The sequence below is a fragment of the Alligator mississippiensis genome, chromosome 7 (genome assembly GCF_030867095.1).
Source record: "Alligator mississippiensis isolate rAllMis1 chromosome 7, rAllMis1, whole genome shotgun sequence".
In the NCBI taxonomy this organism is placed as follows: domain Eukaryota; kingdom Metazoa; phylum Chordata; order Crocodylia; family Alligatoridae; genus Alligator; species Alligator mississippiensis.
The window spans coordinates 87,238,038-87,380,649 of record NC_081830.1 but is presented as its reverse complement, the minus strand read 5'-3'; the positions used below and the strand labels follow the sequence as shown (position 1 = coordinate 87,380,649).

Here is a 142,612-nt window from a genome sequence, read left to right as displayed (position 1 = left end):
CTGGTCCTGCTTGGAGCAGGGGTTGGACTGGATGTGACCTCCTGAGGGCCCTTCCACCCTCTTTTTCTACGATCCTATGATTCTAAGCACACCAACCACTACCACCAGTTGGCTCACATAATCTCCCAACCAGAAGAAGCCTCACAAGAAGGGCTGATTGAATGAGACCTCCTCAATTTTGAGCTGAAAGTGGGCAAAAGCAGCTGTTGAGATGTGAATACCATTGTATGGGGTGCTCAGCTCTGACCACAGCTACCCAAACCAGGTCAAAACATGACCTCTCCCACCCCTCTCACTCCCAGTTTACACTTCTATCTGGGCTCTCCAAGTTACAGTGTCCTTGAGGCAATGTGTGCTTCCCAGCCCGTGAATTTTTTACTCCTGGTACAAGCTGTCCTCAAAAAGTTTCTCCTTTCAAATAAGCCTTTCTTTGGCTCTTATGTCCCAGGAAAAAGGCAAGTTTATTCCTGGAAATAAAACTAACCTCTGTCCCAGAGCTCTAACACAAGCACTGTTTCCCTGCTCACTGTTCGGCCCCTAGAGTTGTCCAAGATCTAGCAACTATATCAACCTCTAACTATATCAGCCTCTAACTGGATCAGCCTCCAACTACATTTCCTTTTAGGACCAGGTGACCTAACACCTGAACAAGGGGAAGAGATTGATGTCATTTATCTTGACTTCAAAAAAGCCTTCGATCTGGTATCCCATGATCACCTCTTGGCAAAACTGGCTAACTGTGGCCTTGGGTCCACCACGATCCGCTGGCTGGGGAACTGGCTCCGTGGTCGGACCCAGAGGGTGGTGGTTGATGGAAGTCAATCATCTTGGTGCGTGGTCACCAGTGGGGTCCCCCAGGGCTCTGTCCTGGGGCCTATATTGTTTAACATCTTCATCAATGATGTGGACATTGGTGTCAGAAGAGGACTGGCCAAGTTTGCCGATGATGCCAAACTTTGGGGCAAAGCATCCACACCTGAGGACAGGAGGGTGATCCAGGCTGACCTGGACAGGCTCAGGAAATGGGCAGACAAGAACCTGATGGTGTTTATTTAACACTGAAAAATGCAAGGTTCCCACCTTGGGAGCAAAAACCCGCAGCATCCTTATAGGCTCAGCAGTGCTATGCTGGCTAGCACTATGGAAGAAAGAGACTTGGGGGTCATCATTGACCGCAAGATGAACATGAGCCTTCAATGCGATGCTGCAGCTAGTAAAGTGAGCAAAACGCTGGCTTGCATCCATAGATGCTTCTCAAGCAAATCCCGGGACGTCATTTTCCTGTTGTACTCAGCCTTGGTGGGCCACAGCTGGAGTACTGCATCTGGTTTGGGGCTCCTCAATTCAAAAAGTCTGTGGAGAAGCTTGAGAGAGTGCAGAGAAGAGCCACGCGCATGATCAGAGGTCAGGGAAGCAGACCCTACGCTGACAGGCTGAGAGCCCTGGGGCTCTTCAGCCTGGAGAAGCGTAGGCTCAGGGGTGATCTGGAGGCCACCTATAAGTTTATCAGGGGTGATCACCAGTATCTGGGGGAACGTCTGTTCACCAGAGCACCCCAAGGGATGATGAGGTTGAACAGCTATAAACTCCTCCAGGACTGTTTCAGGCTGGACATAAGGAAGAATTTCTTTACTGTCCAAGCCCCCAAGGTCTGGAATAGCTTGCCATCGGAGGTGGTTCAAGCACCCACTTTGAACACCTTCAAGAGACATTTGGATGTTTTTCTTGCTGGGATCCTATGACCCCAGCTGACTTCCTGCCCTTGGGGCGGGGAACTGGACTCGATGATCTTTGAGGTCCCTTCCAGCCCTAATGTCTATGGAAATCTATGAATCTATATCAGCCTCTAACTATACCAGCTTCTGAGACACAACAGTGGGCAAAGAGGACACAAGAAGAGAGTGCAATGAGCTGTTGTCATGATGCTGCCCTTGCCGGCACTGGTAGAACTCGGAAATAATCCCATTGGATTCAATGCTCATCCCAATGGCAATGAAATTCAACACATTCACAGACCATTCATGTGCTAACCGCGCAGAGAGCATTGCCTGCCACCTTCTCCATGCTCTTTGCTGCTGCAAATAATTTACCACAACAATGAGATGCAGCTGGACGTGGGAACAGGAAATAACTGAGTCACAAATGAGAGGTAGGTAGGTGGGAGACACAACAGCATCCCCCCCTTCAGAAACCGTTTCATTTCCCTGGTTGCAACAGGGTGGGGTTTTCCACTGCTTTCCCAGCCTAGCTGCTTAGGTCCGGTCACGGTTTCAACTTCTCTGGAATTTGCCGCCCGTCACACCTCCTTCACTCCAACTCCTGCAGGCTCAGGCTTGTTTGCGAACGTCTTGGAAATCTAGGGGAGCTGCAAAACTCTCGCTTCCTATTGCAGCACTCTGTTGAGCCAGGCTAGAAGAAGTCTCTCCCCTTTTCCCTACAAGGGGAGACATCCTGAAAGCGTCCTGTCCTGTTGCAAGTTGGGGCAGGAACTACAACTAGGATGTGCATTTGAGTGCTGGTGACTGGAGGCAGTCAAAAAACAAAACAAAAAAAGCAGGTGTGGAGGGAAATTTCCTCTTCTCCATCCCTTTTTGAAACTGAAATTTCCAGATTTTGGCCTGGTTCTTTTTCATTTTGTTGAAAACCTGGCTGTAGTGTCATGGTGGTCTTTTTTCTCCAGCTTCATATTACTCTACAAACCCATATACCCCATGTATGTACCCAGGTAATCTCAGCCTGCCCCCCTCCCAGTCCTGTTCACATAACCCAGCTCCCCTATTTGTTGTTGCTCTCCCCAACACCAGGAACAGGAGGGATGGTGAAGTCAAAGAGCTTGTCTACACATGCATTTATGCCGGCTTAAATTTACTGTGCAGTAAGTGGGAATATACTGTCATCTACACATGCAAGGGATGGTGAAGTCAAAGAGCTTGTCTACACATGCATTTATGCCAGCTTAAATTTACTGTGCAGTAAGTGGGAATATACTGTCATCTACACATGCAGGCATTAAAGCACATTAACACTGTGTGTGGCCTGACTTGAGACTAAAGTTAGTCTCAAGTTGGTCCCCACACACAGTGATACTGCGCAGTAAAGTGTCTACAAGCACACTACTGCGCGCTAATGAATCGGGCGTACATTTGATACCTGCATGGTGCAGGTATGAAATTTGCACTCAAGTCTGCATAAGTTGCCCTATTTTACTACACCATATGGGTGTGCACATGTAGATGCATGCCTGAACTGCGCAGTAATTTTGGTCACTGTGCAGTAAATGCACATGTGTAGACATGCCCAAAGGGTGCAAAAGGACTGATGCTGAGGATGAAATCCTCAGAAGTCAATAGATGTGGCAGAGTTTGTTTGGTGCCTACATCTGCCCTGGTACATCATACAGTGCCTGAGGAGAGGTAGGTACCTAAATCCGCAGAAAGCGGCACTTATGCTAGGCAGGTAGGTCTGTATCTGTACACAGGTTCCTCAGCTACCGAAAGGCAGGCACTTACACCTGGCTTTCCTGCCTGTAAATGCTTAGAGCATTCAAAGGAGACCCCAGTTCAGGTCTTGGCCCCGGAGAGGTGTTTTGAACCCCCTGCTGAGCCTGGCAGGGCGTTGTGGCCTGTGCCTGTGCCTGTCCCTGCCTACTGGAGCTGCCCCACTTTGTACGGCTACGTGTCCAAGGGCCCGTGGAGAAGCTGGCTGCAGGGCAGGGCTCCAGGCGCTGAGCCGGGATGTGATGTCTCCATCCTTTTGCCGTCGCTCCTGCCCTATTTGAGAGCAAAACACAAGTTCCCACCTGATATCCATCTCATGGTGTTTGCAAGGGGAGCGACGACTCCTCAAAGGGACAGCCGCTCTTTTGCCTGGTATATTTATGTATTCATTTATTCAACCGGCCTCCTAAGTGGAGCGCACTGATCTCAGTAACACCGAGAGCTACCAGCCACCCATGCCACCGGGACCCCACCTGTCACGAAGCCTTCCCGACGTGCCAAATAGGAGCTGCACCAGCAGGAAGACGTGCCCCTTTTTGCCGCATTTCATCCCAGACGTGAGCAGACATGAGGATGGGTGGAGGATATTTTTTTTTTTTTGAGTAATAAGTTGGTCTCCTTCTAGCTGCCAAACAAGTCGGACAGGTCCGGGTGAGCAGCTTACGACAAGGGAGCCAGGAAGCTGAGGGATGTAATTATATTTGGGCTAAGCAATGGCATGGGTGGAAGGAGAGGTGCAACCTCTGTGGGGTTCGGAGAGCTGCACCAGGTGAGGCTTTGGCCCATGTGATCCATGTGTTTACAGCTTCCCATTTATAAGACCTAATCCCATCAACAATAACCATGTCACAATAATTGCTGAACACTGGTAGTTTGGCTCCGAGATGGAGAGCCCTCCGAGCGCTGCCTGTAGGGACGGCTTTGGCAGCCCAGGCCTGCCCGGCTGCCAGGGTTCGATGCAGTGCTCTCCAAAGGGCTTGCTCAAACTGCCTTTATTTCTAGCCTGCTTTCTTTCACCTCAGACATGCTGGCATGTGGAGTGTCCCTCCACTACCTGGGAAGTTTTGGGCCTCTCGAGAGATTTGTATTGTTAGCGAAGAACACTTGAAGGGGCCGAGGAGCTAAGCCTTTAACAAAGACCTCCTTTCTTCCAAATGTTGCTTTGGCAGTAGAGTCAAATAGACAACAGCAAGAACAAACAGAACTAATCCATTCAGACAAGTCCTGGTTTTTGCAGGACTGTTCAGTATTGGCCTGATTTGCACAGAAGGAAAGTCAAGAGGAAGCTAAATGCAGCTAAAACCCACCACGCTTTCTTCTGTCATCCCAAACAGCCCAAGGGAAAGCAGGACTTTTTGTGTGTGTGTTTCCAGGCAGGGTACCTTTCAGGGCTGGCTTCTGGTCCCACTCCAATCAAGATGATGGTTTGTCCCTGGAGCAGGAGCGGGGCCAAGGCTTCCTACCTATGCAACCCCGAACACGTAGAACTGGATTTGAGAGCACCAGCAAAGCACAGCTGTAGTCGTGCAGGTGGATTGATGCCTGCAGCGTCCCTGGGTGCCATGATGCAAGGCTCAGCAAGACCAAGCCAGTCGTTGTTGCAGCTGGATTTATCACACGGGCATACGCCAAACCCAGAGCCCTGAAGGAGTCTATGCCACGTCCCTGGACCTCAGCTCGGCCTGCCCGGACCAGGATTGCAGAGCACACTTGCAGTGGTCACGGGAAAAGTGAAGCAATGCTCCTAATCAGAGGGTGGAACAACAAGAACCAGGCACAATATGATCAACCCTACTGCATAGTTCAGACCCAATGCCTGGCCTCTACCTGCAGGACATCCTGCGGGCAAATACAGCCACGGCTTTGGTAGCAGAAAACAGGAACAGAGAAGGGCTGTTCCCACCAGGTGACAAGGCACGCACACAGGAAATGACGGGATGGGTATGACCCTGGAAGCCATGTACTGATAAATGGGATTACAGTGCCTAATTGCACAGCATCTTCACCCATTTAACATCAAGGTCACATAGCACATCGTAATGAATATAGCTGGGCTCTTCTGGTCATTTGAGTTGAACAACCTGGGACCAGCCTGGTGCTTGCATGAGAGACCAAAGCCAAAGACTCATGGCTGCAAGCTGGGTAGATGCAGTAAGACCCCGACTCTTCGCTGGGACAGGTTTCTTATCCTTGCAAAGAGGGTCTGTGAGCTAGCCAGAAGTGCGCAGAGCTGGAATCTGTTATTTCCAAGGCTGCTGCTTCTCCAAACATGCCCCTCCAAGGGTCACTGATGCATTACAGATGATCAATGAAGCGGCACCCTTTGCATGAAAAGCTGTAGCAAGTAGCTGAGCAGGTCTCCCAACCTCTGGCCACCCCCTGGGAATTCAACCAAATGATGAGCAAGGCTTTATGCAGCTACTGGAGTGACAGGAGGGCTCGAGCTATCCTGGCACAATAGCACGTTAATCCCCAGGTCGGGTTTTGGGAACACAGGATACAACAATGTTATCTGTGGTGAGCATTTGGGAGAGCAAGCATCCTGTCTCGTTGTCGGAGAGCTGGGCTAGGCACCGGAGCAAGTGTGTCTTGGAAGCCCTCACCTTGTTGTTTCGGTAAACCAGCTGGAACCGAACCCTCCCAAGGATAATATTATTGAGTCCCAGCTGTCTGGGTGGGGAAAGCAAGAAAGGATCATTTGACAACAACCTCATCTGGAGGAGGCAGGGGTTGAACCTGGCTCTGGGTCCTCAAACGGTGGGTTTCAGAGGAAGCCATTTCCACAGGACTGCTGTTGCACCACATGGCAAACTCCAGCTGGTTGTAGCCACGAAGCCAGAAGCCTTTCAGAGCACGTAGTCTTAAGCAGCAGAGGTATTTTGCATCTCATGCGACATGCATCATCCTAAAGGCCCAATCCTGCTGTGGGGTCGTGCATTGGGCAGCTGCTGTGCATGGGTACCACCTCCGCGTGGCTCTCTCACAGCCATCAAATGCAGCTGAGGTGTTCGGGAGCTGCTGTTCTGGCTCTTGCCCGTGGCTCCTCCAACACCCAGTGCAACCCCTTCCCCCAGTCTCCCCTTTGCATGTGGCCACTGGTGCAATCCCTGCAGACCCTGATGCAGAAGCACGCTCTTGTCCCTCTTATCCCACGATCTCAGCTTGGGGCTGGGTTTCAGGACATTGGCTCTGAGACCTGCTGCTGAGGACAGGTCTAGCTCAACCTGCTCATTAGGGAGGGAAACAATGGGGTGACTATATAAGCTCCCTTTATATAAAGCACTGAGTGCATGGAGGTGAAAGCAAATGCTAATGGAGAGCAGACAGGATAAATCAGGCAGGAGAAGACATAAGAAGGGCTGGGAGAAGGAGCGGGGTGAGGATGATTAATGGCCAGGATGGATGGGGCATTGGAGCTGGAAAGGGGGCAGGGGGCTGGGAGAAGTCCCCGAGGGAAGGAAGAGAGGTGTGTAGGGAGAATATGCATGTCCAATAGACCTGGACGGCACGGCTGGCCACCTACACGACACCACTGCCGTTTGCTCTGGCCTGTCTCGGCATGCCACATTAAGGCAAAGAAAAATACACTAGCTGGGACACATTCCTCAGGAGCCCTGGCTGCTCCAAAGCCCTGGGGCAGAGAGGGAAGGGGACCTCTCCTGCCTGCTGAGCTGCAGAGATTTCGGGCGGGGAGACTTGCAAAAGGAGAGGTCCGGCACTTCGGCACGATACAGAGGCCCTGTGGCCAGTCCTGCTCTCTCTGCTGCAGGCCTCCAGCCTGGGGAGTTAATGCCGGGGTAGCCAGGAGCTGAATCCAACCCAGCAGTGCTCTGGCTTAATTTGCTTGCCCACTGTCCCAAATGCAGCCACTCCCAGCCAGGTGCATGCTTGGAAGGCATCTCCTTCCGCGGCGCAGGGGAGCACGCGGCCGTCTGAGTATTGACTGGCCGAAGGGAAGAAGACCGATCGCATGCCAGACTGTGCTCGGGCTGGCTGCGGGGGCTCTGCCAAGTGCTGGGGGCTGAAGAAAGATGTGCCAGTCGAGCAAAGGGACTCAGCATCCTTGGGGCTGAGCCTGGCTCTGAAGACAGCAGGAAACCACACACCGTGGCTCCTTCCCTGGCCTCTGCCACACAGCTGGGTCTAGAGCTGTGCTAGTCTGGCCAGGACTGTGTGCTGCCCCCCACCCAGTCTATGTGGAGGTGGCTAGGTGTGAACTGGGGGTCGGTCTAAAGGAGACCACGAGAAGGGAGCAGCAACTCGGAGCACGTGGAGAAATTTCCACCGGAAGGATTTCCCTTCTGGGAAACTCAGCACACCTATCACTTTGCACAAAGTGGACTGCTGTGAGCAGGGGGCTGCACGAGACGTGACCTCTCGAGGTCCCTTCCCACCCTCATTGTCTATACAAGTCTGTGGCAGTGACCGTCTTCCCTGCAGGTAGCGGCTGGGCCGTGCTGCTGGAGCCCGAAATGCATGCTTACAGCCCCACCTGCCGGCAGAGACTTCCTACCAGGGCCTTGAACTTGGTCTAATAAAAGATATCACATCTCCCCAAAGAAGCTGGCCTGGATAATCACTGAGCCACACAAGACACAGCCTGTCCCCAGTTCACAGCTCAGACCCATCATCCTCACTTGCAAAGCTACTCATCCCCCTCCCTGCTTGCTCTGGTCCCTTATGGTCATAGTTTCTCAACGTGGGGTACACGTACCCCTGGGGGTACACGAGACAGAGGCAGGGGGTACACGGGTACACCAACACTCTCTCTTGCCCTCTTTTCCTCTCTCTCTCGCCCCCTCCTCCTCTCAAAACTATGGCAAAAAAGTTGGTTTTTAAATTTAAATTCCCCAGTCATAATTTGGCATGCCACCGTTTGCTTTGGCCAACATCACCTCTAGCCCAGGTACATACTTGAGTTGTGCACCCCTGGTATAAAAGGTGACAACCCTACCCACACCAGATCAGACAGTCATCATATCATGGCCTTATACACACAGCCCTTCTTCCAACATATGGCACACATTAGTCTATAAATATAAAATCCCCTGGAAAATTGAGTGCTGAGGTATGTATTAAAATTTTCAGAAGTTAGGGGGTGCTTGCTACTTAACACTGCCTTATATCATGCTTGCTTGCAGTCGTGCCTAGCAAAATCCCTCCCCTTCCCTCTTGTCTCATGAGTCTCTTTGCTCTTCACCCTCTCTCCATCAGGCCCAGCATGTCCTCTCTCACACCTGCCCTGCCTGCCCTCACGTGCCTCCTCCAGACGTGCTGCTACTAGGATGCTTATGAAAATCAGCCGGCTAAGTACTTAAGAAGCAAGGAGGGATGGAGTATGTGGGGTAGGGGACCCACATCGTAGACTCACAGAAAACGAGGATTGGAAAGGACCTCAGGAGGTCACATGTAGTCTAACTCCCTGCTCAAAGCAGAAGCAGCCTCAGCTACATCATCCCAGACAAGGTTTCGGTGTTAAAAAGTCCTCTGAGGCTGTGGGGCTCAGATCCAAGCCCCTTGCTGCATCACAACACAAGTCACTCAAACCCAGGTTTCTAAAGCTAATTAAGTGCTCTGCTCCAGGCTAAGACTCCTGGCTGACTTCACAGCCCAAAAGCTTGTCCTTTAGGGGGGCATCAGCAGCTATCTCCCATAGGTTTCAGGCATGTAGACATGGAGGGCAAAGTCCAGAGAGGCACCTTATGGCCACTGCTCCAGCAACGATTGAACCCATCAGGCATCTGAATTCATTCGACACCTGCATTCGGACCATGCCTAAAGGCAGGCTTCCACCTGGGCTGGGAAGCCCCTGGTCAGAGCACATGAGCACTGAGGCCTGGACTTAGACTGGGTCAATGGATGCATCATAGCCCTTGGGTTGTGAGCCCTGTGCCAGCAGCCCCAAAACCCTAGTATGTCCCTTAAATATGTTGCTCACCTCCCTTCTCAATGGCAAAGTTCCCCAAGCACCTGGAGGACTCATGGTTGCAACCCAGACAGGAGGTAGGGCTGCTCCTATGCTCTTCATAAGGCCTATTGCAGAGGGCCATGCTGTGATATGCAAGCTCAGATCATGCCCAGCTCACACCTGCAGCAGAGTCCAGCAGGAGACACAGCAGCTGCCGTCACTCTCAGGGGCATAGCAGGTGGGGGTCCCAGCCCAAGAGGTTTGCAGGAGAAGGGTGCAGCCCCCAGGCACCCATTGCTGAAACTGGGCCAAGACTGTAAGAGCATGCAGGAGGGAGCCCAAGTCATGTCCTCATGTCTGAGGCACTCCTGGGTAAGGGGAGTCTGGGGTCAGGCTCCAGAAACACCCCAGGGAGAAGGGGTCAGAGCTCAGGATGCTGCTCCTTCTTCCCCCACCCTGGGCTGAGTCCTTCTGGGGCACTGGAGTCCTTGTTTGCACGTGACCTTCAGGCTCCACTGCATATCTTTGTGCTTTCATGGTGCGGCAATAAAGTCAGGCTGCAGATCTGCACGTTAATCAAGGACGTGACCCCAGCCGGCTCTCAAAACTCCCGCCATCTCCTATGCCAGGTCTGGTATCCAACAGACCTCCAGGTGCCATAGCTCATTGCCCTGGGCTCGGGAGAATGGCTGCATTGTCTCATGCATCCCTAGGACAGCTCTTCTTAGGATGCTGCCATGCAATTACGGCATGAGGACCCAATAGCAAGGTGCCAAGCCCCAACTGTATATGGGTTTCACTATACATGGGTGAGCTTCATGGGTGTTGACTTAACTCCCAAAGTCCTGGCACAGCATGGTGTGGGCTTAGCACAACAACCTGGCTGCATTTAAAGCAGCCCTGCCTTGTTAGCTGGTAGGAAAGGGTGGAGTGGGAGGCACTGTCCTATCCACCTGGGGAAGATGGAGAGGAAGTGACTCTCAGGAAAGAGGGACTTAGGAAGGCATTCCCAAACAGGGGCTGTGACCCTGGGAAGGTCATGGCATTTCCCCAGTTTCGCGTACTTTAAATGATAGCACCTGAGCACACCCCAGCAGTGACACCCCAGAAAGGGGGTCAGCCCCCCCCAAAGAGCCTGCAAACAAAGATGTAGGTACAGTATTATGGCACCTTGATTTAGGTGTGTGGCCCTTTAAGACAGTGAAGGCTCCAAAGTGCTCCTGCACCAGAGGAGCATGCTGGGAGTTTTAAATGCATGCAGCAAGGCAGGCTGGGAGAAGAGCCAGGGGTATAAAAACCTCACAGTGGGTTAAAGAGAAGAGTTACTGGTTTCTCCTAGGAAGGGCTTATGGGCTGTACTGAGCTTGAGGGAAAGTGTGATCAAAACTTTGGGACCATTTGGCTTTTAGAGAGAGAAACCTACCTCCTCTCTGTGATCAGGGCTTCTTTTTGCAAGCTTAGATGCAAAATGAAGGCACAGCTTCAAGTCCCTTACTGATTCCCTTTGAGACCCAGAATGAAGGGGCATTACCAAGTCCCTGCATGATCACCAGCCAGGTCAGAAAAGAGGCAAGAGACAAATGTGCAGCAAAAGATATCACCTTTACCCCAAGAACCTTGTCTGCAGATGTACAGCCTGCTTTTTTTTTCATACCATAAAAGCACAAGCATAGGCATTTATCGCAATGCCTGCCTAATTACACCCACCAGCAATTAGATTGTACCAGCTGGGCAGACTTAGTTAGATGCAGACTGACAGCAGGTCTTCTTGATTATGCAGGGCTCTCCAGGTTTTCTTCCCATTCATACCCTACCTGTATAGACAGACAGCTTGTTCTGTGATGCTGATAAACACTCTCTGATCCGTTTGATTCATTTGTTTTGTTTCACTGAATATTTCAGGATGCATCTGAGAGCTGGGAAGGAGTCAATGCCCCAGGATTTATGTCCTTGTGAAAGCTGCAGTTCTGGAAGGCATGGGGTTTGTTTTATCTCTTTCCTTCCCCATCCTGGAATGCCTTCCTGCTTTCTTTCACCTTGGTTTATGGTCTTCACTGATAAGACTGCTTTGTTTCTGCAGCTTATCAAGGAAACAATGCAAATATTAGCAAAGCTACAGCCAGTACGTTTGGCTTCAACAATCACCGTGACTAGTATTTTTAAGCTGAATTTATGAATTGGTGTATTTGGATGGTTTATTTGAAGGCTGTCTTTTATAATGTCTGTCTTCTTTCAGGCCTTTGGCTCTGTTTCATTTGATCTGCTTTGGCTGGAGGGGTTCATTGCTTTCTTTCCTTTGCTGACCCAGCAAATTGTCCCATCTGCAAAGGCTCACTCACAATCAGGGTTGAGGAGCTTTTGTTTGAGCTGCTCTGCTATAGTTGGCCACAGTTCCCTTGAAAAGGGCCAAGGCTGACACGCTTCCACCTTCCCATACCAGTAAAGGAGAGCACACTATTATTTAATAGGATTTTAAGCAGCTATACAAAATTCAGTTCTTCTCATCAGAAGATAAAACATCCAGGTATTACAGCTGTTACTATTAGTGCTTTCCCAAAAGCAAAAGCAGAGTCTCTCTATGCCTGAAGAAGGGGGATTGCACCCAAACGCTTGCAAATAACTTTTTCCCAACTACTCATTTGGTCTAATAAAAGAGACAGCATCTACCCAAAGAACCTTGTCTTCCAAAAGACAGTTATCAAGGCAGTTATCAATTCTTGGTGGCCTTGACCAACAGATTTGATCCTTCTTTCCATGCAACTGCTTGTTAATTCTAGGTTGAGCACGTCTCCCCACACAAGCTTAAATACATATTACCCATAACTTAAGTGTATGCAAGGGGCACAGTCTCTGCTGGTCATTGTGGTGTTTTTAGTCCCTGAGCACATCTGCAGCCTACAAGGGAGTGAGGTTTTTATGGCCAGGACACTGATCCAGATGTGCTGAGAGGGGCAAGGGGTGGAAGTAGTGTGAACTGAGCTTTTTATCTGGTGTTGCCACCTGCGACCCCAAGGAGGGAGCAGCCATCAGACCTGAGCACTGACCACTGAGCAGACCTGGCCAGTCAGTGCAGACATGGGTAGCAATTAGAGGAAGAAGGGGTCTGCCTGGGAGCCGAGTACATGCAAGTGTGAATCTCCATGGGCTGAGCTGGAAGTCAAGTCCTGCAGAGCTGCCCAGGCTGAGTGGGGTGGAGTGGGTCTGCTGTTCTTGCTGCCTCTCTTAAAGGCATCAGTCAGGAAGGGTGGTTGGCCTTGGACTATAAGCCCTGTGTTTTGGGGGGAGACAAAAGTGTGTGCTTTCCAAGGGGGGTCAGCTAGGTGCTGGGAGCATGGAAGTGATGGAATATGCTCAGACATGAGACAAGCTTCCCAGCATGCAGGAAGGCTGAGATCTGCCAGCCATCCTGGGTGCTTGTACATGTGATGGGGGTTTAGTCCTTCAGAGTTGCATTCTATTCCCCCTAAATTTAAATGGCAAGTTCTTGATTGAAACAGTGGTTTTATTTCAATGTCACTGTACATACGTCATTGTCCTGGTGGCTGCAGATGCCGAAGTGGTGAGGGGCCTGATCCTTTTTTTTGGCAGAGCCTGCCCTCTCCTGCAGCTGAGGGGTAAGCGGACAGATTAATGGCTGCAATGTTCCAAGTTGCAACATTGCAAACTAAACCGCATCAGGATGTAGTTTCATTTGCAAGGATGCAAACTCATTTTAAACCCCCAAAACTCATGTACATGTAATGTGTGATGCCATTAAGTCACACAAAGGGAAATTTTCGTCACGTGTACGTGGTAACATCGTCATGTGTACAACTGTCCCCCAAATCCACAGCAGGGCATAGGCAGCCTGAGGCAAACTTGCGGAGAGCAGCCCCGGTGCTGCTCCTGCCCTGTGAAGAAACCAGAGCTGCTCACCAGCACCAAGCATGCTGAAGGAGGCCCAAAAATAAAACCACAAAGAACAGTACTTTCGGGGACAAGGCTGCTCAGCTCAGAGCAGCTCTGAGCCCCAGCAGTCTTGCTGCTATATAAATCAGTGAGCCTGTTCCCCGGGGGTGGAAGGCTAGCAGTGCGGGGATTTTCTAGGGAAACATGTAGAAACATGACCTGCATTGGCAGCTTTGTGTCATAAAGCAGCTGCATCCTCTTAACTTGCTTCACCCATCCACCTGCTGATGAACCAGGTCAGGCTGATGTGCTCCAGGTGTTGTGGGGGCATCGTGCCCAGTGGCTGTGCCAGTTTAAGAATAGGTCGGACTAGGGCTGTCCAGCTGCTAAGTGATGAGGTCACACGCCCCTCTGACCATGCTAGCAGGGGTCACATGCCCCAGGGAATGCATTCCACCTGTGCTGCCCCATGCACCCAGACTTCCCTCCCTACTGCTCCCTCCATGCTCCCCTCCAACTGTACCACATGCCTAGGTGTCCTGACCCACTCTTCACTTCCTGGCCACCCACAGTGCACCACGCCACTCGGGCACCCCTGCCCATGGGGTCCCCCAGCAACAAAGGCAGCCCTGTGCTGTATTTCCCTACCCTGGAGCAGGAAGGGAGCCTGAAGCCCCTGGGTGCTGCTCCCGGGAGCCAAGTGGAAGCCTCAGGGTTGCAATTTAACCCCCTGCAGCAGCTCTGAGTTAGACAAATATATGTCCAGGATGCTTTAGGCAGGGATGATCTTGCCTCACACAGGGGGTTGGGCTGGATGTGATTTCCTGAGGGCCCTGCTAGCTCAGCTGTTCTTTGCTTCTCCTTACATCTCTCTCCAGAGTTTGCAGCTCTGTGCACCTACATTAATGTCCAGAGCAAAGGAACTGCTCCAGGTCAAACCAACACAGATGATGCTGGTTTTATAAGCAGTAAGCATCTCTTCTTGCCTCAGCCAGAACTGCCCGGAGGTCCATGCATGGGATTTCCAAGCCTTGGGCTTAGGCCAGCTGCTTCTGCTTTGGCAGGTTTGGGCTGCTATTAACTTGAGCTTGTTGGAGAGCACACTGTTGATTAGCAGATGGATGGCACCAATCCTTTTACTCTTGAAAAACTGGGACTGCAGATCTCAAATGACAGCTGCAGTGGGAAAACCCATGTGCAGACAATCGCCCTCAGTTGTCTGGTGGGGAAAGGAGGTCGCTGGGAAACTTGTTCCCATTCTCTGCCTCAGTTGCTCTGCCAAAGACTATGGAAGGATGCTTGTTGCAATCAGGGCAGCGATGCTATGAAGGGGTTAATGGCTCCATGGGCGGATTTGAAAAGGGGGTGCAGGACAGTTTAGGGTTACCATATTTCCAGGTCCAACGGGAAGGGGGGGTATGGGGAATATGATGGTGGGGGGGCAGTGACATGATGGTGCTGTGCCCCTGCCTGTTCTGTTGCCCCTGACAAGCCACCCCCCAGCCCTGCCGCTGCCCCTCACTCTGGACCCACTGACCCCAGCCCTGCCAGTGCCCCTCACCCCCAAACAGCAGTACCCTGACCCCAGCCCCTTGTTGGTGCCCCTCACTCCTGGCCCGTATCCCCCTGGCACTGCCAGTGCCCTACACATCCAACCCACAGACACCCGTCCTGCAGCTGGCCCGGGAGAGCAGAAAACCCAGACATTTGCTCTTATTTTAAAAACCCACCCAGACACGTCCAAAAAAGCAGCATTGAAGAAGAAAGGCTGCTGGATTACTGCGACCATTTAAAAGGAGAGAGCGTCGTTAACACCTGCGGAGTTGATTTAGAAATAATCAGGTAGATTATAATGTGCCATTAAATCAATTGACTGTCTCCCCACTGCCTGACTATAAATGCTGCCACCACTTCCAGGGGTACAGGTTGTAGCCGCATTGGTGCAAGGACACAGGCAGACGTGGTTGTTTGGGTAAATCCGATATCTTTTATTAGACAGACTAAATAGTTGGAAAATGTCTTATCATGCAGCTGGTTTTAAACTTTGGGTGTCAGCAATCCAAGTGGGGTTCAAGTGCACCCCCGATTCACCCCTGAGGGGCTGCATCTGAAGAGGACCCATTGCGAGGGGTGGTTTTTTCCCTATAACAAGGATTTCAAGAGAGATTTTCCTCACTCTTACTGAGTGCGGTGTAGGAGAAGGCCAGTAGATGGCAATCGCATCTCAGCACCTGTGAGTTAAGATGCTGGTTGTACTGAAGAAGATGGATCTATTGTGGGATGCCATAAGCAGTCATGTTAGGCTACCAAGCAGTTTATACCAGGTCTTGTTTCCAGCTTGCTGCATCCTAGAAGCACAGAAAATGAGGGTGGAAGAGACCTCAGGAGATCACATCTAGTTCACCCCCTGCTCCAAGCAGGGCCAGCCCCAGTTAGAAAACTTTTTTATAGCTACAAAACTTTTTCATTTTGCTATAAAGGCTTCCCGAGTCTTGGACCATGCTAACCAGTGTGAGCAGTGGGCACAGCACTGTAGCCAAGCAGTTGGGGTGTCTGAGACAGCACTGCTGTTGGCAGCTCACAACCCACCCTCACCCCAAAGAGGAGCGCAGCAGTTTTCTCCTTAACCGCTGTGCAAATGGCATGGGGCGGGCAGGTGGGGGGAGAATGGAAGAGCTCCGCAAGTCCAAAACTTCACGTACAGACAGTAAAAATAGGCATGCTCACACTCATACTCTCTCTCTCTCTCTCTCTCTCTCTCTCTCACACACACACACACACACACACACACACACACACACACACACACACACACTTACAGAAACCACAGAATGAATTAAAAGGAAGGGCCTTACACACACTTACTCACTTGTATATACATACACACACACACTTACATACATACATACACACTCACTCATTCGTACACACTATACACTCACTCATACACAAACACACACTCTCATACACACTTATTTACACACATACATGCTCATTCACTCACTCACTCATACACACAGTTAGATATAGTGGAAGCTACTTGCAGAAACCACAGAGTGAATTAAAAGGAAGGGCCTGGCACACACACATGCACACATACACACATGCACATAATTAGATATGGTGAGAGCTCCTTGCAGAAACCACGGAATGAATTAAAAGCAAGGGCCTTGCACACACATGTGCACACACACACATGCACACAGTTAGATATGGTGAGAGCTCCTTGCAGAAACCACCGAATGAATTAAAAGCAAGGGCCTTGCACACACACGTGCACACACACACATGCACACAGTTAGATATGGTGAGAGCTACTTGCAGAAATCACAGAACAAATTAAAAGGAAGGGCCTTGCACACACGGACACACAAATGTAGATATGGTGGGAGCTCCCTGCAGAAATCGCAGACTGAATTAAAAGGAAAGGCCTTGCACACACACATGCACAGACTTAGATATGGTGGGAGCTACTTGCAGAAACCACCGAATGAATGACAAGGCAGGGCCTTGCCTTGAGAGTGTGATTCATTGTACGAGTCCGCTCAGACTGAGGCATTTTAATGGAAAGGGAAACTCTGCTCTTCCCTGTCCCCATGAGTCCTCGGAACAGCCTGGTGCAGCATGGGTTGCCCAGATAAGGCTCCTATCCAAGACCCCAAACAGACGTCCGCCTTCCCTTTCTCTGCCTGCCGCGTGCCGTCTCCAGGGCGGTCTTCAACTCCTATGTTTCCTTTCTCAGGATTCATTTCCTTCTATGTGCCCCTTGCTCTCTCAGGGGGGCTGCTCTCCCCCAAGTCATCCTGGTAAAGCGGGGAGGGCCTCGCACCGTCTCTGGATGTCACTTTTGATGCTTGATGAGGTTTATTTTTTAAAAAGAAAAGCCATTTGTTTTAAAAGAGCTCCGTGCAAAGCATCTTTCTGAGCCCTTGCCCTGGGGAGCCCATGTCCTCGCTGGCCAGAGTGCCTTGCAAGGCAGAGCCGGTGTGTGGATACTGGTGTCAGTCCGTTGTCGCAAGGCTGTACCATGGGCAGTGGTTAAACTGGAGATACAGAAAGCCTTTTCTGGTAGGGATTGTATACCCAAAGCAAATCATGGGTCATTGGGACAAAGGGAACCTAGGCAGGGACCTCTAGCACTTCCCCGCTCCCCTCCCCATGTTGTTTGGGAGTGAAAGCCCCGTCAGACACAGCCGGTGCTGGAAGCAGTGAGGACCCCACTGCTGGTGGGGTAGCAATGGAGACAACCCTGCCAGCATGTGCCCTGCTCCATTCAGGCTGCAGCCTCTCAGCTTGGCTATTAGGGAGAGGGTTGCACTGCAACGAACAGCATTAGGGGCCTGATCCAGCCAACCTGGGATCTTACGAGTGGTTCCCAGTGGAGTAAGGAGCAGCCGTTGAGTAAAAGCCGACAGAGCTCATGCTAGTGCTATGAGACCACATCCCCTCTTGTCCACGGTGGGCTGTCCCCTGAGCTCACCGCAGCCCTTTGGCCCTGCACGGGCAAAGCAAAACTCAGTCTATGATGCTTGCACGTGGGAAGCCAAATGCTCCCTGGCTGGAGTCCGTGACAGCCTCCAGCAGACAAGCTTGGGCCACGGCCTGTGGCTGTGCTGATGTTTCCCAGAGCTGTGCATTTGCAACAGGATTGAGATCAGAGTCCCGTGGCTCTCTGCTATGGGGATGTGGGGGGATCCAGACCCTTTCCTGCAGGCTCTGGGTGCTCTGATAAACAGAAATCCTGTTCGCCACCCTCAAAACCCAGGCTGTGTACAGCACACTGCCAGGTGTGGAGCTGGAAAGCCCAGGGCATTAGAAACTACATCTCTTGCATGGGTATAGGGTGACAGGACTGGCACGTGGGGACCACCCAGTCAAAGAGTTTGTGGGGTGGGCAAAATTATCTGTGTCCGGTGGGTGCAGCACTTGTGCATGACACGAGAAACCAGGCATGCAAGCCTTTGCTCTCGTGCACGTGTGTGTGTGCATGCAAAGTGTAACAGCTTCTACTCCAGAGACAGATGTTGGCCCCTAAGCAGGCATTACCCCCATAGCTGGAAAATTCACCTGGCATGGGGAAGGCCGTGTAATAAACCTCTGGCTTGATTCAGAGCCGTGGCTCGACACTGGATGTCTCAGATGCCAGATCTTTTTTGATGCTGGATGTCTCCTTTACCCTCTATCTCTGATGGAAAAGTCTTAGCCCACAAACCAGCTTAGCTTAAACCAAGTAGAGAGAGTGCCAGGTGCTCTGATGGCAGCACATAGGGCATGGGTTTGGGTGCCTGAACCCCCAATCTCCATTCAGCCTGTGACCCCGGGCAAATGCTGCTCTTCCCATCTCTTGGTCTGCATCATGGAGATGACAGCTGTTTCCTTTCCCAAATGCTCCGGGATCCGGGAAGCGCTCGGTGAGAGCAAGGCCGTGTTAACGTGCCCTGAGCCATAGGCTGGGGGCGGCAGGGCTTTGCACGCTCTCACTCCGAGCGAGCGTGCTATTGTTAGCTCTTTCCATGACTAACCCGGTGATACAGACTTTGTGCCTGGGGTGGTGCATTTCCATGACAGCCCTCGAGACCTCTCCGTGCTTTCATGGGACGTCAGGGGATCCCAAAGGAAGCGCCCCGTTGATCAAGGGTGTCCTAGATTCCTACCACGGGGATGGAAAAGCCTCGTTCCATCATCCAGTCCCCCCCGATCGTCCCCAGATGCGTTCCCTGTAGGACAGCCCTGTTTTTATTAGGTGACTTCATTGCTTTGATATTCTTTTGCATGGACGTCTTCCTTTCCTGGCCCCGGCTGCAGTTCCCTCTGCTGTCCCCACGGTACAGCCGACCGGCTCCAACGGCGCGGTAGCCTCCTCGGTGTGACCTTCCCGTGACTTTGCGTGGAGCCTCGAGGAAAACCTGTGGCTGCGGAGGCCAGCAAACGAAGGTTTAGCGAGCCGTGTACATGCAAACACCATGACATCACATCTTCCACTGTGTAACTGGATGCAGGCGCTTGGAAGCAAACCGACTCAGTGATCTCCGGAGGGAAAAAAAAAAATGACTGAATGCAGACCAGCATAAATTTTTCCAACCCCCCTGCTCCCACAAGCAACCAGGCATCAAACAGGCTTCCTTTGCAAAACGGTGCCAGTAATGCCCATAAAAAGCCTTGAAGTGGAAGTGGCTTGCAGAGGTGGAGATGGAGCGTGTCACCCGGAGCCACCTGCCTGGGTTGCATCCTACCGTGGACTTAGTGTACCTGGAGGGACATCAAGAGTGGGCACTGGGAAGTCGTGGTGGAGAAATCTCCTTCAAAGCAGCTGCGACCTCAGTATAGTTCCCCGCGGGTAAAGCCCGTGTCGTAGGCACCAACCTCCAGATTACCAGTTGTGGGCAATCCTGATTGGAAAGGCTGGAGTATATAGCAGGGCCTGCATTGGTTTGATGCTGATCCTGCATGAAAGCTAGCCACAGGACCTCGCATTGCATTGCTGTGGCACAATGCACGGGCAGGGGGTAGGCAGCCGGTGCCTTGTCTAGGGAGAATGAAGCACCTCTGACCAGGGTGCACAGAGGCCAGCAAGCTGATTTCTGCACTTGCTGGGAGGAGATTTGCAACAGAGGGGCTGGGTTCACACCTGGACCCCTTCATTGCCCCGTTGCCTTGGGGTTCACAGCCCCATACCTCATCCCTGCAGTAGGATGGCTCCTTTCTCATAAAAGGATGACGAGGTGGCTCTTCTATCAGCCCCGGCGGTGGTTCCTAACTCTCTCTAGATGCTGCGCAATAGTATGATGAATAACCATTATCATCATCATCATAGTCATAGTAGTGGTAGTAATAGCAATAATAATAGTGGTAGTGGTAATAGTAATAGTAAGATTTATATCCTGCTGTATCCAGAAAGGCTCAGAGCAGCTGACAATAAATGATGGACGACGACAAATGACCTTCTGAAGCACCGAATGCAGAGAACAAAGCCAGGAATCATGTGCTGAAATCCTCTCCTATGCAGATGAGGAAGTCACAGTGGCAATCAGATGAGGAAGTCACAGTGGCAATCATCTGAGAGATATCCAAAATCCATGTAACCCGTTCCCTCGAATGGGTGTGTGCATGTGTAACTGGTTAGACTAGAGAGCTCAACACCATGCAGTTCTGCACTACTGGGTATCACACTCTGCTAGTATTACACTCAGCTAGTGTGATTACAGGGCATATATTGTACCCATATTAACACTGTTAGGTGTGCATACACCTCCGTATGATTCACAAGATAAACCCAGAGAGGTTTCAAATAGGAATCTAGAGTGACAAAACCCATTCTGACCTAGCAAGGTCTTTCTGAGCTCTTTGCAACTGCAGAATTGCTGTCATTGTCCCATAATAATAATAACAAAAAATAACAGATGAAACTAGATAATCCTTGGAGCCGGAGCTGGAGCCGGAGCCAGGGCTAGCCAGGCTTAGCCTTAACCACCAGGCAATAGCACCCTTGTCTGTGGCCTAAAGCAAGCGCTAAGGGTTTTAGCAAGACAAATCTTTGCTCCAAACTTGGTCGAGGAGCCTACCAGGGTAGCTTCACCTCCTCCCGTCTCTGGGCTGGGTAGAAGTGCTGTAAAAACACCTTCTGGATGGGGCCAAAGAGAGGGGCCAGGAACATGCCTGGTTTGAGGGCCCCTCTGGGGCTGAGATGGGAGTTGGGGGTTGAAGCAGCTTGGGGAGGTCAAGTGGAGATGGCCATTGACAGATGTGAGATGCTCAGAGGTCTTTACTGGTGGAAGGATAGGTGTCAAAAGGCCCAAATCCCTCCATGACCAGGCACTGTGGTACCTATATGTTGGAATCAAGCACCTCCTTCCCTTTGCAGGTTTAGCCCTAGAAAGCTGGATCACTCTTCAAAGGTGCTAAGCACTCCCATTTCCATGCACGTTGCCATTAACCTTATGCGCCGCGATGAATGGAGTGACGGCCTTTTGAAAGTGCACGTGTACGTGATGGGCAGTGCCGGCCGCCACACTTGTAGTTCAGGTTGCAGACGCTTCCCATTTCTAAGACATTTTTGTGGTCATGCATAACTCTGCCAGACACTCTGGGCGGCTGCTTCCCGAGCTGGCGCCTGCTCTGAGCTGAAAGTTGGGTCATTTTTTTTAAAGTTTCAGTTAAAACTTTCCAGGGTCTGCTGATCCCACCAGGAGGGAAAATAGCATCTGAGCGTGTTACAAATTCTGTGAAGATGACATAGCAGTATCCAAGTTTTGCAGGAGGACCTTACAATTGTCCTTAGGGGTTGGTCTCAGTGTTTGGTTTATTCCAGTCTCCGAATTTGGTTGTTAAAAGCCTCTAAGGCAAAAAAATATATTTTTTTAAATCTCAATTTGCACGTGCTCAGCAGAGACTCCTTGGTTTTTTGACAGCAACGTCCCCCCAAAGGGTCCATGTGCTGCAAGCACACTCCATGCTGGGGCTATAGGAACTGAGCAGGCCTTTCCCTACAGTCCCTACATCTGGTTATCAAGGTCTGCTGTGATAGCAGGGTGTTGGTTATAGCTGTGTTGGTCTAAGGTATCTTAATGCTATGATACCAGGCACTGGAGCACAGACCCCGTGGCCATGCTGGGCTCTCATTACTCCCACTGCTTGCACGCAGGGAGCATGGAGGAGGTGGAAGTGGCCTGAACAAAATGCAAAGGGATGCTCAGCTGGGACTGGAGGGACTAGATTAGCTCTAGGAGCTTGAGGGAAGGAGGAAGATCAGCTTTTACCCCAGCCTCTGCCACTGTGTTCCCATGTGATGCTGGGCAAGTCACTTAAAGGATATTAACATTAGTAGGAGACAGTCAGTAATTGCACATCTCACTTTTAGGTGCCCACACTCAGACCCTGGGGTCTGTTGTGCAGATGTGCTGGGCCAGATGGAGTTGTGCTGTGAACTTAGCAAGTGCCAAGTACCTCGAAAACTCTGGTCCGGGCACCTCAAAGGGATGCCCCAAACAAGATGCTGCTTCTGACCTCGATCTCAGTGCTTGCCCAGCCGTAAAACAGAGGGGCTGATGCCCTGGAAACATGGCACTGATGGTTGTGACGGATGCAGAGGCTGTCTTAAGAGCACAGCTTGATTAACATACGATAAATAGGACCTGGAGCCACAGATGGAGCATGGAGGACGAAGCTCACTGTTCACCCACTAAAAGGGCAATATCCATTTTGAGTGTTCAATGAGATGGCTCCTGTAGGAAGGCATACATTGCAATTCTGACATCAAAGGTCTACTAGAGGTCAAATTGGGGTTGCCCCAGCAACCTGGCATCCCGTATTTCCTTAGGTTTGAGCAGCGGGGACCAGAACTGAGCACCGTATTCAAGGTGTGGACGCACCATGGTTTTGTAATTCATTCTTGGACATACATTCATTTTGGCCATGTCTACACAAAATGTTTTACTGCACAGTAGACTAGTCTACTGAGCAGTAAAGCGTCACCGTCTACATGTGCAGGCACTTACTGTGCAGTAAGGCCAAATAGCATTAATTGCACGTGTAAACAAGCCCGTTGTGTAATTCCTTTGTGTGCGACATACATGCAATAATCCCAATCTGGTCTTTCTGAGAAAAAGTGCTTTTTTTTGTCAGATAGACCAGTAGGAGATCACCACCATTCTTCACAACCGCAATTCATCCCAAAAACCCGTGTGTATGTGTGTGTTTGCATGACCTAATCTCTTTCTGCTATTCTGCAGGCCTCCGTGGCCTGGCACGGCCTTGCTGCCTTCATCGCTGGTATGCATGTGAAGAAAATAAAAGCTATTTTCTCCACTCTGCTTTTAAACATGCCTGGTTCGGTGTGTCAGGTTCAGGCTCAGGAAAAAAAGAAGAGTGCTGGACAAATATTAGCTTCCTAAATACCTTCTATTCTGTGCCCATAAAGTATGAAGCGAATGGAAAACTCATCCCTAAGTCCAAACCCCAGGACCGCCAATCACTCCAGCCCCCGGCTATGTGCTGGAGGGGGTCTTTCCCAGGAAGCCGCTATCTTGGCGCAATATTAACCTGTGTTGGACAAATGGCTTCTAGTAGGTTTAGTTTTATCCCACCCTGAGAATCACACTCCCCCTCTTCAGTCTTTGTCGTGTGTTGGTTTGTCTCACACTGCAACCAATTTTCCATCTTCTGTGATGCATCTCCTGCTTTCTTCTCCGCTCACTGTCCAGTCCTGCTTCTCATTCTCTAGGTTTGCTTCTTCCAAACCTTGTGTTTCATAGTTTCATTGCTGTTAGGGGCTGAAAGGGACCCTACAGATCATCAGCGTTGGTCGTGATACTTTAGGAAACCCATTCCCGCTTTGCTCCACTCCTGGCATCTCTCTGAGCTGCAGACTTATCTAATTCTTGATTCTGGTTTGTGTCGGGGCTTCCTGCTATCTGTGTGCCAAAGCCTTCTCAGGTCAGGTGGAGTCAGTGCTATATGATGCCATTTGCTCCTACAGAGACTTGTTGCTTGGGTTTATCTTTAGTCCTCTTGATCCAGGGTTTATCTTTAGCCCTCTTGATCCAGTTCAGCGGTTGGGATACCGATGGCAGTGAGGAAGTAGAGGGCAGGAACAAGGTACAGAGGAAGCTTTTGCAGATTAGAAGAAAAAGCTTCATCCAGGTCAGGGTTTTGTTATAAATCTGCAATGGTACATTTCCAGAGCTTTTCAGGCACCCCTTCTCCAAACCTGGGCAAGTTTCAAGTAAATTCATGTTAAGTTTCCAGTAAGCTTGGGCTGATTTATCATCGAATATGGAAATCATGCAAAACCCAGTGATGTTCTGGCGCAAAACCAGGTCGTATCATGCCCACTGGCTTCCAATCAGTAATAGCATTTAGCACATACGTAGCACTTAAAATCTTCAAACTGCTGTGCAAACATTACTGAATAGTCTGGGGACTGAGTACTTCATTAGTGTAATGGATTTACGCAGAGTATTTGGCCTGGGGTTGAGCTGACACAGCTTGCATGTTTGGGGGTATCCAGCAAGATTACCCTTCAGACTTGGCCGGCACAACCTTGACCTTCCAGGTTTCTTCTTCATGAGAGTTGCACTACAAATCTGGGAGAGTTGAGCTACAGCTCCTCTCATGAAGCAGCACACAGCCCACTCGTTCTAGGCACTGGGTCATTACGATGGTGACTTTGGCATCAGCCTGCCTTCTTTCCTGATGGTCTTCAGTAAAGTCCAGTGGGAAGGGAGCGGGGATGCGGGATGAAGTAGTTTGGTGCTTTGAGAATACAGAAACCAATGCTGCATTAATACAACAGATCGTGTCAGACCAGATGCCTCTCATGGGAGACCTTCCTATTTGGGCAGGCATTTAGCAAACCACACTAGGCTAGGATAGTGTTTAGGGGTTTCTGGTTTATAGTGATACTCTAGTTGCCTTTTAAGTTGCTTGGTTCCCTTGTTCATTCCCCAGGTTTATAAGTCATTCAGTTCTCTTATGGCAGTGTTTCTCAACCAGGGTGCTGCAGCACCCTGGGGTGCCACAAAATCCTTTCAGTGTCAGTACTGCTAGGTTTGCAAACATGATTTACAACATAAACCCAGTGATTTCAAATAGCAATCCACAATGTTAAAAATACCCTGCCCTGCAGTGGTTTTTCTGAGGTCCTTGCAACAGAAGAATTGCTCTAGTGTTTTTTCTGCAGTCAAAAAAGGAGTTATAAATAAGAGCTGGCATTTTCCAAGGGGTGCTTTGAGTCTACCAAGAGGTGCCTGAAGTATAGAAAGGTTGACAGCCACTATCTCAAGGTAAGCCACCCTGGGCATGTCTACATGTGCATTTAATGCACAGTAACTTACTGTGCAGTAAGTGTTTTTTAGGCTGGCATCTACACACGCAGCCATTAAAGCGCAGTAATGCTGTGTATGGACTGACTCGGGACTAAAGTTAGTCCCGGGTCAGTCTACACACAGTGATACTGCGCAGTAAGGTGTCTACACACATGTTACAGCGCAGTAAATAATCAGGTGTAAATTTGCTACCTGCATATTACAGGCAGCAAATTTAGACCCGTCGGAGTAAGTCGCCATAGTTACTGCACAGTACGGGCATGCACATGGAGATGTGTGCCCATACTGCCCAGTAATTTTCAGTTCCCGCGCAGTAACCTAAATTACTGCACACTAAATGTGCACTTGTACTCGTGCCCCCTGAGTCTCTCTTGGGAAGGGTGGCCTCTAAATTGAATTAATGAATAAGTCCATGAATATCCTTCCTCGCACCCGTCTGTGTTCCTGTTTGTACGGATGTAGTACGGCACCCAGAGCCCAGAGATCTATCGTGTTCGTCGTTGCATAGACATCCTTGCAGGGATAGTGCCCCTGCTTTAAAGAGCTTGGGCTCTGAGTGCAAGTCTCATGACAGCAAGCGGAGGAAACGGAGAGATGGGAAAGCAAGGAGACACCAGCAGAGGAAGCGAACCAGCTGCCGACCGACCGCTGCGGAGGCTGTTTTGCGAAGGCCTCACAGCAAGGAGGAGGTTTGGACGGAGGACAGTGAGGCTCTGTGCTCACTGGCAGAGCAGACCGTACAGCAGGATTTCTACTATTGTCCCATGGAGATTTGGTTTCAGTCCGAATCAGACCGGGAACCAAACATGTTTGTGAATGTAAATGGGAGATATTTTTGTATCGGAAACAACCACCCGCTGCATTTGCAAAGGGGAAAGTGTTCCCCAGACTCAGCAGCTGGCTTATTGCACTCCTGTCATTGCAGCTGGGGATCCTAGGGGATACCGTTCCTACAGGGCTAGGGCTTTCAGGATCCCAGCTCCATCGCAGCGACCCGGAAAGCAGCCGTCAGTTATAAAATCCACACGAGCAAGCTGGTGCATCAGCCGCCTGCCATGTTGGCAACACCTCGCCTTGGTGCCAGGATCTGCCTCTGCCCCCCAAACAAAGCTGAGTGCATGATCGCGGTCTCTCATCACTGTAGTTTCATGCCACGGGGCCTAGACATCAAGATGGAGCTTGCATTGGCCAAACTCTAGCAAGGAAGAGAAAGCTTCCACGGCAGCTCTTCCTTGGGCTCCCTTCTTCCCAGGACCAGGGTTTGCAAAACACCGTGTGCTTCATTCAACTCTGAAGTCTCTGGATGCCAGCAGGGATTTTGAAGCAGCCACAAGCAAACCCCAGACAATGACTTTCTTGAGCACAGACGCTGACTAAATGCACCTAGAAATGTTTTGCCGCGTGGGAGGCGGAAGCAACAAGAAAAAAGACTGTCTTTCTGTGCTGTTTGGGATAAAACAGCTGACGCCCGTCGTTAAGGGAAAAGGGCCATATTCTCTGCCAGCCAAGCCGGGTTGCTGTTGTTGGAGGTCCCCCAGCACAGCCCGGACCAAATTATGAAGGTGTTGGCATCGGTATCAAAAGGCACCTCCCAACGCTCGCAGATGATTTATGAGGTTTCCTTCCCCCTCTGGTCCTGTTTCCTGCAGCTCCTCGAGCACCACACAAGTCCTAGCCTGACTTTCCATCCCTTTCTAAGCTCTGTGGCAGCCGGGGGCGGACGGCCGACTGAGCAGGCATTCGGCACTGATGCCCACGGGGGCCGGGCTCAACTATCCACGGGGTTTTGGAAGAAGCTGGCGTGAGCCCCATGCAGAAACCCAGAAGACGGCATCCCTCCCGTGGGCTCCTTGGATAGGCGGCACTTCCCCTCTTGGAAGCAGAGAGGAAAAGTTGTGATGAGGGAAAGGACCGTGGGTTTAATTTGGGAAAAGACAGCAAAAATAAATCATTGGTGCATGCACACGTGAATGGGTGAAGCGCTGCGCTACCGGTTTCTCCACCCCATGTTTCTGCAATAACCCCCTTTCCCTTACGCCATGCACCACTGGTTAGAGACGTCCCCAAGGCCAGGACCATGCCTGGGTGCTGAGAAGGCAAACTTTGCCACCGGTGCTATGGCACGTCTTGCTAGCTGCCCCCTCCCCTGCCGTGCAGCCTCTGCTAGCACCACTGCATCTCTGTGCGGTCACCGCTTGCCATGGCTCTGCTTCTAGGGGCTCTGCCATCTCCGGGCCTGCGGGTTTGGACGTCAGGTTTCATCGTAGGGCACCACCACCCCATCCGGTGACTGCAAGCCCAGTTCTTCCAGAAGGGGAGCATCTTTGCTGAGAGGAAGAGGAGGTGCTTGGGATGCCACCGCGCCTGCATCCTTGGCCAGTGAGGAGCCGCGAGCAGCCTCCTCCATGAGCCGTCATCATGCACGTCCCGGGAGGACTCTCCAAGTGGTGGGCATACAGCCCCGCGTCTGAGGGAGTTTGTGCTGCACCAGCTAATGCATCCCGGTGTGCTCTTAGCTCTGTTAACTACAGCTTTGCTATAATATATTGTTATTTTATAAGAACATCATGGGAGACCATGTCAAAGGCCTTTTTAAAATCCAAGTACATGGCATCAACCACATCTCCCCCATCTAAGTGTTGATCATAGACGGAGATGAGGTCTGTCCGCACTGAAACCATGTTTGCTATCCTTCAGCATCCTGCCTTCTGCCAGTTTTTCACAAATGGACTTTTGGATATTTTTTTCCAAAATTTTACCTGGTGTTGAGGTCAAAGTGACAGGCCTACAGTTTCCCAGATCTTGTTAAAAACTGGTACCACTTTGGCCCTTTTCCAGTCTTCTGGGACCTCTCCCGAGCACCACGAGTCTTCAAATACCATCACCAGTGGTCCTGCGATGACTCCAGCCAATTCCCTCTGCACTCGCAGGTGTCGTCCATCCCATTTAATCAGACACCAGGTCCGTGCTCCTCTGCCCACCCCTGTGCGCTGCTACCACCCATGGACGCCGGACATCAGAACTGCCCTGGACTGGGATCTCCATCCTTGGAGCTGTTGAAGACCCAGCTAGACCAAGCCTTGGCTGGGATGATGAAGTTGGGGCTGGTGCTATTGGAGCAGGGGTTGGACTAGATGTGACCTCCTGCGGTCCCTTCAACCCTCATTTTCTGTGATTCGATGTGTCCAACCCCTCTCTGGACACTTGACCTCTGCCGCGTGCCAGGCCCCGAGTGCAGAAAGAAGTGGGAGCAGAAAGGAAGAGGGTAGGGGCCTTGCAGGGAACAGGTCTGGCTGCTGGCATTTCCTCTTGGGTTTTAGTTTTCACGCGGCGTGAATGGCCTGTGCTGTCTGTAGCAAACCAACAAAACATGTGGGCGGGCTGTTCCCTGCCAGCAGGTTTCCCTGCTCTGCTCTCAAGTCTCTCCCCCTGCGTATTTGGGAGTCTTGGCCGCATCCGGGGTTGCTGGAGAACTTGGTGTCCATCGCAGCCTGCCAAAGGGTTTGACGGAGGTCTCGAAGCCCCCGCAGGGCGTCTGCACAAGCCAATATAATGACCTGCCTCCTCCCCCTAGCTCCCCACTGAGCAAGCTCAGGAGATTACATTTAAATTACAGTTTAATTCAGCCAGTAACTCAGCCCTTATCTAATGCAATTCATAAAGTTAATTGGGCACGAAATGACCCCTGCAGAGAGCAGGCTCCTCACTCCAGACATCGAAAAACAAGCGGTAGCGGATCAGCCCAATACGTTCCACTTCCTTTCATAGCACAAACCTGCGTGTGCATTTACAGTCTGCTCTTTAAAATCCCCCTACGTGGCCTGGCACCCCCAGTTTCCTTTGCTTCCCTCGACCCTAGGCTGACAGGGCCAGATCCTACTTCACCTGTTAGATGAATAAATAGACTAAGTGTGATCCTATTCCCCTCTTCTGGAGTCCCTGAAAACCAGGCACTGCAGAAGGTGGATGGGTCCTCCTCCTTGCTGCTTTATTTTTGTGGCTCCATTTAAAGTGTCAGACGACAGCATGTTGCAGTGGTAGATGCCACACTGGGATTTCAGGGACTGGAGCAGGCTGGAATAGGATTGCACTTTGGTGCTGAAGTCCACTTAGATACCGGATAAGTGGAATAGCATCTGGCCTGTCCAAGATCTGCACTGTTAATGAATGAACCCACACGCCCCCATTGTACAGGTGTGGAAACTGAGGCACCGAGAATGGGAGGGACTTGCATCGGGCCTGACCTGCTGGAGGGGTGCAGGAATTGGCTAAGGGGTTTCTGCTTGCAGGAATTGGCTAAGGGGGGCACAGGAGGGCAAACAAGGCTTGGGCGCCCTTAGCCCCGCGCTCTCACTTGCAGCGCCCCCTTTGCAACACCACGGAGCCAGCAATGCATGATGGGTCACAGCAAAGATGCCACTTTGCAGGAGGTCTCCGTGCCACCATGGGCTGGGCAAAGTGACTAAAGGCTTGCAGAAATGTCCACAAATGCTGCCTATATTGTAGATGTGGGTACTCGGGGAGCTCCAGACCCCACCTCTTCTCCAAATCATGCCTGTATTCACTTCACATTGAAAAGAACTGGTTGCTTGAAAGCTCATCATAATTCATAGCAGCGCTGAGCCCCTGGCATGAGGCTGTGGGGATTAGTGACCAGCTGTGGCTGAGGACTGGCTCAGAGATGCTTCCCAGGCCCAGCTATCCCAACCCCAGGTCACTAATCCATTGGAAATGCTCTCCACCCTGCTTAGAAGGGCTTGGGTGACCTTTGCTTTGCAATGTCTGCCAGGGCGCGGAGCAGCTGCTGCTTGCAGTGACCTTCCTGGCTTGCAATTATCGGAAGGGTTTAGAAAAAAATGTTTTGTTCAGCAAGCCCACGAAGGCCCGATTCCCTGAGGTCTTTTCCCATGAAAGGAACTCCTTCATGTGAAGTTTTCCATTACACAGCACTGAATGGTTTCATCTGGCTCCTTTTCCACTGAGACTCCAAAGATCTCCCATGGGTGGATCGAGGATTTTGAAAAGGGGGGTGCAGATGGTGAGCTGCATCATCGCATATAACACAACACCCATTTTTTCTCCGGTTAAAAAGAAACTAGGAGCATTACTAATAGCATTATTCATAGATTCATAGATGCTAGTGGCGATGCCAGTTTAAAATTGAAGCAAAAGCAAGTATAACATTATTGGACTGTGCGTTCGCTTGCTATATCATGTACAAAGAGTTGCATATGCTATATCATGTATATGCTATATCATGCATAAAGAGTTGCTATATGCTATATAGCATGTAATGCTAATGCTATATCATATACAAAGAGTTTCTATAAGCTATAGCATGTATATGCTAATGTTATATCATGCATAAAGAGTTGTTATATGCTATAGCATGTAGTGCTAATGCTATATCGTATACAAAGAGTTTCTATATGCTATATCATGTATATGCTAATGCTATATCATGCATAAAGAGTTGCTATATGCTATATCATGTACAAAGAGTTGCTATATGCTATAGCATGTAATGCTAATGCTATATCATGTATAAAAAGAAAAGAAACTGGGCAAAAAAAGATGCAAAAGTTGCTGCTTTTGTTAGAACCCGACTCCATGTGGCGCCCAACGACTAGGGAGACAATGGTCCAATTACCCATGGATCCTGTTGCTCATTAGCCAGAGCAGAGCAGGAAGCAAACACCAGCACACATTGCTTGCAACAGCTTTATTCAGAATGGAGACAGCTTTGGGCAAGCTCCCACACCGACAGAACATGGGGAGCAGCAACGAACAATAGTTTTTTTCTACATTTATACACTCTGGTTCATGTTTATTAACATTTATTCTACCCTCGCCCCTCCTATGTTCCACCCATGTTTCCTCCCATCTCAAGCTCCACCTCTGTTTACTGTTGCTTCATTAGCATGGCATTGCCTATGCATGTCATTCATTTACATGTCTTCTTGCTACGAGCGCATGTCTAAGACCTTAACTCCTTTTCTTCAGTCAAGGGGTGGACTCTGAAGGTTTCTTTACCGATCATCATCCATCCTTTTGCATACGTTCATCTTGGTTACATGTTAACTTTCACATCTGTTTTCTTGTCCCAGGTTGTGCCATCCCCATCCTTTTTGGGCCTCTGTATATTATCTTGTTCCTTGCTGTAGCTGGTTCACAGCACACAGACTTAATTACTGCTTTTTCTAGAAAAAATGGTTACCACAATGAAAATGGCTACCTAATACAGACAAATCTCTTATCTATCTATCTATCTATCTATCTATCTATCTATCTATCTATCTATCTATCTATCTATCTATCTATCTATCTATCTATCTATCTATATCAATGTCTACCAATATCAATATCTATCTATCTATCTATCTATCTATCTATCTATACACACATATATCTATATATATAGATATATAGATATATAGAGATATATTTCACAGCACTTCTATTATGTGGTTAAAACTACTTGCCTAAGCACCTGCAAGGTTATTTTAATACATCATTTTGCCTTGTGACCAGCAGCCTTGCTGGGACACAGATTAAAGCCTTATTCTAGCTGCAGATTCAGTGCTCCCCACCAGTCCGATTGATGGTCACCCTAACAGTTTTATTAGCCCCTGGAGTCATTGGAATTGAATGCACATCTCTGTTACATTCGGAAAACAAAATCTCACTATCGGGAGCATTTTGACAATGTATCCAATGTTTCACTGGTAGTTATTTCCGCACCCGAGTTAATGTGCGTAGTAAGAGTTACAAAGCAATCCCCATGGCTGTGAAATAGGAGCTACGATACCAGGAGCAGCCAACAGACAGCAGAATGGCAATAGAAAGGCTGGCTTCAAGGTGTCATAAATGAACTTGTAGGGTTTTTGTAGCCTCTCTGCTCTATCTTTATTAGCAGTAGAGAGCCCTGCGGGAGTAGCTCTTGGCCCCCTCGCCCTCTTTGCCTGTTTCAGCTATCTGTAAGTTCATCGGAAGAGAAGCATTTTCTTTGTCTGTATAGCCCCCAGGACAACAGGGCTACCTTCTCAGTTAGGACCTTTAAATTGTAACCACTACAAACCATCCACGTGCCGCTCAGCAAATTGTTCCCTAAGGTTCAGTACGTAACAATTGTCTAATTTATTTTTGAGCTCCCGCATGACATGGGTCCCGACAGGACTCCTTCCATGTCCCAGATCTCACCAAGAGGAAGCTTTTCTGGGGGCTGGACCAGATGACCCATAAGGTCCCCTCCAGCCCCTAACATCTATGAATGGTGAAACTTTCAGCCTATTTGATCCTGGTATTGTCCTCCCAAAAGGGTCTTTCCCTTATATTTAAAAGTTCCCATCTCCTCCAACAGCCAAATGGGGCCTAAATCAGACTAAATGCTATCCTGGGATTTGCATTTAGTGTATGCAGTTTTGGCATATTGTTTCAGCCATCCTAAGGTCATTGCCATCACCAGTGTGAAGAGCTTGAAGGCTACCAGGTAACGTAGTAAATGGACACACGTGGGACATGGTTTGAACTTGGAAGAGGATATGCAGCAATCTACAGTCTTTCTCTGCTGCGTAACTTGGGAATAAGGGTCTGTAGATAAAAACTTTCCTGTTTGCTGGGTGGATTTTGGAGAGGGAAGTGGAGTGTACTTGGCAGTCCCAGAGGTTTCACACAGTCCTGTTTTCAATCCCCCTGTAATGGCTGAAGGACATCTTGAGCCAGGACCAAAACTGACAAAGTTCAAGACAAAAATAATAAATGCACCCCAGCGACAGGAGCATGAATGAGCATACAGAGCAGAAGCGAGCTCATGCAGACCTGCCAGGCCAGGCTGAGTCTTGGTGTAACTCTACCGGTGCCTCCGGCTGATTCAAGACACATCTCCAGAAGCCACAGAGCATTTTCCCTTAGTATCCCTTATGCATTATTATGGGTGACAAGCTGTTTGCCTGGCTCCAGGTTCATACAAGGGGCCTGTGCACATGCTCCTGGTCCCAGCCGCAACCACAAGCAAGGTTTGGGGACCTGAGACCACACCGACCTTCCAGTGCTTTTTGTCAGGGGTTTTCATACTCACGTACTCAATGATAGGTTGGGTTTGGCACGTATCCTGCACTGGTAGGAGCATTGCCAGCAGATGGGGGAAGTAATTATCCCCTTCTATTATTCAGCACTGGGGAGGCCACATCTGGAGTCCTGTATCCAGCTGTGAGTCCTCCACTGCAGAAAGGATGTGGACACATTGGAGAGAGTCCAGCGGAGGGCAATGACAATGGTTCAAGGTTGGGGGACAGGACTGGTGAGGAGAGGCTGGGGGAACTGGGCTGATTTAGTCTGCAGAAGAGAAGACCGAGGGGGATTGAATAGCAGCCTTCACCTCCCTGCAGGGGGGCTGCAAAGAGGATGGAGCTGGGCTGGTCTCAGTGGGGGCAGATGACAGAAGAAGCAATGGGAGCATTGCAGCTTCCTGATCAACAAGGGAGGCTTTGAACTCCCTGTCAATCTGGATCCAGGCCAGGCTGGCAGGGGTTCAAAGCTATCTCTGGTTGGTATGCCACTTAGATCTTCCATAGCAGCTTCCATCTGAACATTACTAGGTAGTTGCTATCCTTTGAACCATGTCTTCAGCTCATGCACTTAAGCATATACTGTTGACCCTGGGTCACTTGTAGTGCTAAGGAAACCCATCAGCATCCATGATGTATCCATTCCTTTCTTTCCCCACCTCCACTTGCACGTTGCCAGAACTACACAGATTGCCAAGATCTGGACTGCTAATGAATGAACCCACCCATCCCCATCGTACAGGTGTGAAAACCGAGGCACAGAGCATGGGAGTGACTTGCTGACAGTCACACAGCAGGTTGGGACAGATCTAAGCAGAGCATCTAGATGTTCTGGGTGAAAGCTCAGCCAGTTTGTGGTCACCGGGAATTTTGCACTTGTCACCTTGATTGCTAACATTGCGACACGTTTCCTTAATGGGATTCAAGCTCTCTAGAGTTCCTGCTCAGTGGGTGTTCACATCCCCAGGGCAGTCATTACAGCTGGCACCCTTGCAACTGAAGAAATTGGATTTAATTTTGGGCATCTCAAACCACAATGCAAAGAAATGCAAGCAATCATTGTCCTCTGAGTTTGACAGAGGAGGGAACTGAGGCACTCTTCAGTCAGTCAGCAAGTGATAATCAGAATAGGAATGTGAATGGCAGTCTCCAAGGACATGCTCTCATACCTGGCCTGCTTTGCTGTATGAGTCCCCCACATTACAGGAAAGCATTGAAGAAGGATGGGTGTTTGGTCTTTGTTGCAAGTGGTCTTTTCTCCTCTCACATCAGGCAGACACAGCTTTTCTTTCCCTCCTCCCAAAATCCCTGTTACCTCTCACACGGTATTTCTGAGGCTCTGATTTCATTCAGATACTTGCCCCAGGGTCATAACTATGTTCTTATTACAATTCAGACCCTCCTAGCCTTTCAGTGCAAGCATGTGGTGACCACCTGATAGAGTAGCTCCTTCTTGGAGGCGCTGTTTTCCTTATCATCTTGGTCTCATGCCCATCTCCTGAGTTATGTACAGTGTTTTGGCAACAACGTAGAGGCCGTTAGCATGGGAAGACCACATTTGAGCATATGATGGAGACTCTCTGATGCTGAATCCTCTGGAAAGCCAACCTCCATCAGCTTCACTCCATGGCTCAAGGAGAAAATGCAATGACCTGACGGCATTTTGTGTGAATTCAAGCCTGAGCTTGAACACAGAAGATGCAGTAGCTGCTGCTGCTCTTGCTGCTGCCACCACCCTTGGATGAGAGAGACTTCAATGTGTCCGGAAATCCCACTCGTGCAAACAGACATGCAGTTGCAGCGCGTGAAAGAGCAAAAAACGTGGTGTGTACAAAGGCCCTTTGATTCAAGCCACAGCAGGGGCTCACGCGTGCCAATGTCGTGCAGACAGGGTTGTTCCCACCAGCATCATTCAAGCTCCACTATACTCAGGCATCATGAGAGATACCCATCTGTGGTTGGTGAGAAGCCAGCAAGGAGCAGGAGGACCTGGGCTCAGTGATACCAATTCTGCAGGGAACGAGAGCTAATATCACAAGTTGGTATCACTACAGGTGCTAGGGCTTGGGCAATTACAGGCTAGTGAAAATATAGTAGATGCTCTACCATAAACCCATTTCAGGCCCTGCATGGCCACTCCTCTACCTGGGTATAGGAAGGGGGTGATGGGGCAGAGGACCACAGGATAACTTTTGGCCTTGGATTTCTTCCCAAGGGATTGGTCACCTTGTTTTCTCCTCATGCAGCCAGGTATTGAGGGAATGAGGGAAAGCTAGCAACTCTTTGGTGCATCTTGCAGTCTCCTGAATGTACAGCCTTGTGTGCGTGCAAACTCTGGGCTCACATCATCTGTGTCACAACATCCCTGAGATCAATGGAGTTACACCAGGTCTGAGTTTGGCCCTGTGTACGAACTGGAACCCAAAAGTTGGAAACTAGAGCTTCCAGCTTTAGCTGAGACAGTTAGACAATGAAACCATTCAAGAGCCGTATAAACCCCGCTATGTAATCAATACAGCTGTATCGTATGCTTCCATGTTTACATTTGTTGCTGTTTCTCGTACCAGGGATGTGTTTTCCTGTTCATCTCTCCAACTCTCTCAAAATCTGCAAGGCATCCTGTCGGCGTAATGCAGGAAAGATGCTGTGTGAAAGGGACTTTAATGATGTGTTAATGTTATTTGTCACAATATGGATCACGGGATACAGAGGGATTTCAATAAGCCAGGCTCAAAGGTGCAGGCAGCTGGCCAAGCCCTCTGAGACACCAGTGCGCCTGTGGTTGTGTATTTTGTACTTTTTGAAACTGGTATTTTTATTAGTTTTAATTTATAATGGCAGCCTGGTGCAGGCCAAGTTTCCAGGCAAGCAAAATGTGCAAGCATTTGGCATTGAATAGAGTTATATAGTTGTCTACACGTGGAAACACAACAGACAGAGAAGTCTCCTGATTCATAGGATCACTATTATATTTATCTGTTAAGTGCCAACAATGCTCTTGGTGTCATTCTGTTCTGCGGTGTATAGGTTTTCATACCAGATCCATCATCTGAGCAGTTTAAAGAGACTCAAATCTAAAACACGCGTTCAGAAGAAAGGATGCCCGGGAAGATCCAGTGGAGGAATAGCTCAGAGCTGGCTTTGTTTCGTGTTTTTTTCCTTGCCTCGCAGGACTAAGTACTTGAAAGGGAGGGGCGGGTTCCCATGCAAAGCAGGACTTATGCATGCAGGGCAGCGCAGAAATGGGGGTGGCGAGGGAAGAAAAAACATCTCTGCTGTCAAGGTCAGGCTGGATATTTTACATGGGGAGAAAGGACTGGAAGACTTTAAGGTGAAGTTGGTGTGGTCAGAAGGATGACATGGGGAGCTGAGCTTAGCAAGCAAGTTTTAGACTGAAACACACAGTTAGTCACATTATTCTGAAGTCAAGTAGAAGGCAGGGTAGATTTGCACCTGATAGACTAACCAAAGTAGGTGTATATATATAATAGCACAAGTTTTGGGGGCACATCTACACATGCATAATTAAAGTGCATTAACTCAGTATACCAAATATAATGTATTGACCCATGTATATAATAGCACACATTTTGACTTCAGAGGCTGCAGAGAAGCAGGCTGGTGTGATGCAAGTAAGAGATGATGGAGCCGTGGCTGGCAGCTCAGAGGACACATCCAGTTCCTGGCATCACACAGAAAAGCGTGCAGTATTTGACCAAGAAGCAGCAGAAAATGGAAAAGATGAAGTTCACCTGCAAGAGCCTGAGTGACAGCTGAGTGTCATCAGTGGACAGAGAGGTAGGGAGATGCAGAGGGTGAATTCGAGTTGCCCAGAATACAGGTCTAGACCGGGGTGAGGGCATGTCAGGTGTGCAGGAGGAAATTCATGGCTCATCAGCAGTTATATGCCATATTATGCCCCCACCATCCTATGCTGTGCCACTTAGGGACATCAGACTGGAAGGGCCCCAAGACCCCAGTACAGAGGATAAGGAATAAGAGAGGATGGAGGATGGAGCTGGGCTGTTCTCAGTGGGGACAGATGACAGGACAAGGAGCAATTGCAGCAAGGGAAGTTGAGGTTGGATATTAGGAGAAACTTCCTCACTAGGAGGATGATGAAGCACTGCAACAGGTCACCCAGAGAGGTGGTGCAGTCTCCATCCTTGGAGGTGTTTAAGGCCCAGGTAGACAAAACCTTGACTGGGATGATGGAGTTGGGGCTGGTCCTGCTTGGAGCAGGGTTTGGACTAGATGTGACCCCCTGAGGTCCCTTCCAGCCTGAATTTTCCAGGATTTTATGTATGAAGTCTGGTTGTAAACTAAGATAACCCACAGGGTAAAAACAAGAAATGCAAGCAGAAAGGGGTTTGAAATATAGGTCTGGACAAATAGGCTCACCTTAAAGTGGAAATGAAAAAGCTGCTTTCAATCATTCACCTTGGGGAAAGCTTGTCTCTTGCTACGTCGCCAAATCATTGGTGGTTTGACCTACATATCAAACTTAAAAAAATAGCTTCAGATGAATCTATTTACATGAGTGGGGGGGGGGGAAATAGACTTCAAAACAGCCTCACAGAGGCCAGGATCAACAGGAGCAGAACACGGGTTGAGTTGTTGCATATTTAAAATTATTCCTTTCATTCGAGGCATGAGAGCTGTTTCAGGCATCCCGAAGCTGGTTAGAAGTGATGACGATAATACTTTAATAGCAGTGTTGTCTGTTCGCAGCCAGAATGAATGGAGAAGTCCTCACCTGGCCAAGTCATCTGGTGCTGCTTCTGAGTTCGAGACCTTCCCATCCCACTTGGAAGCGGCTGCCCCATTTATCCTGCTCTTGGTTGGCATGGCTTCCTAGTTTTGGGAGTTTCATTCTTTTGCAGGGATAGGTTTTTTTGGCCTGCCCACCCCAATCTGCACACCTCCAGATTGCTTTGCTTTGCCCTGGTTGGATTAAGCAGCTCTACCTGGCGTTAAAACTCCCACCAGCAAGGCAGAGGGTCACTGGCCCATGCCAGATCAGATGGCGATGCAGTCCCCCAGGACGGTTCTGACATTGCAGTGATATAAAGGAGTCCCTCCACTGGTATCTGTGACATGACTACCTTGTGACGCTGGGGTCAGATCAGGCCAGCTGCAGGAGGAAAGTGGGCAGGAGCTGACTTCCAAAATATCAACCACAAAACAGCTTTTTTATTGTTTCCAAAGGATTTTGGTGATGTAAAGCTCTGGATCAGCAAATGCAATGGGCTGAACTTCAAACATTTCAGCCCACCCCATCCTCTCTCCAGCTCCTCACGTGTTCTCCGCATTCCTTCCCTTTCACCACCTTTGACTTGGAAACCCAGATATCAGCTCCACACAACTCACGTGTGGCCCTGAGTCTGCAAGGCAGCGTAGCACAAGGAGTGTTTTACTCCAGGTTTGCACTTGGAGGATTGTGGGGTGGATCTAACCCCCGGCATGAATGACAGCAGCACCAGATTATCTCCTTCTGTATGTCCAGGCTGCACAGACGCTTCCCAGCTGCCCCCACAGCTGTCCAGAGCAGCCGGAGTGCAGTGCATTCCAGCTACAACCCCTTCCTCCTACGTCTCCTTCGTGCCACAGGCAAGCTGGAGCCAGTCAGGAATTGCCGAGTGAAGTGGCTTTTCAGGGGGAAAGGCTGATTTGTAGAAAATGAATGTTTTTTGGGAGCGTGTAGCAGGTCTGGGGAAGATTCCTCAAGTCCAGGATGCAACTGCTGGTCCAAACCAGAGTAACTGGAGACCCCAGAACAGCAGAAAGTCGGTGGGGCCGAGACATCCCGGAGAAGTAGGGGAATCGGGTCCCTGGTCTCTGACTGTCCCGCAGCAGAACGACCTACTGGTTGGCTCCTCTGGTGCTCATGTCTTCCTCTCTTGTTTTTCGTAAAACAACCCCCCAACTTCACAAACTTTGGGAGAGGGAAATGTTTACAGTGTTGAAAACTGCCCAACGTCACATCCCAATCCACACGGTAAGAAACTCTTGATCTATGAACCTCCTTTGAGGGCAGCGTCCATCATCTCTCCAGGCTCCCAGCTGTAATGAATGCAGCATGGAGTCGCACTGGAGGTATCTTAATGCGCATCAGGTATAAGTCCACAGAAGGGAATTGCCTCCTCTTTGCATAAAACAAATGTCAATGCAATGTTTGCCGTGCCTAATGCAATTACTACACAGGGGGTGTTATGTCTTGTGGTTGTGTCAGAGTTAACAGTGTAATTTTACTGGATTTGTATGGGATGGTTTGGATACGGATGATATTAGCCAGCAGTGTGCCCTTGGTGCCAAGAAGGTGAATGGCATCCTGGGCTGCATTGGTAGCAGCGTTGCCAGCAGATGGAGGGCAGTGATTCTTCCCTCTGTTCAGCACTGGGGAGGCCACATCTGGAGTCCTGTGTCCAGTTGTGCCCACTATAGAAAGGATGTGGGCATATTGGAGAGAGTCCAGTGGAGGGCAATGAAAATGGTTGTAGGGCTGGGGGACAGTACTGGTGAGGAGAGGCTGAGGGAAATGGGCTGACTGAGTCTGCAGAAGAGAAGACTGAGGGGGATTGAATAGCAGCCTTCACCTCCCTGCAGGGGGGGCTGCAAAGAGGATGGAGCTGGGCTGGTCTCAGTGGGGGCAGATGACAGAAGGCGCAATGGGCTCAAGCTGCAGCAAGGGAAGTTGAGGTTGGATATTAGAAAAAACTCCTAGGAGGGTGGTGAAGCACTTGAACAGGGTCCCCAGCGAGGTGGTGCAGTCTCCATCCTTGGAGGTGTTTAAGACCCAGGTCGACAAAGCCTTGGCTGGGATGATGTAGTTGGGGCTGGTCCTGCTTGGAGCAGGGGTTGGACTAGATGTGACCCCCTGAGCTCCCTTCAACCCTCGTTTTCTGCCCTTCTACAATTCTATAATCCTGCCTCAGGCAGGGGGTTGGACTAGATGAATTTGGAGGTCCCTTCCAGTCCCACTTCTCTATGGCTGTATGACTCTGGTGCCACTGGGCATGTCTACACGTGCATTAATCCATCATACTTACAATCCATTAAATTTAGTACCTGTAATAACAGATGCTAGCTTAATGCACTGTAATCAGTGCTACTGCACAGTAGTGCCAGTGCACATCTTTTAGGTGACGCTAATGTGCAGTAGACTGATCCTACTGTGCATTAGCACATTAGGATGGCTTTCGCCGTGACACGCTAATGTGCAGTAGAATTAGTCTCCTGTGCTTTTAGCATCTTGTGTAGACATGCCCATTGAGAATGAAATCTAGACCCAATGCAGGTCTCCAATTTACACCTGCTTCACTCCTGATTCTCACTGACAGGACAAGAGAATTATTATAAAATAACATTTAAAAAATTAAAAAATATATATTATTTTTCCTTTAGGCCTCAGAGACAGAGTAGTGTCTGCAGTGCTAGGTGCTGTACAGACCTGGAATAAATGACCCTCCCAGCTCTGTAAAGGCATATGTTGAAAACCAAATGGGCTCAAGGGTTTCCAAGAGAGATTGCTTTGCTCCAGGCAACCTATTCATCCTGCTGACCGAGCTCATGCTAAAAACCACTTTGCTGACAGGTGGTCAGCAATATAACTTAAAATAACACGTAGAATCCCTCCCTGTGCCCCCCCACCCCCTGCAATGCTGAGTGAGATTTTAAAATGATTCATCGGGCCACCTTGCCAAATCCTTCGTCAGAAGAAAGAGATGCTTGAAAAAATGCCGTTAAAATTAATACAAACTGAGTAATATTTTGGCAGCGCAGGCTCTGTAGCATTGAAAAAGGAAACCCTGGAGAGAGAGAGACACACACACAGCTGGAAGGTGGGGAAGAGGTATTGCAGCCCTGCTTGCTTTGCCCATCCCTGATGATTTATTTGCAAAAATCCCAGCGGTGGGAGGCTGGGGGTAGGTGGGGACGGCGGCTGGGGGTTGATGCAGAGAAGCCAGAGACAGAAATCTTCAAGCAGCAGGCCGGAGAGTGTCGTAAAACATTCAGGAAATCGTAATGTAAGGCCACAGGGAATGAGAGAAGGCAAGACAGGGGAAGATACATGGCTTGCAGCTGGGAAGTTTTAAAACAGTTATAGTCCTGGAGGAGGACATTTAGAAAGAGAGTGCCTTGGCTTCTGCACTCACACGTTTCAAACCCTGCCCTTCCCAGGCTGCCGAAGCAGATCATTAGGATGTAGGTAGATATACCGCCTGCACTTCCTATGCACAGCATTTCTCCATTACCTGAGAGCCTCCTAAATGCCCGCAAATAGTCTGAACTTGCAAATCTTACTCAAGGCCCAATGCCCTACAGACGTCAGAGCGGCTGCGGTTCTGTACTATGCAAGCCAGGTCTATCTCCAAGAAGTTTTTTGGGTATGAATAATCCTTCCGTTTCACCCCAGGTATGCATTTCCTCCACCTACGGCTGGCTGCCTGCCTGGCATGGAGATGCTGCACTCGACAAAGTGGGAACAACCTTGTGACTGATGCCTACCGGGGCACAGGGGCCCTGGCTCGAGTTGCAAGAGCTACAGAATACAGATAGCATTGGCACGGGTCCTAGTCTGAATACTCCTGGTGGCTGGGTGTTGTGAAGTGGTTTCACTTTGGGTGTGGACACATGGCATCTTTACTGTGGGGGAATCTGACTTTGATCTGGGGTAAAAGCAGTGGGCCCATGCCCCACGACCTGATGCTAGTGCTCATAACCACTCCACTGCAGGGTGTATCACAGCAGCACATTGGAGGTGTGTGCCCACTTCACTCCCCCTTTACTAAAACTTTTGGAGACTCTTGTTCAATGCAAACTGGCTCCCAAACCTCCTGGGGCACAAGCACTGTATATAGGTTAAAAAACAGACAGCTGGTTTGATTCAGATCTGAGTGTCTTGCAGCAAACACTCAAATCTGAATCCAACCAGCCTGTTTTTAGTCAGAATTAATGCTTGGCCTCAGAACAATCGTGGCTGAGTCAAGTTCATTCCCATCAAAGCCTCACATGTAAATGCCTGTCCCTGTTTTAATGCGAGTCTCATGTCAGACGAACCAACCCCGGATGAACCCTGTTTTGATAGGGTGCCCTTCAGGCGGATAAGCGGGCAGAAGGGGGGACTCTGCTCCTTCTTTCCTGGTGCGATTCAACTTGAGATCATCATCGTGGATGGCTGGTGGCCTCTCCCGCAGCACATGGATGGGTCTGGAGATGACTTAGTGGTCATAGGAGGAGAGACTCAAGAGGCCAGGCCTATTTGGTTAATGCCCACCAAGAAAACTACTGGAAAAGCAGAACTAATTGCTTGAGACAACTGAAAATATAAAAAGTTTATAACGAGTGCACCTGGCCATTGAATGAGTCCAAGGAGCCAGTGAAACTGCCTGGAGTTGGGATCAGACCAGGGACAGGAAAGTGGCCCTGCAGTCACTGGGGTCCCCCCAGCCAAAGCCTCCTTCCTGGTGAGCTATATCCCTAGCTTGGCCAGGGCCAGGAGGAGGCCCTAGGACTTGGCGGGGCCATGCATGGGGAGTGCACAAATAAAGAGGTGATGGAGAAGTGCAGCCAGGACCTCAGCAAGCGGATCTGGAGGAGGTGGTGAAGGGGCTGCAGCCTGACACGCTCCATGTGCCAAGGTCTCCCTCTGCTCACAGAAGGGGCAGGTGTTGGGGGCATCCATAAACCTCACCACATACCTACCCAGCGTGATCCCCAGCCGTTTGCAGGATCAGAGTGGAGTACAGACTTGTCCACCGGGGACCCTTATACTTGCCAAGGGTGTCCCGCTACTTGGAGGGGTATGAGTTTGGGATGGTGGAGTCTGCAAGCGAGTAGAGCTGGCAGCGTTGGGAGGTTCAGAAGTGGATCGGCTTTGTATCCCCCAGCCTGCTAAGATGGTGAGGTGGGGAGGATTGTGGGGCCTGCTGATATCTGGGGGGGGCTGGAGAATACCAGATAATATCTTTTATTAGACCAAGATTTTTTCAAAAGAATTTTTTAATTAAAAAAAAAGTCCTGATTGCCTCTTCCTCTAGATCAATACGCCTACAACCTGGATACCTGATCCCTACAGTACAAGCAGGCAAGGTACTTTGAATAGATGTGAGATCTTTTATTACACCAACCAATCAGCATCACACTTAGGGCAAAGCAGCGCTAGCATCAGACCCAGTCCATGGCCCGATGATCTGTAAGGCCCTGCACCTACACTGTGTTTTTGGTTGCAGAAGGCCCGATGATCTCGCTAGGTCCCTCTATGCATCTATGCCGGGTTTTCGGATGCAGATGGCCCGATGATCTCGCTAGGTCCCTCTATGCATCTACACTGTATTTTTGGTTGCAGATACCCCGATGACCTATACGGTCCCTATATACATCTAGCTGTATTTTTGGTTGCAAATACCCCGATGACCTGTACGGTCCCTCTATACACCTAGCTGTGTTTTGGTTGCAGATGGCCCAATGACCTGTACGGTCCCTCTATACATCTACACTGTATTTTTGGTTGCAAATACCCCGATGACCTGTACAGTCCCTCTCTACATCTAGCTGTGTTTCGGTTGCAAATACCCCAATGACCTGTACGGTCCCTCTATACATCTACACTGTATTTTTGGTTGCAGATACCCCGATGACCTGTACGGTCCCTATACACATCTAGCTGTATTTTTGGTTGCAAATACCCCGATGACCTGTACAGTCCCTCTCTACATCTAGCTGTGTTTCGGTTGCAGATACCCCGATGACCTGTATGGTCCCTCTCTACATCTAGCTGTGTTTCGGTTGCAGATACCCCGATGACCTGTATGGTCCCTCTCTACATCTAGCTGTGTTTCGGTTGCAGATACCCCGATGACCTGTATGGTCCCTCTCTACATCTAGCTGTGTTTTGGTTGCAAATACCCCGATGACCTGTACGGTCCCTCTATACATCTACACTGTATTTTTGGTTGCAGATACCCCAATGACCTGTACGGTCCCTATACGCATCTAGCTGTATTTTTGGTTGCAAATACCCCGATGACCTGTACAGTCCCTCTCTACATCTAGCTGTGTTTCGGTTGCAGATACCCCGATGACCTGTACGGTCCCTCTATACATCTACACTGTATTTTTGGTTGCATATACCCCGATGACCTGTACAGTCCCTCTCTACATCTAGCTGTGTTTCGGTTGCAGATGGCCCAATGACCTGTATGGTCCCTCTATACATCTAGCTGTGTTTCGGTTGCAAATACCCCGATGACCTGTACAGTCCCTCTCTACATCTAGCTGTGTTTCGGTTGCAGATGGCCCAATGACCTGTACAGTCCCTCTATGCCTCTCGCTGTGTTTCGGTGGGAGCCGGGTGGGTGGCAGGCAGGACACCGACAGCCCCATCTCTTTGCGGAGACGCGAGACCTCGCATTGAACCCGCTGGAAACGAAACAAGAAGTAGTGGGGCAGCTTCGCGGCGCGCGCTGGCTCGGCCGCTCCCCGGCCACCCCTCCCCGCGGGCGGGCGGGCGGAGCGCAGCGCAGCGGAGCGGAGCAGGGGCGGTTTAAGAGCGGCCGGGCTGGGGCTGCGGCAGTGCGGCACATGGCAGCCTAGCGCCGGCATGGCCCCCGGGGGGCTGGCGCTGCTGGCGGCGGTGCTGGCGCTGTTGGGGTGCTGCGCGGGGTGCTGCGAGGAGCCGTACGACGCGCTGTACGCGCGCGGGGTGCGGGCTTTCCACGCGCGGGACTTCGCGGGCGCGGCGCGCTGGCTGGAGCGGGCGCTGGACGCGCAGCGGCGGGCGCGGGCGGCGCGGCGGGGGTGCCGCGCGGGGTGCGGGGCGCGCGAGCCGCTGGCGCCGGCGGGCGGGGAGCTGCGGGGCTGGAGCTCCGTGCTGCGCCGCGCCGCCTGCCTCCGCGCCTGCGAGCGCCGCGCCCTGGGCGCCGCCGCCCGGCCCCGCGTGGCCGACGACGTGCGGGCAGACTTCCAGCGCCGCCTGCCCTACAGCTACCTGCAGCGAGCCTACATCCAGGTGAGCTCCGCTCCTCCCTCCCTGCCGGGCACCTTCCTCCTCCTCCTGTGTGGCCATCCCCAGCACCCAGCACCCGCAGTGCGGTCCTTTCCAACCAGACACCCTCCTGGTGCTGGCTGTTGTCCCCCGTCCCAGCACCCCGGATCCAGGATTGGGTGCTCTCCTCCCTGCACCTTCCTCCTCCTCCTGTGTGGCCATCCCCAGCACCCAGAACCCACAGTGTGGTCCTTTCCAACCAGACACCCTCCTGGTGCTGGCTGTTGTCCCCCGTCCCAGCACCCCGGATCCAGGATTGGGTGCTCTCCTCCCCACACCTTCCTCCTCCTCCTGTGTGGCCATCCCCAGCACCCAGGACCCGCAGTGTGGTCCTTTCCAACCAGACACCCTCCTGGTGCTGGCTGTTGTCCCCCGTCCCAGCACCCCGGATCCAGGATTGGGTGCTCTCCTCCCTGCACCTTCCTCCTCCTCCTGTGTGGCCATCCCCAGCACCCAGCACCCGCAGTGTGGTCCTTTCCAACCAGACACCCTCCTGGTGCTGGCTGTTGTCCCCCGTCCCAGCACCCCGGATCCAGGATTGGGTGCTCTCCTCCCCGCACTTTCCTCCTCCTCCTGTGTGGCCATCCCCAGCACCCAGAACCCACAGTGTGGTCCTTTCCAACCAGACACCCTCCTGGTGCTGGCTGTTGTCCCCCGTCCCAGCACCCCGGATCCAGGATTGGGTGCTCTTCTCCCCGCACCTTCCTCCTCCTCCTGTGTGGCCATCCCCAGCACCCAGGACCCGCAGTGTGGTCCTTTCCAACCAGACACCCTCCTGGTGCTGGCTGTGCATCCCCCCAGCACCTGGGATTGCTTGTACTGAGTCTGGTCCTCTCTGCCCTGCTGTCCTCCTCGTCCCGTCTATCCACCCTCAAGCATGCAGGATGCAGAGTCTGATCCTTTCCTCCCAGACACACTTCTCATCGGCGAATCCACCCCCCAGCACCCAGGATCACTGGATCCAGAGTCTGATCCTCTCCACTCAGCCACCCTCCTTGTCCTGTCTGTCCACCTCCCCCAGCACCCAGGATCCAGACTCTGATCCTCTCCACCCAGACATCCTCCTTGTCCAGTCTACCCCTGCCCCAAGCACCTAGGATCCAGAGTCGGATGCTCTCTGCTCACCCACCCTCCACATCCTGTCTGTCCACCCCCAGCACCCAGGATCACTTGATCCCAGACTCATCCTCTCTGCCCAGCCACCCTCCTTGTCCTCTCTACCAGATTGGGACACCCTCTTTCCCATCCCTTTGTGCCTCCAGCCCCGGGGACCCAGAGGAGCTCCAGCAAGTGGGAATGGCAGGTCACCCCCACCCAGCCACTCACCTGGCCGTCTTCCCCCCACCCCAGCCAGCCTGGACCCATCATGAGGAATGGTCTAATAGAGGCCCATCACTAGGAAAGTTCCCTACAGTCTAAGGAGAAGGACTCCTGATGTTTAAAAGGGAGATTGAATTCCCCGGTGGCTGTAAGGATGGACGAGTGAGTGGGTCCTAGCACGACTTGTTCCCATTGGGGTCACAGATCGCTGTGGTTTTGCACCGGAGACTTTCTGTGTGAGCTGAGGACTCTCGAACTCAGCACATAATGAAAGCATTTCTGTCCTATTGGAAGTGCAAGCAGGAGGGAGGAGGGCTGACAGACTCACCGTGCTTGCAGGGTGTTCACGGACAAAAAACCCCCACTGCCATCCCCGGGCAGCTCTTCTGTGTCAGCAGCACGTTGAACAGCTCAGACGTCACTAGCAGGGGGGTTTCCCTAGGTGTGTGCACACGTGCGAGAGAGACACGGAGATACAAGCTAGTATCATCCCCTCTGTGCCTGGCTCGCTGGTGGCACGAGATGCTTTGCTGGATACATCCAAATCAGGGTTTCCTGGTTCTCACCCCCGAATAACATTTATTTTTGGATGAAGAATGCTTTGGTGCCTCGGTGAGCGTGCTTATTCAGGCTTATTCACCCTGGGAGAGTGTAGCCTTGTTCAGTGCCGTAGCAGCTGAGCCCCTTGTGTGAAGCCAGTCACCCTCTCGTGGCTTTCCTAGCTGTTATTATTGAAACCATGGGGAATGCTATTCTGTGCCAAGGTTTAAAACGGTGCTGGGATGTTCCCTCTGGACTACATCTTTATTTCACTGAATGCAGGGCCTGACAGTAGGGACCGGCCGGTGTTGAGCTGGCGGCCTGCCTGCGGCTTGGCGGCCACACGTCTGCCGAAATCTGTCACCGAGCGGAGAAGGGAGTTGCAGTCCTAGAGAGCACGGCGGCTTCTCACATAGTGACCGCACGGTAGAGGATCGCGGGCTGCAAGTGCTTGTCCCCGGGGTTAAGGCCCTACTGGAAATCATATTGCTGAGTTGTTTGCACTTCCCTTCTGGGTTTGTCATGCGTTGGCTTTGATCTGGGCAGCTCCCAGAGCTGGGAACACAAAGAAAAAGGCACGAAGGAGGTGAAGCATCCTCGTGCATGGAGAGGACAGCCCTCACAAGCAAGACCAAGCGTAGGACCCCTAACAGGGGTCCCTTGAAGTCAGTGGCACCCTAGACCTTGGTGTAGCTTAAAACCAGCCAGCTGCAAGGCCAGCGGGATATTGCACACCTGCGCCTGGGCCCCGCGGCCCCGCTCGGGTTTTACAATCCCTGCAGAGAGTGTTTCCCCACTCTCTCTTGTAACAATGCTTGTTCTCAGGCTCGGCACGAATGTTTGAGTTTCAGCCCCCGCTGTCAGGGAATGGATTTCTATTTTTTCCCCCCTTTGGATGCAGCTGTTTTCATTTGGATTGCAAAGCACCCTGTTGTCAGAGCCTTTCTCGCACTTCTCTGGTTCGGTCCCCGGCGAGCCAGGGCATTCTGCGTCGTCCTTCCTCAGCAGATGTGTTGCTAGAGGAAAGACTCTCTCTGCCTAAGGAAGCTCTGGGATAAGTCGCTCCAGGGCAAAGACTTAGCCAGGCCAAATGTGGTCTGTTCTGTTTACAGAGGGAGGTCCAGACATGGGTTTTATCTGCAATTATACTGAATGGGAGCTCTCCCAGAGTTGCAACCCATCCCGCCTGCACCCCTCTCTATTGCACATTGCTTTGCTGCCCTATGCAGGGCTCTCCGTGTCCTTCCCCCAGGATCCCCCTGCCCAGGGCTTCACCACGGGGGTGGTTCATATCTGTTCTGCTCGCTGCTGTCTGCAGTCTCGATCTCTGCTGAGTCCCTTTCCCGGCTTCTAGATGAGCTGAGCCCCCTGCAGCTCCCGCTGGCTTCCTTCGGCCGACCCCTGCCCTTGTACTGCAGCGGTGCCAGAGAGGTGGGCAGGCTGTGCCCAAACCCCCTTGGCTAAGTGGGTCTTCCTCTCTCATTTGGCACTTACGCTGCCAGCTCTTCGCTCCTGTGTATCAGCCAGTCTCCTCGTGCCTCTGCAGAGCAAGGGTTGCTATTTATTTTCCTTCCACCTGGGCAGCTGCGAAACCTCCTGTGTGCTTTTAAGCCTCAGAGCTGGGCCTTGCATTGGGCTGCTCGACCCCTGCTTGGCTTTTCCACACCAGAAAGGAATTAAGGAGGTTAAATATCCATCCTACGGTGTGTCCTGTCCCCTTTGCACGGCTGGGGTGGGTGGGTGGCTGGCTGCTGGGGGACTTGGCTTGATTTCTTGCTGTGCTTTGCCGGCAGCCGTGGATGTCGTTTTGCATTTCCAGCGAGGAGCAGCGGTGTGGAATGCGCTCTGGACGCCCACTCCTGACCTCTTGCCTGCTTCTTCCTTTCTCGGGAGGGGAAGAACATGTCCCCTTGGGAGGCAAGGACAAAACATGGAATAAATAACAGCTTACGAGGCTTGGCGCTCAGACAGCCCTTTGAAAGAGGCAGGGCCGTGTAAAGGCCAGCTAATCCCTGGTGCATCGCGGCGAGGTGAGAGGAGGGAGTGCCATCCTTCCTGTCTCGAGTCAGGGCCCCAGGGGGAAGGTCCTTGCCGTCAGTCGCAAGCAATGCCAGGGAAGCATGCGATCCAGATCCAGAAGCACAGGGTCTGTTATGCTGCAGCAGACCCTTAGGTTGGGCTGTCTGTGCTGCTCAGATCCAGAGTCACTCTGGATTCACTCCCGTATAAACGAGAACCCCTGCAGGACATCATTGGGGGAAACCAGTTTGGAATAAAAGGCTTTCTGCAGGTCACTGGGCTCTTTGTGTAGTTTGAGATGGTCCCACAGCAAAGGCAAGGGGCTAACGGCGGATCGCGCGCCCTTGCTGGGCTGGAGCTGTTCGCTCTGCTGCAGTCGCATTCATCCGCTTGGTTCCTTACGTGATTTTCTTTGTTTTCCTTCATTTTCCGAAGGACAAACGGGGAGGGAGGGAAGAGCAACTGGTATGGGCACGGATGGGGGGAGTTCTTCTAATGCACTGAGGTCTCAAAGGGATGGATTTAGTAGCCATGTTGGTCTGAGACAAAAAAAAAATGCGAAAAAATCTAGAACTCTGGGTTCAGAAATGATACCATTTATTAGACCAGCCAGGAAATTGCAAAAAAAAATAAATAAATAAATAAAAAAAAAAAAAAATATATATATATATATATCTTTTTTTCTGCAAGCTTTCAGGCTCAAACGTCCTTCATCAGACTCTGGGAAAATTAAAGATCGTAAAAAGTCCCCATAGGTAGGGAATAAACTTCATTTTTGCACAGAGGCAGCTGGAGATGGGAATCTGTCCCTTTGGGTCCATGAGAGTGTCTTTGGGAGTGTCACTCTCAGGGACTTTTTACCATCTTTAATTGTCCCAGAGCCTGATGAAGGGTGTTTGAGCCTGAAAGCTTGCAGAGAAAGAGATGATTGCTTTCTGCGATTTCCTAGCTGGTCTAATAAATGAGATCATTTCTGAACCCGGAGCTCTAGTTTTTTTGCATGTCTGGGGTTGAAAAGAGAGGCAAAGTAGCCTGTCATCGGTGTGGATGCGTCTTGCTGGCACTCCCATCACACCAGCAGAGCCCCGTACCCTGCCGCATCTGTGTCGGGCTTTGGCGGGAGCGTGCTGCTCACCCCTGGCAAGCTGGCATTTCGTCCGAGCGTGCCTGGCACGACACTGAGGCCATTTGTGCTGAACACTGCCTGGAAGCTGAAGCTCCTTGCCCTTTTCCATGCTGCTCAGCAAGGCAGGGAGGTAGGACTAGGAAGCCACATCTGGCACGACGGCCCTCGCTGGCTGCTGAATCAGGAGCTGTGTTGCAACTGGCTGTGGACATTGTGCCTGTGAACAATACGACCAAGCAGAGCCCCCTCCTCTCCCGGCGCTGGCTCCCGTGAGTCAACAGCAGCCCCCGGCCAAAAATAACAAGCCTCCTCCTGGAGAAGGGGCTCTGTCATCAGTCACACAATCGCTCCTTCTCTCCTAGCCCGCTGCATGCAGCCCTCGCCCGGGGGTTTCTTTTCCTCCCCTTGTTTTCCTCCCATGCACCTCCATGTCCCCTGATTTTTACCTGCATGAACTTCCTGGTTTGAAGCTCCCCGAGTGCTCGACTCTTTTTTTGTTCCTCAATGCCCGTTGCTGAACTCGTGCCTGCCTAACAGAAGTGCCTGTGCCCATTGCCTCTTCTCTTCGAGCGTCTTCTCTTGGTGCATCGCAAGCAATGCCAAGCAAGCGTGCAATCCAGATCCAGGAGGACGGGGTCGGGGTCTGCTACGCTGCAGCAGGCCCTTGGGTTGCTGCTCCGATCCAGAGTCAGTCTGGATTCACGCCGGTAGAAATGAGAACCCCGGCAGGATATAAATGGGGGAAGCCAGTCTGGAATAGGAGGCCAGGCTGGATTATCAACCTTTTAATCTGTCACCGCCATGTGACTCAGACCGTAAGGAGCAGGAGCTAACTGGAGAACTGTCAGGCTCAAAATACTCTCGAACAAATGCCCTTACCCCCCCATCTAGGTCATTGAAACAGAAACCGCTTCAACATCAAACTGGCTTTCACTTTTTAGGTTTCCTTTCTGCATTTCCCTTGATTGGGATATACTGGCTTAACTCTCTTTATGGCTAATATTGCCTTCCAGAGGACCTGTGTTCACACAAGACACCAACATTTAGGTCCTCTCTGTACCGGGGTGTGAGGGATGCTTATAAATCTAGCCGGTGCCTTTGGGTGTCGCTGAAAATAATGCAAACTTCTGTACTGACCATGAGTTTTGCTGCAAATCTTGTTTTTACAGACACTGCCTTTGACCTCACAGTAGCTTTCCCCAATGTAGCCCTCCTCCCTTATGGGTGCTGGGACAGTCAGGAACAGGCAAGGCTGCTGCTTTGCCCCTGTGTTGCCCAGCACTCTTCCCACAGGGGTTTTAACCCACTGCACAGACATTCATCCTGATAGGGAGGGGTGGGAAACTGAGGCCTGGAGCGATGCAGGGACTTGCCGAAGGCCGTGTAACAAGGCAGCTGTCTGCAATCAAAGCCTGACGTTCCCAAACTCCTCTCTGTGCCGGCTCTGCCGATGTGAAAATCCAAGAGGGAGGTAAGAAGCGTATCATCTGTAAAACCAACGGGCATCAAAGCCTTCCTTTCCATCCATCGGTAGCACTGGACCGGGGCCCGAAGCTGATGCCTTGCAGTCATAAACAGTCCCCTGGCACTTGCTGCAAGCTGGGAGGATCTTTGCTATGGCGTGTCTTCCAAATTCCTTCCATCTCATGTAATGACACCCTGTCTGCCCACGCTCCAGGATGCAGGATGGCACCGGGGCATGCATTTCTCTTGACTTAGTGCAAAGATCTACGGACACCAGGGACTGACTTGGGATTTGCACGGTGGTGAACATCCAGCTTGTTCTGCTTCCCCCAGAGATTTTCCTTCCTTTCCTGCCTATTGCAGCATCGCCGTGTGTTGCAGCCAGCTGCTGGGCTCTACTCCCAGGCCGGCTGGGTACAGATGGGGCAGGCTGAGACTGCGCCGTGCGTCCCATATCAGCAGGATGTGGAGAGAGTTCAGGATCGGTGCGTGACCGCAGCGTCAACACGGTGCCCGGGTAACATGCTGATAATGCATTCCTGAGCAAGAAAGTATTGCCGTAGCTGCAGGAAGAGGCTGGTCTCGGGAGAGCTGCTTGCTTTTGCAGCCGTGTTGCTAATGGCATGGGATAGCAGGAGGAAAAGCAAATGTATGCGTGACGGCAGCTGCTGGGACATATTTCTCACGAGCGTCACCACCTGCCATGCCTTTTGGAAACCCTGCCCGTCTTGTTCTCCTTCAGCTCGTGCCTCGTGGGCCTCCGTTTCCCCAAAATGGAAATGGAAAGCCCTGGCCGTAATGACGACAGCAACGTCTTTCATCTGCACGCCCGATTTCACTCGGACGCTGAATAAATAAATAGTGGAGTTCTTAGGAAAAATCTCTGCATTTAGCTCGGCTAAGGTCGCATCCCTCGGCCTCACCCCCAGGGTAAACATCCCAGTGGTCAGGGAGGTTAAAGTGACTGCGGTACAAAAATAAACCCATCTGCAAGGGATGAAAGCACTGAGGCTTGTTCATGGGTTTTGCAAACATCAGCTCGGGCCAGGGGCTGCCCTGAGAGCCGGGGCTGGGTCCGTGAGCTTGTCCTGGGTAGTTCTGTGCTGGAGGAGCAGCAGTATTTAGTTAGTCTAATACAAGATATCACATCCACTCGAAGAACCTCGCCTGCCTGTGAAGGGAGCGAGGGGGACGTGTCTTGGACCTGGGAACTCGTCGTTTCCCTGCAGACTGGCTGCAGCATGGGCAATGGCAGGGAAAAGTTAAAGAAAACCAAGTCATTGCTCCAACCAAGAATGAATTTTGGGTCCAACTAAGCTGCTCAACCTTGATGACAAAGTTGGGACCCATCCAAGAGCTGGAAGCTGGACCTAAACTAGCAAGAAGGCCCGGGGTTGGCACAGTGAGCGTGGGAAGCTTTGGAATAACTTAACAAAGATTGTGGTGGCTTCTCCATCCACCGGCAATTATCGCCTCCAGTACTGGACATCTTTCTAGGGGGTTTGCTGTGGCCAAGTGGCTCTTGGGCTTTTCGAACCAGCGGTCTGGCCGCTCGATTACCCTGGGGCATCCATGCGCCCTTCTCAGGAAACTTCTTAAAAAGGTGGAGAGAGAGCATGACTTCATTTGTGGCTGTCCAGATGAGGAGCACCGTTTTGGCTTTTCCAGTCCATCACAGCTTGATGCATGAAGTTGAGAGTGAGATGAAGGGGTTCGCGCGCCTCTGCTCTCATTCCCTTCCCGTTTATTAGTTGTAGCGTGGATAGCTGAGAGCAGACTTCAGGCAGAAGCAGGGTAGATTTGCACCTTGTAGGCTAACCAAAGTAAATGCACATATATGCACTATATATATGTATATATATATATGTAGATGTATATATATGTATGTATGTCTATAGCACAAGCTCTCGTGAGTTGAAGCTGACGTCATCAGATGCTGCAGGGAGGCCAGTCTGGGTTTTTCTTGCATGCCCTAATGCTTTAGGTGCCCCCGAGTGCTGATCCCACGGTGGCTGATTTGGCTCCATGGGGTCATTGCAGATCCCAGTGCAAGGATGCGACTAAGAAGGGCTCTACAGACTCCTTCAGAGCAGCTGCTTAAACAGCCTGGCTTCAGGCTTCCTGCGGCAACCTCCTGGGGTTAGGAGCCCACGTCGCACCCTGCCTTTCACTGCCCTTTCCCGCTGCCTCCTCTCTTCCCCCTCCACAAACAGCTCTTGCCATATCTTCTTGTGCAGCTTTTGCCTCTAAAGCAACTTGCTCGTGACTTTTGCTTTCAGAGTGCTGCCCTGTGTCTGCATTCGGTGTTTTCTTTTGAACCTTTGCTGTGAATCGTGCATTGGTTTCCACCACGCTACCACATTGCATTTGGGGGTAAGCTTGATGCTGATCCTAAACCGGCTTTGGCCCCTGGTGCCTGCGGTCTCTTGCTTTGGATTTGAAGTGGGATTACTTTACGGTGCATGTTTGCCGTCTGCAGGGAATGGTAGGGGAGCGTGATAAGGAAGGGCCAAATCGCTGGCTCAGCTCTTTGCTGTCTTGTAGCAGGACCCTTGCAGCTACTCCTGTAATACGGCCAAGCTCAAGGCAGCACCGGGCATCTGGGTCATAGGATCTTGGCTTGTTTGTTCATTTCTGCTTCAGATTGAGTTAAAAATTCATCAGCTTGCTGGGCCTGCTGCTGAATGAGAAAGGGACACGGGGCCGAAAGAGGCCTCTCAGGCCATTGACCCCGTTTGCTAGTAACCTTTCATCCGCTCCAACCCCTTACACGCCCTCCACCGTGCCACACGTCAGTTGGGGCTGCTCCTGCCATGACCAGGGGTTGGACTAGATCTTTTCCAGCCCAAGGCATGCTTACATTCATAATAATTTCCCACCACACACCTGTTAGGGCATTCCCCATCCTCATACCTATTGGAGTTCATTGCAGCTCATTGCCATGGCAAAGCTCTGCGGCACACCTGTCCATTTCTGAGGGCACACTTTTGTGCCGCGACACGCTGGTTGGGAAGTACCGGACTAGATGTGACCTCCTGAGGTCCCTTCCCACCCTCATTTTATCTGATTCAATGATTCTCAAGATGGGAACCATGCCTCCTGCTACAAAGGACGTCCCCCTTCCTCTCCCCGCAACAGCCTGTGCCAGTCTGGATTGGGGGAAAAAAACCCTTCCTGACTTCAAACGAGAAGTTGCTTCGACCTTGAGCAGAACAAGACCCAGGTGCCCCGATTAGTCTTCCCACCACTAGCCGTGGCTGATATCTGATGCTCCAAGAGGTGGGGAGACGTGGTACCCAAGTGTTCATCTCCACGGGGCATAAATCGTGGGGCTGGCTTCTGATTTCAGTGACTGCACAAAGTCTGTGCAGCTCCCTAGAAGTGGCACAGGGAGACTGAAATCCCCAAATGGTGTTTGGTCTTGCAGCAGCAGTTCAGATTACAGGGTGAAAAGGCTTCAAAGAGCCTTGGGTGACTTGGCTAATAGGGGAAAAATTGCCTGAGAAGCCCCAGGGCTGCAACGGGTTGTGTCCACCCTCCTTTCCATAGCTACCGGCCTCTTCAGCAGGCCCTCCAGAGCTGATGCCAAGGGCCAGGGATTTAACCACTGAATAATTATAGCAATAGAAATAGCCTCCACTCCCCACCCTTTCCTTCCCACACGCTCCCTCTGATCCCAGCTCATAAATGTCCTTTTCTCCTTCCTTGGATGGGAAGCAAAACCCACGCGTTCTAGCTAGAGCGTACAGCAGATCTTGGCCGCAGCCCATCCGGTCTGGAGGCCAAGTATAGTCTTGTTGCTTCTTGTTCATTTGCAAAGAGGGAAATGAGGTCTTCTAGGGCTGCATGAAAGGATGCACATGCATGCCTAGCTGGCAGGGGGCCAGGGCGCGTCCCACCCTGGCATCACGTCTGTGAACGGCCAGGGTGAGGTTCAGCAGCCTGTCCTGCTCCAGCTCAGCTCCCCACATCAAAGCTTAATCTTGGCTGATAGCAGGCATGCCTGAGCGAACGGGGCTGGGCGGGCACGCAGCTGGCTTCCTTAGCACGATGGGTCTCCGGGCAGGCGGCGAGCTTTGAAGTTGCAGCAGCCGTGGGCAGGTAGAGCCTATACCACAGTGTGCAAGCTGCATTTTGGAGGAAAAAATGTGAAATTGGGGAGGGGAAGCATGTTCAGGGTCCAGAATGAGGTGACAAAGTAAATCCCCAGCTGCCGTGTTTCAATAGAGGCCTGATTATGGCACCAGAGGTGGGTTTCTTGTGGGCACGGGTTTGCTTTTCTGCTGGGACTGAACTTCCCAGCTCCTGCCGAAGGCTGGGCTCTCAGCACTTGGAGATCAGGCTGGATCATCTGGACTCTTGCCTCCATGTGAACGTTTGGGTCCTTGGTTTAAAGACCTGCTTCTCTTGTGCTCCCCACCTTCGTGTGTCACTTCTGCCTGCTCAATGCTGCCATTGCTCAGGCTCACGTGCAATGCTGGTCCCTCCTGGCACCTGTATTAGGACAGAGCAGGAACCTCTCCGGGCAGCGTTGCTTCACCCCTGGATCAGAGACATCAGCTTGGTTTTAATAGTCAGGAGTGGAGACGCCTCTACTCCATGGTCCCTTCATGTGCTTTCTGCATTGCATCCTGTCCTCTCCCACCCTTGCAACCCTCCCACTCCCCAGGACACTGCGAATTATTATAGGACTGTAGGGAAAAGGGAGAAAAAAAATGGTTATTTCTGCATTTTTTTATTTTTTTATTTTTTTGCTCCAGTTTTGCCTTCCTCCAGGTTTTGATGCTCGCTGCAATTCTGCACAAGGCGAGACCCTGAGCCTGCCTGGTGCCCTGCATGCACCGGGGCCGTATGCATGCAGTTGTCCACTCCATTGAATGGGTGTGTGTGGGAGGGGGGGCAGTATCATTGGTGCCTTGTGGGCTGGTCCCATGGCTTTGAGACCCCCCTATGCAGTGCCAATAAGCTGAAATTCCCAGCTCAAGACACTGGATGAACTCTCTCTTGTGTCCAGACCTAATCCCATCCCTTCCCAAAAAGGCCATGTGTGATAGCTTGCAAAAGCCTTCCAGATATTTGCAGAAGCTCTTGCTGAGGCTGCCAGGGGAGTGAATGGAGTCTGCTGGATGATGCCCAGAGAGCTCCATGCACAAGGTGGTCCATGCCAAGGTCCCGCCGGCTCGAGCACCCACGTCCTGGGATACTCTCTCCCCTCGGGAGCACCTGTGACTGCCGCTGCCGCCGAGATGCATCCCGGTTTTAATAAGCCTTAAAGACAAAGTGGCAGCTCGAATACTCCAGCACATTTCGGTTGGGGATCATTGTCCCTTTCTGAGTTGCAAGATACACCGAAGATGACACCCGGTCAACAGGGCTGTGAATCAGTCCAGTCCTACTCTTCCCTCTTGTTTTTGGGTGCACTGAGTTTATTCCCCTGGGGTAACGGAGAACCGCGGAGTACCCCAAATTAGTGCAGATGCACCAGGAAGGATGCAGATTTACCATGCATTTGTGCAGATATACCACATATTTATAGACACGCCAGAACCATCCTTTCTTACTGAAAAGACCCTCATAAACATCACTAGGGGAGCGTAGGAACTGTGATTATTTCAAAGGGTCGAATTGCAGCACAGGCTGTGAACTACAGTAGAGGGCAAGAGACTGAGTATTTAAAACTTGTTTTTTTTTAAATACTCAGTCTTGAAAGGAGCCCTTTTTGTGCTGCTTGCAAAGCTTTCTGACACCCTTAGTTTGGGTTCCCTTCTGCAGCCTGGTGTGAGCCCCCCCTCCCAGTAGCGTGCCAGCTGCAGGGAGTATTGCCATCGGACTATGTGCAGGGAAAGAGTTCATTTCTGAGCACGATCCTGCGGTTGAAGTTTGGGAAGCCGTCGAGCTGCTCGGTGCCAGGCTTGGAGGTGGGCAGGGGGGTGGGGGCTCTCACTGCATCAGGATGATGCTTCTGCAAACCCTGGCAGGCTGCATGTTTATCCCGTCGGTGGCTTCCTGGGGATGGCAGCCAATTTAAAGCCCACGGAGCAAGAGCGATTGACAGCCTGTCCATGTCAGAGCTATGATACTGTAGCTGGGGGGTGAAGAAACGGCAGCGTGCTGGGTGGAAATGTCCATGCGACTCGATCCGGTATAGATCTCCAGGGGCGCTGGTTCAGCGCCTGGTATGTGTCTGGTATAAACAGTTCCAGATGTGGGGAAGGCTGTCCCTGTCTAAACACTTATGTTTAATGATGGGAGCTGGAGAGTTAGCAGGGGAAGGGGGAAACCTCCTCCCTCTGGCTGGGGGCAGGGAGGGGAGATGCTCTTGCTTGTCCTAAGAGCAAACACTTGCAGGATGGCAGGGCTGGGAATGAAGTGGGTGCGAGGTTGGCATTGCTCCCAGCTCCTCGCTGTCTGCCTGGGTCTCTGATGTCCATGTGCATTTCCATGCATCTCTGCTCTGGTGCTGATAGCTGGAGAGAGGCTTTCCTTCCAGAGAGAAAGGAAAGGAAAGGAAAGGAAAGAGGCTCTTGATGGGGGTGGATGTGCAGAGCCCCTGGCAGGTAGCAGAGGGAAACAGGGTTCAAAACCAGGTGGGGCCTTCTAGTCTAACTCCCCACACAGTGGTCCCTGTCCCTGCTCTGATGGGGCTGAGACCTGGGCCTGGCTCAGGGCTCGCAGGAGACTGATCTGTGCCAAGCAGGAGAGCAGAGCGGTCCCCGATGCCAAAGGCAGGGTGTTAACAGACCCGTGATGGGGTGGGGAGTGCTCTGACCCAGGGCAGCCTGCATTTCACCTGGGACAGGTGAAGGACAATGATTGCATTAGTAAGAGCGTTGTCAGCAGATTGAAGGAAGTGCATCTCTGCAGGCTGCGGGTGACGGGCTGGGCAGCAGCTCTGCAGAAAAGGACCTGGGGGGGCAGGGGACAAGAAGATGGGCAGGAGCCAGCAGTGTGCCCTTGTGCCAAGAAGACTAATGGCACCCTAGGCAAGGTTTGCCAGCAGATCGAGGCAGTGATTCTTACCCTCTATTCAGCACCAGGGAGGTCACATCTGGAGTCCCGTATCCAGCTGTGGGCCCCCACTGCAGAAAGGATGTGGACACATTGCAGAGAGTCCAGCGGAGGGGAATGAAAGTGGTTGTGGGGCTGGGGGACAGGACTGGTGAGGAGAGGCTGAGGGAAATGGGCTGATTTAGTCTGAAGAAGAGAAGACCGAGGGGGATTGAATAGCAGCCTTCACCTCCCTGCAGGGGGGCTGCAAAGAGGCTGGAGCTGGGCTGGTCTCAGTGGGGGCAGATGACAGAAGGAGCAATGGGCTCAAATTGCAGCAAGGGACGTTGAGGTTGAATATTAGGAAAAAGGTGTTGATGAGAAGGGTGGTGAAGCACTGGAGCAGGTCACCCAGAGAGGTGGTGCAGTCTCCATCCTTGCAGGTTTTGAAGACCCGGGTAGACAAAGCCTTGGCTGGGATGATGTAGTTGGGGCTGGTCCTGCTTGGAGCAGGGTTTTGTACTGGATGTGACTCCTGAGGTCCCTTCAACCCTCATTGCCTGTGATTATAAGGAGGTGAGCACTGGGGGCTGTAGCTCCAGCCCCAGCTGCACTTCCAAGCACTCACATGGGTGGCAGGCTGAAGGCAGGGCAGGACTATTGCCCTCACCTGAGATGTGTGACCTGATTGCCTCTCCCCCTGGTTTTAATGCTTGTTTGGGGCCTGTGGTTCTCAGCACCCCCGGCTGGGAGCTCTCACCTGCTGCCCTCCCCGTAAGCAGAAGTTTCCTGGCTGCCTTCGACCAGCAGCTCCTCCACAAAGCAAGACATGAGCGGGCCTGAGTCTGTTAACGGTGTGATTTTATGGTTCATTACTTTATGGTCCATTATCCGGTTTCTTTTAAACTCTCCGCTGCATAGGTGTTAACGACCCTCTCTCCTTGTTTTTTAATGGTCTTAACCTTCCACTAATCAATCTATCCTTTCCGGTGCAATTCGGCTCTCTGTTCCCTGCTCCTCCTGTTTTGCAGCCCTGCAGACTGGGTTTCGCTCTAGCTAGAAACAGTGACTCCGGTGTGGAAATAACTGTCAGGGAAGCACTGGATGACCTGGCAAGATGCACAAGCAAACTAAATGTTATGACCCTGAGAGAAAGGTTCATTTAATGCTGATGGTGAGCAGGCCTAATAAAAAGTGATGCTTCTTCAGCCCGATGAAGGGTGTTTGTGGCCGAAAGCTTGCAAAGGAGATTTTTTACCTCAACTATTTGAGTTGCTCTAATAAAAGATATCAGATTCACCCAACGAACCTTGTCGGCTTAATAAAACGGCATCTTTTTGAATATTGGGGTTTTTTTTGCCTAGTTTGTTGTGCTTTTACTACATCATGTCATGCCATGTAATTCATTCTTCTTCTCCGGTCCAACCTTGCTATATGGTGTGCTCCCAATATCCAGCACAGGCCACTGCTGCTGGCTTTGGCGTTGCCGAATCTTGCGGGGTGCGTAGCGGTGCTGCAGGGCATCTCAGGAGATGCTCCATGGTTTGCTCCTCCTGACAAACCCATTGCTTGGTTCATTTCACGAGATTGGTCCGTGATTGCGTGAGGTTTCCCGTAATGAATTAATAGATGCGTAATGCACAGTCCAGTAAAGTTCAAGTTGCTTTTGCTTTGCCCTGAGACTGAATCACCCAGCCTTAGGTCCCTAGTGTGTTAGTAAAGCTTCTAGTTACTCTGTACCTGGAGAAGAAAGCGTGTTATATGTGATGATGCACCGCACCACCTGCACCCCCTTTCCAAACTCCTAGATCTGCCCATGCCCACAGCTGCTTTGGGGGACCGGGCACGTGCTCGAGGATGGAGCCTGGAGGGCCGTGTCCTGCCGCCCTCGCACAGGCAGGCCCAGAGCAAGCCCCGTGACTCAGGTCTCAGACCGTGACCCCGTCTTGGGCACTCCCGGGGCTCCAGAGATCGAGTTTTCTCCAGCTCGGGCTCCGACCATCACTGAGGAGCCCTTCCCATCTGCGGGGGCTTGCTCCTCCTGGGTCCAAGACATCCAGCAAACCCCTCCCTGGAAGACAAGGTTATTCAGGGGGCTGTGTTTAATTCCTGCTCACTATTATTTTAATCACCAGTCTTGGTGTCTGGGTCTATTTCTGGAGCCGGGCTCTGCAATGCTGCTAGATGACAGACTCATGTTTTCCGCACGGGAGTAGAGGCAGGGACAGAGACAGGAACAATCACGCGTGTCCAGGGATGTTGTGCCGGTGTTTAAAGGTGTCCTCGATCAATGCATTTGCTTTACGCTACGGGGAAACCTGCAGCGCTGAGCTCTGCTGCCCTCGGCGCTCGCACACGAGATAAGGAGCGAGGCCTCTTGCAGACGTACTATTTACATTCCTGGTTGGGAGTAAATGAGTATAGTGCTAATCCCCGGGGGGGTAGCAGCGACGGTCGCGATCCAAAAGAGGATGGTTGGCAATAACAGAAGGCGGAGCCGCCTTGAAAGCAGCTTAGGGAAATCTGTCCAGCTAAGCCCCGTTTATCCTAAAAACTCAAATGCACTTAGCTTTTATTTTCCTTTAAAGCTGGAAGGAGCCAAAAGGCAGCCTGATTAACAGCCTGGCTGACAGCCGCGTCCTCGCTCGCGCTGGGGGATTTTTGTGAGTGTACATTACACTTGCGCAGAGAGGCCTGGAGCCAGGGGTCACGCGGGCTGTATTCTGCTCCGGCGCTCAGCTGTGCTGCGCACCTGCAGCTGCGGGGGTGGCTGAGAGCAAAATGCAGCCCAGCGCGTGCAGGGTTGCTTCCTGCAAGAAAGAAATGCTCAGGAGAGGCACGGGACAGGAGAAGAAGGCTGCTTTCACCTGAAACAAAGTGCCTCTAACTTCCCTTTCAGTGCCCAGGGCTCTCTGGTTTTGCCCTGAGATTTGCAGAGCTCCTTCAGGTCCCTGAAGAGAGAGTTTTTCCTAATATCCAACCTCAACTTCCCTTGTTGCAGCTTGAGCCCATTGCTCCTTCTGTCATCTGCCCCCACTGAGACCAGCCCAGCTCCATCCTCTTTGCAGCCCCCCGGCAGGGAGCTGAAGGCTGCTGTTCAATCGCCCCTCGGTTTTCTATGCAACCTGGGAACGGGAGAATGAGTGTCTCAAAGGAGATGTCTTCTCATCTAAGTATTGCCCAGGTTTCTGCTGGGTCCGGTCAGGGCCAGGGAGGGCAGAGGCCTGCTGTAGACTTGCCATTTCCTTGCTGCAAAGCTGTTTGGTCAAGCTAAGCCCTGGTGTATCCCCCACTTTCTGTGCCAAGCAGCTTGCTTTTGTGTTTCCAGAGCTCTCACTTCACATTCCCGCTTGCTTTCATCCCCATGTCTCCCATCCCTCGTTCCTATGTCAAACCTGCCGGGCCTGCTTGGCTCGGGCAGTCTCTGCCCCATCAGGGACCTGTGGCAGCAGCAGGAGAAGGATAGCACTAGGATGTCTTATTCTGCTCAAAGATGAATAGAAAATGCAGCCAAAAAGAGCCAGGCCAAGGCTCCCTGACCTGCAGGAAACTCAAGTCTTCTGCCCTTGGCAATGGATCCCGTCGTGCCTCTTGCCAACCTCTCAGCTTTGAACCATAAGGTGGTAAATGCGTCCTGGAAAGCCTGGTGCATCGTCCCTTGTTTTCTGCTGAGGCTAAGCCAGAGTGGTGGGGAGAAGCATGCCGAGAGCAGATGCACTGACGTGCACAAAGATCCCCCAAATCAGCTCGTTGCTGCAGGCGGCTGTTTGCGTGGATGGGGGAAAAGTCACTTGGAGCTGAAAAGAAATGTATTGAACCAGGAGAAGAGATTGTCCCTGCTCCAAAGACTTTGCCGGCTCAAATAGGCTGATGCAGCGTAACGGCTTGCTCTGTGTGTGCCCGAATTGTCGGAGCGGCCGGCGGCTGTAGCGGGCTGCTCACCGGTCACCAGGTGGGACGTGAGCCAAATGCTTTGCCCAGCCCTGCCATCCCCCTGGTCCTGACTTGCTTCTGGAAGACCATTGCTGCTGTCTGCATGAAATAACCCTCAAGTTGGCAGGGCTGGAGCCAGATGCTGCAGATGAGGTTTGCAAGGCTGCATTCAGATGATTTTTCTTTTCTCCTTTGGGTTCAGTTTGCTAGGTTCACATCCCCAGACCTCCACCCCAGGTCCACAGGCAGGCTGGTGAGGCTCCCCCGAAGACAGCAGGCAGAAGGAGGCAGAGCCGAGCAAACACAAACCGGTCGCTGCCTGCCCACGCTCCTAAATTGCCTCTGCACCGAAGGGGAAGGCAGCGCCTGAGATGATCGTGCTGGATGAGGACCCTGCGGTTAAGTGCAGGGATTAAAGCAAGCTGCTGGTTTCCCTCTGCAAAGCACAGGCCATCCAACAGCTGGAGCAGGGAGAGCCGGGGCCTCGCATGATCCAGCCGCGGCTTTGGAGGATGGGAATAAACAGCTCTATAAAAGCAGGATGCAGGTTACCGTTTTGCACGGGAGTCTGCGTGTCCAGGCCCATGGAGCAGCTGGCGCGGGGCTGCCTCGGGGGAGAGCCCAGCGGCCAAGGGACCGGGCAGTTTCTGGCTCTCACCTTGGCCTGTCATTGCAGCGAGCTGATCCTGAGATGCTTGAGAGGCAGAAGGCAGACAAGGTTCTTTGAGTAAATCCAATATCTTTTATTAGACCAACTCAAATAGTTGGAAAAATAATTCCTTGCAAGCTTTCTATACCCCTGGGAGGCAGACGGCATTTTCCAAGCAGGGGAAGAGATTGTCCTGGCTCCGAAGAGGTTGCATGCTCAAAAGCTTGTTGTGTGTGTCCTCAGCTGCTAGCCTGTGGCACAGCGGGACAGACGCCGTCCCCAGAGCAGGTCGCATTACATTTCGGCTTTTCCCAGCTCTGCCATCTGGGCATATAGGAAGAGTATCCCTAGGCCCACCAGCTGCCATAAAGCCTTGTGAATAAAACCAGAGGCAAGGGGTTGGGGCACATGGGTTCAGGTCCTTGTTACCTGGGGCCATGTGGCAGGATGCTCCTCCGTGCCTCAGTTTACCTCGCTATCACCACACAGCGTTTATCTCCAACCAGGTATTGTGGTCATTACTCGCATCGATTGTCTTGAGTGAGAGCTGTGATTTTCAAGTGCAAACTGTTAATCATCCCAGTGGCAGTGGCTTGCGGAGGCAGTACGCAGAGCTGGAGCGGGGTTCCCAGGCCGTCGAATCCAGTCTCCTGCGTTTGCAAGCAACCGCTTCCCCAAAGCGTCCGGAGAAGTATGCAGATTAATGAAGAGACACTGAGCAGCAGCGGGACAGGCTGATTATGGAAACAAGTGCTTCAGAGTCTGCCTCGGTGCATAGCTTATTAACAAAACATGGATTAACTGTTCTCCCAGGGAAAGCTGGGAACCAAGCAGCCGGCTTGACCGAAACCAACCCGCTGACAGCTGTCACGGAGCAGCTGCACTTGTCCATGGGCCATGCGAGGCCTGCAGAGCCCACTTTATTTCCTGACCCCCTGCAGACGGGAGCTCCGGTGCTGCGCCCGGGGCATTGCCTTCCCTCCTAGGGGGTCCAGCAGAAGTCCTCTGTCCTGGAGCAATGCTCCAAATTCAGTGCAAGGTGCATTTGTTCTCAGTCCTATTGTTTTACCTCTGAGTGCATGGCTTAGGACCTGGTGGTGCTCCTACCTGCACGCACCAAGCCCGGGAGTGAGACCGCCAGGAGAGGATGCGCCACGGCCCTTGCATGCATGCTGATGGCGGACATTGCAACAGCAATAGCGGGGTCTGTCCTAATGCCCGACCACCCTCCTAGTCAATCAGTTCCTCCTAATCGCTACCTAAATTTCCCCAGCTGCAGCTTGAGGCCATTGCTCCTAGTCTTGTCCCCTGTAGCCAAAGAGAAAAGCCCAGCTCCATCCTCTCTGCAGTCGCCCTTCAGGGATTTAAAGACTGTTATCAAATCCCCCCTCTGTCTTCTCAAATACCCCCAGTTCTTTCAGCCTTTTCATATCAACCGTGTTTCTCAGGCCCCTGATCATTTTTGCTGCTTTTCACCAGTCTCTCTCCAAACTTTCTGCATCCTCTGTCAAATGTGAGGCCCAAAGCTGGACACGGTCCTTCAGGGTGGATCTGACACAGGGAAACCCTTTCTCTCTCCTTGTGCAAGGACTGGATCAGAACAGTTCAACTGGCACATTGCATCGTAGAAAATAGGATGGGAAAGGACCTCCGGAGGTCACATCTAGTCCAAAGCAGGACCAGCCCCAACTCCATCATCCCAGACAAAGCTTTGACACCTCCAAGGATGCAAAGACCAGTCTGGTGGAGTGAATACCTGTCGGCTGGACCGGTTTGCAGGCCAACTCCTTAGCTTTAAGTGTCTGGGAAGCACCCTCAGACTCGTGGAGGTTTGCCCACCCGCAACATGCCTCGAGGAGGGCAAAGCCAGCAGGAGCTGCTAACGCCGGCCTGTCACGTTGCTAATGGAAAATGGCATTTCATACTGGGAAGAAAGCAGCAAGGCCGGCTGCTGTCACCGCTTGCCCATTCTGGCTCTTGTCTGAAGCAAAGAGCAGACGGATAGTGTCTGCTTAACTTGCTAGACATTTGGTTTAAGTCAGAGGGGCGGTGGATAATATCCAGCATCACCACTAAGACGTGCAGGCGAGCCGCTCCGACAGCAGGCAGCCCTGCCATTCATTGCTAGCAGGGGAAGGTCCTTGCAGCAGCTCCCAAGCACAGGGTTGCTCTGTGCTGGAGCACATCAGGTGTCTTTTCTTTCTATCAGCAAAGTACTTGTTTGACCAGCTGCTGCCGGGAGGTCTTGCCGCATCTCCATCTCCAGGCCTTTCTTTTGGTCAGTAGATAATGGCTGGTGACAGAAGGAGCGCGCTGTTTGTACAGCAGCAAGTGCGTGACGGAGCTGATTCGGGGCATCACCCCCTGGTAACCCCACCGAAATCAGGATTTCACACCTTTTTATTTTTATTTTTGGGGGGGGAAGTGGACCTGAATAAGTGCAATGTTTAGCGCAATGTTTCCCGACCAGGGTGCCTTGAGATCCTTTCAGGGGTGCTGCAGACTGCCGGGCACTCTCGGCAGTGCAAACCCAAAGATTTCAAATAGGAATTCACAGTGTTAAGCGTGTCCTGGCCTGTTGGGGTCTTTGTGCAACAGAAGAATTGCCCTGTTACTTTTCTGCAATTAAAAATCAAGTGGAAACTAAGATTTCCTATATTTTCCGAGGGGTGTTTTGAGTCTGAGGGGTGCCTTGAAACCTCAAAGGTCGAGACCCACTGGTTTACCAGATTGCTGCTTCTGGACTTTGGCACGCGGTGCTTACAATGTGCCTCAAATTGGACATGCTTTTCCCTGGACATCTCCCCAGCTCTGGAAATGCACCTCGGCCCTGCACCCATACCCCGCTTTCATCTTAAATCCATTGCACCTTTTGATGTGGCTTGAACACTCCCACACTCGCCTCGCCCGAGCCCTGCCCCTTTGCACTTAACTTGCTACAGAAATAGAAATGCATGAAACGACCAGTCCCCGTGCTCCGTAGCCTGGCGTTTAATTTTGGGAAGTTCAGCATCTTTCATGCAAACAGTCTAAGAAATATCCCCGTCGATCCCATTCATGCAGTCTTGTAGAGTCCCCGGCTGGCGGAGGACTTGGCCAGATTCAGCAGCCTTCTTCCTTAACGTTTGCTGCCGTCCCGAGGGGGGTGAAGTCATTTGTTTGAGTTGCCCTCCTGCTGTACACTGATGTTAATGAATGGTAGGAAACAAGACCCTGAGTGTGAGCAGTCTGGGCCGTGTGTTTGAGCGATACGTGTTCGCTCACACATCCGTGCGGGTAATTGGAGCGCTGGTTTTGAAGACCTCTCAGTCGGGCTATTGAATAACTTCAGGCTCTTGGAGTAGATACTTCACATTCCTTCCAGTCTGAATTGTGTAAGCCCCTCTCATGACCTCATTAACCACGGAAATGCAGCTTGCATTTCCCCACAAAGCTCGGGATTCATCTCTCCCCTCCTACGTGAAGCCCCAGCCTAAGTCAAGAGGAGGAAGCCAGGCTTGCACGTGGGTAGGGGTGGAAGCCTTACTAAAGCCGCAGCGTGGCTTGCCTTGCTCGCGCCTATATCCGTGCAGCTTTGCTGAAGGTGGGACGTATTCCTGCATCGCTACCATCACCCATAGGACATTCAAAGCTTTTTTTTAGGGGAGCTTTTAAAAAAGTTAGCACCAGAGCCAGCTTTTCAGAGCTCGTTCTCCGTTGTTTCCAAGACTTAAATAACCCGCGGAGCGTCGCATCTAAACTCTGCTGAGAGCTCGCCTGGCTGCTCTTCTCTTTTTTTTTTCCGAAATGATTCTCCCGCAAATCCCTGGAGACTCGGAGTTCCTTCGTAGTTAGACGCTGCTAGGTTTAATGAGGGACCGCTGACCCTATCAATTATAGACTCGCTTTTATAATCACTGCTGCAGTGGCTGGTAACGCAGACCAGAACAGAGGCTAAGAGCCTGAAAGCTTTTTTTTTCCCCCTCCTTTTTAGCCTATTTGTCTCTGTGGAGGCCCCGTTACATGGAGCGAGTGGGTTTGCGCACAATAGCTGAATACCAAACTGTTGTGTACGCACGATGCATTTAGCAAAGAAACACTCATGTTGGATTAATGGCTTTCAAGGACTTTAAGAAGTGTTTTACATCTGGATTTCCTTTCAGCGAGGGGTTTAGCTTGCATAAGATGAAGCACAAATGAGTGTTCAGGGCTCTGGAAAGAGTTGTTTCCACCATGCTAACTTAGCCAAGCCATTGTGAAGGGCTGGGGCTGGGAGCTGCTTTGGTGGACTTCCTCGAAACGTACCCCGGCCTCGCAGGATCAGGGGCTTAATGTGTTCAGGGTTTCATCTTCCTGAGTAATCCTCGGGCTCTTATCCTGCATTGCTGAGGGCAGCAGAAAAACACCCGTTGAGTTGAGTGCTGGTTGGGTTCTTGGGCAGAGCATCAGGAAACTCAGCTAAGTTATGACCAGGCTGCACCCTGGTCATCTCTTTGAGTGTCAAAGCACACGGGTATGTGATGCCTCTCCTACATTTCCAGTTACACGACCTGCGCTGTGTCATATGCACAAAATGATAGAAAATGAGGGTGGGCAGGGAGCTCAGGGGGTCACATCCAGTCCAACCCCTGCTCCAAGCAGGACCAGCCCCAACTACATCATCCCAGCCAGGGCTTTGTCTACCTGGGTCTTCACACCTCCAAGGATGGAGACTGCACCACTGCTCTGGGGAGTCTGTTCCAGTGCTTCACCACCCTCCTAGTGAGAGTTTTTCCTAATATCCAACCTCAACTTCCTTTGAGCCCATTGCTCCTTCTGTCATCTGCCCCCACTAAGACCAGTCCAGCTCCGTCCTCTTTGCAGCCCCCCTGCAGGGAGGTGAAGGCTGCTATTCGATCCCCCTCGGTCTTCTCTTCTGCAGACTCAATCATCCCAGTTCCCTCAGCCTCTCCTCACCAGTCCTGTCCCCCAGCCCCACAACCATTTTCATTGCCCTCCACTGGACTCTCTCCAACGTGTCCACATCCCTTCTGCAGTGGGGGCCCACAGCTGGACACAGGACTCCAGATGTGGCCTCCCCAGTGCTGAATAGAGGGGAAGAATCACTGCCCTCCATCTGCCAGCAATGCTCCTGCCGATGCAGCCCAGGATGCCGGTAGCCTTCTTGGCACCAAGGGCACACTGCTGGCTCCTGTCCATCTTATTGTCCACGGTCACCCCCAGGTCCTTTTCTGCAGAGCTGCTGCTTAGCGTCCTGCTGTGTGCACATTCACACACTCTGTCGCCTTCAGTTTTCTTAGTTAGACCCTTATAAAGCAAATGGAGTGGTGTCCTTTGCTCACCCGCACATATAAAGTCCCCCCTAGCCTCTGCAAATACCGCTGCGGCTGCTGTGAGAAACTATGCCAGCTAGCTGCTGTGGATTATTTCGGAATTTGAGCAAAGCTCCCAAAGCTGGCGCCAGGGTATAACATTTATTAAAAGTCTCTGTTTCCTCTGTGCAGGATCTGTTAATCATGCTCTTTGCAGCTTAGAGCGGTGGGGCAGTCATGGGGGGGGGGGGGGGGATAACTGATTTATTTGTTCAGTTTGGCATGATGCTGTCAGAACAGAACAGGCAGCAATGGTCTGTATTAATATCAAGTAAGAAAAGGTGCCTGGAGAGTGTGTTATAGGAGGGCTGTCAGAAGGCTACCTTGGCGACAAAGCCCATTTCACAGCATTTTCTTTTGCGTAGGAGTGAGGCACATAGCTTTTTTCCAGGCTAATGCATTTCCCACTGAGCCAGTGTTGATCTTTCTTGTTTGCAAGCAGCCAGGAGACATGCAAGAAGCACCAGATTCATAAGCTGCATGCGGTACAGGATCTAGTCCTTTCACTCCTGCAGTGTTTGGATCACCTGGGTGATTTAAATGACATTTTGCATCACAAGGTGCCCAGTGCAGACTCTCCTGCCAGGACAGCAGCCATTGCATGCATCCAGGCATAAGCTATGGGCAGACTGCAATCTTAACAGTGGCAGATGCAGAAAGCTGGGGTAGAGTGCAAAGGGCACAACAGGCTAAAAAGCAGCGGTCATAAGTCTTCCTCGTGCATCCACTGCTGGAAATGTGCATTCGGTGTGGGAAACAGATCATAAGAGGCCCAAATAAATGTGTAGCCGGGTGTGCTTTGCTTGAAAGAAATTGTAGGGTGGGGTGTGAGAGCAAACCGAGCGCTTTGAAGAGCTAGGGTGGCTCCGGGGAGGCAGGGCGGCCCGTGCCCACCCACGGCAGAGGTTTTCCACTCGGGTATGAATGAGCTTTCTCCTTTTAGCTTTGCATGCTTGCCTTGGACTGAGTGTGACACAGCAAGTGTGACTCACTTGCAGCATGGGCAGACGTGACCTCCTCTCCGTCACGATTGGGTTCAGCTGTGACCACTTACCGGGGCGGTGACTCACCCGTCTACGTCCGACTCTGCTGACAGGGACTTGCATTGAATTTCTGAGCAGACGCTTGGGTGGGATTTTTAAAATCCCTTGGTGTTGGCCTAGTTCTCCTTTCTTGGGAGCCAGTGGGAGGTTTGCTGTCCTCTTGGAGCTAGCCAGGCCAAGCGGTCGTTCAACCCCCCCCAGTCTGGATCTCCCCGGGACGATGAATTGCCCCCTCCCGTGGCAGGCGTGGGGGGCACTATGCGGGCCGTTGCCTCTCCAACAGCTGCTGTGCTCCACAAGCCCGCAGGAAAACCATGGTAGATTGCTAAATCAAGAAGGCAGATTATATTTAGCTTCCTTTCACCACAACCGCACATTTTTTCAAGGGGAGGAGTAGGGTCCAAACTGGTGTTACCCACCAATTATTTGCTCAGTCAAATGATTGCTAATCCAGAGCTCCTTGAAGGTGGAGACCGGCGGGGTTTCGGGGATGTCTGAGTTTCCCTACCCTTGCCTCTGCCAGTGCTTTCAGGCCAGATGTGAAGGCGGATCAACCAGATGTTTTGCATGGAGAAAGGCATGTATTTATCCAGCTGCAGCAGCCTGGTCGTTCCCATGAGCCCTCAGCGTCTTATTGAAAAGTCCAGCTTTGGGAAGATGTCATTTGGACTCTCCAAGCTGTCCCCAGCTGCTCAGTCCAGTGGTTTTTCAACCTTTTTTGTTAGGCTCCTACATTCATATTTAAATAGCTCGATAAACATCCCAGCGTTCAGGGGCTCCAAGCCATGAACTTCACCCACAGGTGACTTAGAAAATGTAGGTATTGCTGCCTGAGAGAGGGGACTTTGTATTCCTGGCCCCGATGCTCCCCAGTCCATATGCCCCAACCTTCATCAGCCCAAGGACGCTGATACTGAAGCAAGTGGGACGCTGTGGGCGACATCAGATTTAACCTGCAAGAAATTTTGGAGAGTGTGGCCGACATGCGGCCCCCAACCTCCTGGCTCAATCCTCTATTGAAAGGTGACTTAAAGTTTTGTTGGGGACCGAAACGACTGTGTGGAAAGGCACACAAGGCAGGCATCGGAAGACTTGCATTGTGACTGAACGGGGATGGGTTGAAGAAGAGGAGCAGCATTTCTTTCACAGCTTCGATTAGAAGCGACTGGCCTGGAGCGGAGCCGGGAAAGCGTAAGGATTCTTGCGGTTTGGTGATACACACATACACAGTTCCCTCATCTGGTTGTCAGCCCCTCAAGGAACAGCAGAGCCCTCTCCTCTTCCAGCCCGCAGCGGCGGCTCGTTCCAGTCCCATGAAATTTCTGATTTTCGCGGAGGGAAAATGCATTTGGGGTCCGCTTGTTTTCTTTGCCATTTATCTTGCTAACGGAGGGGAGGTGGGAGTGGGAAATGACGCAGGTATGTATTCTTTACTGATTTATGTGAACGCCGTCTTGTGTGCATTGGGGAGAAACCCAGTCCCATCCAAAAGCCTGGTTTTGAATCCTGAAAGACTTGAAGAGCTGATGCAAAGACCATCGTGCAGTTGGCTGGTTCCTTGGGCCAAATAGGGTTTCGGCAGGAGTACGCCAGGGATGCATTGCAGGGAAGTCTTTAAAAGGAGGCTTGGTAACTATCTAGCTGGGGTCATTTGAACTTAAACCTACCAGGAGTCATATGAGCCCCGTGTTCATTCCTGCCCAGGGCAGGGGGTCGGACTAGATGATCTGCTCAGGTCCCCTCCGACCCTACATCTATGAATCTATGGAAAGAAAAGGGTCTCCGTAGTAGGGCAGACAATAAAGTTAAGTCCTAGGTGGAGAGGGAAATCCTGGCATAGGTGGAGCCCATGGGAGTACCAGCACTGAGTTCTGCAAAGTCAAGATTTCACCCCAGTACCAAGCCCACTGTGTCCAGGTTTGTTGCTAAAGCTCGTGCCCTTGAGAGTAGCTCTACGGAAAGCTTTCTGCTCCAGTGCTTTCCCTTCCCTTAAGGGCTTCTCCCGTATCATTCTCCCTTTCTCGCCTCCACATCACCAGATAACATGCCTATGGGATTTGCACTAAAATACCTGTTCCTGGGGTAGGGACTGATTGCAAAGAGGGTTCGTGCCTCCTGGAAGAAGACCCATTCCCCTTTTAACCTCTGGCTTCGGTCGCTGCTCGGGGCCAGGCCCCTATATTAGAGTCACCTGTTAAGTTTCAGTCTTTATTATACTGATTGCAATTTCATAGATTCATAGACGTTAGGGTTGGAAGGGACCTCAATAGATCATCGAGTCCAACCCCCTTTCAAATTTATTTGAAAGATGGGGGCAAATCTCTTGGAGTGGGGACAAGGAATAATATAGGCACGGGCCACCACTAGTGTTTTAGTAAAGTTTCTAGTTAATTTTTTAACTTGATAAAAATAGGTGTTGTGTTTACATGTGATGAAGCCACCCAGTCTGCACCCCACCGTTTCAAACTCCTAGATCCACCCACGCTGAAAAATATTTTCTTTGAAACAAGGGCAGGTTCCTGAGTATGTGTCCCTAAGCTTTCCCTCACACCCCGTTTGCGTAAATTATTTTCAGGCCCCTGGCACTTAAAAAAAAAAATGAAACAAAAGATGGCTATGTGCAGTCTGGATGTCAAATGAGATTTTTGGGGGCCAGAAATCTGGTTTGCCTTTGCTTTTTGTCATCAGTGTGTTACCATCATGCCTTCTTTTTATTGGAGAGGCAGGTCATTAGTGCGGCTAGCAAAGGCCTTTTAGCGAAGCAACGTTCAAAACTAGTAAAGCCGTTTCTTGTGCCTTTCTGGAAAGCGGGAGGCTGGTTTTCATGGCATCACTACTGGCTTCCAGAAGGCATGCCGTTCGTTTTATTCCAATGAAAAGCAGTTAACGCAAGCAGCCGTCCTCACCCTCTGCACGCACTGAGAGGGTGGTTGGATTTGCACAGTGGACCTCACAGAAATTCCTGATGCAGGAGGAAAGAGGCAGAAAAGGGAACCCGTCCAAGAGTGAAGAAATACGGTTGTTGTTACCAGCAGATGTTCTCTCTTACCGAGTGTGAACTCCGGGGAGTTTGTGATTTGTCCTGCATGTTGTGTTTGGAGGATTTGGGGTTTTTTTTTACTATTTGAAAAGCATTTCAGCCATGTTCCCAGTGCCCTGGATGCTATTAAGTATACAAAAAAAAGTCTAGGTAATTTGTCTTTTGATCATTTGGTCACACTTCTCTGCATGTCTGTAAACCTGTGGTCCGTGGACCCCCCTGAGGGTCCACAGACTATATCTAAGGGACCCACAAAAGATGATGATGATCAATCAAAAGTATGTGAATACTCACACTTACAATGCCAAGGGGTCCACAGCTCCATTCAAAATTTCCAAATGGGTTGGCACCTCCAGTCGAATTTTTTTAGGGGTCTACAAATGAACCACTCTCTTAAACTAAAGAAAAGGGGTGGGGAGAGGCTCAGTTTTACGTTGACTAACTAGTTATCCATCTTTTGTAGTGTTGTATAAAGATTATCCTCCCCCCAGAGTCCTGTGCTGCATACATAGTCGTAGTGCTGTGTGCATGCATGTGTTGGTAGGAGCAGTATTCCTTAGGGTGAAAGACTTGACATCGACCTGTTTAGCTTAACCCCAAGGCGAGGAAGGCGTGGCTTGCTCAGATATCTACCCAGAGAGCAGAAATGTGATAACAAAAGGCTCTCCCGTCTGGGAGACAATGGTATAACAAGCTCTAATGGCTGGAAGCAAAAGCTAGATAAATCCAGTGCTAATTTTTCAAAGTGAAGCCAGCCAATCATTGGATCAAGGCCCTGATGGATTCTCCCTCACAAGAAGTTTTAAATTAGATATACATGTTTTTCTATAAAAGGTAAGCTCCAGTTCAAACAGGAAATAATTTGGGGAAGTCAGAGAAATGCTGAGTTGGATGGGACCTCAAGAGGTCATCTCATCCAACTCAAGTCTGCCTAGACCATCGCCAACGGCTCTTGAGACGTTCTTCTAACCCTTGTGTAAAACCCTCCAATGAGAGATTTCCCTGCCTCCTGAGGCAGCATCTTAGAATATTATTGTTGGAAAGTTTAAAGTTTTTTGCATAATATCCAACCTAAATTTTCTACGTTACAAATTAAACAAGTTTCTTCTCATCTTCCCCAGTGGACATGGGAACATTTGCTTGCAGGAAGGCTGTTCTCATGTCTCCCTTCAGTCATCCTTTCTCTAGATTAAGCAAGCCCAGTTCCCTCGACATTTCCTTATTGGTTATGTTTACTAAACCTTTTAAGGCCTGTACCTAGCTCTTTGGCTAGGTGCAAAAAACCCAAGGCTGAATTGATTCAGTCTTTGCAGGTTAGTGTAAACTGCACAGATTAAATTGAAACAGAAGTGAACAGACATTTGCCTTTGATTCAGGCAATGCAGCCACATGCCTGCAGTGGCTCAGGCCAGAAGCCAGGGGGGCGCTAGAGCATGGCTCTCTGGCTGTGTGTTCACTTCCTCTTCCTGCTGCCCTCAGGGGCTCTGGGATTTGCAGTCCAGAATTACAGCAGCAAGACTCTACAGGGCTGCTCATCGCTTCTTCCTGTTTCCATATGCTTCTGGGATTTGCAGCCCATAGTTGCAGCCAGCAGTAAGCTTGAGTGGGGGAAGAGGGGTTTAACCCCACTCCCTGGCCCCAGACCCCAGCTGGGGTTTGCCTGGGGGGAGGTAGTCATTCCCGCCCCACCCCCCGGCCGCCCTTGTAGACTGGGCTGCATCCCCAGCCAGGCTTGCCCCCCTCTGTCCCTGTGTCAGCCAGCCCTCACTGCTCCAGCTAGGCAGCAGAGGGGCAGGGCCAGCCCTGCTCTCTGGAGCAGACATCACAGCCCAGGATTGGAAAGCATGCTGGGATGCTGGGGGACTGTGATTTAACTTGAACCAGGAAGGGGGCTGGAACAGAAGTTCCATAAACCAGTTTAACCCAAATCAGTTAAGTCTGGTGCTACATTCAACCAGGTTTATCTTAAACCAGTTTCAGCCATTTTGAAACTGGTTTATGTGCACTGAGCTTCTATTCTGTTCCAGGTTTAAACCAGTTTCTGATCACTTAAATTGATTTATGTGTAACTTCTGTCCCTAGCCCCTAAGGTCAAGTCCTTCTTAAGGGTTGATGCCTTAGGGAAGATGTGTCCTCTCTGGTTTTCTCTCCTTCCCTGCCAAGCAACAAACCCCTGTGTTCCTCTGTCTTGACTTCTAATGGATTGATGGGACTTTTTCTGTTGCCTTTGATGTTGCTGGTTATTGTACCTCCATTTTGCACTGTAGCCTTTCTGCATGCTTGAGTTAGTCCTTTTTCCCCCATCCTTGTTCTGCTCTTTCTTTGATGCATTTTCAGGCAGTTGAAGAGCTTCTGATGTGGCATATTGTGGGGTTTTGCTAGGCTCCCTACTGGTGTTGACATCAGGGCTTTTAATATAATCCCTTTCATTTGCTGCTGTCTCCCCTGCACTCCTTGGTTCCTTAGATTACTTGACAGGCGACCCTACCTGACAGTTCCCTGAGTTTGTTGAAACTATTTTTATTTTTACAAAGTCCATTATCCCTTTCCTGCTGCTCTCGGGTCTTCTCTTCCTCAGGGCAGGGAGATGCATCCTCTCACTTCACCATCATGCTACCCAGATTACTTTCCCAAAGGTCACAGTGAAGTCTACAGTAACCTCTCCTGTCGTAACTGCCTTCGCCTTCTGGAGCACATCACAAGAACTTGGTGCATTATCTGTGTCCTGCTCTGTTCCTTGTCCAACAGACATCTGGGTAGTTAAAGTCCCCCATCACCACCTGTCCATGGCCTGTGCTTACTTTTGCTCTTGCTTGAAAACCCACCTCCCTTCCCTCTTCCTCCTGTAGTCTATAGTAGACCCCTACCATGACACTACCCGTTCTCTTTCCCTTCTGGCTCCATATGGAGACTTTCTTCCTGCACTTCTTAGCAAGAAAATGATATTTCCTGGTGCACATTATAACACCACTTCCCTTTCCCCCATTTATCTTGTCTTCCTTAAACAAACTTTATCTTTCTTTTTCAATATGTAAGCCCTGTGATTTGTCCCATGATCTCTGTGGGATGCCTAGTAAGTCAGAGGTTTATATACAAAGACTTCAAATTCTTCCGTTTTTTTCTCCATTTTTCTGGCATTCGTGTACAGATGGACAGTTATACTCTCTTGTGACTCCATTGCAATTTATCATTTTCCACCCCCAAATTCCAGTACTATCCACTCCTTTTTTTAAGTCTCTTATGAGCTTTTGTCATCAGTTCCCTTCAAACTTGCTTGTAAACTTTCCTGCAACGCATTTGATGCAAAAGGCCAGGATCACAGGGTTCCCATCTGGCCTCATAATGGATGAGCATCTTTCCTTTGAAGCATCCAGAACTGCCCAGCGCCGGTGCCTGGGTACCAGACTAGATGGACCATTGAGGCTCTCACAGCACAGCAATGGCTCTGTGTCTACTGGAGCGAGTACAGGATGCATTTCAGAAAGGCCTCAAAATCTCTAACTTATGCACTTTAGATTAGCCTAATGTTGTCTTTTGGAGGTCTTAGATTATTTACCATGTGGGCATGGAAGTCTGCATGACAGAGGCATGTCATTTGAACACAACTACACAGAGCGAGGGTTGGAAAGACATCTCTAAAGCTCTTCACAGAGAGGCCCTGGGCTCAAAATGGCCCTTATACAGGTTTCCCTCGATTTATGCGGTGCATGCATTCCTGGAGAACAGCACATAAATCAAATTTGCATAAAGATAACCCATTTTACAATGAAACAGATAGGGATACATTCCCACAGTGGTAAGGGAGGGAGGAAGGAAGGCTGGGACTAGGGGAGGGGTGCAGCGCAGCCCGTCGGCAGCTCCCAGGGTTGCAGCAGACAGCAAAGTGGCAGGAACTGTGAATGGGCGTGGGGCATGGCTCTTCCTGCTACCTACCCCCCGAGAGGGCTGCAGGGTTCAGGGGCTGTGCTGGGCTCTTCCGGGGGGGGGGGGGGGGGGGGGGGGCTTGGGCCCCTGGATCTGCACATGGGACAACAGCAGGCTGCCTAGCATGTTGGAGCTGGCAGCGCCACCAGGCTGTCCCTCGTACTCGGTGGGCGGGTTGTGGGGGCATGGTGAATTTTGAGGTGGTAGCAGCACCCGGCCCAGCACCACTGCCTCATTCCTGCAAGCAAGGCTGGGGCTGGCGCCAGCACCGGGCTCTTCCTGGTGCTCCAGGTGGACAGTGTTGGTGCTGGGATGGGGGCTGCTGCCACCCCAAAATTCTCCAAAGCCCCCCCCCCCACCCCAACCTGCCCGCCAAGCATCGGGGAGAGCCCAGTGGTGTCACCAGCCCCAGCCTGCAGTAGCAGCCTGCTGTTGTCCCACACATCGGTCCAGGGGCCCAAGCCCCCACAGGAAGAACCCATTGCAGCCCCCCAGCCCGCAGCCCTCCCAGGGGGCGCGTAGCAGCAAGAGCTGCGGCCCTCCGTCCTGCGCCCTGCACCCACTCATGGTTCCCATCACCTTGCCTGCTGCAGCCCAGGGCCTTCGCTTCTCCCTGCTCACCACAGTCCTTGCTGCAGCGGCCACAGGAGCAGCCGATGCCAGTGCTTCTAGCTGCTGGGCTGCAGGGTGCCCTGAATCTCCCGCAGCTCCGCTTCTCCCCACTCACCCTAGCTGCAGCAGCAGACCCAGGGGCATCTGATACCACCTGCCTGCACCACGGCAGGGTGCAGCCCAGGGGCTGGGGTGAGTGGGGGCAAGCGAAGTCCCGATCGCATAAGAGTGAATTTACTTAGCATATAAGGAATTTGGGGTAGGAAAAGGGTGATCACGTAAGAGTGAATTTGCATATACAGAACCTGCATAAATCGAGGGAAACTGTGTGCAAAACAGTGTGTGCAAAACATACAGGTGAACTGGAGGAGGTGGGACTGGGCTAATAGGAGAAGTCCCTTCCAGAGAAGCTTAACTCCTTGAAGAAGCTGCATTCAGTGCCAGAAAAGGCCTCAGAATAATTGTGGGGGAGGCAAGAGACTTTCAGCCAAGGTGATGCTGATTTACTGTTTCCGGCTGTTCTGCTTCCCGTGCAAAACGGCCAGCTCCCAGCACAGGGCTGCGTGCAAGAGGAGGTCCCTGCTGCAGGCTGGTGCAGAGGCCAGGCCAGCGGGACTGCCAAGAGATTGGGTGTGTGGCAGGCCGAGGAAGAAGAACAAAAAAGTTGAAGCTTCAGACCCTGGAGCAGGGGCGACAAATAAATGGGTTTTGCATAAGGTGCTCAGCGCAAGGGAATGAGCAGCTCCCTTGACAGAGAGACCAGGGAAGGATCTCTGATTGAGACTCAGGCAGAATAAAGTGGTGGCACTGAGTCAGGGCTAGCTGGGTTGGAAGGGGCTCCCTGACTTGATGGAGACAGTCGTGGACAGTTCCTCAGCACCTTGCTGAGGGATCTGTGGTCTCCTATATGAACAAAGCTTTCTCCAGTGGGTAGTGGTGAAAGCTGTCCGATCCAGGCAGAGGCATTTCTCATCATTCTTTCCCTCTGAGGTCGTTTGATGCTTATATTAATTCATTTTGTTTAATGGACTGAATCCCGAGGATGTGTTTCACAACAGGAGTGGTTTTACAGTCCCATCCCAAGCCCACTGAAGTCAGTGGAAAAGATCCCTTATTAACTCCAGTGGGCTTTGGATCCATATTCTTAAGCCAATCGTCCTTGGCAGTTTCCAGTTGGGATAAATAGGTTTCAGCTTTACATTTGAAAACGTAGAGTGTGGTTAGCAAAAACCCTGGAACTGTGCAGTGCTGCCTGGGATGCATGTAAAATTCCTTGCAATCCCCTCCTGTGCATCCAGAGCAAATCAGTTCCCCCTCCCAATATCTGTGTCCTTTAGAAATTGTTGCCATCACATTTTTCCCCACTGTCTTTCATTCCCTGCAGTACAGAGGAGTGGCTGTGAGTCCAGGGGTGCATATACACATACTGACTTTCTGACAGTTAAGCCGACTTAACTTTTTAAAGTTGACTTCATTGTCAGAGCATACACACGGATGTGGACCAGAGTTGATTTAAATGTGGCACAAGATAATATGCCTCCGAGCTGTTTTATCTTGAGTATCATTAGTTAAGCTGATTTAGCCCACAAGATTATTGCCACCATTTGTACACTCTGATGTGCCTTATTTTAAGTCGGCTTCGTTAAATCACCTTATTTTAAGTCGGCTTAGTTAAGTCGCCTTACTTTAAGTTGGTTTAGTTAAGTCACCTTATTTTAAGTCAGCTTGGTATGTGTGTACACACCCTAGGCTTCCTCCTGGCTTTCTGCTTCTGCAACAAGTGTCTGATGTGCACTCGCAGGAAAGCCCAGACAGCAGCTACCGCTGTGTTTTGTTGTAACCCCTCACTTTGTGCAAGACAGGTAATCACAATGGACAACCACTGCTCTTCAACTGTCACCAGCGTCTCCTAGCTGAGAGAAAAGACGTGATTATGTGATCTTACTCATGATAGCTTCCCAGCATTTTAGTAGTTCCAGTCGAAAAGCTCAGCATTTAACCACGGTACAGTGTTTTCCCCCCACACCACCTTAAAGTATGACAGGGGAGTTGAAGTTCATTTGTTTATGGCTGAGCGCATTGTGTCGACTTTCCAAGCAGCAAGCAGAGCTTGGCAAGATGATGCTGGGAATTCGTGAGCCAAGGACTATAAATGTCTTGAAATTAAAGACGTATGCTCCCCATCCTTCTGCCAGGTTTTATACTTGGTGCTGCAGAAGGGGAGTGGAGCAAGGCCAGTGTTTGCGGTAGGGTTTAACCCAGGGCAGGACCTGCACCAAGGGCTGTCACTTCTAAAGGTGGATGGAATGCTGTTAATAGGAAAGTAGCACTGCGGTCATGTTGGTGCCATGACGGTCCAGGAAATACGTGAGAGGCAGGGATTGTTATGGGCGATATCTTTGATCAGGCCAACTGGATGGTTGGGAGAGACATAGGCAAGCTTTTGGGGATCCCGGTACCCTTCCGCAGGCCACACTGAGAGGCATGTAGCTCAACAACCTGTTTCAAGGCTAAGGCCACCCTGCTGAGTCAGGAGACCAGCAGTCACACTGCACTTGGAGAGGGCACTTCCTAAAAGCAGAAGAAACTTCAATGATGGAGGGAAACGAGGGGTTTGGGAGCTCTTCTCACCAGCTTGGCACTGGGGGCCGTCCCCGGTATTGCTTTTGGAACCGAGGTCCCCATGTGTTTTCCAGGATTAATACTGCTTTGGAGCCATCTGCTTAATTTCTTCGTCTCTTTTTTTTATTTATGAGACAATTTGGAGCCTGTACGCAATCAGTCAGTTGTGTTGACCGGCTCTGGCGGCTCGAAGAGCAAACCTCTCATACTCTGAGCTAGTTGTGAGGAGACAAATGAGGTGTCTGTAACCAAAGTGTGAAAATGTGATGCTGGACCCCAGCGCTGGAACTTGTTACCTGTTGAGGTGATGGAAACTAACACTCTGGGCAAAAATATATGGGTTTTGGTGAAGGTGTTAGGGAATGGGCAAATAAGCAGATTAGCAATGAGGTATTGCGCCTTTTAACCCTGAAGGGTTTGATTCCAATCCAGCTAATGTCTGAGGTCATTTCTGTTCGACAGCTGTTTCATGGCCTATGTGAATGGACTGAGGCAATCTCAGTCTGCTTCCGAGTTGTCCCGTCTGACAAGCACTGCCATCACTGTTGGCGCTTCTGCTGTCAGTCTGGGCACAAGAAGGGAGGATTGAATGCCAACAAGGCCACATACCATATGTACTGGGCTGGCTGTGAGCTGGAGTTTGGAGGCCATGGAGCAACTTGTACTGTGCTATGCCTGACTGGTGGATTAACAGAGGAATTGTTTCTTTATAGCTAGCAAGCAAGCCCATCCTAAAAGCATGTAATTCATGCTCAGTATCTTTTACTCTCCTCCTTAAGTGAGCTGCTTTTACATCCTTGCGCTGCATCGTTGAGGATGGTTGGGTTTTATGCATGGGCTCAGGGGCCAGGGCTTCCAAACAGATTGTAATGAGGATGGGTGATGTGATGCACGTTGTCTGGGGAAGAGGGCAGATGTGGAGAGCATTGTCTAGGATCTTAATATAGGCCTGTGGGTGCGTGTACACATTCATTAATGCACCTTAGATACTGGAATCAGAACCAGACATCATAACCAGAAGGAACCATAATTCAACATCCTACTTGACACCAGACAGCATCAAGGTAAATAGACTGTTCAAACTTTTATCTGAGCCTAATTTGCACAAAATGAACTATTCCAACCAGGAAACGTTCTGGGGGTAGATGTGATTCAGTTTTATTAGTACAACTATTCAGTTGGTCTAGTACAAGATCCCACATCTACCCAAAGAACCTAGCCTGCCTGTGACCATAGACCAACACGGCTACAACCAAAAACCTAATTCCAACCAGAAGATTTCACAACACCTTCAGCTATCTTGTGAAATATAAATTTTCATTTCCACCTAGGAGATATTTTACAATCTTTGCATTCTCCTATGCCTGAGGAAGGATGAGCATGCCCGAAAGCTTGCAAATAAAGAATTATTTTTGCAAATATCTAGTTGGTCTAATAAAAGATATCACATCTGCCATGACTTCTGATTCGTTTTGCCTGTAGACCAATACGGCTACAAACTGTACCCCTTAGATACTGCATATTTAGTTTAGTACTTGCTTAATAAAGTAGTTACTAAAGGCGCAGTACCTAAAGTTACTGTGCAGTAGCACCAGTGCATGGTTATTTAGTGATGCTTACTGTGCATTAGCCTAATAACTGCACAGTAGTCTATTAGCACAGTTTTTGCTACTGCGCAGTGATATTAAGCTCATGAGTAGTAAGCGTCTCGTGTAGACGCGCCCTGTGGCTGTTGAGCCCTGCTGGTGACAATCAGGGAAGAAGCAGCAAGAGATAATACGGGAGTCTTCTTTGCAAGTTCCCAAATGACTCTAGGCTTTTCCCTTTCACTAGCATTTGAGGTCACAACCCTGCTGCTGTGGGCATCCCCCACAAAGTACCGTGACCCATTTCCATGGAACTGAGTTTGTCTCTAGATGTAACCTCTTGGCAATCTCAATGCACTTAGAGGCGTTGCACAGGCTGAGAGAAAGCATTACTCCAGCTGCCGGACTACAGCAGATGTGGCTTGCTTCATACATCTTCAGCTCATGGATGCTGAGTGCTCCAAGGGCAACAACCATGGCAAATGCTCCCTTCTGTTGCACAAGGGTTGGGAACCTGCACCACAACCTGTCACACATGGACCAGGTCTTCAGTGCACCAGGCTTGGCTTTCAGGCTTGGTTATAGAAGGGTACTGGGCTTGATTATGTGTTTCTTTCTTTATATATCTGCCTGCCTGCCCAAAAAAGACACAGGGCAGCTTACATGATAAAGCATACAATCACATAAAATACTGAAAAAAAACCAGTAATTCCTCTGATCCCTTAACACAAACGATGGATGGAACCAGGGACGTGAAAGGAACTCTAGCAAGTACAGTTACTTGTCAAATACAGCTTGGACTGAGTGCCCCGGTTGTCTCAGTAGCTACCCACTGGGCGCGTCTACACATGCACATTTACTGCGCAGTACGGGCACACATCTACACGTGCATGCCTGTACTGCACAGTAAATATGGTGACTTGTGCAGACTTGAGCGTAAATTTGATACCTGAATCATACAGGCGTCAAATTTACTCCCGGTTAGTTACTGCGCAGTAAGACACGTGTAGATGCTTTACTGCGTAGTAACACTGTGTGTGTGGACTGACTTGGGACTAACTCTAGCCCAAGTTAGACCACTCATAGTGTTAATGCGCAGTAACACCTGCACCTGTACCCGCTGGCCTATTCCCGCTTACCTATTCCGCTTAGTGAATTTACGCCAGCCTAAATGCATGCGTAGACAGGCGTACAGTGTAATGAGGTTATCATCCTGGGTTGATTTTTCAGAGCTTTCAATGCACACCAGCTGGGCTTCTTTTTTTGCCAACCAAATCATTTCTTGCTGGTTGTACTCTTCAAGCAAAGATGAGGCTGGAGGAACTGGATAGGGTCCTTTCGGAGGCTACCCCACAGCTGTAGAAGTCATCTATCAGTGTGAGCTGTGGGTGTGGACCTCACATTTTTGTGACCAGATGTCAAATTTTTGCTGTTGCCTGCTTGGAGCCACCAACCTTTGCCTTGGAAATGGAGGCATTGGAAGCAGCTGAAGGCCAATGCGTGGGATATCTCTGGGGCTTTATGCATGTTTGTAAGGCAGTAGGATACATTAGTGTCAAGTGCAGTTCAGTTGTCTTGAAGGATGGAAAGTACCATTATCTGTCATATTCTCTGAGTTTCGAGATTCTTCTGCCTTTTTAATCCCCCGTCCCTTGACCCTTGCACAACAGGAGCAAGCTCCATATGGTTTTTTTCTTTCCTTGGCGTGTCCATGCAGAGTAACATGTTTGACCTTCTGTAATCTTGTTTATGGACCCTGGAAGTCCAGGAAACCTGCAGTCATATCTCAGAAGTGCTGTAGATGTTTCTCATAGTGTACCTGCTTGAAGCAGGGGTTGGACTGGATGTGACCTCCTGATCTCCCTTCCCACCCTCGTTTTCTGATTCTAAAAACAGTCACCAGTCTGCCCGTGCTTTCCACGCGTACAATTTTAGTGGTGTGGTGAATCCTCAGCCCTCTTTTTCATGGGAAAAGTCTGCAAAAGAACCAAAAGGTCAATGGATAATGTCCTCCAGGTGACTTAGAGATTGCCATGATATCGTGCCGTGGGCTGACTTGACCCTCCTGTTGAGATCAGTGGGTGTCGTGGTGAGTTACTACCACACGCACCTAACTATAAATGTGAGCACCAGTCCTGAGCGCTGTTAATCCCTTGTGTCAGGAGAGAAGCAGAGTTTTTCTTACTTAATATGATTCAGCTCCTATCACTTATCGCCGGGAATGTAGTCCAGGGTCTGGTTTCCAAGTATAGCTACTACTCGAGGGTGTTGATTTTTCCATTCAAGACAGACGACCAGTGGTTAGTTAGATGACGGTGCTGTGGGACAGACCATATTCCACATCTTCTACAGAGAACTTAGCATACTGTTTGTGTTGATACCTTCATTTATCTGCCGCAGTTGAGTAAGGCTGTGAACTACCACGGAAACGCTTTATACCGTCAGCATCTCTCAGTGCCTTTTTATTAAAAAAATCCCCACACTAAGTAACGTCATGGAAAATGATGATCCTTCAGTAGGTTTTAGAAGTTCATTAGAACTAAATACACATTTTGTTTCAGGATGGCTTTAAAAAAGAAACCCTTTTCCCACATGGCTTTCCATGTTATTTTCTAGAGGATATATTTTTGCAGGAGCTGGGGTTCTTTGCTCTGTTCCTTCATCCCAAACCTCAGTTTACCTTGGGTACCTTACCATGGATGCCCACATCAACTAGTATGATGGGCAGTTAGAATGGTACACTTCTCCAAAGCAAGCCCAAAATACTGACCATTCTCCATCAGCTTTTTGAAAACACAAAGTAATGGGTTCCTCAAATTCCCTGTCTTCAGATTTCCCCTCCCCAAGGGAACAATCACTGTGAAAAGCAACTATATTTCTAATAAAGGATAGAAATGTCCTGTTCCCCATGGATGTGCTTCTCTAGCAGTGAGAATCAGCCAGCAAGACTTCAAAGCACTAAACTCTATATAGTAGATAAAGTCACTTTATCAGCTCAATTATTTCTTTTTTTCTGCTTTTTCCTGAAAGAAATACTAAACTACTTGCCTCCTTATTGGGCAAGTCTACATGTGCATTTAAGCAGGGCTAAATTTAAAGTGCATTAGCTTAATGTGCATTAAGCAGGTTTAGGCAGGTGTCTATACATGCAGGTGTTAAACTGCATTAACACTCTTAGGTAAAGCAAGTGTTAAAACGGGCGTTAAAGTGCATCAGCGCTAACTAAAGTTAGTTCCCAGTCAGTCCACACACACACAGCATTAGTGCGCTTTAACATGTCTATGCTAATATGCTTTAACTGTTTTGCACCTAAATTTGATACCTGCATTTGGAGGTATCAAATTTAGGCATGAATAGCCTAAATTCGCCATTTTAATGCACATTAAGGGTGCGCATGTGTAAACACATACCTTTAATGCACATTAACGTAGGCTAATGCGCATTAAAGCGTCACGTGCACCCGTTATAACTGCTTCTGTATGTGCGTGTGCATCTGTGTGTAATATTGTCCTGCGCTCCTTGTTATCTATAAGGTGCTGCTGGCCTCGAGAAGCTTTTGTGGAAGGATGAACGATCAGTAAATTCAACACATGCCAGGGAAAAGTGATTCTGGTGGAGAAGGTCTATTAAAGATTGACCCTAAACCTAGAGGCTTATGTAAATCCTCTGTGCCTGTGTTGATGAAGACCAGATCCCTGTCCTGCTTCTGGCTTCTGGTCATGGTGAGAGAGAAGAGGTTTATATAGTACAAATCCTGGAATGAGACTGCTCCCCTTGCATCTCCTTGGGACTGAGTTAACAGCCAAGTGCATTTCTCCATCCTACACCACCTCCTCTCTCGTGCTCAGTCTCCGAGGGGCAGAAAGCAGTGAGGCGGAGCCCTTAGTAATTACTTTTAAGGCCCGGAGTAATTAATTACAAGGTTGTTTACATGTCTGGCTCCGCGCTGATGTCCCAGGGATCCTATACGTGTGCATTGCTGCAGACTTGACCCTGCAGCCAGCCCTTTCCAAGTGACAGCCTTCTGCAGATGGGAGAGATTCTCTAGAAATTCATTACATAATTCCTCTTGCTTAATTAGAAGCAGCTGCCGGCCAAAGCTCAGGCCTCCTGGCTGCAGTACAGGGCTTGTATGGTGAGGCGATGAGACGGCTTCACACCGTGATGCTTTCAGGCCGCTGTAAAGCTTGTTCATGCTGCTCTGATTTGCAAGTAGCTCTTTCCCCCGCTGCCTTGTCTTCCTCCCCAAGCTCACCAAGCCCCTGCTCCTTGCTGTAGCTCAGGAGGGGGCATTTTGCTCCAGTGGGTAGATTCAGGAGGACTTGAGTGCTCTTCTCCCCACTAACCCAGGTCATACTGTGTCACCCTGACCAGTCCCTCTGTCTTCTTGAGCCTGCAGGTTGCTCCGCACCTTTCTTTCCCCACCTGTACAATGCAAAGAATGACCCTTGCCCTGCCTTGCTCAATGCTTTGAGGTCAAGGGATGAAAGAGGCTGGAAAATCTCCAACCAGTCCCTTCACGCACTGAAAAGGGAGGGATGGTCTTCGGGGGAGCCAGAGATGGGTGAAGACAGACCAGCACAGTTTGCACAGCTCTCGCTCACGTGTCCGGTGGCCGGTGCCAACTGGAGGATGCTAACATCTGGACTCAGTAGCTGTCTATCTCCCAGGCACTTCACAGCCGTGCCTGCCTGCTACATGATAGGCATCTAAACAACAAATTGCAAACAGAATGAATAAATGGGCATTTTCTCTGGCTGACCAGAGACGATCGGGGCAGCTCCCACCCCGGCCGGTCCAGCCAGCAGTGCACCAGGATGCAGTCATGCAATGAACCTCCACAATAGGAGGCGAAAGGTCTTTTGATCGAGGAACAGTTCAGTGCCTCTTTTGACTGAGCAAGGGAGGAGGAGGCCCGGCAGAGGAAGAGGGCAGAGGTGGAAATAGGACTGTGCGAGCCCGCGGCTCCCAAGCTGATGGCTGCTGTAACTTCAAATCCCTGCATGTCCCTCGTACCGGAGAATTCCCGCTGTGTGTATTACATCATGAGCTAAACATGCAGACTTCACTGTCGTGCAATAGGATTTAATCCTTTTTCCAGACTGGCTCTTAATCCACTTATTATGAAGTGTCACGGCCTGTTTGAACATAAATTCTTCTGACGAGCCGCATGTTTCCCAGCTGGACAGAGACGAGGTTGGGAGGAAGAAAGGTGCCTTGACAGCGAGGAGAGGCAAAGGACGGTGGGGTCAGGCCATGTCAAGGGAAGGTACTGGGGACAGCGTGGCTGGAGATGAAACATCCCCTGAACCAGCCTGGATGCTGTGCATGGTGTGAGTGGGTGAGGCCTGGCAGAGAAGATGATGACAAATGGAGCTGATCCTTTATCACGGCCTTTTCCATGTGTGCGCGCCTGGTGCAGTCCTTTTCTTACAGCCATAGGACTCCCCAAGGGGCTAAGCAAGCCCAGCATCTCTTCACAGCATTGGGGATCGAAGGCATCCTGCATGTTGCTTTAGAATAGAAACAAACCCTGGAGATATCAGGTGACAAGTCCCCTTGGCGCTGACGTCTAGCCCCTAACCTCCTAAGCAGCCCTCTTGCAAAACTGTCCAAAAATGTCGAACACCCCCTGACTTGCTGCAGTGCAAGCCCGCAACGGCACTGCCTGACGCGTGAGCGTGAGTTGAGTGAAGGCTTTTCTCTTCGCGGCAGATGAAAAGATGATTTGCCTCTTGCTGGTAAGGTGAAGCCCACCTTTGGGGAGCCTGGTCCTGACCTACAACACAGCAAAAAAGTCATTCTCTTTGCTTCTCCCCAGCTGTACGTTGGGACGGGAGTGAGCTGGGCTTCATGCTATCATGTGCCTTCATTCTCCGCCAAGTGAGAGCTATCCATAGGGAGAGGCCCTCAAACAAACTTAAGGGGAGTTTCGACATCTTGAGGTTTCCTCTGCCTTCTTTATCACTGGCGTTATCAGTGGCTCAAGTCGAATCCCCTAATTAGCTTCCATTTCCTCCTGCGTACAGAAACAGGGGAAAGCCCCCATCCATTTTTACTACTTCCCTAAGCAGTCGGCGATGTACCATTATGGTTATTCTTCACGTCACCATCCCGCACTTCTGTGTGCGTGTGGGTTTGTCTCTCCACGGTTGGGGCTGGGAGAGCTCTTGCTGGTTTGGGTTCCCGCGAATTGTGAGAGAATCAGATTTGTCTGCTTTCACCGGGAGGTAGAAAGATCCCAGGGGATCCCTCCAGCCATCCCTAGCCTCCAGTCGTGGTGAAGGAAACGTGGTTTGAAGCAAGGTGCACGGTATAAACAAGCAGACTTCCCGTGGCCGTTCACGTCTACTAGCCAACTCCACTGTCGATATCCCTGGAGCGGGATCTCTCTTGCTGTATGAGTAAATGTGATCTTTTTTATTAGACCAACTAAATAGTTGGGAAAATTGTACTTTGCTAGCTTTTGGGTACAAATACCCTTCATCAGGCATTGGAGCGAGTCTGCCCAATGCCTGAAGAAGGGTGTTTGTGCCTGAAAGCTTGCAAAGAATATTTTTTTTCCTAATTATTTAGTTGGTCAAATAAAAGATATCACATGTACCCAAGGAACCTTGTCTGCCTATGTCCAACATGGCTATGACCAACCACCCTTGTTATATGATGCAGTCAGGTCCATGCAGGAAGCGAAAGGTCTTTTAATCAATGAATGGTGAGACAAGCTTTATGTTGTGAAGACAGGATTGGTTTGGCCCATATGCTGCTGTAATAGCATTTGAAGATAATCTCTTCGGTTCTTTTCCCTGCCCAGAGGGGGAAGAAACAGTCATTGGGGCCATGGGAATTTGGTGTCAGTGGCTGAAACATATTTGAAAGGTTCCAGTGAAAAGACCCAGAAAAACCCTGAAAACAGCAAGGAGAAACAAAACCTCCCTCTCTAATGCAGGGAAGATCAAACCTGACCAGTCACTGCAGCCCTACCTGAGTTGGGCAACATCACCAACTCCTTGGCCCTGGATAGACATGACCTTGGAAGAGCAGGGACAGGGCTGGAGAAATGTCAAGAGAGAGGATGATGAAAAGCTAGCTGGGTAGTCCAGCACCACCCCTGAGACAAGATCATTGGCCCTTGCTGGAGATATTTGCCCCTGTATGAGTCGTCTTGCCTTTACTGATGATGTGGTGGTTGGTCCTTGAATGAGGAGGGTTATAGACTCATAGAAAATCAGGGCTGGAAAGGACCTCGGGAGGTCACATCTAGTCCAACCTCCTGCTCCAAGCTGGACCAGCCCCAACTACATCCTCCCAGCCAAGGCTTTGTCTACCCGGCTCTTCAAAACCTCCAAGGATAGACATGCCACCACTTCTCTGGGTAACCTGTGCCAGTGCTTCACCACCCTCCTAATGAAAAAGTTGTTCCTAATATCCAACCTCAACTTCCCTTGCTGCAACTGGAGCCCATTGCTCCTTCTGTCGTCTGCCCCCACTGAGACCAGCCCAGCTCCATCCTCTTTGCAGCCCCCCTGCAGGGAGGTGAAGGCACCTATCAAATCCCCGCTCAGTTTTCCCTTCTGCAGACTCAGCAAGCCCAGTTAGTTATGAGAGGCACCTGGGGAGATCGATGGTAATGTAGAAAGAAACTGGCATTTTGAAAGGTTGCAACAGCTAGGAGGGGGTGAGTTTGAGGGGCAGGGGTTGTTGGCTGGTGGACGCTCCTACTCACGAGCTGCCCATTGTTAGCTGATGCATTTGGCTGATACCTGGGATTTTTGCCCAGGCAGGAGCCTGCACTCTCAGGCTGCATAGAGCTGCTGGCCCCTTGGTTGCAAAGCCCTGGCAGGCTGGGGTCGGGGAATGCATGGTTTTGGGAGCAAGAGATGGGCGAGGTAAGAGCAGGCTGGGTCCGTGGCGTCAGGAGAAGGGAGGAGAGTCAGTGTTTTATAGCCCTGACTCCGTATTGCTGCTGTACGTGCTCGGGGAAGGGACGGCAGGGGGCTGGGAACAGCAGCTGCTCACATTTTCCAGATGGCAAGTTTTTAATTAAAGGACTTCCCCTCCCCACCCCCCATGCCCCCTTCAGCTGCTCCCTGCACAGCTAGCAGCCAGCTAAAGCCAAGTCCTAGGCCAGCCCCCGGCCTTCCCTTCCCATCCTGTCCTAGGGGACTGAGCCTCCAGTACAAAGGGTCAAGCTCCTCCCTGGTCCCAAGGAAACAAGTCGCTCAGCAGGGACTTTGGCAGCGTAAAGGGCTGCCAAGTGTGCCCTTTTGGTGGGGAGATATAGTAACCCTCCATGGGCCCTGAGACCCCTGCCTTGGAAGGGAATATCCAGCTGGTCCATACTTGTGTATGCCCCACTTTCCCTGGGATGCTTCCCCCTGGCCTCACTGGGTGCGTCTACATGTGCATTTACACCACATTAAATGTACTGCGCAGTAAGTTACTGTGCAGTAAGCAGGAATAGGCTGGCATCTACATGGGCAGGAGTTAAAGTGCATTAATGCTGTGTGTAGTCTGACTTGGGGCTCAAGTTAGTCCTAAGTCAGTCCACACACACAGTGTTACTGCGCAGTAAGGTATCGACACATGCACTACTGCATAGTAACTACTCGGGCATAAATTTGATACCTGCATCATGCAGGTATCAAATTTACACCCAAGTCCACGTAAGTCACCATAATTACTGTGCAATATGAGTGTGCATGTGTAGACGCATGCCTGTACTGCACAGTAATTTAGGTTACTGTGCTGTAACTGGGCATGTGTAGATGCACCCACTGTTGAATGCAGCTCTGCCTGTAGCCCACGCTCGGTTACAGATTCTGCCCTGGCTGGGGCTTGGCTGCTGGAAACCCACCCCACAGCCCCACGTTGCTGGAAGTTGATGCATGGCCTATGCAGACAACACGGCTGCCCCCAGACTTCCCCTACCAACCCCAGCTAGGCATCCAGAGGCAGGGGCAGGGAGGTTGATGCCCGAGCCTGGCCAACCCATGGACTTGCATGTTGTCAGAAGTCTGGGGGACAGACCTCTGCTTGCAAGGAAGTGGATTGGGAGCTGCCAAACTCTGCATGCATCCGCCACCGGGGAGCCCTCAGATGAAGACATCACTTCAAATGAGTCGCGTCCCATTGGCCTGGATGGCTTCTTCCCAGTCCACATGAACAGCATGCCTCAGCCCGAGCTCCTGCATGCTCTCCTTGCTCTGAGAAGCCTGGAGCAGGGGCATCCACTATCCACAACCTCAGCTCTCACTGTTTTCTGGCAGCCGCTGCTCCCGGGGCGCAGACCTTTTCTTCACTCCACATCTGAAAATCTTTTCAGGCCAAGACTGAGGAAGGCTAACTTTCCAAACCTGCTCTCCCTTGTTTTTACAGGGATTTTTTCCCCCTTTCCTATTTGTGTGTAAAATCCACGTGAAACATATGAGGCTTTCTCTGGATAAATACTTCCCGGGCTGTCTCCAACTCAAATCTGTCAGCAGCTCTGCGATAGCAAACCGCTACCAGCAAGCCAGAGGCAAAGCCGGCATGCAGAGCCTAGCCTTCCTGTACAACCCTTGAATAACAAAGCCGCACACACACGATGCCGGACAGCTGCCAGTCCCTTTGGCGTCGAAGTCTGGTGGGTTATTTTTAAGCTGAGATGGAAATGAATTTTCAAAATCAAGAGGAATATTCCTATCAAGTGTCTCCTTTCTCTCTGGCCCTGTCCCCTTCTCCTTCCCTGTAGTGCCTTAGGGATATGCTTGAGCCTGAAAGTTTGCAATTAAAGACATTTTTTTTTGCAAAACTCTAGTTGGTCTAATAAAAGATATCACCTCTACCAGGAGCTCTGATTCCTTTAGGTATATGCTGTTTTCCTAACGATGCCCTGGAGAGAAGATGGGAGTGGAAGGTGAGTGAGCCCTGGGCAGTCCCTGCACAGTCATTGTTTTGCTCTTCTCAGACCAGAAAAGAGGACTTTTTTTGACCTTATGTCCAGCATCTGCTTATGCTTCCTTTGCTCCTGAAATGGAATTGCCAGATATTTTGTGAACTCGGCCTCTCCTGGGGGAATTCAACAAGATGAGAGAGCGGAAAATTACCCTGCAAGTCTGGCAGCCTCTTCAATAGCTTGGTTATGAGATGAGTTCTCGGTAACGTCAAGGGTCCCTCTCCGGCTGGCTCCCACTCCAACTGGATGCTTTAAAAAAAAAAAAAGAAAAAGAAAAAACTACCTTAGTTCGATACAACATCAGCAGGTTGCATATGTACGCATACATGTTCACATGCGGTACGTTTGTATGCTGTATCTACAGGCACGCTCTGTATAGAGGTTGCTGCCTTCCCTTTTTAAGTCACGGGCTAGCAGGAGGATTGCACTGAGATGCATCTAGGAGTGTCATAGCCACAAACAGGGTACGTTACCCAAGGGGAGTGTGGATAACGTCTGCTTTCCCGACCCGGATGTGTCCGCCAATGCCAGCTTGGACTTGCTCATCTTTCCACCCCCGTCTGTCCTCCTGTTGTCCTAAACAGCCTGTTTCTACAAACCTTCTGGAGAGGTTTAAAAGTCATCACTGAGATATCAGGAAAACCTTTCTGACCAGGAAGGTTGTAAAGCACTGGAGCAGGTCACTCAGAGAGGTGGTGCAGTCTCCATCCATGGAGGTTTTGAAGACCCAGGTAGACAAAGCCTTGGCTGGGATGAAGTAGTTGGGGCTGGTCCTGCTTGGAGCAGGAGGTTGGACTAGATCAGGTGTGTCTACACATTCAATTAATGCACTTTAGGTAATGCGTATTAAATCTGGCACCTCCACTGTGAGGTCCTAGAAGAATGTGCTTTAGCCTATTTTAATGCGCATTAGCTAAAGAGCATATGCTTTAATGCACATTAAAATAGGCTAATGCACATTAAAGTGCACATGTAGAGTTCCCTTCCAGCCCTCATTTTCTGCTTCTATGACTGTTTCTTTAGCATCCGTGGACTTACTAGTGTAGTAGAGATCACCATTATTGAAGAGTCAGTGGGAGATCAGGGGTCCCTTGTGCCAGGGCGCTGGGCAGAAAGCCTCTGCCCCAGGGAACGGCAAGCCTACAGGTCGGATGGGGCAAAGAGATGGATGAGATGCACAGACGGGGAAGGGATGGGTGCAAGAGACGGGAGAACAGGACAGCAAAACAAGGAGGAGATAGACGTCTTCTTCCCCCTGAAAAATCAGAAGTGTCTGTGGGTGTGAACCCAGCTCAGAGCAAGAGCAATGTTCAGACCCGTGTACATAAAACACCTCCACAAGTGTTTTGCAAGACTGGATCATGAGACGCTGGAACCTCCTGTGTGAATATTGACACCCTGGCCTCGCGTCTTCATAGTTTTGGCAGAGAAAAGTCCATTTCAAAGCGAAGGCAATATTTCTATGGGGATTTAATCTTGCTTTAAAAAACAACCAACCTGGTATCCCTTGAAGCATTAATACACCGATGGGAGAGCAATCCTGTTCCCCTGCACCAGACCGAGTGTAAATTGTTAGCAAATCAGAACAGGAACAGCTTGCCCACTTTTTTCCCATGGGAAAAGCATCTTCTCAGCAGGGAGAGCAAAGACGTGTCTGGCTAGCAGCGGTCATTGCACGAGGAGACTGGGAGAGTCCCTTTGGAGCGGCTTTGCAATTGTTACAGCAGCTAGGAGAGGGAGGGGGGAAGCCATGCACCCTCCAGCACTTCCCTTGACCGCTCTCAGGTCCCTGCGTCGGTCACTGAGCCCAAGACCTGCCTTTTGGTGATGAGGAACTTGCTGTACCATCTGTCAGAGTGCCATTCGTGGCACAGCCAGTCTTCCCTGCCTTTAGGCTATGGGATTCCCCAAGGGGCACGGCCCCCCACTCCACGGCTTGCACAGTGCAGTCCTCCCCAGTCCCGGGAGGGCTGTGGGGAAAGCCTTCCTCCTCCCCTCCATGTTCCCATCCTGCCCCGACACCTTCCAAGGTTATTCGCTTGGCTATAACAACTCGCTGGAGGCTGCAGCTTGGCAGGGGAAGGCTCAGGCAGGGAGTGGAAAACTTTCCCCTTCATTTATTGTTGAGGCCAAGCTGCAGGCTCCAGGCGTGAGTGCAGGACTGGGGAGCAGGGTGTCCTTTCTGGCTCTCCCTCCTCTTTGCAGAGAAATCAAGTGCCGTCTGCCTCCGTTCCCCACTCCGCATCATCACATGTACAAGCGCCCATCGAGTGGTCCTCACGGCAGCTGCAGAGGTTTGCTGCAAGGTTTGCTCCTAAGCGCAGGTCCGCATAGGAGGCTTTGCTGTCAGCGAGGGGCTGTGATTCCCTCTCTAGGACATTGGCAGGCATCCTGGGGTTGACTCAACAATGCTGGCAAGGGAAGAGCTTTCCCTCAGATTGCTGCTTTTGCTCCCCAAACTGGAATCAGATGCACCAGCAAAAAAAAAAAAAAATCAAATAAAAAGCAAGTGTTTTTGCCAAGATAACAGCATCCAGATGAGGAGGTATCGCTGTCCTGATAAAGCCTTCTAGAGCAGACTGCACCTTCTTGCTCATAAAGGGCTTGGAGGATGAGCATCACATATTGCAAGCAACCATGCGTGCTGTTGCGCCATTGGGTTTGTGTTTCGATGCACGCTCCGGTGCATGCTGAGCCCTAGTTGAGTGATGTATATCCCATGCTGGGAGCTCTGCAGGTCTGCCGAGTGTTTTTGGAAGAGCACCTGAGTGATTGAAGCATCAGAGGATCCCTTGGGCCTTGCTGAAACTCGGACATTTATGAAAACGTTACCTATGCTTTTCCCACTTAACCCACGTTGCTGGGTGTGTTGCTTGAGTGGTACCCTGAACTGGGAGAACTGGGTTTCCTGGGCCTTGCCGAGCCCTCGCCCAGAGAAAATAGGTCATCATGATCCAAAGCATCCCTTCCCAGCTTGCTTTCTGTATCCAAAGGACAATGCTTATTTTTGACACGATGGATATTTTCACCCTCCAATTGCAGTTTCCACAGAGCATTTTGGGGGTTTCAAAGATTTTTTTTTTTTAAACAGACGTTCCAAAAAAGGTCGTTTTCACCCTTTTTTATTTTTCCCTGCAGGAAAACAACCTTTTTTTTGTGTAAAAAAACAATATTTAATGGTGGGGGCATGGGCAGGCTTTAGATGCCAACCTGCTTTTGATTCTTTTAATATCAATGGGATTCCAAGTTGATATTGGTGCGATCCACAGCGGATCGTGGCCCTGGAATAATTGTGGTGTAGGGACTGCCCTTGAAGATTGCACCGGGTGTAAGAAAAGGCGTGAGTGCAGACGCTGGGGTGTGGGGCGGTGCGCAGGGACTGCCCGATGCATAGCACGCGTCTCCTCTTTCATGCTACACAATGCAGCAAATGCAGCGTTTAACCGCAGGAATGAAGCAGCTACTGGAAAAAGAGCCCACTCCCGTCTCTGGGGTCAGCCGTATGCATATGAAACAAGCTCATCAAGGCTTAATAATGTGTTTTTAATAGCGATTAAAAATGGCTCCGCTGCCTAAATACACATCGGCCTGAGAGACCGGAAAAGTGAGATCGACCTTAAACTAACACGGGGCAGGAAATATCAAGTAGCAAGGCTAACACGCTTTTTTTTTCTCCTGGCAGTGTGAATTATGGGCAGAAAGAGGGTGCAAGCTTGGGATTTCTTTTCTCAGTAACTATATGTGTCCTGCTTGACAGTGTCCTGGAGTATATCAGGCCCCTTGCTCCCAGCCAAGCGCATACTCATAGGTGGGCTGGGAAATATTATCAAGTCCTGCACTGAGGCTCCGTAGATAGGTTGGAAGAGAGGTCGGAAAAACTCAGATTATTTAGTCTGCAGAAGAGCAGACGGGAAGGGGAATTGGGAACGATCTTTGAATACAAACCGTGGCTATGCGGAGTATAGCGATCGCTGTGCTCCCCAAGGTCCGGGCAGGAAGCGAATTGCAACAAAGGAAATTTGGGTTGGACACGAGGAAGAGCTTTCTAACCAAGGGGTCGTTAAGCTCTGGAGCAGATTAGCTGGAGAAGTTGTGGGATCTCCATCCGTGGTCGTTGTTTTTTGGGGGGGGGTGTTGAGACCAGAGCAAACAAATCCTTGAGTGAGATGCTTTCAACAGGGAGGATGCTGGTTTGAGCAAGGGCTGGACTAGAGGTCACCTCCCTCCGGCCCTTCCAGCCTGTGGTTCTGTGGCTTGTCCACATCAAACATCAACACCAACCATCACAATGGCATGAAGAGCTTGACAGATGCATGAGAGCAAGGCAGACCCCGTCCCAAAGAGCTTGCACACGAACACCCTGACCCGTGAGCACACACATGCTTAACGAAGCACGTGTGCATCCCGTTGACTTCACGAATCAGACAACCTCATGGAGCCGGTGGGTTGACCGCAGAATGAGCCATGCGAGGCAGTTTTGGGGTAGCGCAGCTGGTGCTGAGTTGATGCCGTCCATCCTGTTCCCATCCACCTGCCTGCAAATGGGATGGGATGAAGAGACAGTGGCAATAGAGAATGGCTTCCTCCTGTTTCTGCCCTTCCAGAGCCTGCAAAAAAAAACCCATAGGCCTTGCATGTGTAATAACTGTCTGGATCTATAACCTACCACCCCTCAAACACCCTGACTCTTTTTCTTGTTCCTTAATAGAAGCAAAAATTCCCTGTTTATCCCTGGAAGGCCACAGACGTAAAATTAAATGCCTTTGCCCAAGTCATCTGAGCCACTCACCAAAGGTCATTAGCCCAGCAGTGTCTCCACCCCTGCACCTCCCACCAATTTAGGCAGGAAACCAACCTCTGGATGGAGGGATTGGAAAGGCACTTGAATGGAGAGCCACCTCTGAAACACCTGGGTTGCTTTAGGGGTGAGCACTGCGTGGATGGACAACCCTTAATTCTGTTGATGACCATGAGAGATTTGCTGGGGGTCTAAGATTTGAGCCTTTCATGAGCCAATATCTGGGTTCTGCAAAGTATCCAGGGTGAACGTCTCCTCCTCCTAGAGAGAGAGCAAGGAGCAAAGGAAGAGCTCAAGTTGCAGCAAGGGAAGTTGAGGTTGGATATTGAAGAAACTCTCACTAGGATGGTAGCAAAGCACTGGGACAGGGTACCCAGGGAGGCAGTGCAATCTCCATCCTTGGGGGTTTTGAAGACCTGGGTGGACAAAGCCTTGGCTGGGATGATGGAGTTGGGGCTGGTCCAGCTTGGAGCAGGGGGTTAGATTAGATGTGACCTCCTGAGGTCCCTTCAACACTCATTTTCTATGAGTCTGTGATGTCTCATGAAGACCCCTCTCCATTAACCACCTGCTGGACCCACCTGCGCTCTTGTGTGATCACCTGGCCATTGACAGCAATTGCTTATTATACCATGAGGCCATGTTTTGCTTCTTTTAACACAAGAAGGAGGAACCAGCGCTCATGGGCCTGGCACTCGTGGGACCAGCACTTGCAAACTGGACATCATACAAACAAGAGATTAAGGCAAGTCCCTGCCCCAAAGAGTTTTTTCCAGGCATTGTCATGCACTCCCGGGATCACCAGCGCTCTCCTGACCAACCTGAGCGAGAGCCTGCATCTGCACGTAGATATGCACAAAACAACAAGTGTGTCCAACGTGCAACCGTGCCACGTCAGGGGTCGTGTGCCTCTGTGCAAGTACACACACATGCACAGGTACCTTGGAGCTGGTCTGATGATGATCATGAAATCTGAGTTGTCTTGCAAGGAGAATATATCACCCCCTTAACTCTGAGTGTGTGTGTGCGTGTGTTTATGCACAAACAGAGGTTGTGTGCAGGAGTTGGGTATGTCACACAACATGTACCGCAGCACAGCTTGCTGTCACAACCTTCTCGGGGTGACCACAGATCCTACAAGGTCAATCTGGGGATCTTTTTTTGTATTTTCCTTTCCCATTTCTAATTTAAGTCTTCCTGTTGCTTCCTTACTCCAAAACTACTACTTTGGCAGGCGCTGGAGAGTGAGTCATGCCTGTGGCCTCTCATCCCGCCTCCTGCTTTGGACGACGGCGCTGGGTCTGTTTCAGCAGCTCGAGGCGTTTCAAACAAAACAGGCGCATTGTAGATTGTCTTGGGCTCTCGGTACAATCAGTGCATATTAAAAAAAAAAATGTTTTCATTGATTTAAGTTAATGAGCAGCTGAAGGAAGGGCCTGGATGCAAGAAGGCTTGCTCTGTTCGGGTGATCGGCCAGGCTCGTTTTGTAGATCCTCTCTCTGGGACAGTTGGACTCGCTGTCCTTCGTTGTGACAAGCCTCTTCCAGCTGCAATCCCGCTGGACAAGAGCCTTGTAGACGCAGCAATGCCGTGGGAATTGGATCCTCCTGGAGATCACCCAAAACATTGGGGTTTGGGAAAGGGAGGCAGACTGTACATGGGGATTTGGATTATCACAGCATCATAGAAAACGAGGGTTGAAGGGAGCTCACATCCAGTCCAACCCAATGCTCCAAGCAGGACCAGCCCCGACTCCATCATCCCAGCCACGGCTTTGTTGAGCCAGGTTAAACACCTCCAAGGATGGAGACTGCACCACCTCTCTATGATAACCCCTCTCCTAGGGAGAAAGTTTTTCCTAATATCCAACCTCAACTTCCCTTGCTGCAATGTGAGCCCATTGCTCCTTGTCCGGTCATCTGCCCCCAGTCAGAACAGCCTCACTCAAGGATTGTACATTTTTATTAGCAAACGTAGTTCATGCGGGTGTGTGAAGAGGGTGTTTTGTCCGTGTCCTGTGTAGACATCACTGGCAGCAGCATTTCCAATGAAAAATGGCCAGGCACGACCAAACCTTGCTCTGTTTTCAGGGACCGTGCCGTGGTGTGTTGTGCTGGAGTGAGAGAGGAATACTGCATCGTTATACTAAGTAGGCAAACGGGTTGTGTCTGGTGTCAGGGAGGGATGTGTTGTGTCGATCAGGGTTGACAGTTTTACTGAGAGGTTAGATGATGGGATGGTTTGCACAGGGCTGATCCTACCCCAGGCAGGGGGTTGCACTGGATGTGACCTCTGGAGGTCCCTTCCAGCCCCTCTTCTCTAGGATTTTAGGAATATACTAAGTAGGTATAGTAGCTCATTGAAGCCAGGGATCAGAAACAGCCTCACATCTGCTCAGACATGGCTATAGGTGGAGGAGAGGGGCTGTGTAGCATTGAGGTAGGGATGGATTACATGAGACTCCTCACCCCTCTGCGGGATCCTGACTCTTGTTATCATCCTTCATACTGTCAAATGTGCTGACGAGACCTTTTTCTGGGGACCAGAGGCCGGGTTTGCACTGCAAGGTGGGGGATCTCTGGCACGATATAAGAAGCTAAAATGAAACTGCTGCTACATTAGGTCACGCCGATTTAGCACACTGTTCCCAGGTGTTAATCACAACTACGTTTGCTACGTCTGCTCGTTGTCTTTGCAAAGCGTGCAAGCTGCACTCCACAGCTCCGTGCAATCGGGGCCGGGCCGCCGGGATTTGCCATGGAGTCGGGCCGTGTAGATCGCTGCAGAGAAACTTGTTGCCCTAAAGGCGGACTCGGAGCATCGTATCTGGGGCACGGAGGGCAGTGAAACCTTTTAACCCATGCAAAAGGGACCATCAGCTTTCAGGCTGTAATTTGGCATCTGAATCCGCCTTGGGGAAAATCCTGGTGTGTCCTGAAGTTTTTACCAAGGCTGAATCCAAATGGGCTCTCAAACGTGCCTGTGGAGACGTAGCCTGAGCCAGGCTTCATCTTCAGGGTGATGTGCAAATGGAAGCTGTGCCTCACTTTCTCACTAGCAAACCCCCTGACCCGGTCCCATGGGGTGCAGGTTGTAGCCATGCTGCTCTAAGGACATACATCTTCCATGTTTCAGGGGTGTAGTTTGCAGCTGGGTTGGTCTAAGGACACAGTCCTGGTCCCGTCGCACCCAGGGTTTGGATGCCTCTCTCTGCTCTCTTGACAACTCTTGTCACAGCCGCGTGGCTTCATAATGTCACAGCCCGGAAAATATGTTCAGTGTTTTTCCGCCTTCTCTCCTTGTCTTTGCTCTTTTGCTTTTGGGCTCGTGTAGGCTGGGGGATAGCATCAATGGGACCCCCAGCCCACCCCTCTGTGCGGGTGGCTGGCGTTACAAAGCAGGGAGGGCGGAGATCCCAGCCCCAGGCTCGCTGTAAGCATGAAAAAACCTATGTATTCATTAAAAAAACCCTTCCAAAGGCTTGTGACCTATTGTGCAATGCTCAGTTTGCTCATGTTACCCTTTCCCTTGCTGTCACGCGGCTGCCTGTTGCCGTCTGTCACTTCACGGTGTAAGACAAAGGGACCTTGGAAGGAAAACTTCCTGAATGACTTTGCTGCTCCTGAAACACGGACCCCTGAAAATCTGCAGAGTGCCTGGCACGTCGGACCCTGAGCTGACGGAGGGCGGTGGGCATTGCTGTGATAAATATAACTGAAAACCCACCTCCCTTGGGAGAAAGTGCAACCTTTCCAGCCCCCAACCCCAATTCACTGAGAATCTGAACAAATGCTGCTGGACCGACCCCACGGCAGCCTGACCTGCTTCCCGGCATGGAAGGACACAGGAATTGCCTTGTCCTGAGGGTGCAGGAAAGCACAATGCACAGGAGAGACCTTGTGCTTGCCCTGGCACCCTCCACCCATCTTTTCCTACCATCACCCTCCCTTGGGATCTTGCCCCCCTGGGGGGCTAGACCTCCGTACCCAGCTCCGTCGGCTGGGGGTGCAGCCCCGCGGGACTCCAGGAAGGCTGCGAGACGTGGGGTCTTGGTGGGAGAGCACAGGAGGGAGGTGTAGAGGAGCTGGGGGTTGACTGCAGAGCATCTGCATCGCCTGGCAAAACTCTGCATGGGGCCTCGGTTTCTCCATCTGTAGAATGGGCATGGAGCCCTGCAGGGCTGGGCAGGCTGAGCTGGTTGGGGTTGTCCAGAGGCTCAAAGCTGTGAGGCTGTGTGAAGAACAACCGAGCCCTTGGGAAGCAAGGGCAGGATCGTGGCTGTCACTCGTGCTCAGGCTGGTGTGTAGCACGGCCGTGCGTGTTTCATGGGGCCCGTGCCCAGGGCAGCTTACACGGGCCGGGTGTCACGGTCACCCTGCACATGCCTCTGTCCGTGCACTGGGAGTTTCCAGTCACCCCCTCGGCCTCTTTACCAGCCCCTCAAAGAGCCCCATTGAGCAGTGAGAGGAGCCAGTGTCCATGGCTGCAGTTTTGGGGTCCTAGCTGTGCCTCAGTTTCCCCTTCTGCTCTCTTTTGCAGATGTTTGGAGGTCTCCAGAGTGAGGGTGCTGCAAAGAGTCTGTCTCTGGGGGCAGCACGGGCGCGAAAAAATAAATAGGCAAGTAGCCCAGGCCCCCAACGAGCCTCGATGCTAGCGGCACCACTCCTTGGCTTCCCCCCATCCTCCTATCAACAAGCCTCACCTTTTAGGGGCAGCAAATTCTGCTCCTCAGTCCACCTTCATAGGGAAGTAGGGCTGAAAGGGACCTCCAGAGGTCATCTCGTCCAGCCCCCATCCTTGGTGCGAAGCTGTTTCCTTTGCTGAAGTTATTCCAGGAGCAAATTTGGCGCTCTTTGCTTTCCATTAGCCCAAGAAACGACCCCGACATGTTTTTTTCCGATATGCTTTATGCTCTTGTTTTTCTTATTGTCCTGCCCTTTGCTCTGTTTAGGAGGAGGCCCTCCCGCATATATTTTCCACTGCAGCAGTAGAATAGACTGGGCACAGACAGGGGGGCGTTTCCGAAAGCAGCAGATGTTGCTCGCGAAGGCAAGAGTTTATGAGAGACGAGCCCGAAATACAGGCGAAAAAACCAAAGCAGCAAGAGGAGGTTCACGCCAGCTGCCAGGCTCGCCGAAGGAGCGCGCCTAAACATTGCAACACGCTCTCCACCTTTGCATCGAGTCCGTCGGGCACTGGAGGCCGGGTGCTTGGTCTGCGCTTGGGTGGGAGACCAGAGACATGTGCTCCTTCACGGGGAGCAGGACCATTTCCCTAAGTGCCATGTCCCACAGGACATCTTTGCCCCCTGCAACCTGCAGATACCCCAGGATGGGAGCTGTTTGCCCAGGTGCTGGCAGTGCCTTCCAGCTACTGCCATGCCTCGCGCCTTTGCCACGGCCTTCCCTCTCCTGCATTTCCACCCGAGCTGTAGGAAACCTCCCAAAGTATTGCCACAGTCGGGATCGTTATTAGCAATGTCCCCCCTACTTACCTGATGCTAATTCATGTTATCGTTAACTAATGTTACTCCTTAGAGATGAGCTAATTAACTAAGATACCATTAACCAATTTAATGGTGGAGTTCATGAAAGCTTGTCCCCTCTCTCTCTCTCTCTCTCTCTCTCTCTCTCTCTACACACACACACACACACACACACACACACACACAAAACTAGCTAAAGTACCCATTCTTCGCCCAGGTTGTTATTTTTGTAATTGCAGTGTTTGCTTATTTTCAAAGAACTTAATACAACTTCTTTAGGGCAAAAATATCGTTTAGTTTTAAGGACCATAGTATGATGTATTTAACGCTTAATTTTTAACATAGAGCGAAAAAAAGGCAAACGTCAATACAGTATAACAATGACAGCTGAGTAGAAAAAAAGGCAAGCATCAATACAATAATAACAGTCGAGTTGAAAAAAAGGCAAGTGCCAATATAATAATGATAATTGAATTGAAAATAAAAGCAAGCGTCAGCATAATAATGACAACTGAGTTGAAAGCAAGGCAAGCACCAATATAATAATGACAGCTGAGTTGGAAAAAAAAAAGGCAGGCATCAATTGAATAATAACAGTTGAGTTGAAAAAAAAGGCAAGCACCAATATAATAATGACAATTGAGTTGGAAAAAGAGGCAAGCGTCAATATAATGATGATAATTGAATTGGAGGGAAAAAAAAGGCAAGCATCAACATAATAATGACAATTGAACTGAATCCACTGCATCGAAAATGGAGTGGTCCCAGCTTGTTATCTGAGCGGTGAAGTAATCCCAGTCAGTGGAAACCCCAAAAAGGGTCAAGTGAAAAATAACCCTTCTGTAATTTTCCTCGGGTGGTATTCAGTGATTTTGGAGGTTTAGTTACTTTGCGTTAATGCTGGTTACTGCGCAGTCATTTAGTACTCGGGTATGCCTCCCAACAGCCCCGGGGAGCAGGTTGGGGGGGCTTTGACCTCTATTGCAGAGGGGAGAACTGAGTCACACGGAGGTTAAGTGACGGGCCCAGGGACACACAGCAAAGCAGAAGCAGAGCCAGGAGCCCGGTACAACTCCACAGTCAACGTCTCATGTAGACGCGGGCAGAGCTAACAAAATGGCCTCATTCTGCTGGCTTCCTCCCTCCGCGGCGGAGCTGAGCCATTGGAGTGGCTCGGAAATTTTCCAGGGAAACTCTTTTTTGCTCATGCAAAGTTGGGTTTTCAACAAAATTTAAAATTTCTGCAGGAGACCCAAGAACGCCCTCCCCTGCCGCCAAAACCGACCGTTTTTCTGCCTGAATCCAAACAATCTTTTGCTTTTTGGGGGGTTGAGTTTTTCCAGAAGCAAGTCAGTCTTTCCCCGGCAAAGTTTCCTTGACATTCCCCCTGTGTCCAGCTCTTCGCCTTTGCTCTGATGACTTGCGCTTGAACTCTTTCGTTATCCCTTGGCGTCCCCGTTTGCTCCTTCATATTTTCCACTGACAATAAAGGGACTCATTGCAGTGGGGAATCCCTTGGCCAGCGCCAGACGGACCGCACCCACACGAGCGCCGCTGCGGACAGACACGCTGTTGTTAACCTGGGATCGCAGATGGAGCAAAGAGCCGCCCCTGGCTGCAGCGAAGGGTGGCACGGACCTAACGAGCCTGACCCCATTTGACTTCTCCCTCGCCCATCGGAGGCCCCATGAGCAGCCGTTTATGGCGTGAGACGTTCAAAGACAGACGGACCAGGGTGTGTCCAGGAACAGCAACAAAGAGCCATTCATGGGGGCCGAGCGAACCCTCGGAGGGAATGCATGCGTGGTTTTAAGGTCAGCAGGAAAATATCACGGCATTTTCAGCCCCCAAAATAGCACCAGAGACGCTCAGTGCCAGGATTCAGCCTCCCCACAGCCCGGGGCAGCAGGCGACGGACAGCATTGACCTTTATTGCACAGAGGGGGAAACTGAGTCACGCGGAGGTTAAGTGATGTGCCCAGGAACGCGCTGCAAGGCGGAAGCAGAGCGAGGAGCCCAGACTCCCAGACCCCTGCCCAATTTGCAGAGGACACAGGGTTCATTCAGCTGGTGCTTTGGGTACTGATAGATGGATCATCCTTTTATGTACCAGAAGGGTCCTGAGCCTACCCTGTCTCTGCACATGCTCCTATGAGAGCCATGGCCCTTTCCCTACAGGCTCCAGGCCGAATACGCTCTTTGCCAGCCTTGAATAACCCTACAAGCTAAGGACACGGTGCTTGGATGGGGGACTCTCAGCAAACCCCCGTTGCTTTGGGTCCCTTTGCATGGGCAGGGCCAGGCATCCCAGTGGCCTGGAACTGGGAGCTGTGGTGCAGGGATGAAGGGCACTGGCAGATCCATGCGTGTTGGAGGTGGGCTGTGGCTGGTCTCCAGGGCTGCTGCTGTCTGCATTGGATGTATGTGCAAAGCAAATGCTTCTGTGCAAGGCGTTGAGCGTGCCCTTGCAGTGCCCACGCCCTGCCACAACCAACAGCATAGACAGATTGATTTATAGGGAACACTTTAGGCCCCTCCAGGGGCATTTGTGCATTAGCAGCCCATAGTCTTCCTCCTGCATCCTCGTGCTCCAGCATCTTGCAGGGCAGTCTCTGGAGTGAGGAAATTGAGAGAAGAAATCAACCCTGCCATGGCACCGGGTTCAGATGGGCATTGCAGACTCCACTCAAGACACTTGCAGAGATGGCAGCATGAGGGGGGCATGGGACAGGCTGGCAGCCCATGCCGCAGCCCGCCGGGTCTTGCAAGGCTTGGAACAGCTCGGCAGTGCCTCTCCAGTCTGCTGCGTGCCCAGTCTGGGCTGGGTGCAGGCAGAGACGTACGGCTCGTGCCCAGTCTGGAAAAGCAGGGTATGGAGCAGGGAGGAACGATGTGCATGGCTGCGGAGAAGCCAGGGATGGGAGTAGCAGACTGGTGCCTGCCTCGGAGGCTCCCAGGAGAAGTGGCCTCCTGGGCTTTGCATTGCAAATCAGCACTAGCCCAGCTGCCCGCAGCCTCCCAGTCCGGCAGGCATTGCAGGAAAAAGGGTTTTATTACAGCCCGGGCAGCACTCCATATCTCCAGCCCTGTGCACAATGCACTGTGGTTTCGGGCTGTGGCCTATGGACAAACACACAATTGTAGGTGCCTGGCAGGGAGATACAACCCGGTCGGGTTTCCTTTTCGGGTCACGGTTGCGGTCAGTGGCTTCGGGGCGGTTTGCCGTCACCGCAGCTTTGGCCTTCTGGGCCTGGGAAAGCCAAGATTCAGCCATGGGAAATGCAAGTTCCTGTGGTCTGTCCTGATGCTTTCAATTCAGAGAAGGAAAAGCTAATGCTTTAGAGAGGCTTTGCTGTTGAGTAATGCAGGAGGAGGGAAACCATCAGAAGGTTTCATCTCAGACTGGGGCTAAATGTCTGCAGCTGAAGAGGTGGACCTGCTAGGGATGCACAGACACTGATGATGTCAAACCCCTGCGTCAAATCTTTGGCTTGTATAAGAACAAAAGCTGGCTCTGGGCCACGGTGCGTCTAGCGCGGTATCCTGTCTCGGGCAGAGATGGATGCTACAGAGGGAGAGCATTGATCCGGGTATCCAGCCCGGCATCGACCACATATGAGATTAGAGATGCCAGAGGAAACATCTCGAACCGCTCTGTTCAATAGCCATTAATAGATCTATTCTCTATGAATGTATCCAGCTCCTTTTAGTGACCGCCAGCTGTATGGCCTTTTTCTTGCCAGGTGAATTTTAAAACCCCCGTCTATACCAACAAGGGAACGGAGGCATGGAGACGATGGTTGCAAATGCCTTTTTGCTTTGGATGTCTTGGCCTGGCCTCATAGGGACCTTGCCAATGGTCAGCGCCAGCCATGGACTCAACCTCAGCCAGGTGCAGCCAGAAGGGTCCCAGGTTCGTCTCGCTGCCCTTCTCAAGAGAAACCTGAGCAAATACATTAGCTCCTTAGGAGAAAAACAGCCCTGAGCTCACACTGACTCAAAGGGAAGCACATGCCCAAGACGAAGGACCAGTCGTAGAAACCTCCTGCTAAACTGCTCCAGCTAATGCAGAAAACCCAGCACCCGCGGCCCCTCAATACGTGGCCATGCTCTCTGCATCCCCTTGAACGGTTTGATTTTGCAGAGCTTTTTGCCAGCATATCTCAGTGTCTGAATGTGGAGCCGCAGGAGGGGGGCTCCCGCAGTAATTCGGTCCAGGTGCTCCGGAAATGAAAGCTGTCTGCTTGATAAGTGGTGGGTAATTAGGACCCGGCTCGGGCCAGGGAGAAAGGAGCGGACCACAAATCAGTAGTTGCTGCAGCATAAAACAGGCCTGTGGGCGAGGAGGATTTTCCCCCTTCCAATCAAAACACAACCTTAGGCCTTTCCCAGGTGGGCTCAACCTGAAACCCTCGCAGAAAGGGAGCATTGTTGCTCCCAGGTTCCCGTGTCTCGGCCCTGGCCCTGGCATTCGTGGAGCGGCATTAAAAGGCACCTTTCTGCCGGGGTTGTAGCAGCATCCAGCTTTTCATGAGAGCTTGCACAGGGATGGTTTCGCTATGAAGTCATCCAGGCTGGGAGCGTTGTGCTGTGCCAGCCCGAGGCTGCTCAGGCATCTGCAAGTCCACAGCCAGTCTCACCTGCGGGAAATGTCACCGGTGCCCAGGTGCGCTGCAGGAGCCCAAACGTCAAGCGCCGCCTCTGCACAGCACCTGGGGCAGCTCCAAAGCAGGGGTGATGAAACCAGGTGTGACGCTCAAACCTGATTTACCCCGAACGGGGATGTATTGGAGGAACGTGCATGAGTTTTGGTTTCCCTGCATGCCTCTAAACACGTGTGTTTGCACTCACGGTATTCTCAATGCAGCCTCCTAAAACTCCTGTCCTGAAATCCTAGAGAAGTGAAGGGAGCTCCAGAAGCCACATCTAGTCCAACCCCTGCCTGAGGCAGGATCATCCGTATCGGATATAGAAAATGAAGGTTGAAGGGAGCTCAGGAGGTTTAGCTACGAGTTTGGGCCCAGTGCATGCGGTGGTGTAGGTGGTCCCATCCGCTGCAGTGGGGAGGAGTGCGATGCATGGCTGTCTTCATCACAAGGGATGCATGCAGTCAGCAGTCCTGTGCACCACAAAATGGTCTCTGAAAAAGAAGTTGTTTCAAGGATGACAGTGAATCCAGGCTGCCAAATATTTTGCTACTTCTCTGTCTTTCCCCCCCAACTATTTTAACTCTTCCTCCCAACGCTCTCCAAGGCCTCTTGCTCTCTTGTTTTGCCCTGAAGCATCCTGTTTCTTCTCTGCCAGTGTCCCCTATAAAACAATGCCTGGGCACTTATGTAGCCCCATCGGTGGTCAGTCTGTGCGTGGGAGGGTTCGCAAGCTTTCAGCCTTTGGCAGCCGCGATCCACGTGTTTCGGAGTCCGGCCCTGCAAAAGCCATTCCAGAAACACGGTGGCAGGCAGAGCCAGGGCGGTTAAAACCATTTCCTTAACAGTTGTTAAGGATCCTGGTAGGAATAGCTGCAACGGACACCTGTTTTCTCTCTGCAGTTTGCAGCGTGAGCGTGCATCTCCTGCTGTTTGCTTGCAGTCGGGTTATCGCTTGCAGGACAGAGATACCAGCCTCCTTCTTGCCTAGTGCTGTCATGTTCATGGTCATGGCCCAGTAAGTGCCATGCAGTGCAAGCAGAGGGCTCAAGATGAGTCAATGCCTGCCTTTGGGGATAAACTGCCATCTGTTAGGGAGAGTCACGTTGCGGCTACTTGAAATCCGAAAGCGGCTACGGCACTTTTGTCAGGAAATACATCGATGGCATTTGCAAGGGTGCCGGTGTAGCAGGACCAAGGGAAACCTCTGCTGCTTTCCTTATGAGCATCAAGAGGTGGACTGTGTTTCTCCAAGCTGCCTGTCCCTGTGGGAGTCAGGGGAGGAAGCTTTCCTCCTTCAGCATCCAGCATAAAGTTGCATCCGTTTGGTGCACAGGCTGCTGAAGAAGCGGGTTAGACCCCTGCTTTATTGCACGTAGGGAGAGCATTTTGCATGATGGACTAGGATAGCCGGAGAGCATTGTCATCTCCTACTGAGCTTTGTCTAAGCGGCGGAGGGAGCCCAATTCTGCCGTGCGCCTCATCAGCTATCATATCCCCTCCACGAGCAATTCTTCCGCCCCTATCTCAGCCCACGAGGTAGGGTCATGGCATTTGCATGCTGCCAGAGACGTCCTCACGTGCCCGCCGCTCGACTGTGGGCTGCTTTTTGTTGCATCTCCTGGTAGGAGGGGAGGAATCCAGTCGACACCAGGCTCTTTTTGAACATCTCGTTCACAGCTCATTCCTCAGCTTTTTGTCAAGACAGCTGACCCGTGCGTGTTACAGGAAATTTTCCTTCTCGACAGTGTTACTGAATGCATGACTTCGCCGTCTTCAGAGCATGCTAAGCAAAGCCAAATGTTTTCTTGGGAGAAAATCCCGCTTGGAGGATTTTCGATGATCCGTCATATTGGAAAGGTCGACGCGGGACTGTAAATGCAAACAGATCTCCCACGGCACGCGTCCCCAATGTGTCCGGGAGCCGGCTTGAGGAGGTTGGAGTTAATGAGGGAGCGCGTGTGTTTGTGTATGTATGTGTGCAAAAGAGAGAGAAGAGGGCACAGCTCTTGTGCACTTCAGATATAAACCAGGTGCAAATGTCATACCATTCACCCAGTGTGCCCAGAACACCTGTCGTATACCACATCTCCCTAGTCTGCTGGAGATGGGGCAGCCAGTGCTGGAGAAAGGACCCACTTCCCTGAGCTTTGCACCAGGACGGCAGTAATTTTGCAATGGGGATGCCCCACCGAGCTTCTCCAGCTGCTTTGCAGCCCCTCTGTGCTGCTGACTCGGAGCCAAGCGACCGTATCAGACTACACAGCCTGCTGTTCATTGTGCCGGTGCTTGTGAATGTGTGTGCAGATATGTGTGTGTAATCTGCAGGTGTGAGCTGTGTGAGGGCACCGGCTCTCTCCCTTGGGTAAGTGAAGGGTTTTTCCTGGCAGTTTTTTTCAGGCCAATTGGATCCTTCCCAAGCTGCAATGCTCCAACTCCTGTGTCCTGAAGGGTGCTTCCCGGCCCAGCTCTTCTGTGCATGCACAGATAGTGAAGGCTGTCACTCCTAATGATCACTGTTGGTTTGTGTGGCTCAGATTTGCCTCTCAAAGTAGCTTTTCCATGACAAAATGCCCAGCTCCCGCCTCTGCACAGCGCTTTCTTCATGCCACTTTCCAAATTCACTTCCCATTGCAAACAGAGCCAGTGAATGCTGGAATGCAAGCTAGAGACGCATTGAACCAGTGGAAGAAGGGACCTATGCAAGAACCTATGGAGGAAGAGACCACCCAAGAAGCTATGGAGGAAGGGACCTATGCAAGAACCTATGGAAGAAGGGATCTATGCAAGAGCTATGGAAGAAGGGACCTATGCAAGGGCCTATGGAAGACGGGACCTATGCAAGAGCCTATGGAGGAAGGGACCTATGCAAGAACCTATGGATGAAGAGACCACCCAAGAAGCTATGGAGGAAGGGATCTATGCAAGAACCTATGGAGGAAGGGATCTATGCAAGAACTTATGGAAGAAGAGGCCACCCAAGATGCTATGGAGGAAGTGACGTATGCAAGAACCTATGGAAGAAGGGACCTATGCACGAGCCTATGGAGGAAGGGACCTATGCAAGAACCTATGGATGAAGAGACCACCCAAGAAGCTATGGAGGAAGGGATCTATGCAAGAACCTATGGAAGAAGAGACCACCCAAGACGCTATGGAGGAAGTGACGTATGCAAGAACCTATGGAAGAAGGGACCTATGCATGAGCCTATGGAGGAAGGGACCTATGCAAGAACCTATGGATGAAGAGATCACCCAAGAAGCTATGGAGGAAGGGATCTATGCAAGAACCTATGGAGGAAGGGATCTATGCAAGAACTTATGGAAGAAGAGACCACCCAAGACGCTATGGAGGAAGTGACGTATGCAAGAACCTATGGAAGAAGGGACCTATGCACGAGCCTATGGGGGAAGGGACCTATGCAAGAACCTATGGATGAAGAGACCACCCAAGAAGCTATGGAGGAAGGGATCTATGCAAGAACCTATGGAAGAAGAGACCACCCAAGACGCTATGGAGGAAGTGACGTATGCAAGAACCTATGGAAGAAGGGACCTATGCACGAGCCTATGGAGGAAGGGACCTATGCAAGAACCTATGGATGAAGAGATCACCCAAGAAGCTATGGAGGAAGGGATCTATGCAAGAACCTATGGAGGAAGGGATCTATGCAAGAACTTATGGAAGAAGAGACCACCCAAGACGCTATGGAGGAAGTGACGTATGCAAGAACCTATGGAAGAAGGGACCTATGCACGAGCCTATGGGGGAAGGGACCTATGCAAGAACCTATGGATGAAGAGACCACCCAAGAAGCTATGGAGGAAGGGATCTATGCAAGAACCTATGGAAGAAGAGACCACCCAAGACGCTATGGAGGAAGTGACGTATGCAAGAACCTATGGAAGAAGGGACCTATGCACGAGCCTGTGGAGGAAGGGATCTATGCAAGAACCTATGGATGAAGAGACCACCCAAGAAGCTATGGAGGAAGTGATGTATGCAAGAGCCTATGGAAGAAGGGACCACCCAAGACCTTATGGAAGAAGGGAGCATCAAAGCAAATCAGAAATTGTTGACATCTGAGGGGAGGAAGAACAACTGCGAATACACATTGGCGGGTTCGAGGCCGGGACCATGGATGCTAGGTGGTTCAGACACTTCTCCCAGCCCTGGCTAGTAAATACATCAAAAGCTGTGAGGAAAAAGGGGGGGGGCAGGCCGGCAGCTTTTTCAAGGCACAGCTCATATGTCGAGGTGCAACCCCGGTGTTCGTGCTCTGAGCAGGAAGCACTCCCCGTTGCATGCATGGCACAGGCCCTGGTGCCCTTGGAGCACTTCCCTCGAAGTCAGAAGGCTTCTGCATGGAGTTGGCACTACATGGGCTTTCTTAGCCAGCAACCCCCACAGCTAACGCTGGCAAGAGCACAGTGCTAGCCCAGGGGTCTTGCAAAAGTGCGAGTGCCAGCACGGCCAACAGTACTTTAGGAGGTAGATTAACCATGGCATCCTCCATTTGACCCCTCTCGATGCCTGTCACGAGTTGCTGCAGTTTGGAGGCATGCTGCCTTAGCCCTGCAGCTGTGGCCCTTGAGGGATGCTCATCATCTTTCTGGGGGCAGCACAGTGCTTGGGTCTATTGCAGCGATTCTCAACCATAGCATGTTCTGAGCAGGGTCTTGAGTCTAGCAAGGGGTGCCCTGAGTCTGCTCAGTCGTGCCTTGAGCCTAAAAAGGTTGAGAACCACGGGTTTGTTGCAGAGAATAGCAAATGACTGGAGCCCATGTCTCTCATGGCCAAGGAGGGTCTCCCAATGCACAGGCTCCACAGGGTTCTTGCCCTCTGGACCTTTCTTCTCATCTTTGGCAATCCCTCGCAGTCACGGATGATGGTCTCCCATGATTATCTCATCTGTGGGTCTGAAGATGGCTGATGAGGCCTATCCGGGTTCAACAGACATTGCTGCAGCTTGGGCACATGTTTCCGTGTGGGGTGGGTGGCTCTGGGCTCTTGGTTCGGTCCGCGACACGCTGTTTCCATCTCCTGTTGTCGTCGTGAGGTTTCAGAGCGCTCAGACCCTTGCAGAGGACTCTTCCACCATTTGGGGCAGTCCTGGGTCTCCCATGACTTGATGTCAATGTTGCATTTGTTTCTCGCGTTGGCCATGAGGACGTCCCTGAAGCACTTTCTCTGCCCACTTTCTCTGCCCAGCTCTTGAGTGAGCTGGGAGAATAAAACTTGCTTTGGGAGTCTGGAGCTGGACATCCAGATAATGTGAACGGCCCAGATGTTGGATGATCGTCTCCTCACCGCTCATGGCGTTTGCTTGCAAGAGGACACTCATGTTGGTGCATCTGTCTTCCCACTGGATTAAGAGGATCTTCCACAGGCAGTGGTGATGGCACTTCTCCAGTGACTTGAGGTGTCTCCTGTACGTTGTCCATGTCTCAGCATGGTGGGGATCACGACTGTTTGATAAAACATGAGCTTGGTTTTGGATCTGACGTTGCAATCTTAAAACATCTGTTTCCTCAGGCGTCTGAATGCTGCACTTGCACATTTTGAAGTGATGTTGGATTTCTTCCTAGATGTCAGCCGTCGGCAAGAGCCGGCTTCCAAGGTACGGGAAATACTCAACGTGCTCCAGAGCCTCACCGCGGACCTGGATTACCAGAGCTGGGGACTGCTCGTTGATGGAGGACCTTCGTCAGTCCCATTTTCTTGCACGCCTCGGTAAAGACATCGACGATTGCCTGGAGGTCTGCTCCGAGTGAGCACACGCTACAGCATTATCAATTCATACGAGCTCAATGATTGAAGTTGGGATGGTCTTGGTCTTCTTGCCCTCTGGACCGTTCCTCTAGCTCATTTCCACAGCAGACAACAAGGCAGGGAGTGCTCCTGCTGGAGAAGGACCCCTCAATGAGAAAGACCACGTGCTGCGCCGCAGAGAGGTTGCACGGATCCTCTCCCCTTGGAGAGATTTCCCCCCAGATGGGACTCTTGAAAGGCAGTATTTTCAAACAGCTTCAAGGCATCCCCTTCCCTCCAAAGACCCAGCACTTCCCTGGCCCCTGTGTCAAGGGGAAAGCGGCACGTTTGCTGCCCTTGAGCTCCCGATTCATTTTGCGTTCGCTGCCTCGCACTCCTCGCGGGAGAAGTGGTCTCTGTGCATCATTAACTCTGCTCCATAAACACAACCAGGAAAGGAAACACGAGCCGCCTGCTCCATTGCCCCGGGCAGACGTACCTATATATCAGATAACTTCTGGGGCCCTGCTAAACCATTCACAAGGGGAGAAAAAAGCTGAATTCTCCAGGCACGACTGGGGAGCAACGGCTGCCCCAGTCTCCAAGAGGGTGACGAGGACCAGGGTTGGGTTGTTTTTCGCTTGGATCTGAAATGCCTTACAGAGACTGGACAAAGTAGCCTGATCGCACCGGTCCACTGGAGCAGCGACATCTCGAATGAAGAGGGGGGGGAGTAAAAAGCAATATGCCACAGACCCTGTCATGAAATAGAGAGTCGTGACACTTGGGCGCAGGAAGGCAGATTTAAGATGGGCCGGGTTGCATTTGTTCTGGCCTCTTGAGTCTTATGCTCTTCTGTCTGAATGCTATTCTCTTATCACAGAGGAGCCTATGAACATCACGCCCGTAAGCTTGCAAGTGGGACGCAACTCGGAAAGCACACGTGGAGAGCAGCTGCTTGGCAGACGAGGTTCTTTGAGTAGATATAATATCTTTTATTAGACCAACTAAAGAGTGAGAAAAATAGTTCTTTGCAAGCTTTTGGGCATGCACATTTGCAAAGAACTATTTTTTCCAACTATTTGAGTTGGTCTAATAAAAGAGATCAGATTTACCCGGAGAACCGTGTCTGCCCATGTCCTTAGGCCAGCGTGGCTACAACCTGCACCCCTGTATTTCTATTCTCTTAGCCTGTTAAGGTGTGTACAGGCACATACACTCAATAATAATCCTCTACAGCACCAAGAATCCAGCGATGGAAAAATTCGTCCTCGTTACCCACCTGCCGCTGACGACCCCATACACCGTCCCCCTGCAGCCACGGAGCAGGTGGACGGGGGCAGATTTCTGCAGGTGAGGGGTCCTCAGTGGTATTCGTGCCTACGGGGCTGGGTTGCTGCACCGATGGCAGGTGCATCGCTGTTGATGCTTGCGCCGATCCTCACGGAGGAGACGATCCTCTGCCTTTACACAGCACGTAGCCTTTGACTGGCGGCCTGATCCCGTAGATGGGTGCTCAGCATGGTTGCTACTTCCCGGGTGCAAGTCCCAGTTGAAAGCACCTGCTTCAGGATGGGACCGAGTTCGTTGCAGCTGGCGCTGGGGGAGCACTCAGGGTTATGTGACTCACCCGTGTTTTACAGCTGCTTTTGTATTCATTTTAGGACGCAGTAGCAGCCAACGCGATGATGAACCCGTATGCTATGTCAGGCACGTTCCAGCAGCGGAGTGGAACGGCTTTGGCAGTTCCTCCGCGAATACATGGGAAGAAAGCGGCGCGTATTTATTTACTAAGCCCGGCTGGTTGCTACATTGAAATTACAGAAGGCCGGGGGATTTAGACTGGCTTGCAGAGGAAAGATGAGTTGCTTGTATTGTGATGAAAACCAGAGGGACCGTGAACTGTGGCTGAACTGTGCATGGTATATTGGCTCGCTTGCCGTGCGGCCCAGGGGAGCGTGGCGATGTTTTTCGGGGCAGGGTTGTTCCTGTGGAAGGAAACCATCCAGCTTTGGTGCCAGCAGCAGCATTGTCCCCATCTCCAGCCTGGGTTGCAGCCAACACCCAATGCCTCTGAGGGAGGCTTAACAAAACCCTGACACACATAGCAGCAGGGGGGGGAAAAAATCAATTTTGGCTGTATGTGCAAAAGCATGGGAAGATCCCATAGTAAAAAAATAGGCATTGCTACGCCTAGATCATCCCCAGCCAGGGGCTGTCCCAGCTCTTCTTGAATATGTCCAGTGATGGAGAGCCCACAGCATCCCTGTGCATCTATTCCCCTCACCTCCTTGCTCTAACAGCCAAGAAGTTTTTGCTGAGATCCAATCTAAATCTACTTTGCTGCAACTTCAAGCCATTGCTGTAGTGCCTTTTAAAGCAGGACCCATGAACAGGCAGGACCTTGTGCAAATGCTCATGGATGATGCTTTTGGATGCTTATCTTGCTGGGGTGATTTTACCCCAGCTGACTTCCCACCCCTTGGGCCAGGAGCTCAGCCTGATGAACTCGCGAGGTCCCTTCTAGTCCCAAATGTCTATGAAAATCACTCAGGTTTCTCTAAACCAGACCAAGGGGGACTGACTGAGCCAACTAAGTTGCAAGACAGAGCTGGGGGTCGGTGCATCAGCAGAAAGCCAAGCTGTTACTTCCATGTAGACTAGAGAAGTAAATGGGAGAGCACTGGTTTTTGCAGGGAGAGTCGTGGCTGCCTGCCCAGGCTCACGTTATGGAGCAAAATGGTTTGCACAAGGGGATGCTCTGAATGCCGTGCGGGCATCGCTTGGCCCAGGGGATTTTGCTGTTGAAAAAGCAAAGCCGGATCCTGTTCTGCAGTGCCATTGGGCTGCAGTTTGCACGGTCTTTTCACGGGTGTTGGAAAGTGCTGCTTCTCAGGGTGGATTTGGGCTGAGATAGGGTGATTGAATCAAACCCTTCGGGTTGGAGTTTGGGTCTGTTGGATAGCCTCTGACTAGGTGGGTGGAAATGTCAGTGGGTGTCAGTCCCCAGTCCATGCCTGGGTGCCTACGAGAGCAGGATTCAGGCTGCTTTCTCACCGAGCGCAGCAGGACCGACAGAGCCCAGGGATGGCATCTCCAGAGTTGCCTCCCATCATCTTCCTCTGACCTGTCAGGAGGGTTTTCCCAGTTTTCTCCAAGCCCCCGTGAAATATCTGGACGGGAAACTCGCCGCCAAGGAGAAAGGGTGTTATACTGCAGCAAGGGAGGCTGAGGGGAAGAGCTTTGTAAGTAGGAGTGTGGTTCAGCCCAGGGAGGATATGAAGTCATAGAAAATCAGGGTTGGAAGAGACCTCAGGAGGTCTCATCTAGTGCAACCTGCTGTTCCAAGCAGGACGAGCCCCAACTGCATCATCCCAGCCAAGGCTTTGTCTACCCAGGTCTTCAAAACCTCCAAGGATGGAGACTGCACCACCTCTCTGGGTAACCTGCTCCAGTGCTTCACTGAGAAAGTTTTTCCTAATATCCAATCTCAACTTCCCTTGCTGCAACTTGAGCCCATTGCTCCTGGGCTACATCTCCATGCCTGGAAACTTTTCACAGCAGGTTGGACAGACATTTGAATGGGCTGGTTTGATCAGGAACAGTCCTGCTATCCCGACTCTTCTGTGGTCCTGCGTTACATCTTCCCCACGAAAACAAACATGTAGACAAAACTCTGAGCTCCCCCAGCTCCCTCGCCTGAAGGCTGGGAGGAAGGAAGAAAGAAACTGTTGTTTTTCCAACTTTTCTGCAATGGAAAGGGGCTCAATTACTGCCGTAAGTGGGGCCATTTAAGTAGGTCGATATGACTTTGCGCTTGCGGGCAGCATCTGCTTGCCACCGCGATCGATACAAAAGCATCACTATATTTTCTCAAATGAGGGCGTAGAGTTTTGGAAACCACCTAGAGGACTTGGATGCCCAGTCTCATTAAGGGATTGATGTTCAAATCACTCAGGCGTCAATATAAATCTCAGCCAATAAATCCTGACAGCGCCAGAGATGTTTCCACACTCCCCCAGCATGCCGCACTGTAACCCCCTTGTTAGCTCCCCGAGCTGTGTTTGCATTGACTCTAATCTAAATATTCCTACAGCGCAGATGAAAGAGGAGTGCAGTCCTTTAAGGATTTTCTACCCGCCGTCCGAGTGTCCTGATGTGCTTCGTAGCACGCGCCCCCGCCCCGCTGCTCTTGGGTTAGACTCCCCTCGCTAGCGAGCTTGTTTGCTGGCAAATAAATGTGCGCAGAAGCTAGCTTCACCTCCTAATGCCCTTAGCAAGCTCCAGAGGAAACCCAGGGCTGTACTTTCTTAATGGGTTTTTGTCGCTTGCAAGGTTTGAGCACAGGGCCGCGGATGGCACCCGGTCCTTTCTTTGCGGCCAAGATTTTTTCCCACGAAGCCATCAGGGAACGTTACCTTGCAAGATAAATATTCCTCTTGCGCCAGCCTTGTGCTTTCCCAAACCCTGGTGAACCGGACACCCCGTGCTAGAGGGGTTGTTGCCAGGCCGCTTGAATGCCTGGCCTGTTTTTGGAGCCCCTGGCAGCCTGCTCCAATTAATGAATGAGAACAGGTTTGCAGGAACTCGGTCTGAACCTGTTGCTTCTGGAGAAATCCTTCCAGGCTGGTTGAATGCAAGGCTGCTGCTTCTGTCCAGCTCTAGGTTGCTCCTGCCCAAGGCAGCACAAGTCATGGAAACAGGCCCATAAGCTGCAGTTGTCCCTTCACACCCAGTGGCATCCTCAGAGAGAAGGCACTGCCCTCAGGGGGACTTGTGGTAGCTTCTGGGTGGCCAGAGATACAGAAGTAGTATCTGCACTGAACAAGACTGGTCTGCAAGCCAAAGGGCTCTTTCCTGACATAGGATGGGCCACTGCATTCTGGGATGCTGGAGGACTTCATCTTGGGTGAAATAGCTGTGGAGAGTGGCCACACCTGAATGGAACAGGAGCAAAATTAGGCAGATCAGAGATAATCCTGCCCTGGAGTGGCGTAACTTTAAGCTGAATAACAAGTGCTTTAAGCCACTTAAAGCGAGGTATTAACTTGAGGGCAATCCAAGCGGTAAGAGCGCCAGAAGCCTAAACTTACCGTGTAACAAGGCCCAGGCTCTCAGGACCACAAGTTTCTTGGTAGTATGGAGCCCTCTTTCACTCACCCGTGGGCAGGATTGGGTCTGTTTCTAAGTGACAGCATGTCGGGTTCCCCGCCGGCGCGGACACATGTGGGGTCGGCAAGCCGGAGCCCCATTTTCCATTTGCTTTTCACAACTGCAGCCTCGCAAGCTTTCATCGAAGAGTAGTAGCTCCCTAGCAAGGAGGAAGCAGGATGCTCAGAGGGATCGCCGTGCCTTCCACTACTCAGGGCATCTCCCCCCGACCATCTCTGCCCCAGGGCAGCGCACTGTTTCTAGCCGTGCAGCTTCTTCCTTCTCCATTACGGAGGCTCCAGCTTGAAACAGTTTGCTAGGCATTTGTAAATGCTGAGCAGATGTACTGGGCATGAGCAGTGTGCCCTAGCCATGGCTGTGAAGCCATTGTAAGCCATGCAGTAGGCAACATATCAGCCGTTTGGACACTAACCACGGATTAATCATTTCACATCTGCTGCTTCGTCATACATCAGGTCCATGCATTGAGCCATGGTATAATGCATGGCCCATCGCCTAAATCAAGGTGGATGTGATGCAGGCCCATAGCATAACCTGGATACAGACAGGGATTGGGTAGATTTATGGGGGACAGATCCATTGGGAACTGCAAAACACAACAGGGATGTAACCTCAGACTCAGGCCGTCCCTGAACCTATGATGTCTGACAGTGGAGGGATGTTTCATAGTAGTTAGGGGTCAGAAGGGACCTGAATAGATCATCTAGTCTGAGCCCCCGCCACTGGTTGGAGCACACGCTGGGATCCCATGACCCCAAACAGGTGTTCATCCAACTTCTTTTTGAATTTACCCAAGGTAGGAGCAAAGACCACTTCCCTAGGAAGTGACGGAGGACCATTTCCCTAGGATGTGACAGAGGAGAGGTTAGTCCTAGGCGCCTGCTACACATGACATATTAACTGGTGAATTGTGCAATAAATTTAAACCGGCCACACATGCCAAGTGATTATTACCGGGCAATAAAAATGACTGTCCAGCTACAAAAAGAGCCAAGCAGCTGTAAAGTTCGTTCTTGTATCTTGACCCTATATCCAGCTTTAATTGGAACATGTAGCAAGGCCCCTATACGCACCTTGTCTCATATAATACCCTTCCTCTAAAGCATCTGCTGCTTGCCACTGCCAGAGACAGGCTGCTGGGCTAGACCGACCTTTCGTCTGACCCGGTGCGGTGACTCTGCCACCCCAGAGCCCTGCTCTGGCTGGGTCAAGTCACGATGCTTCCCCTTGGCCAACATCACCGGCCGGAGCATAGACCAGGGATGCACGATGCTCCCCGCACTGGCTGGCTGGTCTGGGAAGCTGAGCCGTTGCCAGCAGACAGGACCAAAGCAAAGAAGCTGATGTGACTTCCCGTCCCGTTCCCCGCCGGAGTCTGTGCAAGTGGCGGGCGGTTCATGCTCAGGACCCCCCCAGGTTGCTGTGCTAGAGCTCCCTGCTTTCATCTTGGTGCTGGCTGCGGTCCATGATGGGCTGCTGCTCTCTCACGGATGAGAAACATCTTTGGAGAGCTGACGGGGCTTTGTGGTCCGTCTGTTGGGAGGGCTGGCACGCTTCTCCATCACGTTACCCGGGAGTTTCCCTTTGCACACAAGCATGAGAGCCACGTCGTGCTAGAAACTCCTGCCTGGCGTGACATGGAAAGATGGGATCTCCCCCTCATTCAACATTCGGGTCAGAAGTGACCAGGAGCAGGGCTTGTTTCTGGGCTATGTCACGGGGCGCTGACCGCCGGGTGCTTTTTCTCTCGTTCTAGCTGAACAAGCTGGAGGAGGCAGCGGATGCAGCTCACACCTTCTTCCTGGCGAACCCCGAGCACCTGGAAATGCAGCAGGACATCGAGAACTACAAGACCATGGCCGGGAAGGCCACTCTGGTTGACCGAGAGGCCAGGCCACACATGGTGAGTTTGGGAAACCGGCTCTCCCTGCCAGGCTGGCGAGAAGGGCAAGTGCCAGCCAGACTGGGGTTGGGGCAAATCAGAAAGGTACAGGGGCTGCGATCAGTTGAATTTGCACCGAGCTAACCCCACGTGCCCCGTTACCTTATTTACTCACATACCATGCTCATGTTTCCCCTTAAAATTATATTGTATTGGGGTCTGGGTCTTAAACAAGGAGGTTGACTCTTAGGTTAAAGGGGAAAATCTATCTTTTTTCCTTGCTTCTGCCTTCTCCAAACACGGTGTGTGTCTGATTTGGAGGCGTGTGGTATATGAATGAATACGGTGGTCCAGGCATCCTCCATCCTGTGTCCTGTGCTGGTCCCTCCCTCTTTGGGGAGCTCCTCCCTCCCTTGCTCATTGCTTTCAGTGGTCTGGCGTGATGGATTGCTTCATTCACACATTGCACAAGCTGATTTACACATCCTGGCTTGTGCACACTTATTTGAGGCCAAATTTTCTAGTCTGGAAGAGCTGCATGTGGTACACCTGCAGTAGGGTGGGCATAAGAGGGCTTCATCACACCCAGCCCGACCGGCATGACCCTGGGGTGTGCAACAGCAGCCTCAGGTACCGTTCTTGCAGCAAGGGATTGCCAGGGTTCAGGGTTGTCTCCCCTACCTAGCCGCCTCGCCTTGGCAAGATGCTGGGAGAGGCTGCAACATGCCATCCGGGTGACGAGCCGCATCCAAAGCGATAGGACCTCACACTATTCCCAGTGCCGCCTTGCTGCACCCAGGATGACTCTGGGGGCCTTGATTTTATCCAGAGAAGTACAAGAGAAGCCAAAGCAAATTCATCTGAACTATACCCCAGTTTATCGGGATGTTATTCACCAGGCAAAATTATGATATAGTGCAGAGATTGCAGAAACCTGCTCACTACAGGGTGGCGAGGTCTCAGGGTCCTCAATACCCATGATGGTTTGCAGCATCCCTTTGCCCTTGTGTGGCAGAGACGAATACAGTTCAGGTTCAGATTTCTGTATTCTCACCCATTTCTCTGAGATAATCTCTTGGCCAGTTGAAAAGAGAGCAGGGAAACTGAGTCATGACCCATGAACACTGTTCTTTTTGGGAATCGCCTGATAGCACTGGGTGTGATCACTGGCCTAAGCATCCCTTGAAAGGGTCCCTCTCCAGCCACGTCTTGCATGGGCTAAGTGTTGTGCTTCTGGGATCGGGGTGTCTGGGAGGAGGAGGAGGAGGAGGAGGAATGTCGTGACACATCCAGCACGGCAAAAAAGGGGTGAGGGCTGTTCAGGAAACCCCAGCAGCCCGGGCATTGATTTATTGCCTTCCCCCATTGCCTGGGTCCATGCACGTGTGCTCCAGGACTGCTGTCCTGCTGCTTCAAGGGCCTGCTTGGCTTCTTTGCAGGAGGCCTACAGCGCGGGGGTGAAGCACTACGAGAGGGAAGAGTACGGGCCAGCCATCGAGCAGCTGGAGCGAGCCCTGGAGGAGTATTACACGGCCGACGAGGAGTGCCGCGTCCTGTGCGAGGGGCCGCAGCGCTTCGCAGAGCACGAGTTCTTGGACTACCAAGCTGACCTCTACGAAGCCGTCGCAGGTGAGGCGTGGGTACTCAGCTCCTCTGGACAGCAGACCCTTCCCCTCCCTGCAGAGACGGTGACCCCCGGGCATCCCACATGCGCTGGGGCTCAGAGCAACTCCTTGCTTCCTTCCTCCCTGCTGGGAGGGAGGGATGGAGCTTGCAAGGGGACAATCTGTACGGCTAGGAGAGGGGCTGGGAAAAGTTCAATGCAACAAAAACAGGTGCTACCATCACAGAGGACCCGCTAACCACCAGAGACACGGTGCCGTGTTGGCTTTGCATGTCGAAGCAGTGTGAAACGGGAACGCTTTCCCCATAAGCCGCCGTGCTTGGCTTTGGCAGCACGGGAAAGCGCAGCAATAGAGGAGAGTCCGTCTGGCCACGGCAATCTCATCTTTGTGCCGTCTGGCTGGCCGCCCCGAGACCACTGTGCAGTCTCCCGGAGCGCCGTCTTTCTGTCTCCGTGGCAAATGCTCCCATTCAGAGGCAGGTTGGGCTTTATTTTTTGCCTACGCTCATTTGCTCCTACAAAGGCAAGGGCCTAATTGAGCCTAATGAGATGGGAAAGCACTGGGGCAGCAGGACGGAGGCCTCTTTGTTGAGCTATTTGTTTATTTAGCCATTTCAGGAATGAGATAGGGGTCATTTTTGGTATTCAGCCATGCAAGAAAAAATGAGGAGCGCCCGAGGCTTGGGCTACTGATGCACTGGGTATGGGGAGAAGGATGTCAGCTAAGGTGGGGGGGAGATTGTGCCACTTACCAGTCTGCACCTTCAAGCAGATGCAGTTACAGCCTTATAAATATGCCCCAGGTGGTATAAGAATACCAGTAAAACCAGTGCATCTACCATACTGGGATATTAATGCATACAGGTTTCTTGTGCTGATAAGCTTTGAGCGCAGCCAGCTGCCAGGTTCAAGCCATGATGTGCATGTGTGTGTGGCCATGTACAGACATGCATCCATGCTGTGGGATAGTCGAGGAAGATCTGCGCTTCCTCCAACCCTGGAACATGCAGCCCGAGACCAGCATGACCGAGTCCCTGCCCGTTTCCTAACAAGGGCTCTTCGAGGGTGCAGCTCTGTGCCATGCGTTTCAGTGAGGCAGATCTGATGCGATGCAGCCAGCAGCAACCTCCTTCAAAGAGAGCACCAGGTGCTGCGGCCGGCGGGGACTTGCTCCCAGAGTGCCAGGGCCAGCCCCCGTTTCTGGTCCATTGCCATCATGATGCAAACTGGTCTCAGTGGGGGCAGATGGCAAGGAGCAATGGACTCAAGTTGCAGCAAGGGGAGTTTAGGTTAGATATTAGGAAAACCTTTCTCCCCTGCAAGGAAACTCCAAAGGGCACAGCCCATCTGACCTGCGGTCTCACTGCCAGCCAGCCCCAGGCGTGCTGGTGCTTCCTCGGCGATATCTGCTGGGAACCAGGCAGAGCACCGCTGGCACTCGCTTCACGGAGGCCACCCCACAGCCCCCCAGTCCTCGTGGCTTGATATAAGTCTGTGGCCAAGCGGTGAAAGGGGTTTCAGCCCATTACCAGTGCACCTGCAGAAACAGGCTTGGTCGAATCTGTGGGGCATGAGAGAGAAAAGAGGAGTCCAGATGTGTCTTGGCTACTCTCAGAGATGTGAGGGGCAGCTCCCTGGAGCTCCGTCTCCTATCCTGAGCTCTTCAGTAATGCTGAGTTATTCAGTAAAGCAGCATTCAGTAATGCTGTGACATGCAGCAGGGTTTTTGGTTGCACCTGTGTTGGTCGAAGGACATAGGCAAGCAAGCTTCTTTGGGCAGATGTGATATCTTTTATCAGTAGGTGAAACAAAGTTCTTTGAAAGCTTTCGGGCACAAGCCCCCTTCTTCAGGCATAGGGAGACACTTCCCCCAGAGCTGGCTGCATGTCAGTGATGGGTGAAGTGACTCCTTTGCAGATACCCTGCAAAGACTTAGTGTGGTTTCTCTCCATGCTCATAAGCAGGCACCCTGGTTTTCTCCGATTTAAAAGCATCCCCAATTTTCGATTAAAAAATGTAATCCCAAATCCACATTTTTCCATGATCCTGTCCAGAGCGGGGGGAGGAGGGGGGGCTGGACCCGATGATCTCGCAAGGTCCCTTCCAGCTCTAAACTTTTTGTAAATCTGTGTGAAACACCGCTGTATGTGTGTGCGTGTGTGTGTATGTATATGTATATGTGTGTATATGTGTATATATGTGTGTGTATATGTGTGCATGTATATATGTGTGTGTATGTATATATATATATGTGTGTGTGTATATATATGCGTGTGTGTATGTGTATATGTGTGTGTATATATATATGTGTGTGTGTATATATGTGTGTGTATATGTGTGCATGTATATATATGTGTGTGTATGTGTGTGTATGTGTATATGTGTATATATGTGTGTGTATGTATATATATGTGTATGTAAATATATGCGTGTGTGTATGTGTATATGTATATATATATATATATATGTGTGTGTGTGTGTGTGTGTAGGTATGTGTGTGTATGTGTGTATATATGTGTGTATGTGTGTATATATGTGTGTGTATATGTATATGTGTATATGTGTGTGTGTGTGTGTGTGTGTTGTGTATATTAGTGGTGTTTCATTTAAATCACAGAAAAATGTGGATTTGGGGAATGTGAAAATTGGGGATTTTTCTTAAATCCCAGCAAACCAGGATCCTAGCTCATAAGGTACCAGGGACGTCCACAGTTCGGTTTGGGCGGTGCGTTTCAGATGCAGGATGCCGGCCCGGGTTTGCCACTGAGCCGCATCCTTGCTCTGCGCTGCTCTCTCCCGTCTATTACGCCGCGCGCGTGCGGAGCGCCGGTCGCCCTCTCCACCCGCTCTGGGAAGCCCCGGGGGGGAGCCGGGACCGCCCCGTGTTTCCGCTGGCTTGCCCTGTGCAGTTCAGGGGCCAGCTCTTGGCAGGTCTGGGAAGCTCTCTGGTAGCAGAGCACATGTTTTTGTTTCAAGCCCATGTTTGTTCCTTAAAGACGTTGGCGGTATACAGCAAGCAGAGTCGATTTGTAAGTACATTGCAGCAAGGGCCCCAAACTGGAATCAGATGTCGGCCTTGGCTTCGGAGCGCCGCAGCTGACACAACGCACACACTGTCTACTCCCACCCATTAGAAAGCTTGTTGAAGCAGATGTTTGCCATTCATTTTTACTCACCCGAGAGATTCGTCCTCATTAAGGAGCAATTAGCATAGGTGCTCTGCCCACAGCTGCATATGCCTCTATGAGGGGCTTGAATGCTTGCATTTAACTTCCCAGCCTGGCTTGCTACCTTGTTAATCCCAGCACGTCACGGATGCAGCATGAACCTGATGTTAGCAGTTACATGGCTGCAAAGGGGATTGTGGGATCATAGGAAAGCAGGGCTGGAAAGGACCTGAAGAGGCCCCTTTATGATTTTATTTTGTTTTAATCTTCTATTTTCCCCCTCTTAAGGGGGAAAAAAGAGGGAAAGTCCTAGGGCTAAAGCAGGCTGTGAACAAAACAATGTCACGGGCTGGAGCTGAGCAAAGAAAAAAAGGCTGGAATTGAGCCCGAACTGCCTGATGCTTCCTGTGCTGGTGCATAAGTCTCCGAAGGGACGTGCAGGAGCAATGACGAGTGGGTTGAACAGGCCCCAGGATGATATGTAGTAGAGAGCTGCCTCTTCTCTAGGCCCTTTTCTGATGGACTAGATGAGTCCAGGGCCCTTCTTGGCTCTGTGGTGCATTTGAACTGGTGTCCCTTTGCTCTGCTTTGGCTCTTGGGATCTAACAACTTGAGTGAGCTCCCTCTCCGGAGGGGTTTTGCATTCATAATCAGGAGCCTGGGGGACAAGACGGGTGAAGAAAGGCTGAAAGAATTAGCATTATTTAGTCTGGAGAAGAGAAGATCGAGGGGGATTGAATAGCAGCTTCACCTTCCTGCAGGGGGGCTTCAAAGAGGATGGAGCTGGACTGGACTCAGTGGGGGCAGATGACAGAAGGAGCAATGGGCTCAAGCTGCAGCAAGGCAAGTTGAGGTTGGATATTAGGAAGAATTTTTTCACTAGGAGGGTGGTGAAGCACTGGGACAGGTCACCCAGAGAGGGGTTGCAATCTCCATCCTTGGAGGTGTTGAAGACCTAGGTAGACCAAGCTTCGGCTGGGATGCTGTAGTTGGGGCTGGTCCTGCTTGGAGCAGGGCGTTGGACTGGATGCAATCTCCTGAGGTCCCTTCAACCCTCATTTTCTGTGATTCTATGAATGGTGCCTGGAAAGTGTGCGAATGCAAGCAGGACAGTGAATGAGCCCATTACTATGGTTGTTGCAAGGGAGGACAACGGGGACCTGGCACTGTGCACAGAAAGCCTGAGTCCTGCAACTGCTGAGCCTCTCCAAAGAGAAGCTGCACACTCAGCACCGCACACAATAGGACCGTGCATCTTTTTCTCTTGAGTTTCCATGTCACGTCATGGGGAATATTGTCTCCCTAAAGCCAGGGGTGGGCGGCTGGTTCCTTCAGGGCTTGACCATCAGCGTTGTGATCTCACATCCCCTCGTTGTCCTTTCTCCCCTGCAGAACACTACTTGCAGGTCCTGGCTTGCAAACAGGACTGTGTCCGAGACCTGGCCACCCGACCCGGGCGCATCTCACCCATCGAGAACTTCCTGCCGCTCCACTACGACTACCTGCAGTTTGCCTATTACAGGGGTAAGACCCGGCTCCCCTTTTCTAACCTCTCAGGGTTGGCTTGGGGGCTTTCCTGTTGTATTTGGGAAGTGAAATGTTCCTGCTGAAGGTGTGGGATGTGCAGGCCAGAAAGCAAAGGGGGTTGCTAGACATGGACAGCAGAGGAGCCCTGCGTAGCTTCCTCTCCTAGTAGACTTGCGCTTCAGCGTGGATGCTGCTTTACAGGAAAGCACTTGCTAGCTCTAACCCACCTCTTGGTCTCCAAAATGCACAGGGCTGGCTTAAAAATCATGAGATTTATTAATGAATCAATCATGGGATTCAATTCTTTTCCTCTGCCTTCCAGGATCAGGCTTTGAGGGTCACTTTATTATTATTATTCCAGCAACCAAAAGTGCTAGAAAACAGATTTTATATATATATATATATATATATATATATATATATATATATATATATAAAATGTTTAAGGAATGTAAATTTAAATAAATAAATATTGGAAGTTTTAAAATTATGATCAAAATTTTTTTTAAAAGATGGGCGTTTCACATGATCACGTGAGTCCAGGAGCTGGGACTTGAAGATAGGAAGGGTAATTAATGCAAGGCTCCAGTACAATCCCCCAAGTTGGCAGCACCATCAGAGTAGTGGTTTGATCACGTGTCTCTAATTAAACGGCACGCGGGATAAAGACCAGGTTCTGCTATGAAAAAAACAAGATGAATTGCAGGGTCCTACAGATGCTTGTGCCCACAAGCCCAGGGAAGGGGCAAAAGCCAAGCTGTCAGACCTATCCGAGAGGTATAAATCACAGAGACCTGGCTCGTGTCTCGTGTTCACCAAGGAGATCCCCTTTTAAATGCCCCTCGATATTCTTCCCCACTCCCCAACTCTGTCCTTAACTTGCCACATGACGGTAGCATCAGTCCTCCGGGCCCTGTCCATACCAAGACAAGCCAAGACCTGAAAGCAAGGCCATGGGGAAGAGCTCCTGCCATCCTCCTTTCACACTTGAGTCCGGTAGCATTGATGAAATCTCTTAGTTCAATAAGACCATGAAGCCTCTTCTTCCTCCCCTAACCCCCTGCTGTCCTCCTCCACAGTTGGCGAGCACACCAAAGCCCTCGAGTGTGCAAAATCCTACCTGCTCTTCCACCCGGATGACCAGGACGTCTTGGAAAATGCAGTCTATTATGAGAGCCTCTTGGAAGACAAGGTGGACCCGGAGACCATCGTCCCCAGGGAGGTGAGGATCAATGCAGCGAGAGGATCCCCAGTAGCACAGCACCTCGCTCGAGCATCTTTTGGAAGTTGCTTAATTAGTGCAGCAGCCGAGTGATTTTATGCTGCATCCGTGCAGAGGAAAGGGCAAGAGGGCGAAGGGGCAGGTGGGTGGTATTCACACCAACCTAAATCCAGACTCACTGGCAAAGCTGAGCGCAGGCCTCTTTTTTTCAGTCTGTAAAATGGGGGTAAAATATACCCAGCCCTGGCAGAAGCGATGATGTGATATGCCCGTGGGTTTGCAGGATGCTGCTTGGGAGAGGAGAGATGTAGGAGTAATGTTGTAAAATATTTCCCCGAGGGAAGCGACTGAGGTCAGCCTTGCTCCTGAGTCATTTAGGGCAAGACTGGACAAAGTCCGGGTGGTCGGAACAGCCTTGCCCAGCTGTTGAGATGAGCCGATAGCTGTTGTTTGATCAGCATGGAAACGGACCTCCTTCTGGCCTGAGTCATTTTTATTTGTGCTTCAGGGACTGCCTTTCCCACCGTGCCGACATGAGAAATCATGTCCTCATGGGGGCTGCACCCACTCCATGTCGCAGCGCCGGGGAGGGCCTGGGCTCTCCATTTCCTGGGGAAATCCAGGATTCAGGAAGAAAAGTTTCTGTTCTAAAATGGAGCAAGTTTAGATGTAGTTTCAACAGCTGCAGCAGCAATCAGTGATGATCAGTGGAGCCAGACTGGTCTCAGTGGGGGCAGATGACAGAAGGAGCAATGGGCTCAAGCTGCAGCAAGGGAAGTTGAGGTTGGATGTTAGGAAAAGCTTTCTCACGAGGAGGATAGTAAAATACTGCAACAGGTTCCCCAGAGAGGTGGTGCAGTCTCCATCCTTGGAGGTGTTTAAGACCTGGCTAGACAAAGCCTTGTCTGGCATGATGTAGTTGGGGCTGGCCCTGCTTGGAGTAAGCATTTGGACTAGATATGATCTCCTGAGGTCCCTTCCACCCACGTTTCTATGACTGTATGATTTTATATCCCCTTGCAGTTGAGGATCATTTATCTTTTATGATTTTATCTTTTATGGTTGCCTTACCTGTGGGTTTAGAGTTTGTATGTAGAGTTTAGATTATGTAGAGTTTAGACAAGACATGTAGTTTGAGATGAGAGTTTAGATTATGTAGAGTTTAGATAAGATATGTAGTTTGAGATGAGAGTTTAGATTATGTAGAGTTTAGATAAGATATGTAGTTTGAGATGAGAGTTTAGATTATGTAGAGTTTAGATGAGACATGTAGTTTGAGATGAGAGTTTAGATTATGTAGAGTTTAGATGAGATATGTAGTTTGAGATGAGAGTTTAGATATGTAGAGTTTAGATAAGACATGTAGTTTGAGATGAGAGTTTAGATATGTAGAGTTTAGATGAGACATGTAGTTTGAGATGAGAGTTTAGATATGTAGAGTTTAGACAAGACATGTAGTTTGAGATGAGAGTTTAGATTATGTAGAGTTTAGATGAGATATGTAGTTTGAGATGAGAGTTTAGATATGTAGAGTTTAGATAAGACATGTAGTTTGAGATGAGAGTTTAGATATGTAGAGTTTAGATGAGACATGTAGTTTGAGATGAGAGTTTAGATATGTAGAGTTTAGATAAGACATGTAGTTTGAGATGAGAGTTTAGATATGTAGAGTTTAGATAAGACATGTAGTTTGAGATGAGAGTTTAGATTATGTAGAGTTTAGATGAGACATGTAGTTTGAGATGAGAGTTTAAATATGTAGAGTTTAGATAAGACATGTAGTTTGAGATGAGAGTTTAGATATGTAGAGTTTAGACTGTGGTTTGTCTGAGCTGGTTGGGATGGGGCTGATCCTCCACGGCTCAGAGAGAGCAAGCAGGAGGGAGCCCAGCTGTCTTGCAGTGCTCAGGATCCTCACTTAGGCAACTGCATCCTCGGTTCTGGTCCCTGCCGCCGGGACGGATCATGCGTTTTGCATTAGACAGTCATTAGTAATGGACGGAAATAACCCAGGTAGCAGGGACCCAAGAGGCATCCGACTCCAAGGATCAGCCTGGGTCTGCCCGGGGGCATGAGCAGAGCAGGGCTCTGATCCCTGGCAAGCACAGGATGATCCTTCCTCTCTGAAGACCCTGGCACACTGCATGGAAAAATACAAGGAGTGTTGGCATGAGCAAAATTACCATATTACCCTGCATACCGTACACCCCCAAGTAAGGTGCACACCTTGTTCTGGGAAGGCAGAATGAAGCAAAATAGGATTTTTCCAGGATGAATGCTGGCCTCATGGAGCAGGCGAAGAGTCTCCTCTTCAGCATCACTCCCTCCCTCCCTCCTTGTCACACCTGCTGATGCATTGGCAGAGCCAAAAGCTGCTGCCAGTTCGGCAGGAGCTGAGAGGAGGAAGGCTTTATTTGCAAGGAGAGAGTGGGTGATGGATGAAATCTGCTTTTCCTGCATGTTCAGCACAGAGCCAGCCCCAGGGAGCTATTATAGCATCCCCCTGCCTCCATCCCAGCGTGGAAATCAGCTTAAAACCCACAACCCTGTTTGAGAAGGATTTTTTTGAGGGAAAGGTGCATTGCTTGGGCCCTCTTACACCTGTGATTGCCTTCTCTTCTTTATCCTTTCAGGAGGCTGCAACATTTCTGAGACGTTACAGGCTGGAGTCTCACCTGCTAAAGATGGGTGCAGCGGGCCTGGGATTCCTCTACACAGAGCCGGTAACAGCAGGGACCCCCCTACCATGAGTGCTTGTCACCCGTGGTGTCATTCAGGTCTCCTGTTCCCATCACCGAGGCCAGGCACATGCAGGCGGGAGCAGGGGGTCTTAAATGAGCAATCCCAGCTTGAATCGGGGTGTCTTTATGGTCATGGCAGGTGCTGATGAGTGTGTCTTCACTGCACAGCCCCTGTTTGCTGCAGGCTGGAGATGGGGAGCTGAGGCAGGAAGAGGCTAAGTGACAGCGTGGGGAATTGGGATGCATTTTTGGGGGAAGCACCCACCTCTGAGTACCCTGGGTATGCTCTGGTTCCCAGCCAGGCAGCCTTGGCCTGTGGTCTGAGATGAGGCTGGACCCCGAACCTAATGCGTTTCATCCCCATGGATCCAAAAAGTGGAAACTCAAGCAACAGGACCCCTGCTTCAGCCTGCTTGGGTGGAGGAAAGTGTGCGCATGTGTGTGAATGAGCATGTGCAAGCAAGAGCTAAGCTTGCAATCAAAGGACAGCCTGCACACTAGGATGGGGCATCCCCATATGTTCCCAGGAGCCAGAGAAACCCAAACCTTTCATTTCTTCCCCTGAAATGAGCTCCTCCATCTGTTCTGCTCCTTCCCTCCAAAACCCAGCCTCTCCCTCTCGTTGCAGAACTACTGGAACCGGTACGGGGCCCGGCAGGATGAGCACAGGTGAGCCGCACACCCCTCCCCACCTTGTTTTATGAGCTTTTGGGTGCACGAGGATGGTGTCCTGCAGCGGGGGCTGCCGTGGGCTCAGACCAGGTCTGTCTGCTTTCAAGGGCGATGCTGCCTCTGCCCCGCTGATCTCCACCACCCCAATGCAGGCGCTACATGCCGGTGCGATTCTTTATGGGCTCATCCCTGAGCTCCCTGCTAACATCAGCACACCCTCATCTGGGAGGGATGCCTGTGCACATGTTTTACAAATGGGGGGACCCAAATCTATGCAAAAAGGCAAAGAGCCCCTTCCCCAAGCCGCTTCCCTAACATTTCCCATCAAAGGATGCTTGCCTCTCATTGCAAGGCCCTGCAGCCTCCAGGAGCTCACCCTTGCAGCACCTGGGTACATCTCGGAGGCTCACGGGACAGGCAGAGGTAAAATCTGAGGTGCTCATAGCCCCAAGAGCGGTATCACTCTCAGGCTATCTTGGTGGACAGTACTGCAGCCCCTTTGATGCATTGGCAACACCCCGTACCTTTCGAAGGATTAAAATGATACAGGCTGGGCTGTGCTAGGACAGCGTTGGCTCTTCATCTTGCACCTAATGGGCAAAGTGCAGACCTTTCCCTGAGCACTTGGTCCCATCCCCAGGGTAGAGTCCCCTGGGACCCGCAGGGAACTTACCAGCTTCCCTTTTGTCGTGCAGCGTCCCCTCCAGCGTCAGCAGCGAGCCGGACGAGGGTCCCAGGCTGGTGATGAGCAAGAAGCCGGCTCCCAAGATGGACCGAGAGCTACGGGAGGGTGAGTTTGCCCGCATCCAGGAGTTGCAGAGCTCCCCGCCAGTCTGCAAGGCAGGTCTGAAACACCCCAGGAGGAAGCACAGCCGACCCACTGCCCCCTGCCTCTGGCCTGGCCAGACAGGAGGGGATGGATAGATCCACCCTCGAGCAGTGCTAGGTGCATGCCGAGTCCCCCTCCTAGCTTCGGGCGTGCTCGTTAGCTTACTATGTGGCTGTGTTGTCTCTGCCAGGATTCAGCATGTGTTCGGGGGTTGATCTGATCCGACGTGCCCCATCCCTACCTCTGCCTAGCACCGTTCATCCCCTGAGCGTGGTCCCAACACCCATCCTCTCCTAATGGGATTAATGCTTTCCCTGTTCCCCAGGGCCACCCAGCTAGGGACAGCAGGAATGATGAGGCTTTGAGGTTTCCTACCTGCCCCCTCTCCCCACAGTCCCTTTCCTCCGGTGTGAATCAAGTGCATCTGCATTCCCGTTGTTCCCGATTGCACATTCGCCCCCCAGAATTGGGGTCAACGGGGGCTTGCGTTGGTCTTGCAGGTCCCCCCAGAGAGTGCTTTTGGGCTGGCTCGGCATGATTTGCACCGGTTGAGCCCAGTCCAAATCGCGCTGGCATCAGAATCTGGCCCTTGGTGGCATCTCAATTTAGCCAAAGCAAACGCCTGTGCCCCTGCGGCCCATTTGGCCTGTGCTGATATACACACAGCCTCAGTTCTTGGAGCATCTTCCTTCCCGAGCGTGCTGAGCCCCGGCATGCCGCAAAGGCCAAGGTGTCATTAGCGCTGCCAAGGCCTTTCAACAGGGCTTCCCCATTGCTGGAGCTGTCATCGGGGCCTGGCCAAGCTCACCCCAAAGTGCAATGCAAGGATTCGGGTTTCCAAGCATGGAAATGAGGGATACAGCCACTGAATTGCAGCGTCCTGGACCATAAATGCTGGAGGCTGCAAGGGAGAGAGGAACGGGAAAAGCCTTGGCCATACCCAGTTCGCTCCCCCTTCCAGCCTCCGTGTGACACAGGAGACCTGGGCAGGATGGGTCTGACCCACGGCAGGTCTTATGTTCTTATGAAAGCGCCTGGGGTGCGTGAGCTCTGGACTTTGGGCTGCCTTCCTGACACATCTGCATTCATTATGGATATTGCCAAGCAACAACACCCACCACGAGGGAGGTCGTCCCCCCTCCAGATGCCTAAATCACCTTTGCAGACCATCTCGTGGGCGAGCAGTGAGCTCCTCACACAGTATCCTATATCCTCTGGCCGCGGACGCTTCCAAGGCCGGAAATGAGCTGCCGTTGACACGCACGCAAAGGCTTAGGAGAAACGCTCTGCCGCGGCGCATGGAGAGCGAGCCTGTGCCGCTGCTTCCTCCTCTTTATTGCAGCTTTGTAACAGCAGGAGCATTTCCCAGGATTTAAAAGCATTTCACCTTCCTCCCTGAGCAAACATCTGGTTTGAGTTTCTGGCGCAGTGTGCTGCATGATGTCCCGCTGGGTTTCAGCGCTCTGCTTTGCTGCGGGGATGAGCGTGGCATCACCCCTCTCCGGAGAGCATGCATGAGCCAGGGATGCTCAACAGGTCCTGGCTTGGCATGCAAAAAATTCACCTCTCTCCCTTTCAGCCTCTGCTCTCTGAAACAGGAGACGGGGGAAGATGGACCTTGCTCCGATGGCAGCTCTTAGGATCTCCCGGGGCAAGGGAAGGGGCCGGCTCTGCGGTGTCAGGGTCCCAGGACCCCTTTCCCACACCGAGACCCCATGGGGCGAATCCCCGCAGCGCCCTGCACGTGAGCGCCGACAATGCTGATGGCGATTCGAGAGCCCGGGGCTGGGAGCCAGGCCTGGGGAGGCTCCTACCAGACGCGGGCAGGAGAATATTTCGGGGTCGGCTATAAAATAGGTTTACGTTGGCCGCCGTTCACAGAGCCGCTTCGCCGGGACCGGGTCGCTGGCAGGCTCCTGAACCCGGCCCGCGAGTTTGCAGGGGGCCGCGTGAGAAAGTGGAAAATGTGGAGACCCTTGCTGGGTTTCCACGGCCTCCATCGGCCTTGCTGAGCCCCAGCCAGATCCTGCTGTGCCTTGCACGGCGGGAAAGCCGTGGACGCACGCCAGGGTGACTTCAGCTGTGTGCTCAGGGGGGCTGTTTTTGTCCTGGCAGGGGGGCCTCTGCTCTACGACCATGTCAAGCTCATCTACAACTCCACGCAGCTCAACGGCACCCAGCGCGTGCTGCTGGACGACGTCCTGTCCGAGGAGGAGTGCCGCGAGCTCCACCGAGTGGCCACCGTGAGTAGCCAGGACTACGGGGAACAGGGATGACCCCCAGACCCACAGCCCCGTGTAGCAGAGAGTGGGCTAGAGGCACCAAGGGACTAAAAATAAAATCCCAGTCCTGTACCTAGCTCCCAAGCCAAGCTGCTCCATGCTGCATTCGGGGGCACGTACCGGGTGAGCGTAAAAAGCCTTGGGCTCCTGTGTTGGGAAAAGAAAGCTGATGTGTTGGGGGATAAGCTCACGCTCCATACAGTCACGAAGGGTGTGAGCAAAGGGACTAGGGAACCACCAAGTCTCAGATACCAGAGCCCAGGAAGGTTTCAAACCAGCGGGAGAAATGAGACTGTTTTATGCAATGCATTGTTAACTGGTGGAACTCATCGCCGCAGGAGATAGGAGAAGGTGAGCCAGGTTCAAAGCAGGACTAGATAAATCCCTAGATGGTAGATACAGTAATAGCTATTAAATATTGCAGCCAGAGGTGTTTCCCTTGGCATCTCTAAACCAATGCTAGCAGATGCCAGCAGATGCAGTCCGCCGGCAATGATAGCTGAGCCCATTGGGCCCCATCAGTGTCGTTCGTGATGTGGGGGTATTTGAGAAGGGGGGGAGCAATGATGCAGATGGCTCTTGGGGCTGTTTCATCCCTCTCACCCCTGTCTGCAGGGCATCATGATGGCTGGCGACGGCTACCGCGGGAAGACCTCGCCCCACACCCCCAGCGAGAAGTTCGAAGGGGCCACCGTCCTTAAGGCTCTCAAGGTGCGTCGCACCAGGTGCCTTGAGCATTGCCCCCTCCCTCACCCGCCCTGCCCACCGGCTCACTCACCGTGTGCCTTGGTTTCCCCGCAGCACGGCTTCGAGGGGCGCGTGCCCATGCAGAGCGCCCGCCTGCTGTACGACGTCAGCGAGAAGGCGCGCCGCATCGTGGAGTCCTACTTCCAGCTCAACTCCACGCTCTACTTCTCCTACACCCACATGGTGTGCCGCACCGCGCTGCCCGGTACGGGGGTGACGCGCTCCGGGGAGAAGGGCAGAGTCCAAGCCAACGTCCTCGGGGCAAAGGCAGCTCGTCTGCTCCCGGGAGGGCCCTGGAGCATCTTCTCCCCCTTGTCCTCATTTGTCGTGCCCCATCATTAATTGTCGCCTTCCTTAATTAAGGGAGGCTTGTAGTTTTCTCGGTGGGCTTGGGCTCACAGGTCCCTTGGTGCAACCAATAGGCCTGTCTTCAGAGCAAGGGTCAGCAACCCTTCATGAAGAGCAGGCTGGATTCATGCACCTCACCTCTAATGCATCTTTCACGAAGAGCCGGCCATATGAATGCACTTCTAATTAATGCACCTCAGCCCAGCCCCACCTGGTCACCATTAAAACACCTTTGGTGCATGGAGCTTTCCAGGTCCTGAGGATGGGGCAATGGCTAAGGGGCAAACCTCAGCTTCATATCCCATCTCAAAAGGAGGGAGGCTGGATGGCAAGATTGGAGTGGGCAGGAGAACCGGAGACAGGACGGGAGGCAATTTTCACCCTGCTCCCTGGCTGTCTGGGTCCCATAGTTCGGCTGTGGTCTGTGCCAGTCCCCTCCGGCCGTCCCAGCTTGTCTCCATGCCCCCCAAAACCCCTGTAGGCTTTGCTCGCTGAGCCAGGTGATCTCTCTCTGCAGGCCTTAGGTTGCAGACCCCTGCTTTAGAGGGACAGGATACAACCCTGTATCCTCTACTGAGCACCTTCAGCCTCCAGTCCAGATTTCCCCTTTTTCTCCCATCGCCTTTGGTTCCAGCTGACGGCCGGGAGTGGGTGAGGGTCTCGGGGAACGCGTCACTCCCATCTCATCCCACCCATCCTCCTCTCCTCCCCTATCCCCACGGTCCTGCCTAGGCCAGCAGGAGAAGCGGAACGACCTGAGCCACCCCATCCACGCTGACAACTGCCTCCTGGAGCCCGAGGCCAACGAGTGCTGGAAGGAGCCCCCAGCCTACACCTTCAGGGACTACAGGTAGGCATGCCGGGCCAAGACCCTGTGCATCCACAGGTGCACGGGGAAAAAAGGTACCATCCTGGCCAGGTGTGACTGGAAGGGCCCGGGGATGGGCTTCTTGCACAGCGTCAGCTTGGTCAAATTGCACCGACCTCTCTGCCTAGCCCGTAAGACAACCCTAGACTGGAGGACTGCTTCCCAGAGGCTTGTGGTCTTTGCAAGCATAGGAAATGTTCACTGCTGTTTGCTTAAATCTTGCTAATAGTGATGTTTCTGTCTGATCTGAGCTGCTCAACCTGGTGCAGCTTCCAGGGACACTTCTCCAGGTATTGCTGCCACAGGTTCCCCAGTGAGTGAAGACACTGGTTACAAAACAGAGAGCCTTTCCTCCCTGTTTTTGCCTAGCTGACATGGGACCGATGCCGGGGTCCACGAACCCAAAGCTCTCCTGCAAACACACATCTTAATACAGGCATGCATTGTGTGAACGGTCCCAGCACGCGGATGCGCACAGCTAGATCGTATTCCTCTCCCACGCTTTCAGATTCAATTTCCACATCCTTTGACTGTGGAAACCAAGTCACTCCAGGGGTTGTACCTGGATGGAGGAGATCGCTGAATGGAGGGCGTTTGCAATCAGGCTTACCCACCTGAGACTGACACTTCCCAGTCCTTTCAAGCATCTTTGTGACATCCCCAGATGAACCTGATTATCCTAAGGCAGCCGACGCAACCCCACATGGTGCCCAGGTCATCAGATTGATGTTTTTCTTAAGATATTGGCCTCTGGGAGGAAGGAAATGTGTCCCTTCTGGGTTTAGATGCAACCCAAAAGAAGCAGGTCTCTAGCAACCCTCAGTCCCAGCACATCTCCTGCCTGCAAGGACTGCACGACCCTTGCAGGACAGGAGAGAATGGAGGCACTGAAGCAGTCATTCTCAATCATTTCAGACTTGCAGCCCGCCTTGGACAATGCCAGCTCTTAGTTTTCACTCTTTCTTTGCCTGCATAAAATAATAGAGCAACTTTTTTCCATTGCAAAGAACACAGAAGGACCCCAATACTTGAAATCCCTGGGTTTATTTGTGAATTAAGTTTGCACACCTCACAGTGCTGACGCTGTGCAGCACCCTCCAAAGGATCTCGAGGCACCCCAGGGCGCTGTGGCTCCCCTGGTTGAGAATCACTGCCCTAAACTATTACGAGCCTGAGTCAAACCCAGCGCTCAGATGTGCTTCCTGCGTTGCCTTCGTGGCTCCTCACTGTGCCGTTGTGTCCTCCTAGCGCGCTGCTCTACATGAATGCAGATTTCGAGGGAGGGGAGTTCATCTTCACCGAGATGGATGCCAAGACTGTTACTGTAAGTCAGCCCTTTCTGGGATATAGCGTTTGCGAGCTGGGTGGCTGGGTTTTGTTTCCATGCAATGCCTGTGCCTTCCCTGAGGATGCTGGTGTCGGGCTAGGGAGATCGTGGTCCCCTGGGAATTGCTGAACCCAAGCCATCCACACAGCCTGTCTTATCCATAATGCCCGGTGCAGGCATCGCCACCGGTAGCCCCTCGTGGCTTGCATTCCCTGTGCTCAAAAGCTGTGCAGAGCTACTGGGTTTCTTAGCCCACTTGCTCCTGATGTTTTTAAGAGCAGGCTGGATAAACATGTGGCTGGAATGAGTTAGTCAAAGACCATCCTGCCTTGGGCAGGAGCCCTGCTGACCCATCTTTTCTATATTCCTCTGACTCTATCCGCTCAAGATGCAGGTCTGCTTTCCAATAGCAGCCTCTGGTCTCGGCTCTGTTCGTCTGAGGCACAACAGGTTAAAGCTCTCCCCTTCCCAAGCCGGTCGAGATGCTTCCTGTGTTGGAGGTTTCCTGAGCTCTTGCAGCCCCTCGTGGCCAGATGTGCAGTCGCAGCGCGGCAGCTCTGAACAGAGGTGTGCGATACCCTCTGGAAATGCATTGCCGCCGGGCTCATGGGGGCTGCAGGGGTCCGGCTCGCTGCACGCCCCCTCCTCAGGACTTCGGAGGAGAGGCTGAGGGAACTGGGCTGATTTAGTCTACAGAAGGGAAGACCGAGGGGGATTGAATAGCAGCCTCCACCTCCCTGCAGGGGGGCTGCAAAGAGGATGGAGCTGGGCTGGTCTCAGTGGGGGCAGATGACAGAAGGAGCAATGGGCTCAAGCTGCAGCAAGGGAAGTTGAGGTTGGATATTAGGAAAAACTTTCTCACGAGGAGGGTGGTGAAGCACTGGGACAGGTTACCTAGAGAGGTGGTGGGCTCTCCATCCTTGGAGGTTCAAAGACAAAGCCTTGTCTGGGACGATGCAGTTGGGGCTGGTCCTGCTTGGAGCAGGGCTTGGACTAGATGTGACCTCCTGAGGTCCTTTCCAGCCCTCGTTGTCTGCGATTCTCCCCCCACTCCCATTGCAAGCCACCTGCCTGTGAAGACCGAATCTATTCTTACAGCAAGTCCTGTTGAAAACCCAAGACCCACCACTCCCGGCCTTTGAGCAAGGCGAGACCCAAATACAAGGCTCCAGGGCAAGGGTTCTCAACCTCGTCACTTAGAGTCCAGCCTCCCACTGGGGCAAATGCCGGCTTCATTTTTGACTATGGAAAAGTACCAGAGCAGTTCTTCTGTTGCAGAGAGCTCAGCGCGGCCGCGCCAGGGCTGGATGGGTTTGATGTTCTGGATTAATGTTTGAAACCTCTGGGTTTCTCTTGTGAAACCCATGGAGAGGCTTGCACCCCTCTCAGTGCTGTCATGGCACGGCACCCCAGGCTTGCTGCATGTCCCCGGTTGAGAAGCGCTGGTCTAGAGAAGGGCCCGTTTTCCAAAGAGCCTCAGCTTTTCCCCCAAGTTCAGCCTGTGTAGCAGAGCTTCTCGGCCTGCAAGGAAGATCACATCGAGCCTGTTCCTCTGCCCAACCCTGCACTTCCACCAGTCAAGTCCCCCAGGCATTTCCAGCGCCCTGGGGACGTTCACCCACCCACCTCCTCCAGGGCTTGTGTGGGAAGGGTTGGAGTGCAGCCAAGCTCAGCTGGAGGAGGGGAGCAAAGCAAGACCCAGGTGTGAGTCCCATCCCTGCCTGAGCCGCATGGGCCCTGGCAGCTCCATCTGCCTCCAGAGCCTGCCATGCAAGGGTTGGGGACAGCGGGGCAGGGCTGGTCTCCGTGCTGCCCAGCGGGTCTGTGCATCGTGGCGTGTGCAGCCCCGGGCACCTCTCTGTTGCTTCCCACAGGCCTCAATCAAGCCCAGGTGCGGGCGCATGATCAGCTTCTCGTCCGGTGGGGAGAACCCGCACGGCGTGCGGGCCGTCACCAAAGGGCAGCGCTGCGCAGTGGCGCTGTGGTTCACCTTGGACCCTCTGTACCGAGAGCTGGTGAGTGCATGCAGCATGACGAGGGCCTTGTGCAAGGCCTGTCCCATGGAGAGGGCAGGGAAAAGGCACGTCTGCCTCTCCTGGCACCATCATGGGTACGGAGAAGGGCTCCGTCTGCTCCCCGGGAGACCCCTGGATGTTTCCCTAGGCCAGCGGGACCCACCTGTAGCTGCCTCGAATACCACCGAGCAGTTCAGGACGTCATGTTAGAGATGAAAGGAAGTGCCCAACCAACCCCAGTCCAAGCAGAAACCCCACAAATGCAGGAGCTGTTTTGCATCCTAGCACTGGGTTGTATCCTTGCCACAGACTCTCTTCACAGCCTCGGGCAAGGCCCCTAACCAGTCTGCACCTTGTTCCCCCGCCGGAGAAAGGAGGACAAGCTCCTGCACAGGGGCTGTGGTGAGAAGCTCCTGCTCCCCACAAGGTCTCTCCTGCCCCACACCCATCGTGGGCTCTCCAGAGCCAGCAGACACACGGGGCCTATGATGCTGAAGGGCAGGGATAAGTGGGGCATGCCCGAGGGTCCCTCCAGCCAAGACTGGTGCAGCAAAGTGGTTTGCTTCGGGAGGGTGCTGGGGAGCGAGGACGCCCCGTGGCTGGTGGATGTAATATCCAGGGACGCGTCCCCATAGACCCGCACAGGAAGACAGCGCTTTTGAGGAGCTGGGCACTGTATTCAAATGTGGATGCACTGTGGCTTTATAAGGGGCACCGTGATACTTTCCAGGTCCCTCCAGACATGCCCTGTGCTCGTATCTAAAGCATCTTTCACCATCCCAGACCAGCTCCAGGGCTAATGGATGCAGGCTGGCACTGACGCTGCCTCTCCCTTCTCCGCAGGAGCGGATCCAGGCCGACGAAGTGATCACGCAGTTAGACCAGGAGCACCTGGGCACGGAGGAATTGAACATCAACCCGCGGGACGAGCTCTGAGCCCCGCTTGAGAGACTCTATTTGCTATTTATTTAATATTGCTAATCTAATGAGAACCCGTCTATTTTTGTACAGAGCCTCGGTATAAGTTAACGGGGGGGTTGGGGGGTACCAGAGTGCGGCGCTCCCGCCGGGCCCCCTGGGCTGGGCATGTCTCGCTGCCTGGCCCCGTGCTTCTTGGTTCCTCTTGCATGCACGTCCCTCTGGGCTCCCCGCTGCCCTGGAAAACAGACGTGGGGGCTCAGAGAGGAACAGCAGCCTGGTCCCTGCAGGGTCTGGGTGAGGGTGCACCAGGGGTTTGCTGGAGCTGGCTGTGCTTTCCATGCCCTGTCCCTTCCCGAAGCCTCCACACTTTGAGCACTGCTGTCTGGGACCCCCGGGACGGCTAGGTGATGGGCTCCAGCGTTGTGCATGGCCAGGTGGAGGAGGGGGCATGCAGCTGAGCTAGCACAGCACTAGGATGCTGTTCACCCCATGCAGGTGATATCTAGCCTAGAAAACTGTTTAACTTGGTGCTTTGCTATGTACAGCACCTGGCGAGGGTCAATGCAGCATGGACCCCTCTCCACACAGCCCTGTGGGGATGGTGCTGGGGCTTGTGATCCCTCCAGTTGCTCTTTCTTTCCCCCTTCGCCCTCCTTCCAGCATTTCCAAGCTTCTTGGCACCCTGAGCCAGTCCTTTGTTTCTCTGCTGCTAAGCCCGGTCTTTTAGCAACATCCCGCTGCTTGGAGGAGCTGTGTGCAGAGAGACCCATGCACAGGGGGGTATTCCCAGTACTCCCAGAGCCCCCCCACCAGCAACTTGCAGCCATTGCAGAGCTTGCACCACGTCAGTGCAGGCGGTCTGGGCTTCATACACCTGCATGGACCAGGCAGCTAGGCAGGAGGACCACGGGCTCTGGGCACAGAGGCAGCAGCCGTGTCCCTGATGCTAGTCAGAGCAAGGACACCCCAGTCCCTGAAAGGCTCCGACCATAGGACTGCTGCCATCAGTCCCCAAGGTCACACCTTAGCTGCTGATGGGCTGTCCCTCAGCCCAGGCCTGATCAGGCGCCTCTTGGAGAAGCGCTTGGCACATGGGAACGCTCCCTGCTGGAAGCCGCTGCGTTACCCTTGTGCACGGGGTTGGATGTACACCTCGCTGCTGGCTGCACCGACACCGCGGGAGCACCATCGAGGGTTGTGGTAGCATGCACCTGCTGCATGCCTGCACCCAGCTGCCTCTGCCCTGCACCCCAGCACGTGGAGGGGCACAGCCGGGGCTGTGTGAGGGAGGTTGGGAGCTGGCACTGAACCACAGGAGAAATAAATGAGCCACAGTCAGCAGTCGTTTCCTGGTCTGATTGATCCCAAAAGATGCGGCAACCAGGACCATGGGTTGACAGAAGCAGAGAAGCAGCTGGGCCCACCAGAGCAGAGACTGGTGCCCACCCTTCAGTCTCCTGTGGCAGGTACGGGGGTGTTTCTTCAGCCCCACTGTGCTCTTGCTCCAAACACGAGCCACTGTCCTGGCTTGGGGGCAGGGGTACAGGAAGCCTCCTGGCTGGGCAGCAACCCTGCTGCAAGGACCTCCTTGGTCAAGTCCCCTAACCCGTCTGCACCTCAGTCTCCCACCGGAGAAAGGCGGATGAGCTGCTGCACGGGCAGGCAGCCTCGCTGGATGATGTGCACTTGGTTTTCAATGCACTTGGTCTTTGCTGCCTGCTTATCCTAAAAAAGGGGTGAGGACCAGGACCCCCAACCCTCAGTGCTCCCAGCTGCTGCCCATCATGGACCCCTGCGCCATGCACCCGCTGAGGCTAGCACGACCTGGCCCAGGGCAGCAACTTCAACCAGGTGTTTTCTCCACCCCATCCACCACCCACAAAGCCTTGGCCCATGGTCCAATGGGTTTTTTTTTTTTCCAACCTCTTTTTTTTCATTTGCTGAACCCTTAACATTTTTTGAATGATGATGTGAACCTCATTGAATTGTAAGTAGGGTATTCACATACTTCTGACTGAGTATAGTCATCTTGTGTGGATCCTCTAGACACAGTCCAAGGGCCCGCAGGGGGGCTGCAGACCCCGGGGTGACAACCAGTGCTCCAGTACGTTAGGTTTTTCTTTCAAAGCACAGGGCACTGCACAGCCCCGGCAGAGCCCAAGCATCAGGCAAGCTGTAAAGTCTGAGTTGAGCTCTGTTTGCAAAGCTAGGGTGAAGCAGCAGTGTTTTTGGAAGTGGGGGAGTGCAGGGGCTTGCCCCATGATGGCCACCCAGAGTCATGTTGGACCACTCCTCAGCCTTGCAAACCTCCCCTGTACCCGGGGGGTGACTGCACCTACTAGGCTAGGTGACGGGGGCACCAGGAAAACCTCACCAGTCACATGCAAACACCTCCCACCTGCAGACAGGAGCTCCTGCAAACCCCCTCACTGCTGGGGCCATGCCAGGATCCCTGCCATGGTAGAGCAGGGAGCTAGTGCCTTGGACAGCCCTTGGCAAACCTGCCCTGCTGCCAACAGGCCTGTGCCCCAGAGACACCCAAATTAACTCTTCCTGTGCTGAGGTACCGCAGTTACATGGTCTGGGGCACAGTTCCTGGTTCATCCAGTGTTAAGCATTGGCACCTGGGGCTGCTAGCCCTCTGCTGCAGGCCTGAGCAAGCCCCCCCAGGTTCCTGGTGTGAGCTGCTGCAAAGTGGCCATTACCAAGCTTGCATATTGCCATTCATATGGGGTCCTGCCCAGACCGTGCTTGCCCCTCGGCAAACAGGGTCAGCAGCACCCGAGCCCTGGAAGGCAGCCCAGGGTGTGCCAGCTGCCCCTGGCATTAGGTGTGGTTTGGCGCAGCTGCCACGCACGGGGCAGTACCCCCCCTAGGACTCATACTAGCACGTATGGAGGGATTAGCCGGGGCTGATTCACAGCTGCAAAAACACAGCATGGAGGAAGCTGCATGACAGGCTGGGAAAAACTCAGCTGGGCCCAGCAGTGCAGGTAGGGGCACAGGGCAGGGCTACAGCACTCCCTCAAGAGGCTTTTATTAAGAATAGGATGTTTCCTTTGCTTGTCACTGATGCTGGCACCCAGCTCCCCGGGACCAGCCCTGGGTGCTAGCGGTAGGGCTTTGCATTCGTTTCAGAAACAGCGTGTATGCAGCTGCCATGTGCCTGGGGGGGGGGGTCCAGCCCATGAAAAACCATTCATACCGCTC

The 142,612-nt window shown here is 51.5% G+C and overlaps 1 protein-coding gene across 1 annotated transcript; it reads left to right on the top strand.

Moving 5' to 3' along the window:
• Positions 1-44,697: 44,697 nt before the first annotated feature.
• Positions 44,698-140,740, top strand: P3H2 (prolyl 3-hydroxylase 2). The gene is made up of 15 exons (XM_059731267.1): positions 44,698-45,191; positions 118,987-119,133; positions 120,552-120,741; positions 125,296-125,427; positions 126,510-126,652; positions 129,286-129,375; positions 130,022-130,062; positions 130,761-130,855; positions 133,010-133,137; positions 133,792-133,887; positions 133,978-134,128; positions 135,004-135,121; positions 136,388-136,463; positions 138,341-138,481; positions 139,325-140,740. The coding sequence occupies exons 1-15, from the start codon at positions 44,784-44,786 to the stop codon at positions 139,415-139,417; spliced, it is 2,049 nt and encodes a 682-aa protein (XP_059587250.1). The 5' UTR covers positions 44,698-44,783; the 3' UTR covers positions 139,418-140,740.
• The last annotated feature ends 1,872 nt before the right edge of the window (positions 140,741-142,612 follow it).

Excerpts from the sequence above, each read along its gene's own strand:
- P3H2 (XM_059731267.1), top strand. The coding sequence starts at position 44,784 with ATGGCCCCCGGGGGGCTGGCGCTGCTGGCGGCGGTGCTGGCGCTGTTG. Across the intron at positions 45,192-118,986 it reads TGCAGCGAGCCTACATCCAG|CTGAACAAGCTGGAGGAGGC; the intron begins GTGAGCTCCGCT and ends CTCTCGTTCTAG. Across the intron at positions 134,129-135,003 it reads GTGCCGCACCGCGCTGCCCG|GCCAGCAGGAGAAGCGGAAC; the intron begins GTACGGGGGTGA and ends GGTCCTGCCTAG.